This window comes from Littorina saxatilis, linkage group LG14, assembly GCF_037325665.1.
Source record: "Littorina saxatilis isolate snail1 linkage group LG14, US_GU_Lsax_2.0, whole genome shotgun sequence".
NCBI lineage: Eukaryota > Metazoa > Mollusca > Gastropoda > Littorinimorpha > Littorinidae > Littorina > Littorina saxatilis.
In genome coordinates, this window is record NC_090258.1 from 20,247,384 (window position 1) to 20,391,562 (window position 144,179).

Consider the following 144,179-nt stretch of genomic DNA (forward strand, 5'->3'; position numbering starts at 1 on the left):
TCGCTTTGCGTGTAACCTTGTCATGACGTTTTTTTGTGACAACAGTATCCGCTGGCTGGCTGTTCTATCAGGCTGCCTGGCTGGCTGTTCCTCCGTGTGAATTCCTCCCACCGCCAAATCGTTTTTGTGGTTTATTTCGCATTTAGGTCCCAGGTAACATTATGAAGTTTTAATACGATCAATCGGACCTATTATCAAGTTAGTGTATCAACTTTTGAACGAACTGCGCCCAGTAGTTTCCCAGCAATAAGCTGTTAAATCGAGACACACACACACACACACACACACACACACACACACACACACACACACACACACACACACAATTAAAGTCTGTTGAGCCCAAGTACTAGCGTACTCGGGGATTAAGGCACATTTAGCAGCGACTTCAAATCTCAGTTGGACGCTGCTCGACTGACTTCCACGTGACTTGGCGAAGATTTTGCGAAGACTTTTCTTGATCGCGCTTACTAATTGGTTGTCTCTATCTCACCAGAGATATAATAAATTAGACGCCTACTTATATCTATGCTCCAACCAAACTGCTCTTCCTGCATTGGGAGGCATTCAAGTCTTGCGAAAATCGCCGCCTCAAACAAGTTTGAGCGTTTGCGCTGTTCACATGGGCAGCGATTTTGATTAAACTGGGCGCTGACTAAAATCGCTTGAAAGTGGGGGTAAAGTTGGGAGAAAGTCTGCCATGTGAACGGCACTTAACCCCATACCACCTTCTATTCAGGGTGTGTGGGTTTTTTGTTTCTCTCTCTTTCTTATAACCCATTTGGGAATGAAGTGTAAGTTTGACTTATCTGAAAGGAGTTTTGTGCTACAGCCAGAGATCCACTCAGTCTCACAACTCATTTGGGAAATAAGTTCGGAGTGTCTTATGTTGAATCCTCCTTTGTGTTCCAGTCAGCATCTTTTCTTATAACCAACTTGGGAGCCATCTTTTGAGCTAGTGATGTCCGAACATGGTACAGGCCGGTGTGACGTTTTCATCTTTCGCCGTGTTGATATTTCGCTTCTCGGCCTCGTTGATCTAGTATAAACTCTACACTGAACAAAAAAACACCCTTCGATAGTACTGATGAGCGACCTTGTGCACCTTACATTCATGGGGCCAAATTTGTCCAACCAATTTGTTTTATTTAACTTAGAAATTTGATTCATCCTAAAATGTTTTCCTTCTTACTCAAGGGACGTAACCACTCAGTACACGTTTTCGAAGAATTCGATTCTGGGGGTGAAATCTATTAAAATTTACCACCAATTGTCTTCACATGCAAGAAACTGACATGCTTTTCGTCCAAAAATAATTTCACTTCTTAATTTTACCAGGAAACAACATTTCAGTCTTGAGTATATGTCGAGGGGGAAATATGTACACAGGCGAAAGATGAAATCGTGACACCGGGACAAAGAGGGCTGTCTGCAATAGTCCACACTTTCCTCCGAAAAGTTCGAGGGGTTTCACTGTACGTTCGTGTTCCGGTCAGAACCTTCCTTCACAAAGTTCTCATTCGGACTAATAGTTCGCACTTTATGTTCCAATTGGATTTTTGTCTATAACCCATTTTGGGACCGGCACAGTTGGCCTAGTGGTAAGGCGTCCGCCCCGTGATCGGGAGGTCGTGGGTTCGAACCCCGGCCGGGTCATACCTACGATTTTAAAATTGGCAATTTAGTGGCTGCTCCGCCTGGCGTCTGGCATTATGGGGTTAGTGCTAGGACTGATTGGTCCGGCGTCAGAATAATGTGACTGGGTGAGACGTGAAGCCTGTGCTGCGACTTCTGTCTTGCGTGTGGCGCACGTTATATGTCAAAGCAGCACCGCCCTGATATGGCCCTTCGTGGTCGGCTGGGCGTTAAGCAAACAAAAAAACCACCCCCACCCCACCCCACACACACACACACACACACACACACACACACTGTAAACAACACTCCCACCACACACACACACACACACACACACTGTAAACAACACTCCCACTACCCACACACAATGGCACACTACCGCAGAACATTAAACTAAGCTCGTTACAACGAACGTTACGCAAACGTGACATTTTCACGTTTGCGTAACTTTCGTTGTTTTTCACGTTTGCGTAACGTTCGTTGTAACGAGCTTACAGTCTACTGTGAGAGGCTTTTACACGGTGTTGTTACAATTTAGCCACACAGTCACCCGCGCACAACAGTTACCCGCTATTACCTTTCTCCCATAAAGGAACGCACTTAGCCGTGTCCACATTATTCAATACTTGTAGTCTCGGTACACAAACACCCACTTCCGCATTGAAAGCTTCAACTGAATGGTGGGAGTGTTGTTTACAGTGTGTGTGTGTGTGTGTGTGTGTGTGTGTGTGTGTGTGTGTGTGTGTGTGTGCGTGTGTTTGTGTGTGTGTGCGTGTGTGCGTGCGTGTGTTTGTGTGTGTGTGTGTGCGTGCGTGTGTGTGTGTGTGTGTGCGTGCGTGCATGCGTGCATGCGTTTGCGCACTAGCAGGAGGACATTAGCGCGTCAGTGTGTATTCTTATTACGTGTGAGAAGCAGTAAAGAAGATAAACCCATTATTTCAATCACACAATATAGTAGGTCAGCAATCAAACTGGTTTACATACTTAAGTTGTTTACATACTAAAGAGGAACTATACGTGTACTTATAAGCATAAAAGGGAGACACTGAGAGAGACAGACAGAGAGAGACACGCAAATGCAAAGAGAGACACAGACAGACAGACACACAAACAGACAGACAAGGCAGGCAGAATAACGCACAGACACATGCAAAACCACAAAACCCACCTTCAATCTCGACAGAAGCTAATGTCTTGTTCCCTCTCCTTCGATACTCCAATAAACATCCAGAATCACAACGCCACACTAAAACCCAGCCCCTACAAAACACCGCAGCCAAACATCCAGTGTCAAGGCTCACAACTTGTCACATCAACACAGTTCTTAAAATCACAAAACAAAACTCCGCGCGTTGACACACAGGAGCAGGCCAGCGCACATCAACAAACTGCTAACGAGCAAACACACTACACAAGCTTTAAAAAAAAACATTCACGGCAGAAAAAATAAGGTCATATAATTATGCACAAAACTGCGTCCCAAATTCAGCTTAAACTTCCCACATTAGATCCGGTCTAGTTCAACGAATGTGAGCCAACGAAGCGAGTGCGAGGAAAGTTCGCTGAGACTCACAGCAAAGGAAGAAGGGATTCTCGTTCATCGTCTTGACACACTGGCCGTGACGAAGGCGGTGGTCGAGAGGATGAGACACAGACTCGGAAGTAAAGATCCGGTGGGCGGTTTGTTGCACGAGAGAGAGAGGCGAAAATAATGTCAACGTGCGTATCTGTACACGGATTCCGTTGATTTAAGGGCTGAAATTGCATGGCTTTCACTAACGAAACAACTAACAAAGCTTTCGATTAAAAGGTGTAATGGACAACCAACCAACTGGTTTACTGCTTGAAAGACGAGCCAACTTCCGGCCAACTCTTTCCTGAAAGAACTAACTGTTGGCATGGATGACACTAACGAAGTAACCGAGCTCTTGACATCAAATGTAATATGGACTATAAGAAATCCAATGAACCACCGACCAACGAACAAACTAACTGGCTAACTAACTTGCAAACCAAGCTCTTCGTGTTTGAACTATACATGTACATATAACAAACCTAATAACCAAACAACTACCTGGCTAGCTAACCTCTGTATCATTCACTTGCTGGTTGAAAGAATTGAAAGTTGGCAGGGCTTTAACTAACTAACGAACTAAAAACCAAACGGACGAACTAACAAAAGAAAAGGCGGCGAAAATACAAACAAATGAATGAACTTCCACTGAATGACCCCAACCCACCCATTCAACAATTACCAACCAGTCAAACCCCCACTCATCCAGCAAACTTAATTGTAGACCTATTCTAGCCCTTCTATTGACATGCCCTCCCCCGCCCACCCCTCCCCTTCGATAGACTGATGTTTGAAAAGTACAAGTGTGTGACCGCTAAAAGGCCGACGACTGTGGTCTTCAGTTTGTCTTGTCATTCTGTACCAAGGCAAGCCAGCAAAGACGCTTTTCATGTTTAGTCTCAGACAGCCGTAACGTCAGTCTGCATCGATTGCCCCGCCACTGAATTTGAACCACGGTCGTCTGCATTAAGGGACTGGAGGATTACAGAGGCCACCTTCCCTCCCCCATCTCCCCACCCCCCACCCCCCTACTGAGACTTCAAGATTACAGAGGAATCATTCCCTTTCCCTCTCCCCCCCCTCTTTCCCCCCCCCCCCCTCCATAAAGACTTCCGGATTTAATGGGAATCATCCCCATCCCCTTCCTTCATATATATATACTAATGGTGTTTCCACCTCCACTTCAATATTTGATAAATAGAGATATATAATAATACATGGGTTCAAGAAAGCGCGGAATTTCCGGACGGTGGAGCCTGCTGGACGCGCTGTACATTCAGGGAAAACAGAAAATCAGTATTGTAACAATATTGACAGTGCATTCACACAGACACACAAACACGCACGCAAGTACGCATGTACACACACACACACACACACACACACACACACACACACACACACACACACACACTCCCCTTCTTTTCGGGCCAGCTTTTCTCCGATTTTTTTATGCCTCATAAGGAAGTTGTAATGTAAAAATAAAAATAAAAAGTGCCTCGACTTTTACGGACAAGAATTTTTGCTTTTAAATTGAGGCATCACGCAGCGTTTGAAATAAATTATATTCTTTTTTCATTTTTTTTTATTGCGTCTTTTTGCTGTACATATATGCAAAGGGCGTGAAACTATGCTGGTATCACTCAGCGAGAGAAAGGATGAAGCTACGTCTTTTATTAATGCTCCTTTTTGTCTTTTTCTGCGAAAAGCACGCAACCTTTTCAGTAAGGCCAAAAAAAAAAAAGGTCTGTTTACGGTAACATAGGCCAAAAAAATAGGGTCGGTAGGTCGGGATTTGTTTTTGTTTTTTTGTTTTTTTTACGTATTTTTAAGTTATTTTGCCAAAAAAAAACAAAGCCTCTTTTTTTTCTTTTTTTTCCCAAATGCCAAAAAAAAGTCTAGGGTCGCGCGAAAAAACTAGGGTCGGTCGGGTTACCGTAAACAGACCTATTTTTTTTTGTGGCCTAACACACTAAGAAAGACAGAGGACCACTCCGTTCTCTCATCAACGCGCCTGTCTTCCTTTTTCTGCGAAAGGCAGGCAACCTTCTTGACAGTACACAACGAAAGAAAGATCGAATGATGCTACTACTACTAGTACTACGTCCTTTAGGCCAAAAAAAAAAATAGGTCTGTTTACGGTAACCCGACCGACCCTAGTTTTTTCGCGCGACCCTAGACTTTTTTTTGGCATTTGGGAAAAAAAAAAAAAAAATCTTGGTTTTTTTGCAAAATAACGTAAAAATATGGTTTTTTTGGAAAAAAAAAAAAAAAAAAACAATCCCAACCTACCGACCCTATTTTTTGGGCCTATGTTACCGTAAACAGACCTTTTTTTTTGTGGCCTTATCATTGCGCCGTTATTTCTTTCTCTGAGATTGGCGGAAAAGCCTCGCATACTACACTGAGCACTAAAAGTTAAGGATATTTTTCAGGGCTAGGACCCAATGGCAAGGAGCAGTGTTCTGCTTCTAGACCTCTTCTGCTCAAAAACGGGTTCATTTCATTTGATCAATATTTGGGCCTGACGTCACGGGTCCTACCCTCAAAAATGACGTGTTTTTGAAGGCATGATTTACTTCGATATGCCCTTTTACTAGTTTTAGGCAAAACTCAAAAGAATCTCACTGCAATAAACAAATTTTAAAAAACTGAAAAAGGAAAAAAAAAATCACAAAAAGAAGAATATTGTTTAGTTTTAGTCATCGTTTCAACGGCTCAAAGTGAATCCAGCCGTAAAAAAAACCACGACGCCATTTTTGAAGGTAGGTGTGGTCAAAGACATATGACGTCATGCCCAAATATTCCGCAAATCTAATAAATACATTTTTAAGCGTGATCCTGATCACCAAATGTGTACCACTTCTGAAAAAGGACATAGTCGACCCGCGAAGCGTTGTCAAATTTGGTGGCACCGAATAGTCATTGTGAAATCTCTCTCTCTGTCTCTCTCTCTCTCTCTCTCTCTCTCTCTCTCTCTCTCTCTCTCTCTCTCTCTCTCTCTCTCTCTCTCTCTCTCTCTCGATTTAAGCGTGCGTAGGTTCAGGTCTGTGTGCAACTTGATCTCCTAATTTGTACCACTTCGAAGGACGGAAACAGTCGTGCGGAGCGGTGACAAATGTGGTGTCACCAAAGTCATTTTCGCAGGGACTTCCTCAAGCTCGCGGTACCGTGTGTTTCACAAACATTCCAGGAACGGGGGAGGAGGTGTCATTATCAAGGATGTGCGATGGAAAGTGGGAGGGGGGGGGGGGGGGTGGGGGGTGTTGTAACGTGAGGGCGAACGCGTAATGATTGTTAACCCCCAAGGGGTTTAGATGTCGTGTGACGTAAACTCAGTGTACCTTCGATTTTTTTTCCTCAGCGGTTTTTCCCCCCTCGTCGTGACAGAGAAATTGTACACGTGTGTGTGTGTGTGTGTGTGTGTGTGTGTGTGTGTGTGTGTGTGCGTGCGTGCGTGTGTGTGTGTGTGTGCGTGTGTGTGTGGTTAGTGTGTGTGTATGTGTGTGTGCGGTTGTGTGTGTGTATGTGTGTATGTGTGTGTGTGTATGTGTGTGTGTATGTGCGAGCGAGCGTGCGTGTGTGTGTGTGTTTCTCTCACAACCCCACACAAATAACCTACTTCTGTCATGACACAACAGCCAATAAATACACCTCACCTTGACATGCAGCTCCACCCTAATTTAGCAGGTGCAAAACAACACACACAACTATAGCATGCAAATGTATCTCTGACTCGCTCAACCCTCTTACTGGTTGACGCTAAAACTTTTTATGGGGGCGAGGACGCCCCCATTCTATACGGATAGTTTCGAGGTTGACCATGGGCAGCGCCATTTTGTTGTGAAATACGTCATCAGTTTGTGTACACAGGAAGTTGTGACATCCGTCACCCTATGGGAGGGGTGACGTCAAAATTGTTCATCTGTAGAAAGTTGTGAAATCCGTCACCCTATGGGAGGGGTGACGTCAAAATTGGTCATCACAGAGTTTGTGTAACACAGGAAGTTGTGAAATACGTCACCCTATGGGAGGGGTGACGTCAAAATTGTTCAACAAAAACATGATATGTCGCTTTGTGCAGGGTCAACTGCAACAAACTCAAACCGAGCCATTCATACCTAGCTGTATTTGAGTGACTTATATACCCGACATTTTTATTTCTTATTTTTAGCACAGGTGTAGGAAAAATCATGAACCAAAATGTTATTTATTTTCTAATTTAACATTTTTTTTACAAATATGACCATGGTCTTTTAAACATACAGTGACATTAAACATTGTTATGTTAAAAAAAAGAAAAAAGAAAAAAAGCTTTTGTGCACAAATCAGAAAATACATTGTACATTTTACCTACAGGCCAAACCGTGAGTGTCTGTGGCAAAGCCCGACCCAGGAAATTGCACTGATCTAAATTGTCAAGAACAGGCGCTTGCATTTGGATGTGTCCAATGATAGTAGGTTTGGTTGTGATCAATCAGAATAATGTAGGAATAAAAATGTATGACAGTTTAGTATGATGACATGTAATTCACATATGCTGAAATATGATATTATACATCATGTAATATTATTATGGCTGTTGCCATGACCATGAAACCCAACAAAGGTTTAATGTAATGTAATTCAAAATACCAAAACCGAGCACCTATTAATCTCGTCTTTGCGCGTGAAGATTGAGGCCGTCTGCCAGTAGCGGTTAGGTCATACAGTGGAACCCCTCTCTAGCGACCTTTAAAATGTTGACAAAAATCGGTCCTTGTGGAGGGGGGTCCTTACAGAGGGAGGGGGGCGGAGTCAGGGGGCCACAAAGAAAGTCAGATTTAAAAAAAAAAGAAAACAGAGAAGTTTGAGTTGCTGACGACCGTTCCCTCTGAAAGCAAACTGCTTCGATTTCATGTTTGTCCTTGGTGTCCACCAGTTCTGGTGCATGTACTACCCTGGCCAAGTTTCCTCTCAAGACATCAAAGAGACCGCCCCAGTATACTCTACAGCCTCTGGGCGAACCACCTCTCATAGCTAAAACTGGGTCAATGACCCCTGGGAAGAAGGTCAGTGTCTATAAAATTTTACTCCTAGGCCTGCGGCCAGGGGGGGGGGGAGTATACCGGTACCATTTGAGAATCAGACCAAATGAGAATTGAACCATTTGAGAACATCCTTTTTTTTCAATCACTACATCGAAGGCCTGCGGCCCGGGGTTCACATGGGTTGGTTTGTTTGTTTGTTTCAAACCCACACCCATATACACACATTTCCCATTTAAACCATTTGTCGGCCCCCTGTCGATATTTATCGACTAAGTTCCTTGTAATCACTATACCTTGGTTTAACAGAGAGCAGTGGTTTGGCAAGTCACCTAGTTATCGTATGGTGTCATTTTCCTGCACAGGCCTCGGGTTTGTTTGTTTGTTTGTTTGTTTGCTTAACGCCCAGCCGACCACGAAGGGCCATATCAGGGCGGTGCTGCTTTGACATATAACGTGCGCCACACACAAGACAGAAGTCGCAGCACAGGCTTCATGTCTCACCCAGTCACATTATTCTGACACCGGACCCACCAGTCCTAGCACTAACCCCATAACGCCAGACGCCAGGCGGAGCAGCCACTAGATTGCCAATATTAAATTCTTAGGTATGACCCGGCCGGGGTTCGAACCCACGACCTCCCGATCACGGGGCGGACGCCTTACCACTAGGCCAACCGGTAAACAACAACAACAACAACAACAACAACATAGAGAAACGAGAATGCAACGAGAAAAAGAGAGAGAGGAGAGACAGACAGAGAGACAGACAGACAGACAGACAGCAAGAGAGAGAGAGAGAGTGGGGATGACAATGACAATTTAGGGAGAGAGGGAAAGAGGGAGATAGAGTGATATACAGAGAGAAAGAGAGAGAGATATATACAGAGAGAGAGAGAGAGAGAGAGAGAGAGAGAGAGAGAGAGAGAGAGAGAGAGAGACGGAGAGAGAAAGAGAAAGAGAGAGAGACAGACAGAAAGAGAGAGAGATACAGAGAGAGAGAGAGAGAGAGACAGACAGACAGACAGACAGACAGACAGACAGACAACGATTCAAAACTAACCGTGTACATCGTGGGCTTTTAGTTTTAAACACTTTGCCAGTTTAAGGTAGTAATTTACATCTAACTAACGCACTAACTGACTGGCGAGCGAACCAACTATAACTAACTACTGAAATAACTAACACAAATGATAATGAGACAACTATCAAAACACACAGAAGTCAGTGATGCGTTGCCCAACATCATGATGGTGAGAGTCGAAGATTGATATTAGACTCATGTGATCAATATCCGACCTCACTGTTCCATTTTAAAGCAACATTCTTATTTCTCGGTTTCCTAAGCAGCTTTTGTGGGATTCCATTTCTAGTTGGGATAACAACAACACAAGAGGATGAAAGTCGTTTGTTCTTTCCAATGCTTGTTATATTCTCGGGTGCCGGGAGACTGGTTCCGTATAACTCTCGCTTACTCTATTACACATGTCGTATGCATTTAGGGCGCTTACTTCCCTTTGATTATCAAAGTATAGTATAACGTTTCGTAAGGCCAAAAGATTCCCGGTCTCTGGCAGGTGGAACATTGTGTGTACTTCTAAGCAGCATCTCATATCACATCGTAGCCCGACCAATGGCTAACGAGGAATAACCCAGGACCTTGGGAACTCATCAAATCGTAAGATGCAGGCAAATATTCGCGGGTCTCACTGGCATTCAAAGCAATTATTTTATGTCTGAGAGACAAGACACCAAAGTCGTCATTTTTGATTCCGTGCGTGACCTCCAACAAAACTATTTTCTGTGCAAAGCTCTCCCCCTCTCCCTCCCTCCTCCTCCTCCTTCTCCTTCTCCTTCCTCTTCCTCTTCTTCTTCTTCTTCTTCTTCTTCAGCGTTCCTAGTCTCTCTCTCTTCTGAGTCTCTCTCTCTCTCTCAATGTTCATTATTTTAACACTGACACAACGACATCTAAAGATGCACTGACATTAAAAAAAGAAAAAAGAAAATACGATCTGAGATCTGAGAATTAGAGGTGGGGTGGGGGGGGGGGGGGGGGGGGAGTGGGGCTGAAAAAAAGAAAACAAAAGAAAACAAAGAAGACGAGAAAAGTACAGGATTATTCAGCTACACTTTTGAGTACGAGTGGGAAAAAAGTGACTCAGGGGACCCAACTCCGTACACCCCACCCTAAGCAGATTTACCGCCCCTGAGAGCACGGCGGGGGCGTGACCTTTCGGAGATCAAGGGTTAAAAAGAAATAAGAATGTGTCTGTCTTAGCCGCTGACCGACGAGGAATGAGTTTTTAGGACAACTAGAAAAAATGTGTACTAGCTTTTCGGTACGAAGGACCTTGTTGGGATAAAGGAGAGGACAGGGGATGAAAGGGTGACCGGTGTAACACGACATTTTTACTCCACGAAAAATTTACTCCGGAGTAAATATTTCGTACGAAATTCTTACTCCGAGTACACTTTTCGTGCGAGAAAAGAACTCCCCAAGACACGAAAAATTTACTCCCTCCACGAAATTTTTACTCCCCATTTTTTTTACTTTCAGTAAAAATCTCGTACGCAAAATTGGGATGCGGGCGAAGGGATAATGCCAATAAGTGATCTCGCGCACACGAATGTCGCGCTACCCTGGCCCTCCTTCCACCCCTTCCACCACCAAGACTAACAGGGGACAAGGGAGTACAAATTTCGTACACCTGGCATGGGAAGTTAAATTGCTCGTGTTGGGGTGAAGTAATTTATTCGTTATTTATTCGTCAGGGGAGTAACATGTTTGTACGAAAATGTTTACTCGGAACTCACCTGTCTTGGGGAGTAATTTTCTCGTGCAATGGGGGAGTGCTTTTTTTCGTAAAGGGAGTAACTTTTTCGTACGAAATGTTTACTCCGGAGTAAAAATCTCGTGGGAGTAATTTTCTCGTGTTACACCGGGGCTGGGGCGTGGTGGAAGGGGTTTTGGAGGGTGGAGATACACAGGGAGGCAGATTACGGGTGAAAGTGAGTCTGCAAAAGGGAGAACATGAGCCAAAGAAGAGAAAGACCGAGAGTACGAATAATCTCTGTTCCTGCATCAACAACAATAACAACAACAACAAAATAGAGAAACGAGAATGCCAACGAGAAACTTGGAGAGAGAGAGAGAGAAAGAGAGAGAGAGAGAGAGAGAGACACACACACACACACACAAAGAGAGAGAGAGAGAGAGAGAGAGAGAGAGAGAGAGAGACACACACACACACACACACACAGAGAGAGAGAGAGAGAGAGAGAGAGAGAGAGAGAGAGAGAGAGAGAGAGAGAGAGAGAGAGAGAGAGAGAGAGAGAGAGAGAGAGAGAGAGATATTCAGATTCAGATTCAGATTCAAAACTTTAATACAAAGGGATAACGGTTTTAGGCAATGCCTAATCTTCCAACCTGTCCCTTTTAGACATACATGACATTATACATTACAATTATATATTTATATAACATGTATTGAACAGCCAAACGAATAACTAATTAACTAAGAATTTGTAATCAGGTTAAAACTAACAAAACACTAGTTATAATAACGTGGTTCATTGATTAATAAAATGATGATTAAGATGTTATGCAGTAACAGTTATGATTTTAAAGTGTAGGGAGAGAATTATTTTTGACAAAGATATTTTCGAAATTTTTTTTTAAAAGATGAAAGGGTTTGACATGTTTTACAGTACATTGGAAGTATATTCCACACAAGCGATCCCCAGTAGGATAAACTAGACTTATACAAATCAATGCGTGGGAGCGGTAGCGTATAATTCAAAAGCCTCGCTCTACCAGGAGGACGCTCAAACAGGTCTTGGATGTATGAAGGTGTTTCATGGTTGTACATTTTGAACATGAAAGAGAGAGAGAGAGAGAGATTCAAAACTTACTGTGTACGTCGTTGGCTTTTAAAAATCGCAGAGGTAATTAACTTCTGTTTGACCGCTATAAACGCATTAAATCTTCGACAAATACTTAAGCGTATACGTATCACACATAGGTACGCTGTCGCTGAGGTCATTTTCTTAGCCCCCCTTCGGCCTCAGAAAACGCATACACGAGGTCGTAAATTTAAATCCTACTTATATCAAAACTTACCAGCGTGAGCGTGGCATAACGTTTGATCACCTTGAAGCTACTCAAAGGAAATAAGCTTTGCCAGGCATACTAAGCTGACCAAACAGCGTGTCTAGGCTACCACTGGAAATGATAAAATGATAAAATCAATGTATTCAAACCAAAAAATGAAATGAGGAAAGGATGAAAGTCGCTTGTTCATTTCAATGCTTGTTATTCTCTCAGGTGCCAGGGGACTGGTTCCGAATAACTTTCACTCACTCCATTACACATGTCGTATGCATTTAGAGCGCTTACTTCACTTTGTTTATAAATCAGATCAATTCATTCAAGACACTGTCCCTCCCGTAAAAAAACCCAATTCTGCTACCTATGTCAGAGCAGTCCAGTCTTTTGCATAGAGTAAGACCATTCGTTCACTTAGACACATATCAAAAATCAATTTCGTCCTGACAGCCCCCTGAGCTGAGTGCTATTATACACAGTGGCATTTAAACAAAGTGATTAATACATTTATTACCGGCACGGTTGGCCTAGTGGTAAGGCGTCCGCCCCGTGATCGGGAGGTCGTGGGTTCGAACCCCGGCCGGGTCATACCTAAGACTTTAAAATTGGCAATCTAGTGGCTGCTCCGCCTGGCGTCTGGCATTATGGGGTTAGTGCTAGGACTGGTTGGTCCGGTGTCAGAATAATGTGACTGGGTGAGGCATGAAGCCTGTGCTGCGACTTCTGTCTTGTGTGTGGCGCACGTTATTATGTCAAAGCAGCACCGCCCTGATATGGCCCTTCGTGGTCGGCTGGGCGTTAAGCAAACAAACAAACAAACAAAATACATTTATTACAAATTTGTTTTTTTCGTTTTTTAAATCCCGCTTTGCACAGAGAGCAGTCATTATGTTGATTATTGGCATGTCTCCAAGTGGAGGGATGGCATTATCCCGTGTCGAAACCTTACCAGTTGTTATTGTTAGACGGTGAGCCTACTTGTTTACACGGGGAGGATTGTGCCTTCATTCTTTCTTTCTTTATTTGGTGTTTAACGTCGTTTTCAACCACGAAGGTTATATCGCGACGGGGAAAGGGGGGAAGATGGGATAGAGCCACTTGTTAATTGTTTCTTGTTCACAAAAGCACTAATCAATAATTTTCTCCAGGGGCTTGCAACGTAGTACAATATATTACCTTACTGGGAGAATGCAAGTTTCCAGTACAAAGGACTTAACATTTCTTACATACTGCTGGACTAAAATCTTTACAAAAATGGACTATATTCTATACAAGAAACACTTAACAAGGGTAAAAGGAGAAACAGAATCCGTTAGTCGCCTCTAACGACATGCTGGGGAGCATCGGGTAAATTCTTCCCCCTAACCCGCGGGGGGGGGGGGGGGGGGGGGGGGGGGGAGGGAGGGGGGATTGTGTCTTCAAAAACCCAATCAAATTCTTCACATGAAGTAGCCAGCCAGTGACAAGGATCGTGAACGTTTCCGCACAATTTTATTCCCATTTCATTTACTCTACTATTCCAATGCTGGGAAATTCGGGTCGGCTTCATCCCAGTGGAAAGCTAGCAGCAACAAGAGTCGCGCTACCCAAGTGCGCGTGCTTGTTTAGGTGTAATCAGCCACCTGCACTTATGGCAGTATGGCCGAGGTCTTTTACGTGCTACTGTGGTGACACGGGGGTGGGACACGGATACGGTCTCTGAGTCTGCACATAAAGTTGACCCATGTCCGTCACTGCCGGGATTCAGTCGAACCTGTGACCTAAGGATCACTAGTCTAATACACTACCAACTGAGCTTCTCGGCCCCCGAGTTTTAGTTGTAGTTTCTACTGGGTTGTTGTTGCTGTTGTTGTCGTTTGTTTGTTTGTTTATTTGTTGCTTAACGTCCAGCCGACTACGCAGAGCCATATCAGGACGAGGAAGGGGGGGATGAAGGGGGCCACTTGTCAAGCGATTCCTGTTTACAAATGCACTAACCCATTACTTGTGTCCCAGCAGGCTTTAGTAAAACTAAATTAATACCTACTGGAAGATTACCAGTTTCCAGTATGTTAAAATAGGCTTAACCTATCTACTGCTGGACTTACATCAGAACACTAACAGATTAAACTATACATGAATCGCGAGACAAGCGGCAAGAGAAGAGATTTTTGGAAAAAATACAGGTGAATGAGCAAGAAGGCAGAAAAAAGAAAAGAATTCATGAAGAAAAAGAGAGCATGACAGGAAAGAGGAACCAAAAATCTACCTAACAGCAAACTAGAAAGCTCCTGCGGTTCCAAAAACAGGAGGGGCCTTTAATTTCATAACCGCAGTGCCCCACTGCGGGATGTTGTTGTCGTCGTCGTTGTTGTTTTCGGTGTCCAACTTTGGGGTCTCTTTCTGAACAATCCGGTCCCCGGCCCTGTCGCTGCAACAATAGCAGTGGGAAATGGCGGGGCCCCAGTTCTCACCTGTCCATTTCCTAACGAACCCGACTCAACTGTCAGACCACTTCACAGTTCCATTCATCTGTCGCCTTCCTTCCCGTCACAGAGGGTCAGTAGGTCAATGCTCATTGTGTTTATTCACACTACTCTGCCATGCTACATTCGCCATATCGCTCCATGTCTTTGACAAGTGGTGCAAATTATGTCTTACCACTTGTAGCGTTCAGCCTCCACATCATCACAGCAAGCTAAAATGTCACAGATACAGAGAGAAACTCATGTATGAAGAAACTCTCGATGATTCCTGTGCTAACATCACTCCATACATCTGTTTTTCACCGCTACTGTTATTATTGTGCACCTCCTTCTCTCCTGCAAACACAGACAGACAGACGCGCTCGCTCGCTCGCACGCACTCACGCACGCACACACACACGCACGCACACCACACGCACGCACACGCACACAAGCAAGCACACACACACGCAAGCACACACACACACAGAAACAGACACACACACTTCACCATCATCATCAAGTACCGCCTTCCTTCCCATCACAAAGGGTCAGTGGGGCAATGCTTGATGTGTGTTCATTCAGAGTTCTCGGCAATGCTACATTCTAGTGTTGCATGTAACACACTCCACTTTGAACAGAAATAGCTCTAACGTGGCGGAGGAGTTACATGTACATGGTGACAACCATCATCATCAAGTACCGCCTTCCTTCCCATCACAAAGGGTCAGTGGGGCAATGCTTGATGTGTGTTCATTCAGAGTTCTCGGCAATGCTACATTCTAGTGTTGCATGTAACACACTCCACTTTGAACAGAAATAGCTCTAACGTGGCGGAGGAGTTACATGTACATGGTGACAATCAAGTTAAACTGGAAATGTGATATATTTGTTTCTCCGTCGGTGTTTTTTGTTCTCCGAGCGTCTTGTTCTACGTTTGCTTGAATATTCGTTATAGTTTCTTTGTAGGTTTTGTTGTCATTTTGTTGTTTTTAACCTGTGAAATAAAAAAGCAACATGATAGCCCGCTGTCTGGTGTTATAAGCATGGTGGTTGCACGATAATAGGCAACTGGTAATGTGATATTTTCTTCTCAGTGTCGTTGTTGCAAATAATGTTTGGAGACAGACATGGGTTTTTTGGTGTTGGTTGGTTGTTTTGTAGGGGGGAGGGGGGGGGGGGCGGGGGTAGCCCTTGTTCTTATTCGTGTTTACTAGCGGAATGACCAGAAAAAAACCCTGCGAAGATAAATGGAAAAGAGAAGTCCATACGTAAATAAACCCTCCAGAAGCTGTACGCCCCTTCCACCCTCCATGTCTAGTTTTGAAAACGGTTACCTGCAGTTATTACTTTACCATTACAACACACACACACACACACACACACACACACACACACACACACACACACACACACACACACACAGAATACACCGAGCCGCACACCCCATTCTTCATATACTACCTCTAATTTCAAAATGTTAAAAAGCAATCACAACTTTTTCCGCGAGCCAAAAGGAAGACATTACCGCGGTGACGTCAAAACAGGAGCGACAACTCCTCTCGGGCAAAATAACCGTTATCACGTCATCCATCAAGATGGCAGTGAAATTAGGGGGTCCTGTTTTAAAAAAAACCCAGTGGATTTAGGTTTTGGAAGAAGTCGGATGTGAGGGCTGAGAGGGAGGGAAGTTGAAGGAGGGGCTGGGGAGGGGGGGGGGGGGGGGGGGGGGGGGGTGAGTGAGTGGTGGCCAGGGGAAAAGTTCAAGGTCGACGGCGTACGAAAAGTTAACATTTCTCTTGTAAGTAAGTTTGTGCTTATTGCCACAGTCTGCGGAGATTTGTGAACAGTAACAATTATTGAGTTAGTTAACTCGTGGGTGTTTCTTTTCTGTCTTTCAAATTTTAGTATTTATTCAAAGAAAACGTTCATTGAATTGCAGTACCGTCACATATCTACACTGGTGACACGTATATACATATATTTGAATCTATTTTCAAATATATGTTTATATTAGCGGAGTTGTTGCAGTTTTGCAAAGCAAACTTAAACATGATTTAGTAGAAATTTTATGTTAGCCGTAGCGAAAAAAAACCAATGAGTGTTTGTGTTAATCATTGTACGTTATAATAATCACCAACAAACCAATACAACAAATGCCCAAACAGCAAATACAGAACAAACAAAGTTTAAGATAATCGAGCAAACAAACAGAAAATGAAAGCAGCAGTTCAGATGCATACCCTTGTTATCAAAATCGAGTCGTATCCAACTTTTTTTCCTTTTTTTTCCCCCAACAATTTTATTCAAATAATAGTATCCAACATTATAATTTACCGCTGAGGATAACACACAAACACAACAACAAAACATGAAACAAGATTATTAAGATCAATAGCTGGAGGCTGAAGCTTTGTCCAAAAATGTAACTTTTTACAAGTAAATATTCTGTTTTGTTTTGATTTCATATAAAAGTTATGTAGCTAACAGTTTCAACAGCACTTCGCTCTCAGATGTTTACACTACATAATTATATATGTACGAACAAACGTACAGAGTCCACAGTTTCTACACCAACTGGCTATCACATCATACATGTCCACCATCCTGAACTCAGGTCAAAATGAGTTCGGCTCATTCACAAAAACACAGAGTTATCTCCCATAATGGTTTTCGCGAGCACTGATCTAAATTTGAGACAAAGAAACTACAAGATCAGTGTTCGCGAGACGAAAATGATTGCAGATTGGCCGACTTCGACAGTGATCTCCATTCTTTTCTTCACAATTATGATAAATACATCGTTCTAAGGTCAAAACAAGTCGAAATTGTGGGACTGCTGCCGGAAGAAGACCGTAATAATGATATGGTTTCATCACTGTCAACTGGTTACAGAAAAAATCGTCTGCTCCAGTGAGCGGCGAAACCAAACGGTTGATTATCACGTGACACTGTTGCCATATTTAGAGTTGTTTGCACAGTAAATACAGCCGCAAAAAATAGCTCGCTTGAAACTGTCTTACATATCAATTCCTTTGTAATTTAAAAATTACAAAACACCATAAAAAATCATTATCGACGATCGTGAATCTGCTTATATCAATAATACATTACAAAAAGCTCTAAATATGTAAAAAAAAAAAATCTGTTTCCTTGCCAGACAAGGAAACTCAAGGCATCCTGTCAGGGAGAGAATGAGCCGAACTCATTTTGACCTGAGTTCAGGATGACATGTCCACCAAATACCCGTGTGACTTGGAATAATAGGCCGTGAAAGGTGAATGCTCGCCCTAATAGGCTTGAGGTTTGCTGGCCGATGTGAATGCGGTGAATGCGTGATATAGTGTGTAAAAAATTCCATCTCACAGTGACACGGCATAAATAAATCCCTGCGCCTTGAATCCGTGGTTGAGATATGTGCGCGATATAAATTGCATAAAATAAATAAAACAAGAGGCGAAGCCATCAAGGCTCACGTAAGAAATCGACAAACAGTAGCACAAACTCATTCACTCCGTCACACATACACACACACACACACACACACACACACACACACACACCCACACACACACACACACAGTAAGCATAGGTGAAACTGTGCAAGAAAGCGAGACCCTGGATCTGCCAATTAGTCTCGGCCCGCTCACAATAACAATGACCGAGACTTTCAGTAATTCCTTTGCGTGACGTCTAACCCTCTTACGTCATAATGTGACGTCTTCAAATAGTTTCTATCACACACGTCAAACACTTTTGACCGAGACGTAATCTTCTTATGCGAGCTTTATCCATAGACTCGGAAATGTTAAAGTTTCTATCACACACACACGCACGCACGCACGCACGCACAGACAGACAAAGTTTATCATCGCATAGGCTACACTTACGTGAGCCAAACATGTTTACACTACATAATTATATATGTACGAACAAACAGAAACGTACAGAGTCCATTCCTGTGGTTGACTTACCCCGTGTCCAGCAGAACAGTACAGTCCGAATCCATGTTATCCATGTTATCCATGTTCTTAGCTTTCATAAAACACTATCCACAGAATGTTGTAAAACTGCTAGGTAGATGATGTGTGGTTCCTCACTTGTAGCAAACTTCAATGACGTCACACTATGTCAGCTCGCTTTCCGCAGGGAGAACGCAACCCGACTTTCCATGAGGGAATTCACAGAGCTAGATGAAATTATCTTATCATACATAGGTCCTACCACGCCATTTCCCGACTGTTCGAAGTTTGATACAAAGATCCGTTTACGTGATTATGTTCTTGCAGGTGTTTCCTTTGAACAAACACCGGCTGTCAAACAAATCTGCTGGTTTGATTTAATACAGAACTGCTTTGGTTACATGATTCGTGCAACAAACAAATCTGTTTATCTATTTGACGTCTCTCACGCAGGTGTCTCCTTTGATGAATGTTTGCTGCCAGAAACACCTGTTGTTCTGGTAAAACTGCCTTGATCAGAATTATAATCAGTGTCACACACACTTCAGTTGACTTTTGTCGACGTTACATTGCGCAAGGCGAAATCACAACAAAGCAATATTCAGAAGAAGAACAAAAAAGACATAATATAAAGCAGATGAGAGTGTTTTATTACTTTGAATAAATCAATAAACCAATGAATAAATTAATATAATAGATAATAATAAATAAATAAATAAATAAATAAATAAATAAATAAATAAATACTAATTAAATTCAGAGGAGGAGGCTACTTCAAACTCGACTCTCCACATATCCGAATTCTCCGCTTCCATCAATGCAATGTAAACTATAGATAGACTGCATGTAGAGAGGAAAAGAAATGCAAAACTATGAGCAATACTGAGAGACAGACATAACCACACAACACAGACTTAAACAGCAAGATTAGAAGTCAAGGTTATGTTGACATCCCTATAATACAGACCCTTGGACAGTCCGATTTTTTTTATTAGCTGAGTAAGAACTCCAGAATGGCCTGAATAAGAAGGGACCAAAACGTGACACGCAGGAAGCCTTCAGACAACTCGCAAACATATAAGCCTGCAGTCTAATTTGGACACAGGCCGTATTACACTTCCTTTCGCCGATTAAACGTTTCGTCGAGGTCAAAATGATGTTCCAAGACAACATTGTAAATCACACACATCTTTGCTTCTTGAAGTTCATCGTACAAAAACACGCACTCTTGCCTCTTTGGAAGACAGTTCAGCTCTCTCCTATCAACGATTCGCATACCTAAGAAGAATGTCGAAGCCACTTTCTAAACCACCGGCCGAACACACATATCACAGTCAGGCAAATTAAGGCCGAAGGCTAACACAACTTAGTAATTTGACTCCTCCATCGACGCAATCCGTTAAAGAGGCGAAATATTTTGTGAACATCTTACATGGGTTGGAATTCCAAGCAACATCCAAGATGTGCCTCGACTTTGAACAAAATCACAAATTGCAGTGTACGTATTGTATGCCTCACTCAAAAATTACTCCCTGGTTGTCGGACAGCACGGTTATACCGGTTATGTCTGACGCACGGACAGTTCACTAAAGTTGAATGTTTGCCGGCACGTGACCGTGCAATAACTGATTTTGTCATCATTTTCACGAGTTTTCATTCACAAACACCTGGGAAATAAATCTCATGTTCCCCATGCAATAAATCGAGGCGGTGAATGGGTTTTAGCTTTCAGGTGAAACGTGGATTGTCAAAGTAAAAGCCAATCAGGCTGATTGTTTGATGTGTGGAACCATCGCGGCTTTGGATTTGTGTTTCCGAGGACAACGATTGTAAGCATTCACTCTCAAAAACCCAATCAATGTTGATAATTACCGCGGCGACTCATGGTCAATTTGCAACTTATCTCTGTAATCGCAAAATCCACAACGAAAAGTCATAAACACTTAAAAAGAAAAGAAATATGCTCAACACTTACTGAACTCACACGTATGATCGCAGCTCTGTACATTTTCAGACTGGAAGAAAAGCGTCAACAAGCCACGTTTGACGTCACATACAAGGTTGACGTGTTATTTCGAGCTACTGTGACGATGCTTTGTGGCCCGGAGTTGGATTCTAAAAATTCGTCTCCCTGTGGGTTATTGTGCATTTTGTTGCACAACCAAAATGATGACAAAAACGATGTTTGGTGGCTTGTCGTCAGACCAGCATTTTGTTGTTGGTCCTCGGGGAGCATATCGCCTTTTGTCTCATATTTATCAACCGCGGCCTTCGGCCTTGGTCAATAAAGATGAAACAAAAGACGATATGGTCCCCTTGGACCAACAAAAAAGCTGGTCTGTCAACAAGCCACCAAACATCTTGTAATATCCCACTTTTTCAAGCAAATGACACCTGTTGTTGTCGTACGTAAGCAAAATATGCGCAGTAGCAGCTACGCTAACAAGCACCTCTGGGGGAAATTGTTCCATCACCGGAACGCTCTGGAAAACTGCTCAAAGTGTAAACTCATTTCGGGTAAGCGTGCTGTTAAATTGCTTTAACATTACGAGCTTTGGAGAAAAAAAAGATTAAACAAATAAAAATGCTCTTGCAGACAGTAAAATATTCAAAACCTTTCAGCCAAAACGACAACTAAACTCCTACTTTTTTCTTTCGGCTTTCTTCATCAATGGACCACTGTAATAAATTTCAAACGTACATGCATTTGACAAGTAAAACCTTGTTGTAACCACATTCGCTAAAAGGTTCACGCACCAAACTCATAATCAGAACGCAACCCAGTTGCAATAACAGCTCATACAGACTCCCGGTAAACGTTCTAAGATTAAAACTGGACTTCAGAGTGTGAACATGTTCCAGCGTCATGGTCTAGATTTTTTTTTATTAAATAGAAAAGTAACAGCCTGCCACTTTCTTCCCATCGACAGCCTCAAACGACAAACTGATTAGTCACACTCCTTTGCAACTCGTGAGCTTGCATTTACAATTTCCAGCAAGGATCCCAAGCCGGCAGACTTTAACAACTGGTGTGATATACAGAGTAGATGACGTGTTTTCAACAACCGAAGACAGCAAATTAAAACAAATAACACTCTTTTCAGGTGGACTGTCCATACCGCAACCTTCTTGACTATTTAGTATTTTGCCTCGCTGACTTTTGACGGATTTCTCGATGAGAAAATAACTTGCTGAAAATCGGCTGAAAATCGTCGATGTGTACAGCATTTTACTTCAAGTTTAAAAACACTTTAAAATAAATAAATCGTTTATATTGTGCATACAAATACCTTTAACACAAATAATACAAAATAAACTGGAACTTATTTACACAAGCAACAAAAGAATGCAATCCGACACAGCAAGCGTGTAGCAAAGCTTGTGGCTCCACGGTTTGGAATAAACTAGCGAAGGGTCAGACAACTTTCGATTTTATTTCGGGGGCGGCACATGGTGGACTGGGTAAGGGCTGGCGTGGTGCCAGAGGAAGGTGAGGGGCTGTGGAAAGGTTGAGGAGAGAGGGAGGGGGGCTATTTTAAATGTGTGTATTGGAACGTGTATGCGCGCGCGCGTGCGTGTGTGTGTGTGTGTGTGTGCGCGCGCAAGTTCTTTTTGCATCTCTCTACACTTAGACCAAACAAAAATATATGTTGGTTTAGAGTAACGTGACCAAAAAAGATAGGGTCGGTAGGTCGGCTTGTTTTTATTAATATTGGTTTTTTTATTCAGTCGATTTTAAATGTGGTTATTTCCCTTAGTCTCGGTATGGTTCGCAAAATGGGCCATCAGTTTTTTTAGAAATGAAAAAAAAAGATTTAGGGTCGGCGAGAAAAAATAGGGTCGGTCGGGTTACCCTAAACCAACATTACCTGCTATTCAGACTTGGTCGTGTGACAGACGTTTTCTTCCGCACGAGATTACGTTGATTGTCTAACACTACATTGGGGTGTGCACGTTAAAGATCCCACGATTGACAAAAGGGTCTTTCCTGGCAAAATTGTATAGGCATAGATAAAAAAAATGTCCACTAAATACCCGTTTGACTTGGAATAAAGGCCGTGAAAGGTGAATGCTCGCCTAATAGGCGACTAAGCTTTACTGGCCAGTGTGCAGGGCCGGACTACCGGGGGGGTTATGGGGGTTGCGCAACCCCCCCCCCTAGCCTAAACATGTACCTTACTTATTTAATTTTTTTTGTATTATTGCTTATTTTATGCCGTTTCATGCAAGGAGCGACCATTTTCCTATCTCAGAATATGACCTACCCGTCAGCTTCAGGGGGCTTCGCCCCCTGACCCCCACAACGAGGGGGGTGGGGTGGGTTCTGGGGTTTCCGGACCCCCCCCCCAGCCAAAAATAAAAATATTGAATGAGGTATGCATTTCTTTATTTTACATTGAGTTTCAATTTTTGGGGTATTAATCAGTGACAAAATCTGCTGCCTGAAACTGGTAATGATCATCCTCAGAATGCACCAGATTGCACCATTTTGCATCCTTTTTTTCAAAATTTTCCGGGGGGGCATGCCCCCAGACCCCCCTAGCAAGCTAGGCGCTTCGCGCCGTCGGCTCGGCGCTTCGCGCCGTCGGCTCGGCGCTTCGCGCCGTCGGCTCGGCGCTTCGCGCCTTCACACCCATATCTTCACAATATACTTTTGAAAAAAACCAGTCATAAAATGAACTGATCCGCCCCTGCCGCCAGGGGGGACATCCCCCTGGGCCACCACTGGCAACCCCCCCCCCTCCTCTTCGCCTAGTCCGGCCCTGGTGTGAATGCGTTATATATTGTGTGTAAAAAATGTCTGTTTGTCTGTCTGTCTGTAAAAAAATTCCATTTCAAACGGCAGAAATTAATATGTAAGCGCCTAGGGCTATATCTAGATTAGGCGCATAAAAATGATCACAATAATAATAATAATAATAACGAAGCCGTCAGGCTGAGTTAGAACTATGAATGACGTCTCGGTATATGTGAATGACGTCACAGTCATCGTCACAGTCTGTATCTTTTGAAGCATCCATTCTTTATGACGTCTTTCTGTGTCTGCATCCGCGAAATGTTTGTTCTTTTCGGGGTCTTTGTCATCTATGTTCAGAACTCTGTCCTTCTAGTTTCAGACTAACAGGCCTCCTGAGCGAGCCACTTTCCAAGGGCAGCTAAATTCGCGTATGGAAACAGTACTGTCGTCTGGGATGCCGTTTTCAGTATTCTCAGCGTCGAAGAATTTGTAAAGAGAAGAAACGATAACAGCAGGAGAAATAAAAGTCGTGTGTGCATTTTGGGGCTTTTGGAGAGACGATTTCGAGTTTGAATCCGTTCTTGCACATGCTCCAAAGCCTGTAACATACAATCTTGCACACGTTTGCTTTAGTAGTGGCAAAGAAGCAAAGCGTGTGACATTTTAAGATGTTTGGTGGCTTGTTGACAGACCAGCTTTTTTGTTGGTCCAAGGGGACCATATCGTCTTTTGTTTCATCTTTATCGACCAAGGCCGAAGGCCGCGGTTGATAAATATGAGACAAAAGGCGATATGCTCCCCGAGGACCAACAACAAAATGCTGGTCTGACGACGAGCCACCAAACATCGTTTTTGTCATCATTTTGGTTGTGCAACAAAATGCACAAATCAATAACCCACAGGGAGACGAATTTTTAGAATCCAACTCCGGGCCACAAAGCATCGTCACAGTAGCTACACTTTAACATGGAACGTATGTATGTATGTATGTATGTATGTATGTATGTATGTATGTATGTATGTATGTATGTATGTATGTATGTATGTATGTATGTATGTATGTACGTAGGTATGTATGTAGGTATGTATGCATGTGTGTTGGTGTGTCGGTGTGTCAAGTGTGCAAGTAAAAAGGGTATTGTAGTTGTACATATATTACTTTAGATATTTTTTTGTTATCATGGGTTTTATAAATTTTCTTCTCTTCTTCTTTTATAATTATTAATTAATGACCTATATGTGCTGATGACCAATTTAATTTCCTTTGTTGGATCAATAAAATGTTATGAGTTATGAGTTATGAGTTAGCTCGAGATAACACGTCAACCTTGTATGTGACGTCAAACGTAGCTTGTTGACGCTTTTCTTCCAGTCTGAAAATGTACAGAGCTGCGATCATACGTGTGAGTTCAGTAAGTGTTGAGCATATTTCTTTTCTTTTTAAGTGTTTATGACTTTTCGTTGTGGATTTTGCGATTACAGAGATAAGTTGCAAATTGACCATGAGTCGCCGCGGTAATTATCAACATTGATTGGGTCTTTGAGAGTGAATGCTTACAATCGTTGTCCTCGGAAACACAAATCCAAAGCCACGATGGTTCCACACATCAAACAATCAGCCTGATTGGCTTTTACTTTGACAATCCACGTTTTACCTGAAAGTTCAAACCCATTCACCACCTCGAGTTATTGCATGGGGAACATGAGATTTATTTCCCAGGTGTTTGTGAATGAAAACTCGTGAAAATGATGACAAATATTTTTATTTGGCCTTATTTGTCTGTTTGTCTGTGTAATAATACAAAAAAAAATGTTTAATTTTTTTTTAAATGTTTAAAAAAACATGTTTAAAAAATTTCCTCGTGCCATAGTGTGCGCGTGCGAGCGTGATGTCAGGTGCGAGCATACATGCGTACGAATCTCTGTCAGCTAGTGTTCATGAACATTCATGTAGCCTTTCGCCACTACTCAGTTTTACATAAAACATAAAAAACCAAACCCCTCTCTAATATTCCCACCCCCTTGTACCGTTTAGCACAGACCTATTGTCTGATCCATTTAAATTGTAACGGCGCACAGAACGGAGCGGCACATGCCCTCAAAAAATACATAAAATGAGGTCATAAATTCGCGTCCATTCCCTGCGAAACTGTCCTGACTGAAAGGGGGCGTATGCGAGATTTACTGCTGTGTGGCAGATTACAATTCCTTGGGTTGTTGGCCTCTTGCTTTGCAGAATCGGAAGGTTCATGGGCGGGGATGTAGCTCAGTCGGTAGCGCGCTGGATTTGTATCCAGTTGGCCGCTGTCAGCGTGAGTTCGTCCCCACGTTCGGCGAGAGATTTATTTCTCACTTTGTGTGCAGACTCTCCTCGGTGTCTGAGCACCCCCCGTGTGTACACGCAAGCACAAAACCAAGTGCGCACGAAAAAGATCCTGTAATCCATGTCAGAGTTCGGTGGGTTATAGAAACACAAAAATACCCAGCATGCTTCCTCCGAAAGCGGCGTATGGCTGCCTAAATGGCGGGGTAAAAAAACGGTCATACACGTAAAATTCCACTCGTGCAAAAAACACGAGTGTACGTGGGAGTTTCAGCCCACGAACGCAGAAGAAGATGAAGAAGAAGAAGATTCATATCGACCCTGTCCGTTGCTAATTGGATACCATTTGCTAAACATGTTTAAAAATGACTATTGAGAAATGACCGGATCATTACCATCAAACGCAAAAAAAGAAAACAACACCAACAAACCACAGAAAAGTATTACTGACTAAAGCGACCGTATATTACCAACTTTTTTTCTTCTGAAATGTCAACTCCTGTGTAATATTCGCTTTAAAGTTTGACCCGTCTTTCTAGTTGTGTCACCGTTGCGAGTGTGTGTTTCACGTCAGTTTCACGAGACTGACTGGACCAACAACTTCTACTTCAATTATTCCTTTCTCCATTCATGTAACAGCAGGAAGAGCTAATCGTGTTAAACTAGTCGGCAATAACAAACAAACAAGTAAACAAACCAATCAACCAGGACACAAGAAAGAACAAGAATGACAAAAACAAAGAAAGAAAGAAGGAAGATTGATGTAGCTTTTGGATGGAACAGGGACACTTCAGGACCACCAAGATAAAGACGCATTCAAACAAAAAAACAAATACACAAAAACAAAAGCATATAGCAAATAATAATAATAATAAAAATGTTGTAATCAAGCACAAGAGATACGAGTGCACACAAGTATGTGTACGTGATGTACATTATTTCAGATCATAATCTTTAGAGCTATCCAGACAAGATCCATATGGCCACTAGTTCCCAATTCCAGTGGGGGAGCTTGTTTATTTTATCTTGTCAGCGAGCCGCGCGGTGATAAATCCCAGCCGCGTAAACATTGCAGCCAAGGCAAGAAGAAGGGGGAAACTCAGGGACTTTTTCTACATTTATGAAAGGTTGGGGGAAGCAGACGACAAAATGTACGCCATCTTGTTATTCAGTTGCCAGGTTGGAAACCTAAAAGTTTGGACTCGATTTGCTTGTTTTTTCATTATATTGATATGTACAATTATTCATATTGCAAAATATAACATACTACAATCCCTTCAAGCTAAAAATGTAGTGTAAAACTGAAGGAACTTGTACTACAGCACTACAAACACAAATTCAGTATAGTTAGAGAGTATTTTACCTGCGTTTGGATTATGATGTTGTTGTTGCAACATTTAAGTGTTCGATGTTTCTGACGGAATCATCAGCGTTTGAAAACAAAAAAGCCTCGGTTTACCAAACCTTTGAGAAAAATGGCTTAGAAAACGAGGATAGTGTATTTTTTGCAAATTTACTGAGACTATTTCTTTACGACAACGACCGGTATCGGACATCAGTATCCGTTCTGGTTGATCAGTCTCTTTCACAAAACAGTACTTGTTGAGCTCAGTAACGTGCTATCCAAAGGAATGAAACTGAGGATTTCGGCCTTACAGCCGGCTCAGTGGAACAGACCCAATTCCAAAGGAGATAGTGAAACCTGCGAAGATCACAAAGCAGTCTAAATTGCAGACCAACGTGATGCGTACAATGATTAGAAACTGTTGCTCTTTGAGGTTAAAATTAACTTCTGGAAACAACCAACCCAGTAACCCGTTTGCGTTTTGTAGGAATATTGTAGTTACGGGATTATGGAGATGTGTTTTAAAGAGGGTCTCATCGCAGGTTTCACAGTGACTTTGATCGGTATCTGATTCTGAGCTGCATGGCTTTCCACCCTCCTCAGCCAAGCTAGTGTGCATAGGCACACGCAACACACACCACTTCGTAACACACTTCGCGGCTGTATAAAAGTGCATATATTTGCCTGGAGATAATGAATTACCAAACATCACAAAAAACAAGTTTAGAAACGCTGCTAGCATGAGCAGGTTCTAGAGGGTTAACAGTTTTAAGTTCTGCAGTAGTAAGTCGCCAAACAAAGAGTTTTAAGCTGGGGGGGGGGGGGGGGGGGATGTTACACTGGTACGAAACCTGTGAGTGTATGAGTAAAGACGAGCGCACAGACAACATAATATTAATTAATTCGATTTTATTTCAATTAAAAAAAAGTCTTAAGATCAGGGGCCTGTTAGATTTTAACCCATCTTGTTTCTGCCAAGGCCAAGAAACACAGTGCGCCGACGGTCGGTGGGGGGTGGGGGCTTGCCGCTATCGGGTTGTCCAAGACGCATGCCGCGAAAAGATTCCAGGCCCCGATAAGAGTAACAGACCACTTTGTTTATAATAGTGAATTTGGCTCCTCAAGAAGAAGTTATCGCCATATGCGAATGTGTATCTCCTCAAAAATTCCGCCATGCAGGTCTAAACCTTCACTCCTAGTCCTACTTCCCTGTCCAGCTTTTCTGTGAAATCTGTTATTTGTTTGATGTTCCTTTGTTTTGTTTTTTGACTTGTTCAGTTGTTGTTTCCTTTAAACAGTATTTTATTCATAAACAGACACATGATAATATAACAAAATCATTAAGAAGGAGCACAACAAGTTTAAAACTTATGGTAAGTGCTCACATAAACATTCAGTTGTTGTTTCAGATTACTTGTTGGCAACTGACAAAACGATAGACATTGTGTCAAACATCTCACATTTCCTCAGTATACAGCAGACTGAATATATATCTGCCTCACTCAATAATACTCCAGAAACAAAAATAAAACGCCGTGAGTGGTGAATCGATTAGACAAGTCGCGTAAGGCGAAAATACAACATTTAGTCAAGCTCAGTCGAACTCACAGAATGAAACTGAACGCATTGCATTTTTTTCCGCAAGACCGTACTCGTAGCATCGTCTCAGACGTCTGTCCACCGCTCGTGGCAAAGGCAGTGAAATTAACAATCCAGAAAAGCGCGGTAGCGCTGAGAAGGATAGCACGCTTTTCTATATCTCTATTCTTTTTAACATTCTGAACGTGTTTTTAATCCAAACATATCATATCTATATGTTTTTGGAATCAGAAACGGACAAGGAATAAGATGAAATTGTTTTTAAATCGATTTCGGAAATTTAATTTTAATCATAATTTTTATATTTTTAATTTTCAGAGCTTGTTTTTAATCCGAATATAACATATTTATATGTTTTTGGAATCAGAAAATGATGAAGAATAAGATAAACGTAATGTTGGATCGTTTTATAAAAAAATAATTTTAATTACAATTTTCAGATTTTTAATGACCAAAGTCATTAATTAATTTTTAAGCCTCCAAGCTGAAATGCAATCCCAAAGTCCGGCCTTTGTCGAAGCTTGCTTGGCCAAAATTGCAATCAATTTTATTGAAAAATGAGAGTGTGACAGCTAGTGCCGCCTCAACTTTTACAAAATGCCGGATATGACGTCATCAAAGACATTTATAAAAAAAAAATGAAAAAAACTTCTGGGGATATTATACCCAGGAACTCTCATGAAAAATGTCATAAAGATCGGTCCAGTAGTTTACTCTGAATCGCTCTACACACACACACACACACACACACAGACACACACACATACACCACGACCCTCGTCTCGATTCCCCCTCTATGTTAAAACATTTAGTCAAAACTTGACTAAATGTAAAAAGAAACTCAAATGTCAGACGCCATAATTAAATTACTGCCAGCGAGTTATCGGCACGCAACCCTCGCTGTCATATTACAGGAAGTAGACAGCATCGCGACGAAAATACAGTAAAACCTCCCACTAACGACCTTAAAAATGCCCAGAAAAATCGGTCGTAAAAAGGAGGGGTCTTTATTGGGGGGGGGGGGGGGGGTAGAGAGAGGGTCGTGGTAGTGGCTTTGACTAGGCCATAAGCTTACATGCATTACTGTACCTATACTTGTCCCCAAGATATTGAGAGGGAACAAACGCAGTCCTGGTGTGGTTGGTCATTTCGTTTTGTTAATACCGTCCCAACCATGGCGATCTTAACAGAGAACGCTATGGTCCCAACCCATCTCCATATCACAGAAAAAAAAGTAATACAGACAGAGCCAAAATGTAAAGTATTCACGTGTGTATCGTACTAACCAATACCGCAGTGAACACGCAAACTGAGATATCTAGAGAAGGGGGGGGGGGGGGGGAGAGGGAGAGAGAGAGAGAGAGACTGGCAGACAGAAAGAGATAGAGAGACACCGACAGACAGACCGAGCTAGCCAGCCAGCCAGCCAGAAATAAAATTATTATATAATACAAGACTGCCTGTGGTACAACGATCAGGAAAAGACTGCTCCAGTCTACTTGACCTAATAAGCCGGCTGGTAATTAGACCTGAAGTGCATTGTGTATGCATACTCCAAGTGAAGGAAGCCTGTATTGTGTTTGTTCACAAAGCTGACCCTACACAGAGAAGATGTTCTCGCGACTGCCACCAGAAAGGCAAGTCAGTCACATTCTGATCTGATGGCTGGAACTGTCCTGTTCATTAGACTGTGAGACAGATCTCTCTTAGGGTGTTATGCAAGTTATTGTAGTGTCTGTGTGTAGGCAAGTGCGTGTATGTCTGTCTCCTTCAGTCAGTCTGTCTCTCTCTCCAGCACACACACACACACACACACACACACACACACACACACACCCACACAATCATCAGTCTTGTGATGTAGGCTACCCTATAACAAGATCCATATTACTTGTCTCAAAAGACCCAATGCACAGGTGTTGTTTTACAATTATAGAGATATAACTTCAGACTGCCTGAGCGAACAGACATAAAGATAAACAGCTACACAAGGGGGAAAAACAAGTCAATACTTGGGTCTGACGCCCACAGGAGGAAAAACTGTTTAAATTGTTCATGCATTATTGAGTGGAACATAAACTGAAGATATAATTTTACTCTTTAGCAGTACAGTCGAACCCCATTTTAAGACCTCCAAAAATCTGAGAAAAGCAGCTCTTAAACAGGAGGGGGTCTTGAACAGGAGGTAAATTTACAGACATTGTGAACAGAACAGCTGAAAAAAACAAAGGTCTTAAGACAGTGGATATCTTCAATTGGGGATGTTAAAGGGGGGGGGGGGGGGGGTCCTACTGTAACACGAACAGTATTATTAATAGGCATAGTGTACACCCATAGCAATTGTACAAATACCTGCATTATACTTATGATCTGATCAGATACACTCACAGTCATACCTTGATAAATAACAGTACTGATTGATCTCTCTCTCTCTCTCTCTCTCTCTCTCTCTCTCTCTCTCTCTCTCTCTCTCTCTCTCTCTCTCTCTCAGCTTGCTCCTGGCTTCACCTCAAGAAACTGTTGTTAGAAATGTATCCCTGTATTTGTATAAAGCCTTTAAATTAAGAGATGCTGTAACCTCTTAGTTAAATACCGTGTAATGTAAGTTTTAATCTGTAGTGTTGTGCGATTATCATGTTGCACCTTGTTTGCACCTGATGAGTTAAATTATTTGCAACGTTAACACTCCTTCATAAGGGGCGATGGCCTATTGAATAAATTATCTGCGCCTGCGTCTCTCTCTCTCTGGCACACACACACACACACACACACACACACACACACACACACAGGATGTGGCTAAGAAAAATAAGGAGATGGAAAGAGAACAAAAAAAGCATGATAACCACTTCAGCACAGAGCATAACATTGCCCTTGTGGTTAAACAAACACCTGTGTATGAAGCGCTCTTTCATATTCTAATCAACTTTGCCAACATTATTTATTAAATAAACACTCTTTAAGTGTCAAAAGAAACAGGTGGAGCCAGTAGACATGCTCACATTTGTTTTCGCTCCTCAAATGACTAGGGGAAAAATTCATGATCTTGCCACCAAATAAAAAGAACCATTTTGAACTGTAGATGCTACTGGTAGAGTAGTCATACGGTTCACCAGTAATACTAGAATACAGTTAATGCATGGTACCTTCATTTACCTTGCCCTGTTTTGATTTCTTAACCTTGATATAATGATAAATTATCAGTCTTGTGTAGCTGCATTTGTAGATTCTGTTTACATTCTCAGGGTTTCATTTACTAGTGCGCCCTGCGCCATTGGCGCATTAAATCTGAAAATGTCCCATCACAATTCCCTTCAGTGCGTCAAAGGGTGCATTAAGATTTCGTACCACTGCGCCACCAAATGTACACTTTACATCGGATTAAACACACACACACAGATAACACGATATAGCGACTTATTCTCAGATGGCACCATATTGCACCCTTTTGCATTTTTGGTCAAAACGCGTACATGCCTCTTTGGCGCTTCTTGCTTTCGACTAAAATTATGTCCCATCGGAATTTGGTTGAGTGGGTCAAATATGTCCCATTGCCTTTTTTTCCAAGGCTAAACCCTGCATTCTAGTTCAGTTTATTCTTTACAGCAGATTTTGTTATTTTGTTTTTGTTGGGTTTTGTGTGTGTACGTGTGTGTATGTGTGTTTTAGGATACTTTAAATGCTTACAAAACCGTTTAAAAAAAAAAGGGTACTATACAGTTTGTTCTTGTCCTTTCCTCTTTTCTTCAAACTGCCAACAAACTCTTTTTTTCTGACTCTCTCTCTCTTTCTTTATCAGATCGATCTGTCTCTCTCTTCTCCTTAAAGTTCTTCATCATGCATTTGTTAAAATGATTGTTACTGTTGGTTGCCTTTTGTTGTTGTTGTTTTAAGCATGCAGGTTTGAAGAAGAGACGTGACCTTACAGTTACACACACCTTCATCCTTTACAACAACAAAAACGTCAACTAAAGGTCAATCAAACAATCAATCAATCAATCTATCTCTCTCTCTCTCTCTCTCTCTCTCTCTCTCTCTCTCTCTCTCTCTCTCTGGCCACGAAGCATAATCGACGCCGCTCAGCTAAGACTTAATACTAGAATAGCTACTCGTCTCTACTGTAAAAGCCGTTGCCAGTGTCAGTAAAAGTCATGAACCCTCGAGTCAGCCTCAGAGAGTGACTACTAGTGTCACTGTCATGTCATCGTCAACAAGTGTAAACACACACTCTGTCAGGCAGAGAACAATGCACGAAACCAAGCAAACAAACTCTCAACAAAAGCCTTTAATAAATCAAATAAAATTGTACTTACAGAATCAGAATAACGGCTTCAAACGAGCGACGAACAGCAGAGCCACAAAAAGGGGGTGTTGTTTCTAAATCACCGCCTCCCTACAAAGTAGGTCAAAGCCTGACCCTGAAAACACTTCCGTGTCAACAAAGCGCCATCTACGTCAGCATTTCCGCTTTCTGTCCCAGGATTGAAAATTTGGACGATTCAGTAATTTCTGTGTAGTTTCTGGATTCATCATGTTTATCTGCTGTACTTCAGAAGTGAAGTGCAGTACAGTGAGGCTTGAATGTCATAATGATGGCGATTTTAAGTGTGGCAAAGCCGAACAAAGCGAGCTTGCTCGTCGCTAAGTACACAGACGATTTGTTTTGAAGGGCATCAAATATGATGCGATTGAGAAGATTGAAGGCAATTGCCAACACATCGGGAATACACCCGTAATACAATCGGGAATACCGATTCAGCGGTTTATCTTCCTTGTGGATTGGTAGCCGCTGGATCAGCAAGATGACGGAGTATCATGTACGACGCAGCCGTCTCTCTTCGTCTGGCAGTGATGATTTTGAGGATGAAAGTCTGGATCCACGAATTCAGGTCAAACCATTGTAACTTTTACTGTCACGAAGTGTCAGTGTAACTGTCAGAATCTACAGCTTTATGTTTGTCAGTATGTCACAATGGGCATAGTAGAGTGTGTGCATTTGATTATGCATGAATGTGGTTGCTGATCTATAGTGTGTTTCACAGTCACTGATTCAGTCACACACACACACACACTTTTAATATATATAATTACACAGACATAAACATACACATATATATCTTGCACACACATTTGTTAGTGTGTGTATTGTATACCCTGTGTGTGCATTTTGTAACAAAGTTTTAGCCTGCAAGTGTAAACCAGATCAAGATTAACTTAATTAAGTTTACTGATAATATATATATATATAGCCTATATATATATTTTAACAGACTTTCTGGATTGTTTATTCAGGTTGAGCTGGAGAAGCTCAATAAAGCATCCGAGGAAATCAACAGGCTGGAACTGGAGCTGGATGTAAGTTAGCTTTTATTCATTAATATTATTATATATATAATATATATATATATATAATGCATCATTGCAATTTGCATGCAATAAGCTTTTCAGCAGAATTTTTTTGGTCTGTTTTGACTCATTTGAGCTTGAAATTTAACATTTGTTTCTGTTTTGTCAGTTAATTGTTGCATACTTATTTGAGTTCACAAGCCAGTAGTAGTGGCAGTAGTGAGTATAATTACTCATCATTCAAGCCCAAATGTTGTGTCTATGTCATACATCGCTGGTACTGGTAGTTCTGCAAAGACTTAATTCTACTCAACATGAATATTTATGGCAGAGTTTATCTGGTCAAAGACTCAAACTCAAAGTTACTTGACTTCTGTCTGTTCAGTGCTGTTCATTGTACCCATAGCCTTGCCGGGCCGGGTAGCTCAGTTGGTAGAGCACTGGACTTGTGAGCCTAAAGTCGCAGGTTCGAACACCGGTCCGTCCCAACTTAATGTGCAGGCTCAGAGACGGTATCCATGCATGAACCATCCCAGTGTCACCACAGTGGCACGTTAAAGACCTCGGCCATACTGCCATAAGTGCAGGTGGCTGATTACACCTAAACACGCATACACCTGGGTAGCACGACTCTTGTTGCTGCTAGCTTTCCACTGGGAGGAAGGCGCGACTCAAATCTCCCAGCATTGGGATCATAGAGTAAATGAAAAGAAAATGAAAGCCTAGTTAGGCCATGAAAAGGCATGATGAGATATATATATATATATATATATATATATATTCCCTTCTCAACCCAATTTTTCTTTATCCTAACCCTGGCACTTTTTTTGAGTCACATATTTGACCCTTAATAAGTTAAATTAAAAAAAAACAAGTCGCGTAAGGCGAAAATACAACATTTAGTCAAGCTCAGTCGAACTCACAGAATGAAACTGAACGCACTGCATTTTTTCACAATGACCGAAGTCTGCCGCTTGTGCAAAACGGAGTGAAACTGACGAGCCTGTTCAGCGCTGTAGTGGTTTCGCTGTGCTGCATAGCACGCTTTTCTGCACCTCTCTTCGTTTTAACTTTCTGAGCGTGTTTTTAATCCAAACATATCATATAGATGTTTTTGGAATCAGGAACCGACAAGGAATAAGACGGAATTGTTTTCAAATCGATTTCGGAAATTTAATTTTGATCATAATTATTATATTTTTAATTTTCAGAGCTTGTTTTTAATCCAAATATAACATATTTATATGTTTTTGGAATCAGCAAATGACGAAGAATAAGATGAAATTGTTTTTGGATCGTTTAATAAAAAAATAATTTTAATTACAAGTTTCCGATTTTTAATGACCAAACTCACTCATTGGTTTTTAACTCACCAAGCTGAAATGCAATACCAAACCCCGGCCTTCGTCGAAGATTGCTTTGCCAAAATTTCAATCAATTTGATTGAAAAATGAGGGTGTGACAGTGCCGCCTCAACTTTTACAAAAAGCCGGATATGACGTCATCAAAGACATTTATCAAAAAAGGGAAAAAAACGTCCGGGGATATCATTCCCAGGAACTCTCATGTCAAATTTCATAAAGATCGGTCCCGTAGTTTGGTCTGAATTGCTCTACACACAGACACAGACACACACACACACACACACACACACACATACACCACGACCCTCGTCTCGATTCCCCCCCTCTATGTTAAAACATTTAGTCAAAACTTGACTAAATGTAAAAAAGACAAAACTCCATTTTGCAGACTTCAAAAAGAATAGTGTACTCTTCTCTGACATCGAAAGAAGACATGCAGCTCGCACAATTTTTAAGCCAATAAAATTAAAGCCATGTAACTTGGAAGATATGGACCCATTAACTGATTAACAAACAATTAAGGTTTGAGAAGCAGTTAGATTAGAACTCATCAATTAAACCACCTGGATTTTGTGTGCAGGATGCCAGAGCATCTTTCCGTCAGACCCTGTCAGAATCCACCCATAAACTGGATGTGTTGGCGAAGAAGCTTGGATCTTGCGTGGAGAAAGCCAGACCCTACTATGATGCCAGGCTCAAAGCTAAAGACGTAAGTGATGTCAAGATGATGAGGCCATACAAATTTATAAACTGTAGTGTGTTGAAGACAGAATCAGAACAGAAAAGAACAAGATTTGAATTCGCCATACATAGCATAAAAGGCATTGTTAATTGTCCTGGTATGTGTAAAGTTCTGATAATGTTCCAAAATAAAAGTGAATCCCTGAATGTTTTGTTCTGTCCATGATTTAAACTTCTTGACCTTTCTTGGGTTTTTTAAAAATCCAGGAACCAAACTTTTTTTTTTAACAGTGGGTGAGTGACTGTGTGTGCAGTTTGCTATTGTACATCGTCGTGAGCTCCGGTGAGAAGGGGCGATTAATAAGTGTTCATTATTATTATTATTATTTTTTATTTTTTTATATTTTTTTTTTATACGTTTTTAATTCTTTTTGGTAATGGTACACGACATCAACATCAGACAGCACATTTGATTATTATGATTAATTGTACTCAGGCACATCTGGAGACACAACGAGCAGCCCTTCGGTTTGAGAGAGCATGCAGCATGCACGAAGCAGCCAAAGAAATGGTGCAGCTGGCAGAACAGGGTTACATGCGGCGCGAACTACCCTCTGACCCAGCCTGGCAGGAAATGCTCAACCATGCCACCATGAAGGTTTGTGTGTACAGCGGAACCCCCCTTTTAAGACCTTCAAAAATCTGAGAAAATCAGGTCTTAAAGTTCAAGTTAAAGGCCAACAAAAAAAGTTGTATGTTTCTGGTCACCCGACCCTACCTAGTTTTTTCCCGCCGACCCTAGACTTTTTGTTATTGCATTTGTAAAAAAAAAAAAAAAAAAAAAAAAAAAACAACGTCAAAATGAAAGTAACAGACGGCAGACGACACAAGGGGGTTAACCCCGCATCCCTTTTGTCTCATTTGTTTTGTATTGTGTTGTCTTTCTCTTTGTATAGTAAGTCCAGTCTCTTTGCGTCACTGTATAGTTATTTTCTACTCTGACCAAAAAAACAAAAAAATCCCTACCTACCTACCCTATTTTTTGTAGCCATGTTACCAGAAACATACAACTTTTTTTTTTTTGCCTAAAAAGGAGGGGGTCTTAAAATGGAGGTAAATTTACAGAGGTTATGAACAGACAATCTGAAAAAGCAAGGTCTTAAAGTTGGGGGTCTTGGAAGGGGGTGTTCCTCTGTAATACCTTTTTTTTTTTTAAACTAACCAGAAAACTGTGTGCATGATTGCGATAATGACAGGCGTTCAGGTGTAATGTACTATATTTATGGACTTTTCTTATAATTGTAAATTATGCATCATGTACATGAACTATGTTTGTGAAATCACTTAACCAAAAAGCATTGTCAAGACAATTTTTCAATAAAAATGCAATCAGTGAAAATGTCACCACTTAAAGCCATATGTACTCGATGACTATACACGCTAATTGCTTTACCAACAGCTGGAGACATGCTAAATTAAGTTCCCTGCAAGATATTGTGGTCTAGGACCCCTTAAATGTTGAGATATTTGAATTTTTATTTTGATCTAGATCGTCCTATTTATAGATTTGCCAACAGAGGGAACGTTGACGCAAGGGAAATAACTCCGCGTCTTTGTTGACATCCTTACTTTTTCAGAGGCTAGAACAAGCTGTAATGCATGTATATGGTCCGCGCATGGCGACATATCGTCATTACATGGTCTTATGGTGGGTTTGACATCGATTATGGGCAAACTACACTTTGTAAACACGGGAGCGCGCACATAATGCCTTTAAAACAATATGTTTGTTTTATGACAGGTGAATGAAGCAGAAAAAGAAAGAAACGAGAGTGAAGTCGAACACCAGCGAACCATGAACAAGTTCAAGGTCGCTGAAGATCAAGTTCAAGGTCTCCAGAAAGAGCTGAAACGAGCCATCACAAAGTCAAAGTAAGTTGTCTGCTTTTTTCTTACTCTTTGCCCTCTCTTGTTCACACAGAAGAGAAAGAGCTATGTGCTCAAAAACATAGATTTGGTGTGGACTTCACGCTGAAAGGCACCGGCACGGTTGGCCTAGTGGTAAGGCGTCCGCCCCGTGATCGGGAGGTCGTGGGTTCGAACCCCGGCCGGGTCATACCTAAGACTTTAAAATTGGCAATCTAGTGGCTGCTCCGCCTGGCGTCTGGTAATATGGGGTTAGTGCTAGGACTGGTTGGTTCGGTGTCAGAATAATGTGACTGGGTGAGACATGAAGCCTGTGCTGCGACTTCTGTCTTGTGTGTGGCGCATGTTATATGTCAAAGCAGCACCGCCCTGATATGGCCCTTCGTGGTCGGCTGGGCGTTAAGCAAACAAACAAACAAACAAACAAACGCTGAAAGGCTGAGGTTTACCTGTAGCCAATGTAGGTTTGAGCGCATGGTTTATATGGTGAGCAGTATGCTTTTAGTCTGCATCCAGGCAGCTGTATCACATTTTACTTTTTATATTGTTGTCCTTGATTCTTCTTGTTTTTTGGGGTTTTTATTTTAAGGGAATTCTGTGGACTCATTTGAAATGCAGTTTGTTTCATTGTCAAAGGCTTCTTGTGAAATGGAAAGTGCTGCGAAGCGAAATCCTTGCATGCAAGTGTCATGTTTTTTGTGTCTTGAGGTATCACACTCCTGCGTGTTAGTAATATTGTAGTTATAGATTCAGGTCGGCTAGACGGCCTGTTGTTATCTCACATGACGGGCGAAGTGGCGCAGTGGTAAGACGGCGGCCTCCTAATTGGGAGGTTGTGAGTTTGAATCCCGGTCGCTGCCGCCTGGTGGGTTAAAAGTGGAGTTTTTTCTGATCTCCCAGGTCAACTTATGTGCAGACCTGCTAGTGACTTAACCCCCTTCGTGTGTACACGCAAGCACAAGACCAAGTGCGCACGGAAAAGATCCTGTAATCCATGTGAGAGTTCGGTGGGTTATAGAAACACGAAAATACCCAGCATGCCTCCCCCGAAATCGGCGTATGCTGCCTGAATGGCGGGGTAAAAACAGTCATACACGTAACAATCCGCTCGTGCTAAAAACATGAGTGAACGTGGGAGTCTAAGCCCATGAAGAAGAAGAAGGTATCACACTCCTGCATGTCAGTAATATTGTAGTTAGATTCAGGTCGGCTAGACGGCCTGTTGTTATCTCACATTTTCCTTCTAACCACTATATATAGGGACAAGTAAAACTTCATTTGCGTTTGTTTTTTTCTTACTTTCTGTTGCTAGTTTGTCCATTCGGCTGAATTTGTTACGACTTAGTTCCATTGTCGACCAGTATTGTTTGGAGATGTTGTGAGTAATGCTGTGTCTGTGACCTTTTGGTTATTTGTCCTTCACCTTGACGCTTTGCAGTCTTGACCTTCATTTGGATTCCTTTTGACCTGTAGCTACCATTCTTGACCTTTGGGCTTGTGTTTTGACTTTCCGGTGAAAGTGACCTGCATATCCTTATTCCTATTGGCTGTGTGAATGTTGACAGGGGTTTGTCAAGAACAGCGTACAGCTACACCTTCAGTTTTATTTGGAATAATTTCTTTTTTATTTTCACCCATGATCCAGGAGCTTGTTTTGTGGACTGATGTTGCCTCTGCAGAAGAGTCGATCAAGTTGTAGACCATAGAATTTGCTTGTTTTTTTCAAATATTTTATTTTGAGGATTAGGGATGTTTTTGTAGAAAGCTAGATTTGTATAAAATGATGCATATGGGCATGCGGCAGAAGCCTGCTTCTTCTTCTTTTTTTTAATTTTTATCTCTCTCCCCCTTTTTTCTCAGTATGTATGGAGATGTTGGAAATGAAATGATTTCATTTGTAGTAATACGAATGTGAAGATTATTTGCAGAACTGTTGACTTGAGGAGTTTTCTCTGTTGTAGTAATTGTGTGTGGAGAAAATGAAAATTGCAGTAGAGTTGTACTCCCTTTTGAGACCACAAAAAGAATCTGAGAAAGGGATGTCTTAAAAAGGAGGTAATCTAAAACAAAGGTAAATTTACCAAGGTTTTAAACAGAAAACCTGTGAAAGCAAATTCTTAAAGGAGGCAGTTTTAAAAGGGAAATTCCACTGTATTCCCTGTTAACTCTACTGCTCTCAATCAATCAATCAATATGAGGCTTATATCGCGCGTATTCCGTGGGTACAGTTCTAAGCGCAGGGATTTATTTTTTAATTTTTATTTTATGCAATTTATATCGCGCACATATTCAAGGCGCAGGGATTTATTTATGCCGTGTGAGATGGAATTTTTTTACACAATACATCACGCATTCACATCGGCCAGCAGATCGCAGCCATTTCGGCGCATATCCTACTTTTCACGGCCTATTATTCCAAGTCACACGGGTATTTTGGTGGACATTTTTATCTATGCCTATACAATTTTGCCAGGAAAGACCCTTTTGTCAATCGTGGGATCTTTAACGTGCACACCCCAATGTAGTGTACACGAAGGGACCTCGGTTTTTCGTCTCATCCGAAAGACTAGCACTTGAACCCACCACCTAGGTTAGGAAAGGGGGGAGAAAATTGCTAACGCCCTGACCCAGGGTCGAACTCGCTTCCGAGCGCAAGTGCGTTACCACTCGGCCACCCAGTCCAGTATTACAAAACTACCACAACTTCCTTTGTACCATTGCAAGAATTGCTAGAAACAAAAATGTAACAAGCTATGGATATCACTGCTTTCTGCTTGTGGTTAAAAGACATAATACTGTCATGTCAGTGAAGAAAAGACAACTCACTAGAGCAGTTCTCCTCACAAAATAGCAGATAGACCAAACTAATAGTGAAACTGTCACAATTTTCTGTGTACGACAAAATGAAATAACTGCACAAAGTAAATCTCAAAACCTACCACAACTTCCTTTGTACCATGGCAAGAATTGAAGAAATACAAATGTAACAAGCTATTGATATGACAGCTTTCTGCTTGTGATCACAAGACACAATTCAGTGGAACCCCCTTCCAAGACCCCCCCCCCCCCCCCCCCCCCCCCCCAATTTAAGACCTTGTTTTTTTCAGACTTCTGTTCTTAACCTCTGTAAATTGACCCCCATTTAAAGGCATATGTACGCGCCCCCGTGTTTACAAAGTGTAGTTTGCCCATAATCGATGTCAAACGCACCATAAGACCATGTAATGACGATATGTCGCCATGCGCGGACCATATACATGCATTACAGCTTGTTTTAGAGTCTCAAAAACTTTGGATGTAAACAAAGACGCGGAGTTATTTCCCTTGCGTCAACGCTACCTCTGTTGGCAAATCTATAAATAGGACGATCCAGATCAAAATGAAAATTAACATATCTCAACATTGAAGGGGTCCTAGACCACAATATTTTGCAGGGAACTTAATTTAGCATGTCTCCAGCTGTTGGTAAAGCAATTAGCGTGTATAGTCATCGAGTACATATGGCTTTAAAGACCCCCTCTGTTGGAGCCAAACTCTGGGGTCCTGCCGACGAACTGCGGACTTCCTGGCAGCCACTGGTCTGAGGATTTAGCACGGCCATCAACATCGAACATCGAACGCAGAAGAAGAAGAAGAAAGACCCCCTCCTGATTTTCTCAGATTTTGGGAGGTCTTGAAAGGGGGCTTCCACTGTACCGTCATGTCAGGGAAGAAAAGACAACTAAGCCAAACTAAGACTAAGTCTATCATTAGAGTACAATCCATAAAATGGTTTCCTACTGGCTTACTTTTATGTGGAGTGTAAGTTTTTGTTTTTATCATATTTTTTTGTCTCTGTACATTTTAGTCTAAGACTAAGAGTGAATGTTATTTTCTGACATTCATTCAGTTTTCACCACTTGTGTGTGTGTGTGTGTGTGTGTGTGCTTTTTACATTTAGTCAAGTTTTGACTAAATGTTTTAACGTAGAGGGGGGAATCGAGACGAGGGTCGTGGTGTATGTGCGTGTGTGTGTGTGTCTGTGTGTGTGTGTGTGTGTGTAGAGCGATTCAGACTAAACTACTAGACCGATCTTTATGAAATTTGACATGAGAGTTCCTGGGTATGAAATCCCCGAAGGTTTTTTTCATTTTTTTGATAAATGTCTTTGATGACGTCATATCCGGCTTTTCGTGAAAGTTGAGGCGGCACTGTCACGCCCTCATTTTTCAACCAAATTGGTTGAAAATTTGGTCGGGTAATGTTCGACGAAGCCCGGACTTCGGTATTGCATTTCAGCGTGGTGGCTTAAAAATTAATTAATGACTTTGGTCATTAAAAATCTGAAAATTGTAAAAAAAATATGTTTTTTATAAAACGATCCAAATTTACGTTTATCTTATTCTCCATCATTTGCTGATTCCAAAAACATATAAATATGTTATATTCGGATTAAAAACAAGCTCTGAAAATTAAATATATAAAAATTATGATCAAAATTAAAATTTTCAAATCAATTTAAAACCACTTTCATCTTATTCCTTGTCGGTTCCTGACTCCAAAAACATATAGATATGATTTGTTTGGATTAAAAACACGCTCAGAAAGTTAAAACGAAGAGAGGTACAGAAAAGCGTGCTATCCTTCCCAGCGCAACTACTACTCCGCTCTTCTTGTCAATTTCACTGCCTATGCCGTGAGCGGTGGACTAACGATGCTACGAGTATACGGTCTTGCTGCGCTGCATTGCGTTCAGTTTCATTCTGTGAGTTCGACAGCTACTTGACTAAATGTTGTATTTTCGCCTTACGCGACTTGTTACATTTAGTCAAGTTTTGACGTAGAGGGGGGAATCGAGACAAGGGTGTACGTGTGTGTAGAGCGATTTAGAGAAAACTACTAGACTGATCTTCATGAAATTTTGCATGGGAGTTCCTGGGTATGATATCCCGAGACTTTTTTTCATTTTTTTTGATAAATGTCTTTGATGACGTCATATCCGGCTTTTCGTGAAAGTTGAGGCGGCATTGTCACGCTCTCATTTTTAAACCAAATTGGTTGAAATTTTGGTCAAGTAGTCTTCGACGACGCCCGGACTTTGGTATTGCATTTCAGCTTGGAGGCTTACAAATTAATTAATGAGTTTGCTCATTAAACTTGTCATTAAAATCGATTTCTCGCAAACAGATTTAAAATTAAAAAATCTAAACAACGAAGTGACTGTGGTAAGATGAACAAAGGAATACTGTACTCACCAATACAAGAACGAGACAAGACGGTACGAATTTTCGCTTATGGAAGCTTCATCAGGAAAAACAAGAACACAAAAGACAACAAAAAGCAGACGCAACACGGAACGAACAAGGTTTGAAAGAAAATGGAGGGGAAACACGCAAAAAAGGGAAGGAACTCTAGGGACGGAAATGAATGAAAGGGGAGAGAAGTGGTTGGATGATGTCATGGGCACAGGCATACTAGACTAAAAGTGATACACATTCATAAAGGGGGGTGGGGGGGGGGGGGGTGGGGACAGAGAAAAAAAAAAGGGGGGGGAGGGGGGGGGGGGGGGAAACAAACGTACGCACGCACACATACACACACACAAATTTTAGATTTAAAATTGATTGCGTCGTATTCTTCATGACATTCTGAATCTAAAAATATATACATATGTCATGTTTACTCTTAAAATGTGATCACAATTAACGAAAATAGATTCATTAGTCTTACGATTAAAATGTAAGAAATCGACCCAAAAATGATTTCATCTTATTCTTTATCGTTTCCTGATTCAAAAAACATATAGATATGATAGGTTGTATTCAAAACAAGCTCAGAAAGTTAACACGAATACAGAAAAACTGCTTAGCACAATACGCTACCGCGCTATTCTGGCGTGTGCATATCACTGCGTTTTGCACGTGGGAGGTGAGCGATTTCCTTCTCGCGGGGATTGACGAAGCTGTACTGTCTTTGTGAAAAAAATACAGTGCGTTCAGTTTCATTCCGTGAGTTTTACAGCTTGACTAAATGTAGTAATTTCGCCTTACGCGACTTGTTGTTTTTACTGTTAGCTAGAGAAACAACTCAGTTCGAGTATATTTTTCAAGTTCCTTACAGTTTTGTTTGGTGCTCTGTTGCAGGCCCTACTTTGAGATGAAGGCAAAATTCAACCAAGTGATGGAGGTACTTGTAATTGTATTGTTGGTCTTTATGTTTTGTTGGAATTAATTCTCTCTTTTTCCCACCCAACCCGTTTCGTGATTTTGGTGAGTGAAGTGCTTATAGCTTGTTCTGCAAGATAAAGGTAATGAACTTTGATTATTGCTGGGGTTTTTTTTTATTGTAAAGTTGAGCTAGCAAAGTACATATGTATGTCACATTTGTGCAATTTTTTTTCATGAGGCTTTGCCATTTTGTGTTATGTTGTAGAAAACACACAGATGTAACATAACCAGTTATAGCTACCCTTTCTCAATTCAGCAGCTAAAGAATAACAGCAGAATGGAACTTCAGCAGCTAAAGAACAGCGCCGGAATGGAACTTTAAAGGAGAAAATAGGTTCATACATTTTCTACTTATTTCCAATTATGTTAACGTTAGTCTTCACACACAAAAATAGAAAAAAAAGTTTCATCTGTTAATGTGCTCCATTTCAAGAACACAAACACAAAGTTATCGTGCTGAAAGAAGACGAAAATAGATAAGGAAGTTACATCTGTTATAATTGTTCTCCATTTCAGGAACACAAACACAAAGTGAGCGTGCTGGAAGAAGACGAAAATAGATAAGGAAGTTACATCTGTTATAATTGTTCTCCATTTCAGGAACACAAACACAAAGTGAGCGTGCTGGAAGAAGACGAAAATAGATAAGGAAGTTACATCTGCTAATGTTCTCCATTTCAGGAACACAAACACAAAGTGAGCGTGCTGGAAGAAGACGAAAATAGATAAGGAAGTTACATCTGCTAATGTTCTCCATTTCAGGAACACAAACACAAAGTGAGCGTGCTGGAAGAAGACGAAAATAGATAAGGAAGTTACATCTGCTAATGTTCTCCATTTCAGGAACACAAACACAAAGTGAGCGTGCTGGAAGAAGACGAAAATAGATAAGGAAGTTACATCTGCTAATGTTCTCCATTTCAGGAACACAAACACAAAGTGAGCGTGCTGGAAGAAGACGAAAATAGATAAGGAAGTTACATCTGTTATAATTGTTCTCCATTTCAGGAACACAAACACAAAGTGAGCGTGCTGGAAGAAGACGAAAATAGATAAGGAAGTTACATCTGTTATAATTGTTCTCCATTTCAGGAACACAAACACAAAGTGAGCGTGCTGGAAGAAGACGAAAATAGATAAGGAAGTTACATCTGTTATAATTGTTCTCCATTTCAGGAACACAAACACAAAGTGAGCGTGCTGGAAGAAGACGAAAATAGATAAGGAAGTTACATCTGTTATAATTGTTCTCCATTTCAGGAACACAAACACAAAGTGAGCGTGCTGGAAGAAGACGAAAATAGATAAGGAAGTTACATCTGTTATAATTGTTCTCCATTTCAGGAACACAAACACAAAGTGAGCGTGCTGGAAGAAGACGAAAATAGATAAGGAAGTTACATCTGTTATAAATGTTCTCCATTTCAGGAACACAAACACAAAGTGAGCGTGCTGGAAGAAGACGAAAATAGATAAGGAAGTTACATCTGTTATAATTGTTCTCCATTTCAGGAACACAAACACAAAGTGAGCGTGCTGGAAGAAGACGAAAATAGATAAGGAAGTTACATCTGTTATAAATGTTCTCCATTTCAGGAACACAAACACAAAGTGAGCGTGCTGGAAGAAGACGAAAATAGATAAGGAAGTTACATCTGTTATAATTGTTCTCCATTTCAGGAACACAAACACAAAGTGAGCGTGCTGGAAGAAGACGAAAATAGATAAGGAAGTTACATCTGTTATAATTGTTCTCCATTTCAGGAACACAAACACAAAGTGAGCGTGCTGGAAGAAGACGAAAATAGATAAGGAAGTTACATCTGTTATAATTGTTCTCCATTTCAGGAACACAAACACAAAGTGAGCGTGCTGGAAGAAGACGAAAATAGATAAGGAAGTTACATCTGTTATAATTGTTCTCCATTTCAGGAACACAAACACAAAGTGAGCGTGCTGGAAGAAGACGAAAACAGAAAAGGAAGTTACATCTGTTATAATTGTTCTCCATTTCAGGAACACAAACACAAAGTGAGCGTGCTGGAAGAAGACGAAAACAGAAAAGGAAGTTACATCTGCTAATGTTCTCCATTTCAGGAACACAAACACAAAGTGAGCGTGCTGGAAGAAGACGAAAACAGAAAAGGAAGTTACATCTGCTAATGTTCTCCATTTCAGGAACACAAACACAAAGTGAGCGTGCTGGAAGAAGACGAAAATAGATAAGGAAGTTACATCTGTTATAATTGTTCTCCATTTCAGGAACACAAACACAAAGTGAGCGTGCTGGAAGAAGACGAAAATAGATAAGGAAGTTACATCTGTTATAATTGTTCTCCATTTCAGGAACACAAACACAAAGTGAGCGTGCTGGAAGAAGACGAAAATAGATAAGGAAGTTACATCTGTTATAATTGTTCTCCATTTCAGGAACACAAACACAAAGTGAGCGTGCTGGAAGAAGACGAAAATAGATAAGGAAGTTACATCTGTTATAATTGTTCTCCATTTCAGGAACACAAACACAAAGTGAGCGTGCTGGAAGAAGACGAAAATAGAAAAGGAAGTTACATCTGTTAATGTTCTCCATTTCAGGAACACAAACACAAAGTGAGCGTGCTGGAAGAAGACGAAAATAGATAAGGAAGTTACATCTGCTAATGTTCTCCATTTCAGGAACACAAACACAAAGTGAGCGTGCTGGAAGAAGACGAAAATAGATAAGGAAGTTACATCTGCTAATGTTCTCCATTTCAGGAACACAAACACAAAGTGAGCGTGCTGGAAGAAGACGAAAATAGATAAGGAAGTTACATCTGCTAATGTTCTCCATTTCAGGAACACAAACACAAAGTGAGCGTGCTGGAAGAAGACGAAAATAGATAAGGAAGTTACATCTGCTAATGTTCTCCATTTCAGGAACACAAACACAAAGTGAGCGTGCTGGAAGAAGACGAAAATAGATAAGGAAGTTACATCTGCTAATGTTCTCCATTTCAGGAACACAAACACAAAGTGAGCGTGCTGGAAGAAGACGAAAATAGATAAGGAAGTTACATCTGCTAATGTTCTCCATTTCAGGAACACAAACACAAAGTGAGCGTGCTGGAAGAAGACGAAAATAGATAAGGAAGTTACATCTGCTAATGTTCTCCATTTCAGGAACACAAACACAAAGTGAGCGTGCTGGAAGAAGACGAAAATAGATAAGGAAGTTACATCTGTTATAATTGTTCTCCATTTCAGGAACACAAACACAAAGTGAGCGTGCTGGAAGAAGACGAAAATAGATAAGGAAGTTACATCTGTTATAATTGTTCTCCATTTCAGGAACACAAACACAAAGTGAGCGTGCTGGAAGAAGACGAAAATAGATAAGGAAGTTACATCTGTTATAATTGTTCTCCATTTCAGGAACACAAACACAAAGTGAGCGTGCTGAAAGAAGACGAAAATAGATAAGGAAGTTACATCTGTTATAATTGTTCTCCATTTCAGGAACACAAACACAAAGTGAGCGTGCTGGAAGAAGACGAAAATAGATAAGGAAGTTACATCTGTTATAATTGTTCTCCATTTCAGGAACACAAACACAAAGTGAGCGTGCTGAAAGAAGACGAAAATAGATAAGGAAGTTACATCTGTTATAATTGTTCTCCATTTCAGGAACACAAACACAAAGTGAGCGTGCTGGAAGAAGACGAAAATAGATAAGGAAGTTACATCTGCTAATGTTCTCCATTTCAGGAACACAAACACAAAGTGAGCGTGCTGGAAGAAGACGAAAATAGAAAAGGAAGTTACATCTGCTAATGTTCTCCATTTCAGGAACACAAACACAAAGTGAGCGTGCTGGAAGAAGACGAAAATAGATAAGGAAGTTACATCTGTTATAATTGTTCTCCATTTCAGGAACACAAACACAAAGTGAGCGTGCTGGAAGAAGACGAAAATAGATAAGGAAGTTACATCTGTTATAATTGTTCTCCATTTCAGGAACACAAACACAAAGTGAGCGTGCTGGAAGAAGACGAAAATAGATAAGGAAGTTACATCTGTTATAATTGTTCTCCATTTCAGGAACACAAACACAAAGTGAGCGTGCTGGAAGAAGACGAAAATAGATAAGGAAGTTACATCTGTTATAATTGTTCTCCATTTCAGGAACACAAACACAAAGTGAGCGTGCTGGAAGAAGACGAAAATAGATAAGGAAGTTACATCTGTTATAATTGTTCTCCATTTCAGGAACACAAACACAAAGTGAGCGTGCTGGAAGAAGACGAAAATAGATAAGGAAGTTACATCTGTTATAATTGTTCTCCATTTCAGGAACACAAACACAAAGTGAGCGTGCTGGAAGAAGACGAAAATAGATAAGGAAGTTACATCTGTTATAATTGTTCTCCATTTCAGGAACACAAACACAAAGTGAGCGTGCTGGAAGAAGACGAAAATAGATAAGGAAGTTACATCTGTTATAATTGTTCTCCATTTCAGGAACACAAACACAAAGTGAGCGTGCTGGAAGAAGACGAAAATAGATAAGGAAGTTACATCTGTTATAATTGTTCTCCATTTCAGGAACACAAACACAAAGTGAGCGTGCTGGAAGAAGACGAAAATAGATAAGGAAGTTACATCTGTTATAATTGTTCTCCATTTCAGGAACACAAACACAAAGTGAGCGTGCTGGAAGAAGACGAAAATAGATAAGGAAGTTACATCTGTTATAATTGTTCTCCATTTCAGGAACACAAACACAAAGTGAGCGTGCTGGAAGAAGACGAAAATAGATAAGGAAGTTACATCTGTTATAATTGTTCTCCATTTCAGGAACACAAACACAAAGTGAGCGTGCTGGAAGAAGACGAAAATAGATAAGGAAGTTACATCTGTTATAATTGTTCTCCATTTCAGGAACACAAACACAAAGTGAGCGTGCTGGAAGAAGACGAAAATAGATAAGGAAGTTACATCTGTTATAATTGTTCTCCATTTCAGGAACACAAACACAAAGTGAGCGTGCTGGAAGAAGACGAAAATAGATAAGGAAGTTACATCTGTTATAATTGTTCTCCATTTCAGGAACACAAACACAAAGTGAGCGTGCTGGAAGAAGACGAAAATAGATAAGGAAGTTACATCTGTTATAATTGTTCTCCATTTCAGGAACACAAACACAAAGTGAGCGTGCTGGAAGAAGACGAAAATAGATAAGGAAGTTACATCTGTTATAATTGTTCTCCATTTCAGGAACACAAACACAAAGTGAGCGTGCTGGAAGAAGATGTGAGCTCCACCAAGTCTCTCTACTCTTCCGCCCTCCGTAGTCTGGAGGCCATTAGCGACGAAATACATCGCCAGCGCTTTGAAAGACGCCAGCAGCAGCAGTTGGGAGTGCGCGGGGCTGGAGTAGGAGCTGAGTGCCCCCTTCCCCCGCCTGCTTGGGAGAAAGGTCTGTCCAAAGACGGCAAACACAGGAGTATGGACCCCCTAGGAGTTGTGAAAATAGCAGCGCTGGATAGTTCTGGTTCACAGCGGAGAAGTCGAAATTTGAGCGGAGAAAGCTTCCATGAAAAGGACTTGGTGGAAGAGGAGAGTCGGAGAGCTGCTTCCACATCTCCGGCTGTTTCTAGTCAAGACATTGCTGTCGGAGAGAAAGAGGAGGTGAGGGAGAAGGACAGTGAGACTGTGACTCCAAGTGAAGAGCAGAGTAGTGAAGACAGAGAGGCTGTTGCCAGTGCCAGTGGGAAAGACGCTAACGTTAACAGGCGTCTCTCTGCTACTACACCAGAGGGGAAACCTGTCATCATGATTCCTGGTGACCCTCTGGGCGTTCTTCCACCCACGTACACAAGAGCTTCACGCACCTCACCCTCCTCCAACTCCATCTCCCACCCCGCTTTCTCCGGCGGCAGTCCGGCTCGCTCCGCAAGCCAAAAATCTGGTGTTACACATCCTTACGTCTCTCAAGCAGGCACTAGTCATTTAAAAATGCCTGCTGGCTCACGATCGAAATCGGCCAGTAACCCACCTGAAGCGTTTCTTCCCGAGTCTGTAGTGTACTCGAACCCTGAAGAAGCTCGCAGACAGAGTTATCGCCAGGCTGTAGACGCTTCACAGAAAGATGCTGAAGACTTTGAGCTTCCTGAAAACCTGGATGCCCCAGAACTAGATGAAGTGTACATGAGTTTGCCGCGGGGAGAAATGAAGAGCCGTGAAGTGAAAGACGCTGTGGACCTATCGCGGCAAAGATCTCACTCCAACCCACCGGACCTCAAGACTCGCTCTCCCCCTCATGCTATCCCTGGAAGAATGCCCGCTCCAGTCTCTGAGGTTCTCGCTGACGGTCGTAAACACGGGAGTGCCCCTGAGAAATCGGCCTACCCTTCATTCTCAGATAACGAGTCGCATGAGGGAAGCCCCGGAAGCAGTTCCCCCTCTTCTGCACGTCGCACAAACAAGCTGCAGGGGTTGATTCTGAGGATCGACCCCACTATGGATCCATTGCGGAACTTTGAACCCGGAGCGAGAAACCAGGCAGGTCAGAGCTCTACCTCCAAAACCGGGCCGTCTCATCCTGCAAACTCTGCAAGTACCTCAGACCCTGATGCAAACGCAGAAAGGGAGCCTTTAACCCCTACTCCCACCCCAACTCCCACCCCCTGTTCAACAAACCAGCCCTTCTTTAAATCCAAGGCTGAGATTATTTTGGAGTCCAAGCCAGAGTATGTACCTACCAAATCCATCATCAGATCCGCTTCCATGGTGTCAGCTACAGGATCCGAGCGCTCCGAGACAGAGTTCTCTGAGATCGAGTCAGTCTCTGCCACACAGTCTCCGACGAAGCCACGTTCGCGGCTGCTGCTGGTCCCGTCAAGCGCCGACAGCATCGAGGACAGTTCCGACACTGAATCCCTGGCCAGTACCGGCCCGATGCTGGACGATGACCAGGTGGAGTTTCTCACCATGGATTTCAGCGACGTCAACCTGGACAGGGATATCGGCTACAGCTCTACAACGCTTCCGCCGAACCTGAAACGAAACACCTGGAGTCGCATGAGTCTGCCTCCAAGGCTGACGTACCTGGACGGGTTCTTGAATCGTGCCAAACGCTTGTCTGGAGAGTTCGACCCTCAGGGGCCTGACTTTGTTGAGAGCCCTTCCGAAGAGGGCTACGAACACCGCTTTCATTCACACTCACAGAGTTTCGAGGGGGTAGAAGAAGGCGAGGTTGTTGATGGAGACAATATTGAGGTCGCTCAGGACGCAGGGGAAGTTTCTAAATGCCAGGAAACACAGGAGGGAGATACTGCCAGTGAAGCCAAAGCAGAAACGGTTTCTGTTCGTTTATAATTTATTCTGGTTCGACCAAAGAAGTGTAAAAGCCTGGTGGACCCAGACCTCATTTCCTGTAGTAAACAAGTCTTCTGACTTTGTTGGTGTTTTTATATTACAGAGGGTTTTAATTTTATTTCAAGACAATAGTATTGTGAGTGTGACGTGGCCAAGTTTTGTTAAAGCCATATGTACTCGATGACTATACACGCTAATTGCTTTACCAACAGCTGGAGACAGACTAAATCAAGTTCCCTGCAAAATATTGTGGTCTAGGACCCCTTAAATGTTGAGATATTTGAATTTTCATTTTGATCTGGATCGTCCTATTTATAGATTTGGCAACACATGTAACGTTGATGCAAGGGAGAGAACACCGCGGCTTTGTTGACATCCTCACTTTTTCAGAGGCTAGAACAAGCTGTAATGCATGTATTATGGTCCGCGCATGGTGACGTATCGTCATTATATGGTCTTATGGTGCGTTTGACATCGATTGTGGGCAAACTACACTTTGTAAACACGGGAGTGCGTTAGTATGCCTTTAAGATTTACACCTCAGGGTGGTGTCAGAAAGAATAGCAGTTTAGCACTGTAAAGTTGTTGGTTTTGTTTGTGATCTACATCACAGAATACAGTAGACTAGCATGTCAATTTGGCCATATGTGTTAGAAGTTGATGTGTTAGAGCATCAAAGATGAACGAGCACTATAATCAGATATTTTTAACTTCAAATCTTTTTATACTGTTTTCTTGACAAAGTGGCATTGCTGTTCGAATTCATGTCGGTCTATTGTTTGGATTTTGTGTCTTGAATCTGCTTTAGCTGTTCAACTCATCTGTCAGTGCTACTCTTAAACATTAAAGTTTCAGTCCTGGTGTAAGCAACCATGTGCCCCATCACAGTTCATTCCGGATTGGCATGCAATAAGGCCCATATTTTAAAAATGTTTAATTTTTTATTGAACTTTACTTTTTTTTAACACAGACACATGTGGCTTTTTATGCAAGGTGTGTCTCCTGGATGTTGAAGACGAGTAACTTTCGTAGAAAAGTCTGCAAAATCGAGTTTTGTCATTATTTTTTTTTTTTTAAGGGCGAGTAAAAGTTCCAGGGTCGGGAGAAAAAAATTAAGGTCGGCTGGGAAATCAGAAACATAGATTTTTCTTCTTGGCCTAACATTACAAGAACCCTTCAACTTGGACGCATACCAAAAGTCTACGGTCTGGCTGCTTTTTATGCAGAGTGGGGACTTAATTGTTTTATGAATCCATTTTGAAAGTGACGCCCGTGCCAGTCTATGAAATGAATTCAACAAACACATTTTATTTGAACTCTGCACATGGAGCAGCCCGGCTGTTGATTTTGACTTGCGGCCAAGTGGAAGGATGCTCTTCTCACATGTGTGTAAAAAGCCTTGATCAAATCGTGGTGGTGCACATGATCGTTTAGAAAAAGACTGTACTTTTTTAAGCATGGTCTCACTATTTCTACCTGATTACAGGTAGGTTATGATGACTCTCTGTTTGACTAGGTTGCAGCTGTAAAATAAACTGCCCACCTATTTCTCTGAGTTTGATCTTCTGCACAACTTGTGCAAGTTTTGTTTGTTTTACCTGTTTTGTGACCTAACATTGGACAAGAGTTTCCTTGCTCTATTTCATCACTGCATATCGTAACTGTATGTTAGCACCTTTGATTTATGCCAGTATATTTGAGCCGTGTTTCAAGGCTTTCTTCGCCTTTGTTACTGTTAGTATATATATATACATGGGTGGGACTGACAAATGTCATGAATCCTGAAGAATTTTAATGGGGGGTCTGGGGGACCCAAGACGCTGAAGGATTTGTATAATTAACAACCAAACAAACGTCACCACAGACATTACGAATCCGGATTTCCGGAATATACCGAAAGATTCCCACCTATGTATATATATGCACTACTCAGTCATGGGAACTCTCAAACAATAGGTAATTTTCAGAGGTTGCACAGTCAGACTTTAGATCAGACCTGGGAACCCTTGATTTGCACTCACGGTATTCTCAAACAAACTTGGTGTATTTTCCAAAAAAAGGAGCATACTCCACAGAGCATTTCAACATCCATGAATTACAAACATGCGACGGACACAACCATTAATTAAGTTTACCAATACACTGAAAATACATGCTTTTTCAATGTTTACTGACAAAAACTTTAAACATGTGTCAAAATACTATATCGGCTTCGGGATGCGCTTGCTTAGAAAAGTAGTCTAGGAATTTTTCTCGTCATATTTTTTTCCACTGACCGTACTGATTGTATTCTCAAAAATAAAGCGTACAAAATTTGGCAAAATCATTATTTTTCCCAGGTCTGTTAGCTGATCAGAAAAGCTCGTCTTAAAATTCAATGCCATGTTTTGACTGCCGTTTATTACTCACCCATGTTTTCAGCGGCAGGTCAACCAATTGAACTCAGTTTACTGAACACAGTCTGATAAAGAGGTTTCAAACTTGCAACTTTTGCAGCAAAATTGCTTTGAGTGTTTTTACTAGAAAGTGCAGAAATTTTTTTTTCGCATCTATGTAGTTCATTTTCAGATGTTTTTAACTTCCATTGTTCCCATACTAAAATTATTGCTTGAATGGGCAGTCAGCTGCAGTTGAAAATGAGCATGTCTTCAGACTCATTACTCTGATGAGATCATCATCCTTCTTACATTGAGAAGAGATTTCACTTTTGACAGCTGTTGAGGAAATAAAATTGTCCCAAATGCAGCTTGCAGAAAATCTTAAATCACATTGGTGTTGTTGATCACAGAACATGAATGTCTCACAGAACTTTGAAAGGGAAATAGCTGTTTGATCTTGGTGCCCTCTCAAAAGAATCCTAGTGTCGAGCTAGATATTCTTCAAAAAAGGGGAGCAGACCTGCCAGCCCTTGTGAAACATCAAGTGTACCAATTTAAATTTTGGGGGAATTTTCAGCGTAGCAAATTGCGTTTTAGTGTAGCATTGTCTAAAATGTATTCGCAGATCCACATTTCTGCTGTTTTTTTGTGCCAGAACATATACATTCTTAAAAAGTTTATTTTTTTATAAAAGAAACATAATGGCCACTAGAGAGTGTCTGCTGCAGTGCCATTTTACAATAAATGGACAATGGGTTATGACACAAATTCTGACCGCTACATGGGGTGAGAATCAGAAATGAGTACCAGGACTCGCAAGAAAGAGCAATTTTAACTGTTGCAATTTGTTTGTGATTATTTGTTTGAGCGTAGCAATTCTTAGCTTGGCGTAACAGCATAGCAATTTGTCTTAAAGCGTAGCAGTTGGCAGCTCTGGGAGAGGGATGTGTAGCCCTGCAGGGTCGTGGGAATCATATGAGAGGTAATATTTTTGGGTGTCGTATCTAGTGTCCCTGCTTTGACAGGATTGGGAATCTTCTTCTTCTTCTTCTGCGTTCGTGGGCTGAAACTCCCACGTGCACTCGTGGTTTGCACGAGTGGAATTTTACGTGTATGACCGTTTTTACCCCGCCATTTAGGCAGCCATATGCCGCTTTTGGAGGAAGCATGCTGGGTATTTTCGTGTTTCTATAACCCACCGAACTCTGACATGGATTACAGGATCTTTTTCGTGCGCACTTGGTCTTGTATGTACACACGGGGGTGTTTGGACACCGAGGAGAGTCTGCACACAAAGTTGACTCTGAGAAATAAATCTCTCGCCGAACGTGGGGACGAACTCACGCTGACAGCGGTCAACTGGATACAAATCCAGCGCGCTACCGACTGAGCTACATCCCCGTCCCTATGGATTGGGAATTGTTAAATCAAGAAAAATAATAATTAAAAAAATATTGACATAAAGAATGTGGGGATCCTGCTTGTAAAAAGCAAGGGTTAATCTATCCAAGGGTACTCTGTGGGAAATCTTTTTGTACATGTATCTTATTCAATTCTAAACATACTGTACTTTTCATTGATAACAAGGGGTCGTCTTGGTTTGAGGGATATCCATTGGTTGACGAAAATAAGACTCATTTTACACAGCAATGTTGCTAGAATGCATACTGCGCCCGACAAATGCAGTATTTATGCAAGATTTTGGAGCGGCCGCTCCCCTTGATAACTATCCATAAGGCCAACAACAAAAAATAGTCTGTTTACGGTATCCCGACCGACCCAATTTTTTCGCGCGACCCTAGACTTTTTTTTGGCATTTGGAAAAGAAAGAAAAAAAGACAGAAAAAAAAAGTCTGTTTTTTGGCAAAATAACTTAAAAATATGGTTTTGGGCGGGGGGGGGGGGGATTCCCGACCTACCGACCCTATTTTTTTTTGGCCTATGTTACCGTAAACAGACTTTTTTTTGTGTGCCTAACATAGCATGCTTTATAACCTGAACATTTGAGTGGAAATGGTCAGTATTGTATTCCTTATCTTTAAACCAGGCACATGAGATATGTCAAAGCGGCAAAGAAAAGCAGGGTATTTTTGAAAAGACGTATCATTATGGTGTCTTAAAGTTGAAACACCTCTTGCATTTTTGCTTTTAGAAGTTCTCTCAAACAGTACTTGACATTTCCTTGCATTTAGATTGAAATTTCTCAGTCCAGTGATCTGCGAAAAGTGTTTGTTTTTTTTTGGTCTGAAATTTCCCACCTTTGGTGAAAGATCAAGTATTTTTTATGCAACTTTCTTTTTTTTGTTGCAAAAAGTGTTTTGTTTTCTTTCTTTTAACCATGTTCTGAATGCATAATGGTGTTGCTGATAAGATTGGTTTAAGACAAAAACTGAAAGTATGTTGTGTGCAGTAAACAAGTTTTGTGTGTTGTACTCGTGCACATAATGTTACTGTGTACGTGTGGGTGTGTGTTTATATTTATGGTGCGTGCGTGTGCTTGTTATCATGTGTGCATAAAGTTACATAAAGAACTATAAAAGGTGGTTCTAGTCAGATTTAGCGGTAACTGTACATTTGGTAAATAGTGTATTTGTATATTTTCTGTCACACAAAAGATACTGTATGTAACCATTGTTTGAATTCACCCCTTGTAAGCACCGAGGGCCAGTTGATCTTTTCTGACAGTATTTGCCGCTTTACAAAGAGGTTTGAAGCCTCTCACAGATTTGGTGTAGAAGTGCTATGCAAATAAAAGACAGAATATTAATTGTAAAACAAAAGAACTCTGAAAACACTTGCATAAAGTTGAAATGCTCTAAGGAGAAAGCAAGGAGGAATGAAATTCATGAATCAAGATAAAATTCAACTGCACAGACCAGCAATCACACTTGCATTCAAACCTTTTTTTCACACATTCAAATTCATGTTTAAAAATAAAAACAACTTTGAGGGTGTAAATTTTTTTTCTCACACATATATACTCAATTCTGCAATAATGAGTAACTGTAGATTTTGTTTATGATTTAATCAGTGCAATGTTTCTTCTCCATCGTAGTGGCTCTGGACTCCATGGGCAGTTTTTCAAAGTTGAACTGTATAGTGAAGACTATTATTTTGCTATTAACTGTACAGGCTTGAAACAGATAACATGAATTTGTCCTTTCTTTTATTTTTCTAATTGCTCATAGAAAGAAGCATGCCAACATTTGTCACAATTATTGTTTGATCCAAGTTGGATTGGCCTTTATCTTTATTGACAGTTTCTCTGTTCGATTAGTATTATGATTATGAAGACATAAGATCTAATCGGAATCGAAAACAAGAAAAAGTTGTTAATTCCGACATGTATGAAATTGATCTGAGAAGAGCAATAGATTTAATTTTTAATTCTTTTAACATTTTACTTAATGTTCTAGAAATAACCGTTTCCTTGATTTCCTTGATTCACAGGCGAATAGTTGAGATCTGATCTGGTTTTCTCCTATCTCTTTTTTATTAACCTACATAGTTATGGTTTACATCATGTTGGATGTTGTGAAGAAAAACTTGTTTGATTTTATGATTTAGAACAGTTGATTGTAGCATCTACTGAGACTGTTGCATTTTATTTGGAAAATAAATTTTATTTCCATTTGTTATTTATGACTTTTATGAAAGTGTTTGTAAGAAGTGCAGTAAAATCAGAATGTACATGCATTGTTTGTGACTTTATCCTTTTTAACATCAGTGTGTGTGTGTGTGTGTGTGTGTGTGTGTGTGTGTGTGTGTTCAAGAGAGAAAGGTTAACACAAACAAGCTGTCCGATTTGAAAAATAATTTAATGTTAAATTTCAACAAGTGACAGTGGCATTAGCTCTGTGCATAGACCAAATAGCCTGGACCGCCAACTCGTCACGTGACCCTTCGAGGTTACGACTCTCGACTTTCAGGGGCGCGTCGCGTCCGGTTTGAAAGGCCAGCGATTCGAAGACAGTGAAAAGAAAGCACGCTCCAGTTATTTGTGACAATGGGAGGTGACAATGAACTGGATTTTCCAAAACTCCAAACTAAACTTAACAAAACCCATCGAAAAACATGTTCCATATGCACTTTTGCTGAGTTTATTCTAGCATTTTCAGAACTTACCTCGGCAACTTCGTCCATGTTTACAATCGACACCGGATATCACGTCCCCCCGATTTCTGAAAGGCCATGTAAGCGTAGGTTCCTAAATGCGAGAGGCTGCTACCTTGTAATAGAGAGAAAGAGCGGAGAGAGAGCTAGTTGGCGGTCCAGGATAAATGGTCTATGCTCTGTGGTACAGTGGAAACCCCCCTACTAGGGCTAGGAGCTTTGCGCCGTCGACTCTGCTATTACTTAAAAATGTTCAGCCTTTTTTACTTTTTTACTTTGTTCAATTCCCATGCCTGGCATGCAGGAAAAGCATGGATGCTCACATAAAATAACATTAGGGCTGAAATTCTCCTTAAGCTTACACTACAAAGCAGTCATATTGCAGACTTTCAGAACGCTAGTAACATTTGGTTTAAGAAGTGGGTACATGTACACAAATCTCATACAGTTTACTGAAACTCATTTAACATCGCTGGTGCCTTCAGTTCACAGGAAAGACTCCTGCCTGGAAATAACAAAATCCGGTCCTGTATGGCGCCAAAATATCAGAAACGCTCAGAAAACATCACTTATCTAATATTTAGTCAGCAACACAAATTTACCCATAGATAGCCGAGATGCACATGAAAAATCTCTGAAAAACAAAGGGGCGACTAATTAAGCGATCTAAATGCATACAACATTTGCAACAAGACTAAGTGAGAGTTATGGGGAAACAATCTCCTAACACCTGAAAGCATAACATGCATTGAAATGAACAAACGACTTTCAGCCTTAATTTTAAACAAGTTTTGGACAAACATACTGCTCTGCTTTGCAACATCCACAAAGCAAGGTAAAAGGTAAAGCTGATTCAAACATTTGGAAAATAAACTGTGACAGCATTCAAGAAAACCGGGCATAAGCCACACTACACACTTTTGTGTAACACCCTAAAAATACAGTGGAACCCCCATTTTAAGCCGCCACCCCCCCCCCCCCCCCCCCCTTTTCCAAGACCTGTTTTCTCAGATTGTCTGTTCATAACCTCTGTAAATTTCCCCCCATCTTAAGACTCCCTCCTTGTTAAGACCTGATATTCTCAGAGATATGGAGGTCTTAAAATGGGGGTCCCACTTTAGCAGGCAGGTGAAAATTTACTCATTTGTAAATTATGTATTTTGAAACAAATTCAAACAAGAAGAGCAAACGCTCGATCGAGTCACTTTCGCAGTTCTGAATATTATACTGTTCAAAAAAAGAAACGCATAGCTTGTAATATTTGGTTAATTTAGTTATATGGCTACAAGGATATCCACCAAACTGCAGAAAATGTTTATCTGGTCGTCGACCTTTCGTCCATTGCCACAAGTGAGCTCTGCACGTGACGCATGCGTTATCAGTGGCTACAATGTCAAAATTGCTCATTTGGCATGACCACTCGTCATGCTTCAGTGTAATCTCGTGAAACTCGGGGAATATTGAGCTCTCACCATGTCTTCCAAAACCCATAAAAGCGGATTGTTCGCCACAAAGAAATCAGATGACAATTCAGCGACGAAAGATGGCCCGATTGAGCAGAGAAGACCGCCAAATTGCATTGGGTCGTTTACAAGCAGGCCAAAGTCAAAGTGCAATCGCCAGGCACTTCCACGTGTCCCAGAGCACCATCAGTAGACTGTGGGTCAGGTTTCAAGCCACTGGCTCCGTTGCTGACTTGCCACGAGCGGGAAGACCAAGGGCGACAACTGCTGCTCACGACCGCTTCATACGGCTCCGCCACCTCCGGAATCGTTTCCTGTCGGCCTCATCTTCTGTCCAGGCTCTCCCCGGGCCACACCGATTATCGGACCAGACCGTGCGGAACCGCCTGCATGAAGCTGGTTTGAGAGCTCGCAGACCTCACAGAGGAGCTGTCCTCACCCGCCGCCATCGCCAGAACCGAGTGCAGTGGGGCAACCAGCACCTTCGCTGGACCGTCCGGAATCACTGAAGACACGTGTGGTTCAGCGACGAGTCCTACTTCCTGCTCCAGCGACATGATGGTCGGAGGAGGGTCTACCGGAGAGTAAACGAACGTTACGCGCCCAACTGTGTAGATGAGGCACCCGTTCATGGTGGTGGAGGCGTCATGGTGTGGGGGGCGATCAATACCGCTGGAAGGAGCACCCTGGTGCACGTCCAAGGGCGCATAACTGCCCAGCGATACGTGGAGGAAATTCTGCGCCCACACGCCCTTCCTCTTCTGGCTGACCAGGATGCCATATTCCAGCAGGACAACGCTCGCCCGCACACAGCACGACTCACCACCCAGTTCCTCACCGACCACCATGTCCAGGTGCTTCCCTGGCCATCCATGTCGCCAGACATGAACCCGATAGAACACCTCTGGGATGAATTGGACAGACGTGTGCGCAGGCGAGAAGAAGCGCCGGCAAATCACCGCGATCTATTGCAGGCACTTCAGGAGGAGTGGGACACCATCCCACAGCAAGATATCCGGCATCTGATCCAGTCCATGCCCAGAAGGTGCCGGGCAGTTGTTGCTGCTCAAGGCAGTCACACCCCCTACTGACTTGACAGCCTCGGCACCCAATCGTATTGATTGACTGATTGATTTGAAGATGCAAATGAACTGTGTGTGCATTCAACTGTGTCCATACCAAATTTCAAACAAATAATCTAAATATTGGATTTTCTGTTAATTTTTTCGACAAATAAAACAAATTTGGCAAGTAGCAACTATGCGTTTCTTTTTTTGAACAGTATATATGAGGCATCAGATGGACAGGAAGAAATTGCTATTCACAACACAATACAGATGTAAATAATTTGATGTAAAGAATAATCCTATAAAGTTTGAATCAAATCCGATGAATAGTTTCAGAGATATGATATTTCAATTTTTTTCCTTCAAGACATACCTGTGACCTTGAAAAAGGTCAAAGGTCACCAAAGCAGACGTCAAAGTGTAGAGGTCACTGGGAGTCACGTTCACATAAAATTTGAGCCCGGTCACTTTTATAGTTTCCGAGAAAAGCCCAACGTTAAGTTGTGTGTTGCCGAACAGAAAAGGCTAGTTATCTCCCTTGTTTTTCTGATAACGTTCGTAAAAGGCTACAGATGTAAATACTTTGATGTAAAGAATAATCCTACAAAGTTTCAATCACATCCGATGAACTTTGTCAAAGATATAAAATGTCTAATTTTTCCTTTGACGCTGACCTGTGACCTTGAAAAAGGTCAAAGGTCAACGAAACCATCGTTAAAGTGTAGAGGTCATTGGAGGTCACGACTAAACAAAATATGAGCCGGATCGCTTTGATAGTTTCCGAGAAAAGTCCAACGTTAAGGTGGTGTCTACGGACGGCCGGACGGACGGCCGGCCGGCCGGACGGACAGACTAACACTGACCGATTACATAGAGTCACTTTTTCTCAAGTGACTCAAAAAACATGGTTTTCTGTGTGTTAGTCACAAATGTCCTTCTCCAGCCTACAGTACAGTTACTTTTTCTTTTTCTTTCCTTTCTGTGGCTGTGCGTACTTTGCCCTCAAGTTTGCAAAGAAGCTGTCGTCCCGAGCGGCACGCGACTTGTTCCTCTTCTGTATGAGGGCGGTGAGCGAGGCATCTGTGTCATCCAACTTCAGTCTCTTCGCTTCTTCCGACGCCTCTTCTGCCTCTGCTGCTGCCTGAAAAAAGCCAAAAGACCAGCGATTACAGAAAAGCACAAAACTAAAAAAAGAAATAACTGAACATCCAAAACTTCTAGCAATTTTCAAAAACTCAATAAAGTCAGGACTAAAGTAGAGAAATACAAAAACATTTCATGTATGAAAGGTCCAATGCTGAAGGTTTTCACAAAAAAGAAAAACTGCAGCTATCGCGCAGTGTTCCAGTGTTCACTAACATTCACTGTCTGATTTGTTTTAATGGTAAAGTTCAAACGGATCCACAGCTGTGTTCAGCCTTCCAGTATTGCTGCAAGATTTGTAACTATAACCAGACGAGGGAAGACTTAATCTTTCAGCGAAACACTCACTCAAGAAACTGTCACCTTCTTGCTGAAACACTCCATTTTCCATCAAAGCTGGGAAATCCGGGTCGCTTACTCCCAGTGGAAAGCTAGCAGCAACAAGAGTGGCGCTACCCAGGTGTGTGTGTGTTTAGGTGTAATCAGCCACCTGCACTTATGGCAGAATGACCCAGGTCTTTTACGTGCCATTGTGGTGAAACAGGGGTGGGACATGGATACCATATGAGTCTTCACATAAAGTTGACACCTGTGTCCGTCCCTGCCGGGATTCCAACCTGTGACCTTAGAATCACAAGTCCAGTGCTCTACCAACTGAGCTACCCGGCCCCCAAGCCTGAATCAAAATCACGATGGTCACCATTACCTGAGGCCCCTTCCATATTCTTTCCGTCACTCTGATCCCCCATCTCAACGAAAGGTGTCTTTTAAAATTAAAATTAAAACAGAAACTCAAGACTGTTGGTCAAAATGTGATGACTCATGCACATTCTTCTGCACTGTGTATACAGTACAGTAGAACCCCCTGCTAGAGAGCCGAGCCCCCCCCCCCATTTTTATAACCTCTGTAAAGTTACCTGCATTTTAAGACTTTTCTTAATCTTAAACTTAACAGATTGACAAAGCCATAAGGGCTGGAGCTACACATACTACCCACCCTTCTTTGCCGGGCACTTTTTTTCTTCTTGGACTCCTTAGTGAAGGCTTTGAATTCTGGGAGCTCCTTGTCCTTGGTGAGGTCTTGCAGGATCTGTGTGAAGCGTTCCTCATCTTCCGGCGTGGAGCAGAGTACACTGTCCATAATAATGTCCATGTCGCCTTCCGCATCTATGTACGCTGTTTTCAAATCTGCCAGCTCATCTGCAGAACCTGCAGGAAAGTTGGTGATAAAAAATTACTTTCCCTTACTTCATGTCTGCATGATACCGAAAGTCACCTACATATATATTTAGACTTCCTAGCTTAAATTTAAGACCAACACACACACCACCCCTTTCATAAAGTTTTAGAAGTTGGAATAGCAGTAGCACTTACAAATATTTTGTTAATAATGCTACATCTTTTCTTCCCAATTGCTTTTATCTTAACTTAAATACATAGCACCCATGCACATCCCATGTCTCATTGACCAGCACTAAATCCCAACTCATCCCAGCGATTACATGCTTCTTGTTTTTAAGACTTTTATTCCATGTAGATAATTCTGAGAACATGCAAAAAGAACAAGTCTCCCACTCCCACAAAAAGGAAACTTGCCTTTGTACTTTTTCTCAAACTCTTCAATATCCTTGACAGTGACCTTGGGAAAGAGAAGACGCCAATATTCACACCAGTCCTTATCCTGGTCCAGGACATCATCGTCTTCGCCAAAGTCACCTGCAAACAACACTGAATATGAATGATAAACAAAACTATCAATTTTAAGAGACAGAGAGACTTGTGCAGTATTGGCGACAGGCATTAACCGGTATTTTACCGGTTGAAACGAGAAAATACCAGACCAAAATTGGCTACCGGTATGACCAACCGGTTGATTTTTAGAACTACTGTTTTTTTTTCCGCTCGCAAAAAAAACCAAAAGACAGTACTCTGAGTTGGACTCCAATGACCAGCCTACCGTATTTTGCATCATAAAAGTTTGCGTACCGGTTTGAAAAAATATATACGTTTGCAGCTCTGAATGCATGCATGCATATATGTGTGTGATGGTCAATTTGTTCATGGCTGGGGGTATGCAGTGCCTTGGCTGGTTGATGACTGTGCTAAAGACATTGCACTCCTATTTATTTCATGAGTGCATTATATTAAATTAAATGTATGGAAGATACTGTTTGAAAATCTGTTCAAGAACAAAAACTTGTATTAGACAAAAACACAACACCTGTTTCATCATAGACTGCCCGCTTCTCCTTGTCAGACAGGATGGTGTAGATTTTTCCCAGTGTCTGGAACTTCTTAGTGGCCACCTCTTTTTCCTCTGGACCGACTCTATCTGGGTGTACTGTTAGCGACCGCTTGTGGTAGCCTTTCTTTACTAAAAAAAATATACATCATTTTCTTAGATTTTCCCTTCAAAATGTCTGTAAGTTTAAACTTTATGTTAGGGTTATACTATAGGTAGCTTAAACACACACACACATGCACACACACACACACGCTGACACACACACACCTCAGACAAAACAATCAAGTAAACAAACATGTCAGATTGTCACACCTTTGGTTAAAGACTGAGAGCTATCTGTTATATAAATTTATTTGGAATAAGTGGTTATAAGTACATATTTATTATATCAAACATAATATAAACATTCCCAAAATTGGCATTGTTATTTCTACTGAAAAGTCTGAATAGGCAATATCACAGGTGAATGATGAAACAAGTTCCTAGCTATTAATATTCCTTCATTGACTCTGTCGACACCCGTTCCTAACATTTTGCTTACCCCTTCCCTTTATGTAATAAACCGGCCATAGGGTGGCGTTGATATTACATAGGATATATATATATATATATATATTTTCTCGCCATTTTCGTCCAGCAAAATCAATGGCAAATTAATTATTTACGCTTAAGTTTGGAGCTTAATCCGTCAATTAATTTGACGATAAATATTCTGTGGGTAAAGGGACTTGTATCAAAAAGAAGTCAATATATAAGGCCAAAAAAAAATAATTGTCTGTTTAGGGTAACATGACCAAAAAAAGTAGGGTCGGTAGGTAGGTATTTTTTTGTTTTTTTTGTTTTTTTTGTTTTTGTTTTGTAAATGCTATGTTGGCTGAACATTCACTTCTTATATTTGATGAATACATGTTTCAAAACTAACGTATAAATAAAACAGAGAGAAAGGGAGAGAAAGAAACGCCAAATGTCTTTTTTTAGCATTTTTACCTCTTTTTTTTCTTCTTTTTTTTTGAAAATCAAAAAAAAGTTTTTGGGTCGGCGCCAAATCGATAGGGTCGGTCGGGTTACCCTAAACAGACAATTTTTTTTTTTTGGCCTAAAGTAACTGGATTATTTGTGAGCTATGAATTTACCACACTAAAGTTCAACATTAGGGTCTACCAATTATGCTAAAGTTTGAAGCTCAATCCGCCAATTAATTTCACGACAAATGTTCTTTGGCTTGCTTACATGGACTTGTATCAAAAATAAGTAAAGAATGTCACTGGATTCTGAGGAATGAATTTAGGCCGCTGCTAACGGCACGATATCGTTTGGCTAGCAAATATGCTAGCGGCACGATATCGTTTGGTTAGGCTGCTAACGGCACGATATCGTTTGGCTTGGTCTTCAACAAGCAAATATGCTAGCGGCACGATATCGTTTCGCTTGGTCTTCAACCAGCAAATATGCTAACGACACGAAAAAACTTGGCTTTAGGAAGGCTAAAGTTTTAACAAAACTGAATGATGAGACTGAATAAGCTTGAACTTGTATCCTACGATCGATAACCAGGCAAGAGTGTAGTGTACGTCATACATCCTCAGCGGTCACGTCACTTTAGTAACAATATGGCGTCATGTATGACGTACTTCACATGGTGTCTTGGTGAATCCCGCGATATGTGTATGATAACATTATTATTATTATTATTTTTATTTTAAAACGGGCGTAACTCGCTTCAAAATTGACCAAAATTGATGCTGTTTTTTTGCTTTTGGCGTTTTGAACTGGCGTGTATGTGATGTCTGGCAGAATCGCGTCACAGCTTCATATAAATCACAATAGGAATCGAAATGCTGGCCAACATGCAAACACCGATCATTCTCCGCCATGATGGACAGCAAAACGCGGAAAGAAGAGGAGTCACGTGACAACGGTAGAAAAACAAAGGCTGCTTGGATCGGAACATTTTTCTCATAAACCGGAAGTGACGGGAAAAAATGCTCAACTCAACAACAACAACAACAAAATGCCTGAAAAACAAGAAAGGATCGTTTCGTTAGCATCTGGACCACGAATTTGCTTCACATCCAATATCGTTTCCCTAGCATCCAAGCTCTCACAGTTGCTTCGCATACGATATCGTTTCGCTAGTATCTAAGCCCTCGAATTTGCTTTATATCCGATATCGTACCGTTAGCCACTCCGATGAATTTAACACGCTAAAGTTCAAGATTACCGCATAATTAATTAATTTGGTTGTTCAATCGACGAAAATGCACCGAAAATGGCGTACGTTGTCAACCATGGGACATCATTTACACGAAAGAGTTGTCTCCCTTGTTCGTTCATACGGATAATTCCTTCTTTGACCCATGTAAACGAAATGCATTCGTACAGTTCATCGGAGTTCATTCCGTAACTTCAAAAGGATCTAAAACGACTTGTTATGATTACAACAGCAGGTTCTACAAATTTGGAGACTTAAATGCCTCTGAATTCTGAGCTATGAATTTAACACGCTAAAGTTCGGGAAGAAGAAGTTCAAGATCAAAACGGCTTGCTCGAGATGGGCGCGCTTTCTGCGGATCGTCATATGGTTCTGCGCCATCTTAAGATCGCGCTGAGTACCTTCTTGTGGCGTTGCTTCCCTTCGCACACCAATCACTTCGTACAAGTCAGTTGTGTCGAAGAGTTCTTGACATGCTTCCAAAAGCGCTGGACGCTTTTCTTTCTTGCTTTTCGACTTTTTCGGCATTTTGATTAGCGACGAAAGCTGCTTCCCAGACGACTTGAAACTTTCCGCGAAATGACAGACTAACGCTGTTTTCATACAAATAAGAGTCTCTCAAGGGAGCTCATTCCCAACGAATCACCGTGTGCAAATGTTTATTTACAAACAACGAGATGAGTGCGCAGAGAAAGTAAAACATGGCCTTTTCTACGTCTGACGTGTCACGCACTATAGCGGCTCAGTTTGGAGGTTGCCAAGAATTCCATGGAAGCGACGACACGAGACTGCATACTGCTGCATACTACGGAGACACAGAAACGCTGAGAGAACTTCTGAAGCAGATGACATCAGGGGAGGCTATCAATCGACGCAATCATTTGGGTTGCACACCACTGAGGCTTGCGGCGACAGGTGTTGAAGATATTTTTATTTTGAAAAACAAACGTAACCTGTGGACATTTTAATACATTCACGAAACAGTTTAATTGATTTTATTATTTAAAATGCAATACGTACATTTCCCGCAGCCATACAATTCACGAAATCAATTAGCGATCAGACAATTAATCTGTCAGTGAGTTGATAAACTGATGGCTGTGGCTGGAGATCCGGTGTCACGAACTGAAAACTCTGCTAAACAATCCCTCTCAATGCGGTCAATGATGTGGCTCAGAGGACTTAAAAAATGCGACCCTTTGACCGAACGAACCATGGGTTAGGGTTAGGGTTAGGTTGTTCACGACCTGATTAATCTCCCCATGTTAGCGCATGCGCATTGACCGCATTGAGAGGGATTGTTCAACAGAGTTACGGAGCCCCCACGCTCGGAGTGATTTTTAAAAAAATAAAAAATAAAAAGCGCAACGGAAGGGCTCGAACCCACGACCTCGCAAACTCTAGAACAGTTCACTACCAACTGAGCTAAGGTCGGATACCTGCCATGACAGGGAAAATCTATTTTGTGAGATACTGATGACTGCCAGTTCTCGAGCCTGGGGGCCGTAACTGACTCGCCGATTAATTCCCGAGCCACTCCGTAAACTAATTAGTGAAAAGATAATGGCACAACCAAAGTACAGGGCAGGATATCTACAGTGATGACGTGAGGTCCTTTTGACGAGAGGACACATTATGTTGTTCCTTTGTCATTATCTAGACTAAACTCAATTTATCTTTTAAAATCTTAAATTGGGTTGGTTTGGGGAGATATTTTAAAGATACTTCACTGGTCACAAGGGTGTCCTTCCATAGCAGGTACCACTGTAACATGCTTTTGTCCATATATATATGATTCATCCATTCATGCATGCATGGGCACAAAAATGCACGAACATAATCTTTGTTTTCCTATGTTCTTTGTCTCTGGCAGGTGGACATACAGAGAGCGCCTTGGTGCTGTTAGACCATGGTGCCAGCATTGAGGTACCTGATGTGAAAGGTCAGACACCACTTCATGTTGCGGTCAAAAACCTCCACTTCCGCTGCGCAGAGATTTTACTGGAAAGGGGAGCCGACCCTAACGGAGATGCTAACAATCGCTCCACTCCACTTGCTCTGGCTGCCATGCAGGGTAGTTTGCATTTGGTTCAGGTAAGTGTGTCTGTGTGGGTTGTGATACAGTGGTACCTGCAATGAAAGGACACCCTTGCAGTGATGTACATTTTAGTCGGTCTCCGGTCTCTGACCGATCCAATTTCCCCAGGACCTATAGCTTTAACCCCAGCAGGACACAGGTCCGATTAACCTACAGAAGAAGTGGTCAAGGGTCCGATCGTTTTTGACAATGACGCGGACATGCGGACTGTTCAATTTTCAAGAGGAAAGCTTGTTTCGGTTATGCCAAGCGAAAGTAAACACTGCGTGAGGAAAGCTTGTTTCGGTTTTGCCAAGCGAAAGTATGCACTGCGTGTGACCAGTTTGTTGAGTGAACGAGGCACCATATGGGATCTGATTCTTTGAATTGAATTTATCCTCAAGTTGGATCAAGAAGAAAAAAAGAAAACCGAACCCATATGGTGCCCCGAGTGCATTCATTGGCTCAGCAATAAATCGTTTAAACCAATGGGAACCACCCGTGCATGTTCGCACATGTGCAAGGCATTACTTTTCGTCATAATATCCGGAAAAACCGTTGTGCGTTCGAACGAAAATAAAATCGAAAGAGAAACGACATGGGTCCGAAAAAAAAGCTCAAAGCAGATAAAACAATCAGCAGACATTGATGTCCATGCTGCGTTTGCCAGCCACTGTGGCTTCAGCTGAATCAACAACAACGTCAACCGAGAACGAACTCGTCGAAGTGGAGAGTGATGGTGAAAGTGCAACTGCAAGTAAGTCGACGAGCACGAGAGAGACAACCCAAGTCAAAGAGTTGAAAGACAAGAAATCACGTTCCTTCTCTGAGGAATGGAAAAAGGTATATCCTTGGCTGACTTGGTGTGTACGGCTCGAAGAAACCAATTGTGTGTCAAAACCCAGGACATGATCCTGAAAGCAAAACTTGAGGGACCCGCAGAACGGTCAGATGCCTACCTGAAAAACATTGTCGACAGATGGGCAGTGATAAAAAACCGACAACTGTTCAAATAACTTTGAAATGTGATTCAATCCTTTGAGTATCTAGTCATGACAGTCGCGGAAGGTGGACGAATTTAAACTGAAAATTCTTTTTAAATGCGGTTTTACGAGTCGTGTTTGTGTCCTATTGAAATTGCAATCTCAGGACACTGTGTCCTATTGATTTTCAGTCTTCAGGACATTTGTCCTAAAGGCTGCTAGAAAAATGTACATCACTGCCCTTGAGACCTGAGCCAAAACTGTCCCTAGATTGTGGGTGTTCTTTCCTGATATATTTCGGTAAAGACAACAGGCAAAGGGACAGAATTATATGTCCTTTCTCTGCAGATGTCCTGTCATTGCAGCAGCCGCATATTACAGGTACCACTGTAAATGAAAATAGGCAATGGGCATGATTTGCAGGTTTTCCTGAATTTCTAAAGCCTCATATTAATTAGTCGAAGTCGACTTTGCAAAGTCTACTTCACAAAGCTCGTTGCAGATAGCTTTGACACTGAATTTTATGTTAGAAGACATTGAGACATCGCGCACTTTACTTTGGGCTCATTTTAGGAGGCTCAGTCTTCAAAAATTAAGGGTGTGGAATTTTCAGTTTCTGACTTTTTGCTATTATTCTCCAGCTACTGCTCAAGTTCAGAGCGGAGATCGTGATACAGAGGAAAGGCAGCACAGGACTCGGTTTCACCATTGACCCCCTCAAACTTGCAACGGCCTACCAGCACTACGACTGTCTCAAACTTCTCCTTTCTTCCGGCGGTAAACCCGTCAACACCTCATCCTTCACTGGAGTTTCTTCCCCTTATCATATTCAGCGATGTGGCTCAGAGTTTGCTGAACTGCTCTACGAGTTTGGGATAAGTCCTTGGGTGAAGGACAGCAGAGAACGGTATCCATGGGACACTGAGCCACGAGGTGTTACAAGAGAGTCTGAAAATTCCGGTGGTTTGGTAGAGTTCTTCAGAAAAATACGAGGTATGTACTACGTGTATAATGTTGAGTGAAAACATTCATCCATAGCTTTTTCTTTTATTTATTTTGTCTTTTTTCTGTTTTTGTGTTTCTTTCTTTGTTCTGTCTTTTTTCCCCCTTACTTTCTTTCTTCCTTTCTTAAGTTTGCTTACCTGTCTAAAAGGGTCACCCAAGTGACCGACCAAAAGTAGTCACTGTAGACATTTTTGTGTGAGGAAAAGGTGAATTATATAGAAAAACGACTTGTCAGGGATCGTTTTGGGAGGTCGCTGTGGGCAGGTGGTCGCTGTGGGCAGGTGGTCGCTGTGGGCAGGTGGTCGCTGTGGGCAGGTGGTCGCTGTGGGCAGGTGGTCGCTGTGGGCAGGTGGTCGCCAGGGCTGGTTGGACTGTAGTGTTCATCTATCTATAACTATATACGGCTTGTGTGTGTCCGTGTGTCAGTTCGCGATGCACGGCCAAAGTTCTCGATGGATCTGCTTCAAATTTGGTGGGCATATTCAGGTACACCCCGGACACAATCCGGTCCATGAAAATTTTGAACACGTGCTCCAAACGCGCAGCGCTGAACCGATTTTGGTTTTTATGGTTTTTCTGTACATCCATTCCCAGTAACTCTTCCTTATCTTCTCCAGTGTTTTGCGCGTTTATCTCCCTTCCTTCGTTCCCGGCATAAGGTATTCGGCTCTACTTCTTCCCGGCAAAGCCGGGTACCCTGCGAAGCGGGTATTCATCTAGTTTGTTATATAGCACCTGGTTCATAGACCGAAAATTAATGCTCAGATAATATATTTGGTTTGTTCATTTGTTTACCTTTTCTTTTGTCACAGTCACAATGTTTACTGTATAGCTATGTTTAAGCCAAAATTGTAAAACAAAGTTATTGATTGTTTGTTGTTACTGACACTGTAGCTTTCTCTTGAGCTGCTTTCTTACTTGTTTTTCTTTCTGTTTCAGATGAACCTCGGTCGCTGAAGTCCTGGTGTCGTTTGTCTGTATGGAGGCGAATATCATCAGAGAAAAAGTGTGCTTCTTCCTTGGAGTGTCTTCCTGGTGTCCCTGCAAGTTTAATCCAGTACCTGACTTTTGAGAGACTGTAAATTTATTGGTAAATGTGTTTGGTTTGACTTTGAGTTCCTGACTTCTGCAGTGAAAATGAGTTCTTCTGTGAGTGAAAACACTAGCTGTGTAACAATTGTTAATGTTGTTTCTGAAGCATCATTTGCAAGATCCATGTTGGAAGCAAGTAGCATTGATTGGAAGTACAGTGGAGCCCCCCTTTTAAGACTCCCTCCCTTTTCAGACCTTTTTTTCAGATTTTCTGTTCATATTCATAACTTCTGTCAATTTACCTCCATTTTAAGACTCCCTCATTTTAAAGACCTGATTTTCTCAGATTGTTGGAGGTCGTTAAAAGAGAGTTCCACTGTATAACTACTACGTTTATTGGAATCGCGTTTATTGGAATCGCATTACACTTCTTGACACAAGAGCGGTTACGCAGGGATGATGTTGCTAGGATTTGATTTCTTTGGGAAATCAAAAGTTTCTGCAGTTTGGGAAAGTTTTCATTTTCATTCAGTCTTTGGAGTACCCTATATAGCTTTTGGGAATAAGTTCAGAAATTCTGCAGAAATTGTTGGCAAGTTTTCAGCGATTTTATATAAGAGTTGGCGTTTTTGACATCCCAGGAGAGTAATCAATGGTAAGAGCGAAAGGCAATATGTGTACTGCTGAGGCATTCCTGTGCATTTATGTGACTTTCTCCCCTGGCCAGAAGAAAACTTGGCATTACGGTATCCTCTTCACATTACAAATTTCCACCACGACGTTGATTTCTGATATCCTAGCTTCCTTTCCCCACATTTGTGAATTTGTTTTGTGTTCTTTATGTAAACTCACAGTAAAGACCACCATACTGCGTGTAGTGCAATATTAGCATAGTACAATACAGTGCAATATATTTACATGTATAAGTACATTTATTGTTTTGGATAAAAACACATTATTTAAAGTTGGAACAGAAACAATGAATAAATATGTCTTTATCTTACAAGATACAAGATACAAGATACAAGATATTTATTCACCAATTTTGCAAAAGGATTTCATCTTGGCACGGCACGGTAAAAATAAAATAAAAACCAACCAGACACATATGCAGACACACATCACCATGCATGCATACATACGTACATTACACTGTCATGCACACACGGACACAACTCACACACACACACACACACACACACACACACACACACAATTATTTACATACTCACACATAACCAGCCACATATCTACATCACAAATTCACATCGTCGCCTTGTAAAGGTAAAAACCATATCAGTTTAAAAGGGGTGCCAGTAATATCAATACAACATTAGTGAATACTAGAACAATACCTAAAATTTATAATCCATTTAAAAGTAAGTAGTACACGTGATTATTATCATTTAGTCAGATCATCACATAAAATTATATAATCATAATCTAGCCAGTTAGACAGTTTAAAACAACAGTATTAACAGACTATCACAGATCTACTCAAGCACCTGAACCTAGAGTCGCATTGCACAAAACTACTACCATCACAGAACTACCTCACTTTAGTGTGTGTGTGTGTGTGTGTGTGTGTGTGTGTGTGTGTGTGTGTGTGTGTGTGTGTGTGTGTGTGTGTGTGTGTGTGTGTGTGTAAAATCATCTAATACTTTAAAACACTTACAATGAGGTAAACCTAGTGAACACATAATTATAAGGTAACAGACACAAGAGGTAAACTGGTAGAAAATTTAGAAAGTTTTCAAAGTAAATACCAATCCAGTGGTTTAGATGCTTATTAGCTTGTTGTTTTTGTTGAAGGAATATATCGAAAGTGCTCCTTAGCAAACCAAAATTGGCAGCATGCAGCACCTGACTTCTCCGACAGAGAAGAATTATAAGTTAATTATCTATGACGGATTATGACAAATTAAATTCCCTCTTACAGCAGCAAATAAAACTTCTGTACAATTACTTGTTTATTATGCAGCATTTTTGTTTTTCCTACAGCAGCAGAATTCCATTTTCAGTTTTTCAGAATAATATTGACAAACATACACTGTGGTTAAAAGAGACTGGTTTAATCAGGGCTGCAAAACTACAGACAAATGCTGCTGAAAAAAGAAGCTGGATTAATCAGTGCTGAAAACACAATCAGAACTTTTTTTTTCTGTTGTATAATTGCTGGCTTTACCAGCTTCTGCAGCCATAGGGGCAACATTATTATTGAGGGTTGTACTACAGCCACTCAATAGTATGTCATGAAAAAAAAAACCGAGGAAAAAAATTTAGGTCCTACCGAGATTTGAACTCGGATCGCTGGATTCAGAGTCCAAAGTGCTAACCATTACACCATAGAACCGTTCCTGTCGGCATAGTGAAAATTAGTGTTTATATAAAAACACGCTAAAATAAACACGCCTGTGAAGTTGAAACTAATTGTAAGTCAGTCTGTAGATTTTCACCGCTGCTCGTACCCTATAATTAATTTCTTTTCATCAAAATGTAATTTCAATCGGGCACATTTTTGTTCTTTAATTTAGTGAAAGTCAACTTTCCTTCCTTCATCGATAAAGAGTGAGAATTCCCGCCATTGAAATCGCAAGTAGACCGAAACAAGGGTACTGCGAAACAGTGATGCAGAAGGAACGGAAAAAGAGCGTGTCTGTCACATTCGTGAACGATGAAGATGTCGTGCAGCACATTTTGCACATTGAAGACAAGAAGTCGGGTATGTAATCTTTTAATGAACAACATGGCAAGCAGATGCTTTGAAAACAGTTGCAGATAGCGAACGATACATGTAAGACACGTAAAACAGTATGATGTTTTCATTTGTCCTTAGGCCAACAAAAACAAAAAAAAATAGGTGTGGTTACGGTAACATAGCCCCAAAAAATAGGGTAGGAAGGTAGGCAATCACTTTTTTTTCTAATGTGTACAAATTAAACCTACTTGACAGGGAAATAAGTGTGCGACTCGGGCGCTTTCGCTTTCATTGCGTTTTCTGCACTCGATTACTTGTTGTTTTGGGTATTTTTTGGACAAATGTAATAAAAAGTTACAGGGTCGGCCCCAAAAAATAGGGTAGGTCGGGTTACCGTAACCACACCTATTTTTTTTTTAGGCCTTAGGCACACAAAAAAAAAAAATAGTCTGTTTACGGTATCCCGACCGACCCTATTTTTTCGCGCGACCCTAGGCTTTTTTTTTGGCATTGGGGGAAAAGAAAAAAAAAGGGGTTTTTTGGCAAAATAACTTAAGAATATGGTATTTTGGAGGAAAAAAACAAACCCGACCTACAGACCCTATTTAATTGTGTTTACTTGTACCTACTTGTACTTGTGCGACGATTTAGGTTAAAAACCTGTACGCCGATCCACAAAAGTAAGCTGCATACGCGGGGGGGCTAGTAGCAGCTTGGTGTGTAGACACTTGATGTGTCTTTCCAGTGGCTGTCCAGTCGTGCTTTAAAGCAGTTAACGCTATCAGCTGTCACAACATTGTCGGGCAGGGTGTTCCAGTCTAAGACAACTCTGTCTGCAAAGAAGGCACTCCTTACTTTCGACTTGGCAAAGTTTTTAAACAGTTTAAGACTGTTACCTCTCAGTGGGTGGGGGTTTGTGTAGATTGGGTTTCTGGGTAATGTATATACCTTTGAGGTATTTAAAAGTGTCAATCATATCACCCCTGCGCCGACAATGCTGGAGACAAGGAATTCCCAGGATCCTAAGCCTTTCAGAGTATGACAGTTCCTTCAGACTTCCAATCATCCTTGTTGCCTTTCTCTGGACATTCTCTAGGTCTTTGCAGAGCCCTTTAGCCTGTGGGTTCCAGACTGAGTGACCATATTCTAGAATGGGCCTGACCAAGCTTTTGTACAACTGTACGAAGGTTTCCTTGTCCAAGTTCTGAAAGGTCCTTCTAATTACTCCAAGTACTCTGCTTTTGATACTGATGTTGTAATGTGTTCCTTGAAAGACAGTTTGTCGTCATCGTTTGCCTATGTTACCGTAAAAAGACTTCTTTTTTTTTTGGCCTTAGAAGTATTGTTATTAATGTTATTCTAATCTATGTCAAAGCCCAGTCAGATCTGTTGCAGTAAAGTTGATTGTAATCGCGGGAAGGACAATATGTCTTCAATGTTAAATTTGTATGACTGAGACTGAGACAGACTACTGCGTCACCCTTCACACACACACTCACAGCAGCTAGACTCTGCAGAGTTGTCTGCTAGTCGGCTGTCTCCTTGTATGCTGTTGAGAACCTTTGCGAACCCATAGCAGCTTTTGTAGGACTGATCGGATAAACAAAGGGTAGTCAGGGATGTTGCTACAAATTCATACCCATAGGACAAATGTCCTGAGTTCTTCAGCATCAATAGGACATTTGACCGCTTTCAGAAAGTGTAATAGGACATTATGAATTTGCGCCAAACAGCTTATAACACATTCCATGGAATTGTTCCAAAGTCATGCGCCCACACACACACGCACACACACCCACGCGCGCGCGCTGTAGAACACACACATAATATTACAGTAAATACATCAACACAGTGTGCGTATAAAAAAACTATAATGTTGTATTTGTTTAGTTTCAAAGAAACCACAAAAAAGAAACCAACATGAACAACTTCAGAGCTCGTACTTTGATTAAATACTGCATGATTTGGATAAAATTTGACAAACAAAATGATCGGTTTGATCTAATGCTGATCTTTTGCAGGCTTTAGGTTTTTTTTCAGCGGCATAATTCAGTGCTTCGTCTCGTATTGAAAACAAAAGCAGACTGCAAATTTAGTCAGTTGGAGTTCTCTCCCGTACTCCTGTAGCTGGCACTGATCTAAAAAGAATCCACTATTTTTAGATCAGTGCGCTGCACCGAGACGGTTATACCCAAACGGCGCATACCGCAAACGGTTCGGGAATTCCCGACAAAAGAAAAGATCCGCACGCGGCACTGACAACTTCAGTGTCAGCTGAACACGAGAGCGTTCGGTCTTTTAGAAGATTTGTATCTTGAAATGAAAATTAACGAATACTGCGCTGTCCGAAGGAATGGAGTACATATCGGACAATGACCACGCTCAGGCTAAAACGATAGGACATCTGACCGACATGCGGCAATGTGAATCGGACATTTGGGGATTTTCATCGTTATATGTCCGATGTCCGACGCCTAACGACATCCCTGGGTAGTAATCACTCTAAATGCATACGACATATGTAATATAGTAAGTGAGAGTTATTCGGAACCTTTCTTCTAGCACCTGAGAGAATAATTAACAAGCATTGAAATGAAGAAGCGACTTTCATCCTCATTCATTCATTTATGGTCAGTTTGTGTGTGTGTGTGTAGGGCTGAGAAATTAGCTCTAAAATCTCAAACCTGCTTGACTGGCTTTACCTTCAAAGGTAATTGCTGAGCTTCGGGCACTCGCTTACATTTGGAGCTAACGAGGAGGAATAGAACTTGACATGATAATGATATGATCAGGAATGGCGTCATGGCCACTGGTTCATTTTCGTGCTGTGCCCATCCCACAAACCCGAGAGTGATTTAAAAATCATTGAACGGGTCCGTGGTTCGGAACTCTGCAGACAAAATTCATTCAAATGCATTTGTTTCCAGGAAGAGGACGTAAAGCATCAAAACGCAGTCTGAGTTATTCGACTGGCGTGGACTCCAGTGGCAGGAAAAAGAAGCTAACAGACTGTGATGCGGTGGAGGGCAGCAGTGATGAAGAGGATGATAACCCCTCACATCTTTCAGGTTAGTCATTCATTGATTCAAGCTTTGTGTAAATGGTCATTAGTTGGGTGCACACAACTGATAGCATTCTTAATCTTAGTGTATTAACACTTCATGTCCCAAATAGTCTCTTGCACTGGGGACGATAAAGCAAATGAGCATAGAGCACAAATGATACAAGATTATTCATGTGTACAAGTTCAGCCTCTAGAAAAGTATGACGATGAAGAATGGGGACACTGACCCTGGTTCCACTTTTATTAAATAATATATTTATTTTGTTAGCAGAGACTGAGAGAACCTTTGAGTAAATTGTTTAGGTGCGTCTCAATTCTTGTGCTGCAAATGTTTCTTAGATTTCATATTAATCTCACACATTTTTTCCAGAAAGCACGTACACATTTACCTAAATCGTTTTCCTGTGTTTTGGGCTATCCGTTACTGTTATTCTGTATGAATTTCTCTCTGGGTCTCACGGACAGTGAGACATATCGTGACAGTCACACACTCCAATCAATGCAATGACAATGTGTGCACAGTGGGTTTATTCAGTGTATCATTTATTTTGAAGCTTTGACACTGCAAGATGGAGGCATTGGAGGGAAGGAGGTGTTCTCCTTCCGCACACCCAAGGGTTTATTCAGTGTATCATTTATTTTGAAGCTTTGACACTGCAAGATGAAGGCATTGGAGGGAAGGAGGTGTTCTCCTTCCGCACACCCAAGAAATCTGGTCAGATGGCTTTGAAAGGTCAGTTGGGTTTTTTTTGTTTTGGGGGGGGGGGGGGGGGGGGTCTCCTCTTTCTCAGTGATATGTATACACTGATAGTTCATGCTTGTATCTCGTCTTTCAATCGTCATCTTTGCCCTCTTGCATATTTGGAAAATAGCATGCCTGGGGTTGTTAACTGATTTGGAGATTTGCAGTTCAGCACATTGTTAGGAATGTAGAATGTTGAATTTGGTATCATGATGAAATCAATAGCTGGGCTAACAGACCTGTCAACCCCTTCCAAGGCCAACCTGTACTAATATGATTAAAAACTGTAATCAGGGCAACAATCCCTTACACACTCCCAAAATATGAACACACGCAAACCTGAGTTCACACGCAAGACTCGCAATTCACTCGCACGACATAAAAAAGAAGAAAGACCAGCTGGTAAATACTCAACATTTATTTTGTATTCATAAAACATATCTGATTTAGCATTAATAAATACATACAACTACTGTAAAACACACCCACACAACTACTACTGTCCACTGACCAGGAAAAATCACAGTCCAGTCTCACCTGATCACTTTAAGCTTAAATTTATAACACAGTCACACCCACACAACTACTACTGTCCACCAGGAAAAATCACAGTCCAGTCTCACCAGATCACTTTAAGCTTAAATGTAAAACACAGTCACAACCACACAACTACTTTGTACTACTGTTCACCAGGAAAAATCACAGTCCAGTCTCACTAGATCACTTCAAGCATGACACTTGTAGGTAGCAGTAGCTGACTTTGCCGTGGCAAGCAGATTGACTGTGGTAATGGTTTCATGGCATTGGCTTGCGTCACATGTTCTTTCGTTGGAAGGCGGCTGTCTCGTTTCTGGAAATGTTGGTTCACAGGCTTAAACTGTTTCGAACGAATCAATGATTGTTTGTGTACCGCCGTTTCAAAATGCTGCTTCAAGTCGTAGTGACCAGAAGCAGAAACTTTCACACGACACCAAAGTACGTTTTCTCCCACTCCGACATGTGCTGACCATGTCCGGCTTTCTTTCTTTTCTTCGCCCAGGCCTCTCCATCTTCAGTTGTAGCACGAAAAGTGACGCGAATCGTTGTCTGTCGCTGAAGTAAGTTGTGAAAACAAAGACCAAATCTCGCGACACGGAAGTAGCGGATTGGGCCACAGCGCCCTCTATGATACCTTCTGCGCATGCGCACAAGCTCAGTTACAGTCTTTTTCTGTTAGTTGTTGTCGTCTGCTAAACAGAAACAAATCTGATGATCGGTTTTGAATCTTTGTTCGGGTTTTGAATTTTCCCGTACAATTCCCGTACAATTTGGTTTACCCGTACAGCTAGGCGTTGTACGCCGTACACACCAAAATTTGAGTAAATCCCGTACAAAATACGGGAAAACCGTACAGGTTGACAGGTCTGGGCTAAGCAGTACCTGCTGTCCAATATGTCCATATAGCAGTGGTACAGAACTGATTGAGCAAAGATTGTTAATGCTATCTCTCCTTTTTAATTCAAATCTTGTATGCATAACAACTGGCCCTATTCATTCTATGTTTTGCATCGGCTCGTTTTAAGTGAGTTGTCTTTATAATTCATACATGTACTTCTGTTTTACAGCTTCAGAGAGCATGGGCTGCCTGAGTCCAAAGACACCACAAAGCAGCAAGGGACAAAAGAAAGGAAAGGGACAGTCTGGTGAGACACCTCATGTTCTTTTTTTCTTTTTTTTTATTCTCTTTTTGTACATTTTTTTTTTTACATGTATATGCTGTACATTACAGGACATCACCTAACCGAAAGGACAGAATCATATAACAGAAAAGCACACTTGGACAATTACAACATACATGGGGTGGGAGGATGGAATGGGGAGGGGGGGATGTTCAGTGGTTTGGTGGTCGCATTATCAAAAGGTTTTAAGAACGAAAAAACCTAAGGGTTACATCAAAACGTGCATATACAGGCGCCAATCCTTGTAGAATTTATCTACTGTATTATTCACAACTGCGTTATACTTTTCACAAATAAATCTTTGCTTAAAGTTTCTACTAAATGTCTGAAAATGAGGGGTCTTTTTGTTCATTTTGGAAATATATACATGGTGTTTGGCACAGATTAATAACACATCAAAAGCTTTATCGGTGACTACATTGTTCGCCACTCCAAGAAGAACCAGTTCTTTAGACAGTTTTAAATTGTTGCAATGTTCTTAGGCTCAACAAAACTATGTAGGGTGACAGTAACCCGACTGACCCTATTTTTTTCTGACGACCTTAACACTTGTTTCACTACGGTGGAACCTCCCTTTTGAGACCCCCCAATTTAAGACTTCCCCATTTAAAGGCCTTGCTTTTTTCCGATTTTCTTTTAACTTCAGTAAATTTACCTCCATTTTAAGACTCACTCCTTTTTTAGACCTGATTTTATCAGATTTGTGTTGGTCTTAAAAAGGTGGATTCCACTGTACTTTAAAAACAAGTCGCGTAAGGCGAAAATACAATATTTAGTCAAGTAGCTGTCGAACTCACAGAATGAAACTGAACGCAATGCCATTTTTCAGCAAGACCGTATACTCGTAGCATCGTCAGTCCAGCGCTCATGCAAAGGCAGTGAAATTGACAAGAAGAGCGGGGTAGTAGTTGCGCTAAGAAGGATAGCACGCTTTTCTGTACCTCTCTTTGTTTTAACTTTCTGAGCGTGTTTTTAATCCAAACATATCATATCTATATGTTTTTGGAATCAGGAACCGACAAGGAATAAGATGAAAGTGGTTTTAAATTGATTTGGACAATTTAATTTTGATAATAATTTTTATATATTTAATTTTCAGAGCTTGTTTTTAATCCGAATATAACATATTTATATGTTTTTGGAATCAGCAAATGATGGAGAATAAGATAAACATAAATTTGGATCGTTTTATAAATTTTTATTTTTTTTTTACAATTTTCAGATTTTTAATGACCAAAGTCATTAATTAATTTTTAAGCCACCAAGCTGAAATGCAATACCGAAGTCCGGGCTTCGTCGAAGATTACTTGACCAAAATTTGAACCAATTTGGTTGAAAAATGAGGGCGTGACAGTGCCGCCTCAACTTTCACGAAAAGCCGGATATGACGTCATCAAAGACATTTATCAAAAAAATGAAAAAAACGTTCGGGGATTTCATACCCAGGAACTCTCATGTCAAATTTCATAAAGATCGGTCCAGTAGTTTAGTCTGAATCGCTCTACACACACACACAGACACACGCACATACACCACGACCCTCGTTTCGATTCCCCCTCGATGTTAAAATATTTAGTCAAAACTTGACTAAATATAAAAAATGTAACAGTAAGGTTCACTGACAATGGGACATTTGTCACTCGTAAAGCATGCTCCGTCTCCTTTAGTTGAGAAGTACATGTACTGATACCCCCCCGCGGGTTAGGGGGAGTCCCATATTGGTTGGGACGAGAAAGAATTTACCCGATGCTACCCAGCATGTCGTAAGAGGCGACTAACGGTTCTGTTTCTCCTTTTACCCTTGTTAAGTGTTTCTTGTATAGAATATAGTCAATGTTTGTTAAGATTTTAGTCAAGCAGTATGTAGGAGGTGTTGGGTCCTTTGTGCTGGAAGCTTGCATTCTCCCAGTGGGGTCATATATTGTACAACGTTGCAAGCCCCTGGAGCAATTTTTTGATTGGTGCTTTTGTGAACAAGAAACAATTAACAAGTGGCTCTATCCCATCTCCCCCCTTTCCCCTATCCCATCTCCCCCCTTTCCCCATCGCGATATAACCTTGAATGGTTGAAAACGACGTTAAACACCAAATAAAGAAAGAAAGAACATGTACTGATGTGGAGCTCCACTGCTGGATTTTGAATTGGACAGGTTTATTTGCAAGAAGAAATGGTTATCTTTGTTCTTTTTCAGTATTTCTGTCCTGCATCTTTAGCAAAATGATCCTTTATGTTTCTTATCTTCTTCAGTTTTTGGCTCACGTAAGTGTAGCCTATGCGATGCTAACTTTTGTCTGTCTGTGCGTGCGTGCGTATGTATGTGTGTATGTCTGTGGTAGAAACTTTAACATTTGAAGACGTCATATTACATTGACGTCACATTATGACGTACGAGGGTTAGACGTCACGCAATGGAATTACTGAAAGTCTTGGTGATTGTTATTTTGAGCGGGCCGAGACTATTTGGCAGTCGTGTCCATGTAAGTAGGCTACATGCAGACACACAGATCTAGATCTAGTGTCTCGCTTTCTTGCACAGTTTCACCTATGCTCTTTCTGTGTGTGTGTGTGTGTACTGTGTGTGTGTATGTGTGACGGAGTGATTGAGTTTGTGTTACTGTTTGTCGATTTCTTACGTGAGCCTTGAAGGCTTCGCCTCTTGTTATTGTTTTGTTTTGCGCTTGTTTATTATTTATTTCATTCATTTTTTTGCATACCTGTTTCTTGATTTTTAAAAAAAAAAAAAAATGTGTATTTGCCTGTTTGGTTTGGTTTGGTTGGTTTGCAGACAGGTTGCCAACAACCCCGCAGTGCAGAAATAAAAGGGCTTCAGACCAACACAAAGTTCCACAGACCACAACACCATACAGACTCAGGAAACGTAATGCTGCAGGTTGGTGTTTTCATCTTTCCTGATCTCAAGTATGCGCGTCTATGCGTCCTACATGCTCTAGAAGCCAAAAACATGTACTAGAAATTTATGAAGGGGGTCCCAAGACACACTTAATTTTCATTATCGTGCATACCTAATAGGTACTGTTTTCACACTGTAGTCTAGTGCAAGCACAAATGCCATTTTCAGGCGGGAACAACATTGGAAAGAAGACTGGAGCCGATGCAAATGTTGCTGCGCCCGGCAAAAGTTTTGATTTAAAAACCACTGTTTGCTAGCTCAAAAGCCTGGAGGGCAACTTTAGTGGTGAGCGAACACAGTGACCATTAGATCCATCCAGTTAAGCAATGCAGCCTTGAAAGTTCAACAAATGGTGTACTCGCCTTTGGCTAGTGATTCGGAAAGTTTACTAGCCAGGGAGCAAACTTTACTAGCCAAACCAACAATTTGTTTCAGCAACTTTACTCGCATTTGGCGAGAAGATGAACATTTCTACTCGCCAGTTACATGGTTCAGACATGGGATTCTTCCGTAAATTTACGGAATTCCGTAAATTTTCAGGCTCCAGGGATCATTCTTGAGATTCGTGCAAATCCGTTGAGAAAATTTTGGGGTATATGTAGGTATAGACCCAAGTTTTTCGGCCGGTCCGCTGATCGCGACTCTCCATTCCATACTATTCTTGAACGGTTGGTTCCTAAAACGGTCAGACTGTTGCTGGTCGATCCATATGGGAACGCGCTCTTTGTCTCCTACCAGTCACCGTTTCAACGTAGCTATCGGGGATTCAGTATAAGCATACCGTATGAGAATGATTCGGCGCCATTTTTATATCGCTTCGAGCCACCTGCCAAAATGATGAGGAAGCTAAAGCGAGACGAAACCGTTCTAGCCCGGGAAATTGACCAGCAGAAGTACAAGAAAAATCTCTGGAGATTCGACTGGCTCGATGAAGTTGTATCATTGAGCTGGAAAGACGAGAAAGGCAAGACGTGAAAGTTGGCGATGCTTTTGCTAAAATCAACTTGCCGGAAAAAGCTCAGTGCACTTTGTGCAACGATGTTGTCAACTACGGCTCCAATGGAAAGACTGCCCTCAAAAGCCACTTGAAAAGCAACAAGCACCTGACTATCCTGAAAACCCAGTCGGGTAATCAGTCACTGGGGTCGTTTGGCACCGACAAAGTAAGAACATTGAAACCGCACCGTCACACGCCACCACCCCCCCCCCCCCCCCCCCGCCTCTCTCTCTCTCTCTCTCTCTCTCTCTCTCTCTCTCTCTCTCTCTCTCTCTCTCTCTCTCTCTCTCTCTCTCTCTCTCTCTCTCTCTCTCTCTCTCCCTCTCTCTTTCTCCTCCTTATTTTGAGTCTTAGCGTAAAATTAATTTGAGAAACATGAGGGGGGGGGGGGGGGGGGGGTGGGTTGGGTTGGGGGTTAAGTTAAATTCACTTGAATTAATTTTTTCTTGCAAGTAAAAATGTAGGCCTATGCAGTGGACTCTGACAAACTATTTTCTACTCTGCTTTAATTCAAGGTGAGGTAAAAAAAAAAAAAAAAAATCAATTTTCTTTCATATGTTTCCCTGCTGTTTAAATTGTTGTTATTGCCATTGATATAGAAGCTCTATGATTAAGCTGAAATATGCATTTCAGGGCCATTTTTGTGTGTCTAAAACACTAAAAACCTTCAGCCATGGCGAGTAAAATACTCGCCACTTTGAGGCCTGCAATGGAGAGAAAAATCGCACCGCTGGCAATCAAAAGAGTTAGATGTTTTGAGACAAAATGGAAGAGGACTTACATATTCATTGGCTTCCATAATTTGAAACTTCGAGGTGATGATTGTGGATTGACGAACGTATTGAAGCCAGATGTAGGTGTGTGTGTGTTTGTTCCAGTCATCAAGGTATTGTTGGCATTTCCTCCTGGAATATTACGACGAAAAAAAAATGGCCCATGTCACACTATGCGTGATCACAGTGTGTTCTAAGTACACAGGGACTTTGGGCCCCAGGGCCAAGGTGCACACTATGCGTGATCACAGTGTGTTCTAAGTACACAGGGACTTTGGGCCCCAGGGCCAAGGTGCACACTATGCGTGATCACAGTGTGTTCTAAGTACACAGGGACTTTGGGCCCCAGGGCCAAGGTGCACACTATGCGTGATCACAGTGTGTTCTAAGTACACAGGGACTTTGGGCCCCAGGGCCAAGGTGCACACTATGCGTGATCACAGTGTGTTCTAAGTACACAGGGACTTTGGGCCCCAGGGCCAAGGTGCACACTATGCGTGATCACAGTGTGTTCTAAGTACACAGGGACTTTGGGCCCCAGGGCCAAGGTGCACACTATGCGTGATCACAGTGTGTTCTAAGTACACAGGGACTTTGGGCCCCAGGGCCAAGGTGCACACTATGCGTGATCACAGTGTGTTCTAAGTACACAGGGACTTTGGGCCCCAGGGCCAAGGTGCACACTATGCGTGATCACAGTGTGTTCTAAGTACACAGGGACTTTGGGCCCCAGGGCCAAGGTGCACACTATGCGTGATCACAGTGTGTTCTAAGTACACAGGGACTTTGGGCCCCAGGGCCAAGGTGCACACTATGCGTGATCACAGTGTGTTCTAAGTACACAGGGACTTTGGGCCCCAGGGCCAAGGTGCACGAGAAAGTTACCAACCAGGTGGGAGCCTTCCGTGGTTTTGGATTGGTTGAAATTGAGATTTGTTGTGATTTTAACGAATCTGACCCCGTAGTTTGTTCTTACCCGGTTGGGTGTCGCCCACATGCTCCTCAGCTCTGGACTCGGGGGACCCTCTACAAAATTCCGACTTTGTGTCCCGGGACCCTTTTGTGGGCCGTCCATTGCCCGGGCACTCGCCTTTAATAATGATAATAATAATAACGGGTATTTATATAGCGCCTTATCCGAAGTTCAAAGCGCGTATGCCGTGTGAGATGGGATTTTTTACACAATATATCACGCATTCACATCGGCCAGTAGATCAACAGCCTATAGGCGCTGCATCCACCTTTCACGGCCTATTATTCCAAGTCACACGGGTATTTTGGTGGACATTTTTATCTACGCCTATACAATTTTGCCAGGAAAGACCCTTTTGTCAATCATGGGATCTTTAACGTGCATACCCCAATGTAGTGTACACGAAGGGACCTTGGTTTATCGTCTCATCCGAAAGACTAGCACTTGAACCCACCACCTAGGTTAGGAAAGGGGGGAGAAAATTGCTAACGCCCTGACCCAGGGTCGAACTCGCAACCTCTCGCTTCCGAGCGCAAGTGCGTTACCACTTGGCCACCCAGACCATAGCACTTTGGCTAGTACTTCTCATAATTTACTAGCCAGAGGTCAAATTTTACTTGCCAAAACAACCATTTGTTACAGCAACTTTACTTGCATTTGGCGAGTAGATTAACATTTCTACTTGCCATTTACATGTTTCTACTCGCCACGGTGAGTAAAATACTCGCCACTTTCAGGCCTGGTCGTGCCTGCCTGTATGTGTCAAGTAGAAATGTTTGGCATTTAACTTAATGTTCTTTCCTTATTTTCTAACAGATGACTCGTCAGATGAAGACAGTGTTGGTGATGACAGCAGTGATGAGGAAAGTGATAATGAGGCAGAGGACATGGAGGTTGATCAGGGTAATCGAAAAGGAAAAACAGCAGCGCCCATGGAACTGGTTTGTTGATTAATAATAATGTTGCTTGTTATTTTTGCATTGACTTGCCATCAAGCCATTCATGTGATAAAGAAATTCTCTGGGATTTGTTTTTGTTGTTGGGCGGAAGGCAGCGTTCTATTAACCACCATGTACCACCCAACCCAGCCTGAGTCATGTTCACTTAGTTGATAGTTTATTTAGTACTTGTATTATTTCATCAGTTATAACTAACTTTGGCTGATAAATTTACTTTAATGAGCATACAAGTTCCCACTAAGAACAGCAAACAAAGCTTATACTTTATGAATTTACCGGACTTAGATTAAGTGTGAATTTGTTCTTCTTACTGCCCGTTATGCTGGTTGGCATTTGTTCTTCCATTAATTAAAATCATAAAAGATTAAGTGTAACTCCCGTGCACTAGTAGCTTTAAAGTCTGTTTCTGCTTGTTCCATCAGACGTCAAACGCGGAGCTCCCTTGCATTACAGTGGAACCCCCCTTTTAAGACTTCCTCCCTTTTAAGACATTACTTTTTCAGATTCGCTGTTCATAGCCTCTGTAAATTAAGCTCCATTTTAAGACTCCCTCCTTTTTAAGACCTGATTTTTTTCAGATTTTTGAAGGTCTTAAAAGGGGGTTCCATTGTAGTAGCTTTAAAGTGTGTTTCTGCTTGTTCTATCAGACGTCAAACGCCGAGCAATACTTTGACCTCCATGCAGCAGGGGTGGTAACGTCCGACCGAACCCTGTCACGCCTAGACCTGCCTCAGATGGACATTCAGGTGCTGCGTGAGACACTAGAGAAGTCTGGAAACAACCATGATCGTCAGTGCAAGACCTTGTGCACTAAACACCACCAGCTTTTTAAGCAGTGGATGTTGAAGATGTGGTAAGTTTGTTTGTGCAGCAGTGCACAGTTGATTTTTATTATCAGTACTTTTCATGTATGTCTTTGTATATTTGCTAATTGATGTATATTTTTTCCATTAGTTTAATGCGACATTTACTGCAAAGTGTACTGATTTGTGTATATCCCCCTCCCCCTCCCCGAGACACTGTAAAGCGCTTCGAACTGTGGAGAAGCACTATATAAATGTTCTATTATTATACCGTGAAAAGTAGGATATGCGCCGAGATGGCTGCGATCTGCTGGCCGATGTGAATGCGTGACGTATTGTGTAAAAAAAAAATTCCATCTCACACGGCATAAATAAATCCCTGCGCCTTGAATATGTGCGCAATATAAATTGCATAAAATAAAAATTGGAAAAAAAATCCCTGCGCTTAGAACTGTACCCACGGAATACGCGCGATATAAGCCTCATATTGATTGATTGATTATTATTTGAACTGTTTATATTCTAGCACTGGCAGTCCTCAAAGCCTTTTCCTTCTTTGCACATTATGTACATGTCTTATAGCAGTCCTAAAGTTGGTGCATTCTTCTTTTCGTTGTATTTGTTTGATGATAAATTATAGATCAGACCATTCCTTGTTCAGATGAAGTCATATTTGAGGGAACAATCTGCCAGAATGAATAATGAACCATTTTTCTGAAGGATAACCTCTTTTTTTTTTTCTAAATCTGTGTACGTATGTGCAGTTGTATTGTTTTAAGAACCCCTTATTTTCAATTTTTGATAAAGAATCTGGCAGTTTATTTCTACAAAATGTATGGTGAAACTTACAGGCTGAATCTGAGAACTTCTTTACTCAACATGGCATCTCAAGCTTATTCTTGGAGGCTGTTGTATACATTTATCAATTTCTTTGTTTCTGTGCAGCAACGGTTTCAACATTCTGCTGTATGGTCTGGGATCTAAGCGAGACTTGCTGGAACAGTTCCGGAAGCAGCACCTCTCACACTTTTCTCACCTGGTTGTCAATGGTTATTTTCCTAGTCTCACCATTAAACAGGTAAATCCGTTAGAAATAACTGATAGGAAATGCACTGTTTATTGTGTTTTATCAAATAGACAGGGATGGCCAAATCTCAAAATTTAAACTCGCCAAACGGGCGAGTAACTTCAAGAAAGTCACCAGCCCGCCAGAAATTTCGCTGACCCGGTACATACCACAGTTGCTGCCTCTGCGTTGTTTATAACGCTTTGATATGAGTTATTTCTAATATGCTGACTGTTAGCAAATGATAACAGACATGTCGAGAAAATGGATTATCAGCGATGAGCCGGAGGCGAATGCTGATATCATCTATATATATATATACGACTTGTGTCTGTGTGTGTGTGTGTGTGTGTGTGTTCGCGATGCACGGCCAAAGTTCTCGATGGATCTGCTTCAAATTTGGTGGGCATATTCAGGTAGACCCCGGACACAACCTGGTCGATGAGAATTTTCAACACGTGCTCTCAGCGCGCAGCGCTGAACCGATTTTGGTTTTTCTGTCCATCTTCCCAGATCCATTCCCAGTAACTTTTCCTTATCTTCTCCAGTGTTTTGCGTTTATCTCCCTTCCTTCGTGTGGCGTCAATCCATATTCCCGTTACTATTTTTAGAACACAACACTCAATCCATATTCCCGTTACTATTTTTAGAAAGTCATTGTCCCGGCGAAGCCGGGTATTACTCTTCCTTATCTTCTCCAGTGTTTTGCGCGTTTACCTCCCTTCCTTCGTACGGTGCGCCGGCAAAGCCGGCGTACACCCGGTAAAGCCGGGTCCGTGGCAAAGCCGGGTATTCGATTCTACTTCTTCCCGGCGAAGCCGTACCCGGCGAAGCGGGTATTCATCTAGTTTGTGATATGTTGACTATGTTGTAAGGACTGTTTGCTTTCAATGCACTTTGCAGATTCTTACAAGCATCACAGAGGACATCGTGGGACACCAAGGCAGCTTCCGATCTCCTCTGGACCAGGTGGAGTTTATTAAGCAGCATTTTGAAAATCAAGGTGAGGACGATAAAGGCTCTGTTAGTATTATAGACCTGTGTACCGGTAGGAGTTCCCATATCAACTGTATTTAGCAGGCATGGGAATTGTCCGCGAAATCGCAGATTTCCGCGAAAAGGAAATACATTTCAGCGAAAATAAAAAATTGTCCGCTGCAAAAAAAAGGTAAATTAAATTATATGTAAACTATTGTCTCTCTATCCATTATTTGCTTACACAAGAACTATCAAAATATTGGTCTAAAATGCCCGCCGGAGCCCATGCAGCCACTGGACCTTGGCCTATTTTCAGATTTTTTTCAATTTCAGAATTCCCATACCTGATTTAGATTTTCTTGTGTCGTACCGGTATTTTGTACCAGTATACACAAATGTTAGTACAGTGGAACCTCTCTTTTAAGGCCCACCATTTTAAGACCTGATTTTCTTAGGTCTAAAAGTTTAGGTTCCACTGTATGAGAGTCTGTCTAGGTAGTCATCAATGCATTGAAGCTGTACATAGCACCGGGGTGTTTACTTCAGGCTTTTCTTCAGATCAATGAGGCGGTTTACATGTTCTGCTTTTAGCGGTGCTCTCATATCTGTCAAAATATCCCCAGCTGTTTGAACCGGTACGGTGAACACTAACCGGTATTTTGTGTTTTTTCGCCTTTCGGTATTCCGTTGCAGCTCTGTTATGCTGGCTGACCTTGCTATGATTCATTCATTGTGCAGATACACCTGAGTATGCATTGAACTGCTTGTTATTTTCATGCATCTTCATTACACCCCCGGTATAGGGGTGAATAGAATAGAATAGAATAGAATAATGTTTATTGTCATGAACCAGTAAAGTTATTGACACAACAAACAACAAATAATAATAATAATGCATTATACAATCCTAAAACAATCCGTAACAAATTTGCCAAGACGAACTTGAACTTCGTCTTCTAAAAATAAGTTACTTGGATTTTTGTTAGCATATTTCATATCGATATGTGAAGCATCTTCTTTAAATTCATCCCTTAATTTAACATATTTATTGCATTTATCTAGAAAATGTATTTCATCTTCTATGACATTGCATTCAATACAAAGACGATTTTCTTTAGGGATATTCTGATGTCTTCCACTTTCAATTTTTAGACAATGTGTGCTAGTCCTTAATCTGCTTAACATCTTTCTGTGTTTATTATTCTTAATTTGTATTAAGTATGACTGCATTCAATCACATATTCTTACCTCAACTCACATAAATGGCATTAACTTCAGTTCATTGCTAAGATATTGAAGTAGTACTCGACCCTGGTAAGGGGGGAAGTAACTCCCTAAGAAAAACAATCCGTAGTCAAGGACGGGAGTCACCTCCCCTACCGGTAACCCGCACATGCGCGGTCCTGCTACCGGCCTTCATTCCACCCACTTCAACACTACTGCACAGACGTGTTGTTGTACTCCGGCATATTTTTTGCCTTGGCCTTCGTGGAAGGCCATTTGACCCTGGTTTTTGCGTTGCTATCTTTAGGTAAGATCGTTTCAATCTCTTCGCTGCTTTCGTTCGAGTATTTTCGTTCGTTTGAGTATTTTCGCTGTTGTAATTTCATCTCCACGTGCGCGTGTTCGATTTTGCAAATGGCGGACAAAAACTCAAAAAGCAAGGGCAAACTTGTTTCCCTTCTCTCTTCTCCGGGAAAAGAGAAGGATAAAGACAAGCCCAAGTCTAAATCAAAGGCGCGTGCCTCTGTCTCTTCTTCACAGCCTACTTCTTTAATTCTGGTCACTGACCCGGCGACTAAGAAGACAGAACGGGTGTCGCTCGACTCTACGTCACCGTCACCGGTTTTCCCTACGCGGGAACGTTCTACTTCTCCTCTCTCGCGCTCGCAGACGCCACGGTCTAGCGAGTCCGTGTCGCGGGAAGAAATTCTGGCTATGTTTGCAACTCTGAAACATGACCTAGTTGCCTTGCATTCGGCAGAAAGGCCTGTCGCTCCCCTCCCGCCTGGCGTGGGGGGGGTGGCTTCTCTTTCTCGGCTGCGGCCGTCCGCGACGATCACGTCGGCTGATCTCGGGCCGGATTTTTCTGGTTCGGTCGCGGATTCCCCTGCCTTTTCAGGGGGGTTCGCGTCCTTAGCGCCGCCCGGTTCCAGCGCTTCGGCGTTGGGCGGCGTTTGTGGGAGTCCCCATCTTTTTGGGGGCTCACACTTGCCTGCGGGCCCGGGTTACGCTCTGGCGTCGCCGGGTTCGCAGACGGCTCCTCCCCGGCAGTACACCGTCCATCACGTGGCGGGTGCGCTAGGGAGCGGCGTAGCGCGCCAGCCTGCCCCCCTGGGATCAGTTTCGGCTGTCCCGGCCTCTGGGGGGCAGGCAGCAGCGTCTTGTTTGCCCAGCTCTGGCCTACAAGATTCTGTCGGCGGTCATCGACCTGTAGCTCTTGGTTCGGCTGCCGCCGTTCCTGGTTTGAGTTCGCAGGGGGTAGGCTCCTCTGGTTGCCCCTCGGGGCTTCCGGTCGGGCCTGCCCGCGGATTGTCGTCCTCGACTTCCGGTTGCGCTGTGGCAGGCACTTCCGGTGGAGGACAGCGGGCTAGTGGTTCCGGTGGCAGTGTCCCTGCTATCCCGTCCCTGGTTACGCATCGACTTCCGGCCCCGACTTCCGGTTCCGCCGCGGCGGTTCCGGTTGTCGGCGGTGCTGTTGGTGGACAGTTTGCGGCGCTTCCGTCTATTGTTCAACCGACTCTAGCCACTTCCGCTTCCGTGGACGGGTGGGTTTCCGGTTTGCCGGACCCTCCTTCTGATGGAGATCAGGAAGGTTTTGGAGAGGAACAGGAAGGGGATGAGGATTGCTCTGAATCTGCTACCCCCTTACGGATTCCCAATAAACTGGGCCCTACTCTGGAGTTGGCTGCGGAGATAACCTCACGGTATTTCCCTGAGGGTGTCTCCGCCGATTCTACTGTGGTCGCACCCCCTCCTTCTGCTTTGGCAGATTTTGCGGGCGCGGGGGACGCGAAGGTGAAGTTCCGGTTCTTGGAATCTCCTTCCGTCCCTTTTGTGATGGCTCAGGTGTTGGCGGACGCTAACACACCCTACCCTCTCCTGGCTGCTCATGGAGAAGCCCCCCCGTCTGCTCAGCCTTGGTTAGCCTCGGCTCAGGCAGGCGGCGGCCTCCCAGCTAATTCAAGAAGATCGCGGCTGCCTGGCAGGCCACATTCTCTTCTCTCCTCGTTTTCACTGCCCACAGCTCCACTTCCGGTGACTCCGGAACTGGCTCGCTTACGGCAGGACGGTTATAGCCGAGATAGGACTGCCGTGTGCACGGAACAGAGTCTACTCGGGCTGGAGGAGAGCGGGCGTTCTTCCCTCGAACTGACCTCTTTAGCGGAAACGCTCATCCGGTCTCTCACGAGAGCCATCGCTTCGTCCATCGAACCTTTTAGGTTCCGTGACGATGCCATTGAGGCTGATGCTGCCATGCTCTTGGCGGCCCTCGCGAAGGTCACTGACAGTCAGATGACTCTTGCTGCTCGGCTCTACTCTCAGGTCGTGTTTTGGAGGCGCGAGGCTTTTCTTAACGGCTCACGCCTGACGGATAAGGCCACCATAGACTCTTTGAGAGTCTCTCCCTTCTCAGAGGGTGCGTTGCTGGGATCACGCTCTTTGGATGCCCTCCGGCAGCAAACGGAGGAGGCTCGTGACCATCATGTGGTGCAACTGACGGAACTCGCTCTTAAGCAGCACGGTAACAAACCACGGAGTTCTGCACCAGCTGCAGGCAAGTCCTCGGGGCAGAAGTCGTCTCAGGCAGGTAGGGGTGGTTCACGTTCCCGCCCTTACCAGCGCAAACCTTCCTTTGGGAAGCGGGGGTCTGGGCGCAAGCCCAACCCCCAATGAGACCCCCCCGATCCAGTCACCCCCCCAGCCTCTACCCTTTTGGTAGCAGGCGGCCTCTCCCGGGCCCTTCCAGCTTGGCTGTCTCGGACAAGCAGCCTATGGATCATGGGGGTGATTCGATCGGGGTTCCGCCTTCCTTGGCAGGAAGGCAAGGCCCCTTTGTCCAGAGCGCCGGCCAACTTCCGGTTTCCGGCCAGCCCCGACGCTCGGGAGGCAATTCAGGCAGAAATCCTTCTCTTGCTGCAGAAGCAGGCTATAGAGGAGGTTCTCGACCACTCCTCCTTGGGTTTTTACGGAAGAATCTTCGTTGTCCCCAAGGCTTCCGGGGGGTGGCGGCCAGTCTTGGACCTCTCTCCACTGAACCGCTTTTTGCGCAAAATTCGGTTCACCATGGAAACGCCGGCGACCGTCAGGGAGGCGCTTCGCCCGGGCGACTGGGTAACGTCCGTCGACCTGACGGACGCCTACTTCCACATCCTCATGCACGAGGCGGACCGGAAGTGGTTGCGTTTTCTGTGGGGGGACCGAATCTTCCAGTTTCGGGCCCTACCCTTCGGGCTGTCACTTGCTCCCTGGGCGTTCACCATGGTGGTGCGCCAGCTTTGTGCTCTTGTTCGGCAGCACGGGGTTCGGCTCAGGGCATACTTGGACGACTGGCTGATCCTTCATCAGCAGGAAGCGCTTTGCCTTCAGCATACCCAGTTTGTCCTTGCCCAGGCTCAGGATCTCGGCTTCCAAGTCAACCACACCAAGTCCGAGTTGACTCCGTCGCAGACCTTTACTTACCTCGGCATGGTTTTCGATTCACGGGAGTGGACAGTTCGTCCCACTCAACGCCGGGTGGACAAACTGCAGGCTCTCCTGTCTTCCCTTTTAGGGCTTCAGTCAGCTCCAGCCCGGACGCTTGCGTCTGTACAGGGCCAGATGGAGTCCATGTCGTCCCTTATTCCGCTAGGCAGATCCCACAAGCGCCCGTTTCAGGCGGCTCTCAGTTCAGTCTGGAATCCGACTTCACAAGGCTGGGACGTTTTGGTTCCTCTCGGGGTCTGGTTTCAGCAGACCACGCTTCAGTGGATGAACACCCCTTGGCTTCTGCAGGGAGTGCCCATAGCGCTTCCTCCTCCCTCCACGCATCTCTTTTCGGACGCGTCTCAGAAGGGCTGGGGGGCTCATGTAGACACACACACGACGTCCGGTCGGTGGTCACAAGAGCAGCGGCTTTGGCACATCAATCGCCTCGAGCTCGAGGCGGTCTTTCTGGGGCTTCAGCACTTTCTCTCCGCCCTCCAGGGCACCCATGTGTTGATTCATACCGACAACACGACAGTCGCTGCCTACCTCAACAAACAGGGCGGTTCCCGATCTCAACTGTTGTCCAGCCGAGCATGCGAGATCCTTTCTTGGTGCGCTCGCCATCAGATTCTGGTCTCGGCTCGCTACCTGCCCGGCTGCCTGAACGTCCTGGCCGACGCCCTCAGCCGGTCCTCTCAGATCCTCCACACAGAGTGGACCATCACGCATCAGGCGCTCCTCCGCCTTTGGGCGCAGGTAGAGCGACCGATGGTCGACCTCTTCGCCACGAGGTTTTCGCGTCGCCTTCCGATCTTTGTTTCCCCGTTTCCGGACCCGGAAGCGTGGAAGATCGACGCGATGACGATAAGCTGGACAGGGCTAGTGGCTTACGCCTTCCCTCCCACTCCACTCATCGGAAGGGTCCTGCGAAAAGCCGACTTAGAGCGGCCTCGTCTTCTTCTCGTGGCACCGCGCTGGCCCAGTCAGCATTGGTTCCCGGACCTCCTGCGGCTCGCCAGCGGCCCGCCGATTCCGCTCAGCCTTCGGCGAGGGGAGCTTCTACAGCCCAGGACGGGCATTCTTCACGATCGCCCCGAGTTCCTGGATCTTCACGCCTGGCGACTGTTCGGCGATCACTGAAGCGCTCAGGCGCCTCAGATCTTACTCTGGACTTAGTCCAGAAGGCTCACAGGCGTTCCACCTCCTCCGTTTATTCGTCGCACTGGCTGGCTTGGACTCGATGGTGTGCGGCCAACAATGTTGTCCCGGTTGCCCCGCGATCAATGCAGGTCGCAAACCACTTGGCATGGCTCTCCGCTCAGGGACGCGCCGCGTCCACTTTGCGCGTTCGCCGTTCAGCCATCTCAGTTACCCTTAAGCAACTTGGTCGCTCCATCTCCCTCGGGGGAGTCATCGCGAGTGTGCTAAAGGGCGCGGCCCTCAGTTCTGCAACGGAGAGAACTTCTGTCCCGGCTTGGGACGTTCTGCTAGTACTCGAATTTCTCCGTTCTAGTGCTTTCGAACCTTTACAAGACGCTAGTCTTTCTGACCTTACGCGCAAAACTCTCATGCTCATACTGCTCGCTTCCGCGCGAAGGGGCAGCGAGATCCACGGCCTCTCAGGTTTAGACCGTGATATCACTTTTGAAAGAGACGGCTCGGTTTCACTGCGTTTCCGTCCCGATTTTCTCGCCAAAAATCAAAAACCGGACCAACTTTCACCGATCATTTCCATTCGGCCTCTTCGGGACATTTTAGCCCCCGGCGATCCTGATCTTTCTAACTGTCCGGTACGTGCGCTTAAGGCTTACTTGTTGCGTACCGCTCCGATTCGAGCATCAGCTCAGAAGTTGTTGTTTATTTCGATTAATACAGCCCGAAATAAAGACATTGCAAAACCCACGCTTACCAGATGGTCTTCCACACTTATAAGGCATGCCTATCAGTGGTGGCAGACACAAGGGGGGGGGCAGTCAGTCCTTCCTCTTCGATCACCTCGGACTCACGAGGCTCGAGCGTGGGCAACTTCCTTAGCTGTCCTCAAGTCTGGTAGGATGTCAGACGTCCTCAAAGCTGCATACTGGACGTCTCAAGATGTCTTCCTCAGCTACTACCTCCGGGACATTGCCAGCACTCACCCGGACGGTACCAACTGCCTCCCAGCCATGGTTGCCGCAGGCCAGATACTTCCAAGAGTTTAATGTGAGTATCCCACCGCCTTTATGTGCAATCTGCCATTTATGTGAGTTGAGGTAAGAATATGTGATTGAATCGAAAATTTCAAAACTAAATTTTCATTTAATTAATATACTTACTCAACTCACATCGTTTATACCCTCCCATCCATCCCCGCTAACATTATATGTGTTACAGGTGTGTGTTTCCGTGGGGGAATGAAGGCCGGTAGCAGGACCGCGCATGTGCGGGTTACCGGTAGGGGAGGTGACTCCCGTCCTTGACTACGGATTGTTTTTCTTAGGGAGTTACTTCCCCCCTTACCAGGGTCGAGTACTACTTCAATATCTTAGCAATGAACTGAAGTTAATGCCATTTATGTGAGTTGAGTAAGTATATTAATTAAATGAAAATTTAGTTTTGAAATTTTCGATTTCGTAAGATTTACTGATCATAGAATAAAACTTAAGTCTGGAATATGTATCTGATTTTTCTTTTGTCCAGTATCTTATATATTCCTCTTGTTGTTTTTTGTCAATGGCAAACTTTAATTTGTGTACATTTAATGTAGATTGGTTATGCCAAACGTGACTAAAACCTAAGTTACAAAGAGATTGTCTAACAAATTGTAGCCATGGCGTTTCTGTCGGATGGAGCAACATTGAGTCATATAATTGATGTATATACGAATCTTGTTTGGAGTCTAGAATATGCGCCCAGAATGCTATTGTTTGTGATAACATTTTTAATCCTAAAGGGAACCTTCCTAATTCCCCCAGTACAGGTATCCACATAGCTTTTCTATGAACTCCAAGAAGGAATCGACAAAATTTGATATGAACAAATTCATGAGGAGTTTTGCTAGATAAACATGATCCAAAGAAATGATCAGTATTTGTTTGTTTTATTTTATTATTAAACGTAAACGGATACCAGATTTCAGCGCCATATGTTAATATCGGATTTACAAGTGAATCAAATAAATGTATCATTGTGTCTATTTGCACGTTTTGATTGCTGAAAATTCTGCGGAGGGAATGTGCTGCTTTATTACCTTGTTTACTTAAATGATCTTGAGCTGTATCAAAATTTCCATTCTTGTTGAATATGACCCCTAAATATTTATATTGATCTGTTACTTTGATTACATCAGTTCCACATTTAAATATTGTGTGCATTTTTGGATTTATATGACAAAATACTATAATTTTTGTTTTTTCTATGTTAATTTTCAAACCCCACTGTAGGCAATAGTTATTTAGATAATCTAACTTATTTTGTAATCCTATTTTTGATTTTGAAAGAAGTACTAGATCATCTGCATACAGTAGACACGATATTTTTGTATTCTGGTTAATGTATGGCGAATCAACGTCAGGCATTCCATCTGTTATATCATTAATGAAAATATTAAAAAGAGTTGGGCTTAATGTATTTCCTTGATGTACTCCTTTTTTAACCAATACATCTGGTGAATATCCACCTTGCATTTGTGTGCATATCTTTGTATTAATATACATGTTTTTGATTATATTGTAGCATTTACCTCTTATGCCAGTTTTGTATATCTTAAGTAAAAGTGCATCATGCCAAACGTTATCAAAAGCTTTTTGAAAATCTACGAAACATCCATATAATCTACCATTTTTAGTATTGATAATATCGTCTACAATTTTCTTCAGAATGAATATTTGATCCATCGTTCGGTATCCTTTTCGAAACCCAGCTTGTTCTTTTATCAAAAAATTCTTTTTTTCTAAAAAGTTGTTGATTCTTGAATTTATGATTTTACAAAACAATTTTCCCAAATTACTACTAAGAGTGATTCCTCTATAGTTACTCGGATTCATTGGATCTCCTTTTTTATGCAATGGTACACTTATTCCAGTCTTCCATTCTGTAGGATAGTTACCACTTGTAAGAATAATGTTGAATAGATTAACTAATATTTTAGTCATATGATCTAAACTTGCTTTTATAATTTCATTGGTTATTCTATCTTTTCCGGATGACTTCTTATTTTTCAACGTTTTACATTCTTTTTTTAATTCTTTCTCTGTTATGGGGTCATCTAAAATAGGTGTATAACAATGTGTATGCATCTTCTTTAATTCCTCATTTACTATGTATTTTCTTTCATCAGAAACTTTAGTTTCTGTTCCTATCAATTTCTCTAAATGATCAATCCATTTCATTGGATTGATTGCACATTTTTTAGTTGTATTGACTTCACCCATCGTCTTTAAATCTTTTAGAGTTTTCCACATAGCACTTGGATCGTTATTAAATTCGTCATTCAATTTCTTTACTAAATTATCTTTAAAAATCCTTTTCTTTTTCTTTAATATTGCTTTGTATTTTTTTCTTTTTGAGTAGTATTTCTGACATAAATTTACATCATAAGGGTATCTATTTAGAGCATTTAATAATGATTTTAATTCTCTCCTTTGTAAAAAACAGTCACTATCGAACCATTTTTTATGTTTTCTATTCTTTTTCGTAAAATTGCGGTTCTTGATTTTCTTGTTCAAGCATTTTTTTGCAGCCGTGTTTAGCATTGCTGTTATTTTGTCTGTTAAATTGTTAACACACTCGTCTGAGTAATATTATATATAAAGTAATATAGGGGTGTGTATAGGTTTCGCTCGATGTGTTTGTTTGTTTGTTTGTGTTCGCATATAGATCTCAAGAATGAACGGACCGATCGTCACCAAACTTGGTGAACAGGTTCTATACACTCCTGAGGCGGTCCTTACAAAAATTGGGACCAGTCAAACACACGGTTAGGGAGTTATTGGTGGATTAAGATTCTACAAGGACTTATAGAGGGACATCTTCATGGTCAAAGGGAAATGACCATTCTCACTCAGTCACTGCCACCAACTGAGAAGGTTATTTCCCTTTGACGGGGGTGTTTTTCCTACCTCGGAGGAATTTCTTGTTATTTCTAGTACTGTATGGCAGCTCGCTTTCCCCCAGTGAAAAAGCAGCCTGAATTTCCATGAGAAAAAACCCTCAAAGGACTATATGAAATCTTCTCCTTATCCTTTATTCTTTTGCTGAAACTCAATGTTAGCATGTATGCCTTATTGTACAGCAGGGGGCAAAAGAAACGCAACTCATTCACGCCCACTGTTGCAAGTACAATTTGAAAATGACAAAAAAATCACTTGCAACAGTGGACGCGAATGAGTTGCGTTTCTTTTGCCCCCTACTGTACAGCACAGACACCTTTTGCTTGAAGTGGGTGAAAGGCGACATTGTAGATTTCTGTGTGAGTGCAGCTTGTCCAGACACAGCTGTTCATGAGCAGCTGTATTAACATATCACCGGGCAAGAGGAAAAAGACCCTGTGCTTCCGTTTGTGGAGTAGCAGACATGGCTTCATCTTCAAATGTTTCTTCAGCATAAATGCTGATGTGACCTTTTTAATGAGGAAAATAAGGAAAGGAAACTGGCCCGAATAGTTTGGGGGATCAACAAATACTTACAGTGAAACCTCCCGTTTAAGGGGTTACTTGTGTGTTCAAATCGCTCGTCAGAAACATTACACATTTTGTGCACAGGTTCATCTAAGCAATATGGACACATCTGTGCAAAGAAAAAAGGGGGTCGACGTATTAACTTTTTTTTTAGAATTTTTTTACTGGGGGTTGTCAAGTACGATTTTGCGAAAAACACTGCGATTTTTAACATGATCCCAACTGACATATTTAGCTCTACAAATAATAAATGAAACATTAGTTTGTGTATATAAATGAATGGAGAGTATAACTTTATCATAAAACGGTACTTATCAACGTGCATTTTCAGAAAATGATCGAGGTTTATCGAGGGCGTACACATAAAATTATCACTCCTTTAGTAGTAAAAACGTATTTAAAAAAAATTCGCGTGTGAGAAACATTACACATTTTGTGCACAGGTTCCTCTAAGCAATATGGACACATCTGTGCAAAGAAAAAAGGGGGTCGACGTATTAATTTTTTTTTTAGAATTTTTTTACCGGGGGTTGTCAAGTACGATTTTGCGAAAAACACTGCGATTCTCAAGGGGTTACTTGTGTGTTCAAATCGCGTGAAAGAAACATTACAGATTTTGTGCACAGGTTCCTCTAAGCAATATGGACACATCTGTGCAAAGAAAAAAAGAGGTTGACGTATTAACTTTTTTTTAGAATTTTTTTACTGGGGGTTGTCAAGTACGATTTTGCGAAAAACACTGCGATTCTTAACATGATCCCAACTGACATATGTAGCTCTACAAATAATAAATGAAACATTAGTTTGTGTATATAAATGAATGGAGAGTATAACTTTATCATAAAACGGTACTTATCAACGTGCATTTTCAGAAAATAATCGAGGTTTCTCGAGGGCGTACACATAAAATTATCACTCCTTTAGTAGTAAAAACGTATTTAAAAAAATTCGCTCGTCAGAAACATTACACATTTTGTGCACAGGTTCCTCTAAGTAATATGGACACATCTGTGCAAAGAAAAAAGGTGGTCGACGTATTAATTTTTTTTTTAGAATTTTTTTACCGGGGGTTGTCAAGTACGATTTTGCGAAAAACACTGCGATTCTTAACATGATCCCAACTGACATATTTAGCTCTACAAATAATAAATGAAACATTAGTTTGTGTATATAAATGAATGGAGAGTATAACTTTATCATAAAACGGTACTTATCAACGTGCATTTTCAGAAAATGATAGAGGTTTCTCGAGCGCGTACACATAAAATTATCACTCCTTTAGTAGTAAAAACTTATTTAAAAAAAATGAAGATCTGTTCAGTAAATTTCTATGAATCGCACACCACACACACCCCACCCCCTCTCCTCAACCCAAGAAAAAAAATCGCACGTGAAATCCATTACACATTTTGAGCACATGTTTCTCTAAGCTATATGTCCACAACTGCAGACAGACAAAAAACTTTGTTTTCTTATTCATTTTTTTTTATAAGAGTTTTGTCAGTTTTGGGGGGTACCGGGTGGACACATATGACCTTACAGAAAACACTGTAATTCGTAACGTCATCGTAACTGACATTTTTATCTTTAGAAAAGATCAATAAAACATTACTTTGTGTAGTTAAAAGAATGGAGAGTATTACTTTATTATAATACGGTAATTATCAATGTGCATGCCGAAAATTATCCAGGATTGGCGAGAGCGTACACAACAATTATCACTCAAAAACGCTGTAACACAAAATTGGCTCCACAGATCATAAACAAATTTGAACACAGCTAACTTCACTATATACCGTTGCAATACCTAAGAAAACCATAACGTGTTTCCTTATTGCTTACTCCACAATTATCCCCGCACCACCCCCATCCCCATATCTTGACTGACAAAAATTGATGAAAACATTCATTTGGGAGCCCAGTAGGTCAGGTGGTAGGGAGAAGTGTGCAGCGTTTCATAAAAATCTGTATAGTAGTTTTCTCTGAATCGCAATACAAACACAAACACCCAAACACTTGGTGCCTTTAGTGCACCGATACCCCCTGCCAACCCCTGCCCACCCCCCCACCCCCCCCCCCCCCGATCCAATTTCAATGAAGATTTTTCCTTCTAACAAGACAATGTGTGATTTGGCACATTTTGCCTCAGTCTTTATCAAGAGCATGTCTAACCCACTTTGAAGCTGTTTGAGACTGCAGTAGTGTTCCTTACATCAAGGCGAGTGCACAATGGTGCATTTCTACACCCCCCCCCCCCCCCCCCCCCCGTAATGTTCACTTTAATATCAATCAATCAATAGATATTCAGTCACAGTTTAACTAACTCATTCACCCTCATCACTCACTCATCCAACACTGTTTGATGCACAAACTGCCTGCCTTCCGCACTGGGAAGCCGCTTCGCTTCGCAACAACAACAACAACAACACTGAAAACTCGCCGGGAAATACCCCCACCACACGTGTGCTTGTTTCTTCCGACTAATAAGTAATATCAATTTTTGGAAAAAAGGACAAAACTGGATGAAACATTCTACGGCCCCAGCAATCTCATTACTCTGAAATGGGAACCCGAAGTGGCTGGTCCTCAGGTTTCGAAGTTGACCGATATTCCCGCTAAAGTGACCAAGATCCAAAGCCAGCCATCCATTAGAATGTAGGTCCGTGATTTATCTGTCACTATTTCTCAAAACTTCGCTTTCTCGCACTCAAGACGACATGCACAGACACAAAGACACACGGGCACACACACGCCCGCCTGCACGCACTCACACAACAAACAACACACACACACACACACACACACACACACACACACATGAGGAAGGGATAATCACACATAGTGCGCCAGTGAGGTTAGAATGGTGAGGTGGGGTCTGAGGCTGGTAAGGGATTTGGGGGTAGGACCGACGAGAGGGCACGGATTCGGCGGTTCGCCGTGTCGAGTCAACTTCATATAGATCTGTGTAGGCGATCAACAGCCCCAGCCGATCTGGATCTGTTCATGTCAAAAGTAAAGTCAAGGATACGAAGAAGTTTACCGAAAAACATCGATCCCAAGGACTCATGTTATAACTTTTCAAAGCAGTTACATTCAATCAAAGCTCCATCCACATTAAACCGAACGGGAATCGTCGAAGATCCACGCAACTTCACTGCAATGTCGAAAACGAACTCATAATGTCACCGCAGATCTATAGTTGGTTTTGGTTTTGTGTCGCAGCAAAGAAACGAAGCAAATCTCCGGCTTTTATTTCACACCAAAAAACTTTCATTTAGCGGGTTATTAAAATATATTTCTTTGAGGTTGCAAGGCAATGGCATCGCTGAGATGTACTCCTTCACACACGAAACAGGTTAGAAATTTACTGCATTTGGGCGCTTTTTACGGCCAAAACAGAGTGAGCTTTTTGACGGGTTTATGGAAAAATCACTTCGGGGGCAGGTCTAAAATCCCGTGTACAGTGCCAAATCATATGATACATCATTCAAAAGAGCAAAGTATGTTCTTTCTTCTAACATATGGGCTAAGGTAAGTCATAGATATAAATAGACAGTATCTGTCTATTATATCTGTAGGCAAGTGTATTCCATTCCTTCGATAGTCTCGTCATCTACACTTGCGTGAAAAATGCAATTTTGAGTCTGTTTTGCATAAAAGACCTGCGAGATGTGCAGAAGTCAAAACAACAACTTACAGTCCAGCCTCTCAACTTTCGTTCCATGCAATTTGTTTGTCTGTACGTATAGACTGAGGGGTGCCCCGAAATGATTTGTAATCACAACATTCACAGACTTCAAATACGCCATTGAAAAACTCGTCCACGTGCGTTGTAGATATATTTACTTGGGTGACTAAAACTGTCGTACCTACCAAAGGCCGCTTCGCGTAACAAAATGACTACCAGAGTCGCAAGGCTCGGGATATTTTTTACAAGAAAGATATATTTCGTTGTTCCGGTCCGAATGAATATGAAGATATGGCGAGTTGAAAACGCCGATTCTTTCGCCAGAAACACGTCTGCTTCCATACCGGAAAGAAGGGAATGGACTGAGAGCTACTAGAAGCACGGCGCCGTGCGTACAATCGACCGAATGATGTTATTCACACAATACCATTTGGCGATCTCTAAAAAATCATTTAAAAACAAACTAGTTGACATGTAATGAAACTATTTACTGAAATCAAGAAGTATCTTAGTTCTAGCCGTGCATATTGGGCACCCCCTGTCGAATGCACACTAGACCGTGCGTATACGCCCTCTCAATCAAGGCAAGTAACTCAGTGAGTGAAAACATTAGGAAGAACCGCAACTTGAACACACTCGTAACACCACCAACCCAGGCGGGTTATCCAGATCCAGATCCAGATCCAAGGGAAGTAACTCAGTGAGTATAAACATAAGCAAGAACCGCAACCCGAACACACTCGTAACACCTTAAGACATCCAAAAATCTGAAAAAATCATTTCTTTAAATGGGGGTAAATTTACAGAGGTTAGGCCCCCCCCAAAAATAGGTCTGTTTACGGTAACATATGCCAAAAAAATAGGGTCGGTAGGTCGGGATTTTTTTTTTTTTTTTTTTCCAAAAAAACATTTTTACGTTATTTTGCAAAAAAACTAAAGATTTTTTTTTTTTTCTCCCCCAAATGCCAAAAAAAAAGTCTAGGGTCGCGCGAAAAAAATAGGGTCGGTCGGGTTACCGTAAACAGACTTTTTTGGTTTTTTTTTGGCCTTATGAACAGAAAGTCTGAGAAAACAAGGTCTTGAAATAGAGGAAGTCTTTAAATTGGGGGGTCTGAAGATGGGGGTTCCACTGTATTAGTTGTTTGACTTCAACTTTGTTATCCAAGGTCGTGTCATTTTGAGGACAATGCTGGGTAATATAGGTGATTTACAATCAGTTGCTATGTTGGTTGATATTGTGTTATGTCTGTTACGCAGAGTATGAAGATTTCTACCTTGTGGTGCACAATATTGATGGAGCCATGCTGCGAGGAGAGAAGACTCAGAACGTGCTGAGTATGCTGAGTCAGATACAGGGATTTCACATCATGGCTTCCGTGGATCACATTAATGCTCCACTCAGTAAGTTAGGCTGCTAGGCTTGATCTTTCTCTTTTTTACATTTAGTCAAGTTTTGACTAAATGTTTTAACATAGAGGGGGAATCGAGACGAGGGTCGTGGTGTATGTGTGTGTGTGTGTCTGTCTGTCTGTCTGTCTGTGCGTGTGTGTGTGTGTGTAGAGCGATTCAGACCAAACTACTGGACCGATCTTTATGAAATTTGACATGAGAGTTCCTGGGAATGATATCCCCGGACGTTTTTTTCTTTTTTTCGATAAATACTTTTGATGACGTCATATCCGGCTTTTTGTAAAAGTTGAGGCGGCATTGTCACACTCTCATTTTTCAATTAAATTGATTGAAATTTTTGTAAAGCAATCTTCGACAAAGGCCGGACTTCGGTATTGCATTTCAGCTTGATGGCTTAAAAATTAATTAATGACTTTGGTCATTAAAAATCTGAAAATTGTAATAATTTTTTTTTTATATAAAACGATCCAAATTTACGTTCATCTTATTCTACATCATTTCCTGATTCCAAAAACATATAAATATGTTATATTTGGATTAAAAACAAGCTCTAAAAATTAAAAATATAAAAATTATGATCAAAATTAAATTTCCGAAATCGATTTAAAAACAATGTTATCTTATTCCTTGTTGGTTCCTGATTCCAAAAACATATAGATATATGTTTGGATTAAAAACACGCTCAGAAAGTTAAAACGAAGAGAGGTACAGAAAAGCGTGCTATGCAGCACAGCAAAACCCCTACCGCGCTAAACAGGCTCGTCAGTTTCACTCCGTTATGCACAAGCGGCAGACTACGGTCCGTGTGAAAAAATGCAGTGCGTTCAGTTTCATTCTGTGAGTTCCACAGCTTGACTAAATGTATTAATTTCGCCTTACGCGACTTGTTGTTCATGTACTTTTGATTTTGTTTTACCCCCAATCATTTGGGCTTGGAGAGGATAAAACGAAGAAAACAGAATTCAACCGTTACTTGTGAATGCATTTCCAGAATGTAGTATTCCTATTTCGGACTGTTACATTTGATTACATGAAATTGACCCGGTTGTGTTCACAACGGTAATTTGTAGAAGAGGGCAAAATGGAGGAAAGGAAATCAATCCCCTGTGTGTATGTGACAGTGTGCTCTAGAAAGTAGAAATCATGTTTTTTGTCTGTGTTTAACTTTCAGTTTGGGATGAAATCATGTTAATTTTCTGTGTTTTACATGCAGTTTGGGATGAAATCATGTTAATTTTCTGTGTTTTACGTGCAGTTTGAAATGAAACCATGTTTTTGTCTGTGTTTAACTTGCAGCTTGGGATGAAATCATGTTTTTGTCTGTGTTTAACTTGCAGCTTGGGATGAAATCATGTTTTTGTCTGTGTTTAACTTGCAGCTTGGGATGAAATCAGGTTTTTGTCTGTGTTTTACGTGCAGTTTGGGATCAGGCCAAGTGCAGCCGATTTCGCTGGGTGTGGCAAGATGTGACCACCTACACACAGTACCTGGCCGAGACGTCGTACGAAAACTCCCTTCTGGTTCAGCAATCCGGGGGACTGGCACTGCGATCACTGGCCCACGTCATGCGCAGTCTCACGCCCAACGCTCGCAAAATCTTCGAGCTGCTCGCCCAGTACCAGCTCGACAACGCTGACAACTCATCTTTCGTTGGTGAGTTTGATTGCTTGGTGTGATGCCCGGTGAATCAAATAAAATAAAATTGAAGTGAACTGTTTGCTTTGAGACAAGGAGAGACAGCTGTGTGTGTGTGTGTGTGTGTGTGTGTGTGTGTGTGTGTGTGTGTGTGTGTGTGTGTGTGTGTGTGTGTGTGTGTGTGTATGTGTGTATGTGTGAGCGCGTGTGTGCGTGTGTGCGTGTGTGTGTGTGTGTGTGCGTGCGTGCGTGCGTGCGTGCATGTACACTTGCATGCATAGGGATGTGTGCAAATATGATTTGTGATGAAGGGAATTTCATGATTAAAATTTGATTCAGCCGACAATTCTTTCTTCCTTGGAAAGTTGGTGAGAATGTTAACCACTTCTATAACAAAGTGGAACAGACTTATGCAAGATTAAAATGTTTACAGTCATTGAATCAAAGCCCTAGGTGGCCCCTCAAACACACACATACACACAATTATGGTCTTTCACACTCTGTGTATGTTCATGGTTTTTTGTCTGTGAGCTGCATACAGTGTGTTTGGGCTGTATACACGTGTGTGTGATACTTCAGCATTTTTGTTCTTCTTCTTCGTTCGTGGGCTGAAACTCCCACGTACTCGTGTTTTTTGCACGAGTGGAATTTTACATGTATGACCGTTTTTTACCCCGCCATTTAGGCAGCCATACGCCGCTTTCGGAGGAAGCATGCTGGGTATTTTCGTGTTTCTATAACCCACCGAACTCTGACATGGATTACAGGATCTTTTTCGTGCGCACTTGGTCTTTTGCTTGCATGTACACACGGGGGTGTTCGGACACCGAGGAGAGTCTGCACACAAAGTTGACTCTGAGAAATAAATCTCTCGCCGAACGTGGGGACGAACTCACGCCGACAGTGGCCAACTGGATACAAATCCAGCGCGCTACCGACTGAGCTACATCCCCGCCCCTAGCATTTTTGTTCAAATGTACTCATCTGCAATGGGATTTGAAGACTAGTTGATTGTTGGTTTGTGCAGGCATGTCGTTCCAGGATCTGTATGTGAAATGTCGGGAGAGCTTCCTTGTTAACAGTGACCAGACTCTTAGAGCTCAGCTGGTGGAGTTCATGGATCACAAGCTGATTCGTGCCAAGAAGGTACACTTTTAACAACTCTTGTTTTTGCGCCAGATTGTGGAGGGGGGTGTGTCTCTCTCTCTCTCAAACACACACACACACAAACTGATGTACACATTCACACACACGCGGACATGGGGGGGGGGGGGGGTGCAGAGCAGAAGCACTGCTTTATGACCATCAGCTGCATGGGTAGATCTCTTAGGTAGAGTTGGTTATCAGTACAAGTGTTTGTGAACTGAATTTGTTTTCTGGGCATGCTCTGTTCAATCTGTTACTGCTGGGCATGCTCTGTTCAATCTGTTACTGCTGGGCATGCTCTGTTCAATCTGTTACTGCTGGGCATGCTCTGTTCAATTTGTTACTGCTGGGCATGCTCTGTTCAATCTGTTACTGCTGGGCATGCTCTGTTCAATCTGTTACTGCTGGGCATGCTCTGTTCAATCTGTTACTGCTGGGCATGCTCTGTTCAATCTGTTACTGCTGGGCATGCTCTGTTCAATCTGTTACTGCTGGGCATGCTCTGTTCAATCTGTTACTGCTGGGCATGCTCTGTTCAATCTGTTACTGCTGGGCATGCTCTGTTCAATCTGTTACTGCTGGGCATGCTCTGTTCAATCTGTTACTGCTGGGCATGCTCTGTTCAATCTGTTACTGCAACCAGGCGCCAGAAAAAGGGTTGAAGAAGACATGGAGACCTACGGAACTTCTGATAAAAGACAATGGGATTTTAGTCCATGTTGTCTTTGCTTTCGACTACAACTTCAGTCTGTAAATTGGCTTTCATTGTTGAACTTGCTCTCTTTTTTTAAATCCTAATCCGTTCATATTTTGGCAGAATTTGAAACACTCTTTCTAATTGATGTCTTTCTATGTCCCCAGAATTATGACGGAGTGGAACATCTGATGATACCCATCGAATCGCCAGCCCTGAAAGAGTTCCTGGAGCAAGGAGAGAAATGATTGCAGTCTTTCTGTTTGACCTTTGACTGAATAGACAATTTTTGGAAATAACTGTCAAGATTTGCAAGCATTGTGGAAGAGTTGCGCCCCTTACCTCGTTAAAACAGGAAACGCATGGTCGACCTGTTAAGACCACAATCGCAGAGAATAACTGACGACGATGTGTATATTATGCAGTGTCAAATCGATGTGATGCCCTTTTCGTTCAAAAACCTGCACATCAGAGCCATGATTCATTTGATGGCCTGCAGCGATCACTAAGCATACCTGTCAGTTTCCCACACTACCGTGACTTTTACCTCAAGTGAAACTCGTGTGACATCAGGCAAAACATGTTGCCGGCTATCACTCGGAGCAAGCGATCTGGCATCGCCGGGACAAATCGTAAACTCCAATGTGTATATTTTCAAAAGAAATGGGGTCATATCGAGCGGATACTACATAAAATACATATCTGACTTGGTTATTCGCTGCGATTATTGTTTTAACTGGTCGACCTCGTGTTTCCTGTTTATGCAGGGTGAGGGGCGCAACTCATCCATATCAAATTTAAATCCCTGAGTAATCTCCGCAAAAAATGCCTGATTGTGCGCTAGTATTTTTGGCTGTGTGGTAGTTTGAAAGAGCAGCTGTAGTAGTCTTATCTCGATTGCAGGAAAATGTTTTATGTGTATAGAAGTGTTTTTCTTCTAAAAAAAAACAAGTACAATTTTGCTGAGTACTTTTGGTGTTTCCCGCAGTGGGGCACTGCGGTTATGAAATTAAAGGCCCCTCCTGTTTTTGGAACCGCAGGAGCTTTCTAGTTTGCTGTTAGGTAGATTTTTGGTTCCTCTTTCCTGTCATGCTCTCTTTTTCTTCATGAATTCTTTTCTTTTTTCTGCCTTCTTGCTCATTCACCTGTATTTTTTCCAAAAATCTCTTCTCTTGCCGCTTGTCTCGCGATTCATGTATAGTTTAATCTGTTAGTGTTCTGATGTAAGTCCAGCAGTAGATAGGTTAAGCCTATTTTAACATACTGGAAACTGGTAATCTTCCAGTAGGTATTAATTTAGTTTTACTAAAGCCTGCTGGGACACAAGTAATGGGTTAGTGCATTTGTAAACAGGAATCGCTTGACAAGTGGCCCCCTTCATCCCCCCCTTCCTCGTCCTGATATGGCTCTGCGTAGTCGGCTGGACGTTAAGCAACAAATAAACAAACAAACAAACTTTTGGTGTTTGGTAAAGTACAGAAGCAGACCAGCTTTGATTTAGGGCAGATTTTTCTCGAGATTTAAATAATTTACAAAGAGTATTGTGTACCAGGTTGGACCAATTTGAATGACAGTGTTCTAGCAGTAAGAATTGATTGTGTGTTGCGAGTCTCAAAGCATAAATTTATCGCCTCAGGAATGAAGACTTTTAACTAAAGATCAGCGTGTGTGTGCGTTTGTTTTTGTGTGTCTGTGTTTGTGTGTGTGTGTGTATGTTTTTTTGTTTTTTTTTGTTTTTTGCTGGTGCAACAATTCTACATTATTACAATAATGAGCATACTACATATCTGGTGTGAAAACTTGCTAGTTGATCTTTACTTGTGCTAAATATCCTGCCTCTATTTGATAGTGATGGTGTGACACTGAAAAGTGGATCTTGACTTCTGCGAATATCCTGTATTTGATGGTGATGGCATGCAGATGCCAAATAAATTACCGCAATAAAGTTGATGTCTTCGACTTGTGTGTGTGTGTGTGTGTGTGTTGTTATTTTACCTGACCTCATGTGTCATACATCATACATGTATTTTATTGGCTACCCCATTTTTTAGACTTCAATTTATTTCATTACACTGGGCGTAGTCCCTACTTTCTTCAAAAGAAGAACGATTTACTGGTTAGGTGCTGCACAAGTATTTGGTAAAAGCAAACGAAGTACAGATTTTTAAAGAATAGTGGAATAATATTTTGCACTGGTACCCTCATGCCGAGCCAATACGGGACATTAAATTCGGCGCAAACCCAGGTTCTGCATAAGTAAACTACAGAAGGATTTTTCATACAGAAGAATGTTAAACAACTTAAAGTAAATAGAACAATGAACAGCAAAGAGGGCTAAAAATTGCAATGAACAAGTACAGCATGCAGTCCCTGCAATGTACGGCCCCCGGCGTGAGCGGACACCTGACATGTACGGACACATTTGCTCGGCAGGGAGTGTTTTCCTTCTATATTTGCGCATTGCCCCCCCCCCCCCCCCCCTTAAACGGACACCTGCAAAACGTGGACGCGGACATTCATTTTCGGTCCCAACAGCAGGTCATACCTCCAATGTACGGACAGACCATCGTCAAATTTTCACCACAACAAAATCAATAACAGAGCAGTCCGGCTCTTGGTACAAAGATCACAGCCGCAATGGCGTGATGACAGTCACTGATAACTTGAGTGCACGTGTACCCATCAGGAGGGGGGGGGGGGGGGGGGGGGTAGTTTTGGTCAGGAGTGGAGTACATGCGAAGATGCCAACATGAAACTGCACTGTGCTCTTTAATCTTGTCTGTTGGACGTAAACAACAGAAACCACAGTCGACGAAGGTCCAGAGCGAAAGAGTGAAAAACCGGCCACAGTTCTCAGCATCGTGTGTCTGTGTGTAACCTCTTTCACTGACAAGATACTCTTGTTTCCCCTCAGCCTTGACCAGTGAGTCGGTTGCCTAATCTGTGAACCCTTCAGTTGTCTTGCTTTGTCAAAAGTTACGACACAGTCAACTCAACTGGTTTTGCTCTGAGTTAACAAGTGCAGCTGGCCTCTCTGGCCACAGCCCCAAACAGTACATGGCTGGAGAGGGGGAGAGGGTGGGTGGGTGGAGGGGTAGCTGGCTAAACTCTGTGGGGTGTCCGGTGTCACTGCATGTCAGCAGGAAGAGCATTGGAGAGAAATAGAGAGGTGTACTCTGTTACGACTCAACTCTAAAGATGTCATTACTTGTTTAGCCGAAACTAAAACAATTGTGTTACGTCAAGAGTCTACTTCTTCTTCTTCTGCGTTCGTGGGCTGAAACTCCCACGTACACTCGTGGGTTTTAGGGGCGGATCAGTTGCTTTGTAAGGGGGGGGGGGGGGGGCACTTTGAATCGAAAGAGAATGTGATGGGCGCGAAGCGCCCGAATTTGCTAGGGGGGTCCGGGGGCATGCCCCCCCGGAAAAAAATTTTGCCCAAAGAAGCAAAATGGTGCCATCTGGTGCCATTTTAACTTAGAAATGGTCATAGAATCAGCATAGAAAAAAAAAATTTTTTCGGGGGGGGGGGGGGGCACGTGCCCCCTGTGCCCCCCCCCCCCCCCTCGTCCGCCCCTGGGTTTTTTGCACGAGTGGAATTTTACGTGTATGACCGTTTTTTACCCCGCCATTTAGGCAGCCATACGCCGTTTTCGGAGGAAGCATGCTGGGTATTTTCGTGTTTCTATAACCCACCGAACTCTGACATGGATTACAGGATCTTTTTCGTGCGCACTTGGTCTTGTGCTTGCGTGTACACACGGGGGTGTTCGGACACCGAGGAGAGTCTGCACACAAAGTTGACTCTGAGAAATAAATCTCTCGCCGAACGTGGGGACGAACTCACGCTGACAGCGGCCAACTGGATACAAATCCAGCGCGCTACCGACTGAGCTACATCCCCGCCCCAAGAGTCTACGAAATCTGCACCTTGGAGACGTGTTGAAACGACGTCATTACTTGCGTCATTAGTATGAGAACCTACGTAACCATCTTGAACACGCGGCCAGTACAACGTCGCTTCGCTCCGTCGGGCTTCAATTAGCTTTTGTCGGGCGTCAATCCTCGATGAAGACCTCGAAGTTTCAAATGGAAGCATGTTAATGTGTAATTATACACACACATCTATATCACATATATTTTGTTTTAGAATGGTTAATGAAGTTAATCATAAATGTACATGCTGCAAGTTAGTTCGGCATATAGTATTTTATTTAGTAACCATGCTTGGTTTGTCTGCGAGCCGCACGACATGAAGAAGAAGCGAGAAGTCAGAAGTAGCCTAACCTTGATCATAGGATAGGCTACGTTGTTAACAACAAGTATTACTTTGATCCAGGGGTTCGAGCGTCTAGGATCTACTGGACTAAGGGTAAGCTGTTAAGCTACGCCACCAGTGTGTTCTACCCAGCGAGGAGCAAGAGGAGCTCATCTACTTCCTGTCATCATCACCAAGTGACATCTTCACCAAGTTCGTCACTGCCGCCGTCATCGTGTGAATCAAGTCTTCCATCAGGACATTCAGACTTTGTGACTAACCTGCTTATTCAAGATAAGTTCAGCTCGATATAAAGCCAGACTCTCAATGCAAGAATAATTAATTATGAACTCGAGTTCGTTAGATATTAAATAGAAATGGTTTGTTAAAGAATCCGGGAATATTACCTGACAAATAAAGTATTCATCAATCTAAATCGTCAGTGTTTACGAAGTGATTTGAAGCATGACTATTATGGAGTGTTGAATAGAATTTTTGGTGTGTTTCTAGATATTGTAATATCTAAAACACAGGGTTAAAAAGGGGAACTGCAACATACTCTTCCACACAATTTCCAAGCATCAGTTGTCACGGCTTGGGGTAGGCATTAGTGAGGGAGAGTGGGAGCTGTGTTATGTACAGTGTATTTCCGACTGAAGAGTGAAAAGTCACTGCCATGCCACATGATCGGCATGCAGTCAATAAAGCCAGACAAGAAGAAAATAAATTACATGATTATGACATGCAGCTCTATCTGCTGCTATTTATTCAAACTGGTTTTCAAGCTTATTCTTGCAAAGCATCTGCACATGCTCCTCTGTGCTGTGTTTGTGTGGCTGCTTTCGTATATATATGTCAGTGCATGGTGAGTGTGTTCACTGCCTTGAGGATTTATTTTATCTCTTCTTTTCAACACTTTTCATACAAATCATTTTTACAGAACGTTTAAAGAAGTATTAGGAGTTTATTGTTATTGTTTAGTTGCCACAAGAAGTGATTAGCATAGACTCAATCCCGGTGTTTGTGTGTCTCTGTGTGAGTGTATGGGGGAGGGGGTGGTGTCGAGTGGTCACCCCTCCCGTGACCGGACACCTGCAATGTACGGACAGTTTTGCTATGGCCCAAGGGTGTCCGTTCATGAGAGGGACTGCTGTACAATGAACGAAAAATTGAAATGTGCACATACCGTAACAACTACTCGATCCGATTTTCTCAGACTTTTAAGATATCTTATTGAGATAGAAATTAATTTAATGTGCACATGTGTGTACAGAATGAACAGGCATGGGAATTGTCCGGCGAATGGCGCATTTCCGCCGAATTTTTTTTTTGTTCCGCCGAAAAAGCAAAAGTGTCCGCCGAAAAAATAAAGGGGGAGGCACACAAAAAAAGCACCGGTTACTTTTGCCTTTGCGCAAAAGCCCGCGAAAACTTTCCGTACTTTGTTCACGCACTGCTACCGCCCGCCTCAGTTACTTGAACTTTTATGTTTGAAAGTAAACCAGATTGCACAGATTGTGTTACAAGTTACATTTTCCTGTTTGTCTCAACAGATCAATTTTTTAACAAATTTAAACCATATAATACATGTATATATATTTTTTTTTCAAAAAAGCAAAAATTGGTACTAAAAACTCTGATTCTAAAAACAGAATTTAATGGCAAACTTGGAGCTCAGATGACACCAGATTGCACCATATGGGTTCTTTGGAGAACATTTTTTTCCGGGGGAGCATGCCCCCGGACCCCCCTAGTAAAGCTAGGCGCTTTGCGCCGTCGACTTGACGCTTCGCGTCTTCTGTTATAAATTTTCAGCCTTTTTTTTACAATTTTCAATTCCCATGCCTGATGAAGCATTTCACATCCTGGGGAGGAAACTAAATACACAGAAAGATTTATATTTCCGAAGAGCTGAGTAAGAGTCCCAAATGGTAGGAAAACAGGCCCAGTGTCTTCCACTATTTACATAAATAGTCTGGCCGGGGGGCTAACGGAGAACGTTTTTAATCATAAAAGAAATCAAAGCCACTTTTCTTCATTGTGCTTGAAGAAGAAACGTTGTTCAAGACGATTAATTTTGTACTATCTTCTGGTAAAAGGGTTGAGTGCTATCCCTACTCGTGTTCGTTCTACCACCATCAACGTTTGAGTGATACGACCAAAAATGGGTAAGTTTCAACTCCGAACGAGCCTCAGTAATGCACCCCACTGACCTCTCTACTGTGATGATAATTGTGTTTTAACGTTTAACCGTTAGGGGCATGTTCACGGGTGTCTACTGTGCCTGTGTGACGATGACATCTTTCCCCGTGGTCATATTTAGATTCTCAGCCTCGTTGATCTTGTATAAACTCCACACTGAACAAAAAAACACCCTTCGATAGTACTGATGAGCGACCTTGGGTACCTTACATTCATGGGGCCAAATTTGTCCAACCAATTTTTTGTATTTAACTTAGAAATTTGATTCATCCTAAAATGTTTCCCTAGCTTCTTATTCAAGGGACGTAACCACTCGGTACACGTTTTCGAAGAAATCGAATTTTGGGGTGAAATCTATTAAATTTCACCACTAATTTTCTTCACATGCAAAAAACTGACATGCTTTTCGTCCTTAAATAATGTCACTTCTTAATTTCACCAGGAAGCAACGTGTCAGTCTTGAGTATTGGCCTATATCGAGGGGGAAATATGACCACGGGGGAAATATGTCATCGTTACACCGGGTGCACATTTTTTTCCACATCTGTCAAATAAAAAAATAAAATAAAAAATAAAAATAAAAAAAATCCCTGCGCTGAGAACTGTACCCACGGAATACGCGCGATATACGCCTCATATTGATTGATTGATTGAAGGTCCGTTTCATTGCATTCCTCGGCCAGGCTCTGTCCTATGGTCGTGACAGTTTTTAAAAAGCACGAGAGTTCAAACGAATATATAAATGTGACACTGAGCGTGGGGACTGATCAGTCTTTTCGGGTATAAAGGTGAGGGGTTTTCCTTTTGATTTGCGAAAGTGTACGTGTACGTTAACAGAAGGTGGTACTAAACGTTCAAAACAACTTTATAAAAGTTGGCTAGATTTGTGTTAGATAATTAAAATTATCCTCCACCTGCCCCTCGGCCGAACTATACAGTGCGGCTTCTGTAATCTGTCACGTCAGCCCCCGCATATCTTTGCAGCCGACTAGTTTTGCAAAAGAGCATCCTTCAACCTGAGCACATGACAAAAATGAGTAGCCTGGTTGCTTCCTGTGCAGAGTTTTAAAAAAAAAAAAATTTAAAATATTTTTTTTGTGCTGAATCAGAATGTCAAGGATTGATATGGATGTCGGTTTTGAAATAGTTTCAGGTAAAACAAAATCCGACTCTGCACACAGAAACAGCCAGGCTGTTGGTATTTGGTATGTGTCCAAGGGGAAAGATGCTCTTAATACCTGGACCGGCATGATGGCCTAGTGGTAAGGCGTCCGCCCCGTGATCGGGAGGTCGTGGGTTCGAACCCCGGCCGGGTCATACCTAAGACTTTAAAATTGGCAATCTAGTGGCTGCTCCGCCTGGCGTCTGGCATTATGGGGTTAGTGCTAGGACTGGTTGGTCCGGTGTCAGAATAATGTGACTGTGTGAGACATGAAGCCTGTGCTGCGACGTCTGTCTTGTGTGTGGCGCACGTTAAATGTCAAAGCAGCACCGCCCTGAAATGGCCCTTCGTGGTCGGCTGGGCGTTAAGCAAACAAACAAACAAAAATCTTAATACCTGGACAGATCTTTGGTGGTGTACATGATCAATTACGCAATTTGATTCTCCTTTCCGTCTGTTTTGCTCGTCAACATTCTTCAACAACTTTTTCAGTCTCTAGAGGAAGAGAAGGCACACACTTTAAAGTTTACAAAAATAATGTTTTGCATTGTAGTCCAGGAATTACGGTAATGAAAATGTTTTAGGAAGATGGACTTTAGACCAACGGATGTGTTACGGGTCTGCATTTCTTTATAACATCAGCTGGCATCTTGTACTGAAATCCTAAAATGGCTGCAACGGACATGTCTGTACTTTGATAGAGGCTACCGTTTCGGTTCAAGAAGATGTTGCGTTGTTTATTTTATCATGTGGTTATACTCTGGGTATGATTACACACACACACACACACACACACACACACACACACACACACACACTTATACAGAACTTCAAACAACAGAAAACTTGGTATCCATGCAATGCCTTTAATTATGAACTTTCCTCTCCGTTCTTCTAATGAGAGCAAATTTTTCCACTCATAACATCACACAGATGTGTATTTCCGTTAGTGTTATTAGCAAGGTAGTTGGATGTCCAAGGAAATCCCATGTAGAGGCTTGAAGAAGTCAAGTCTACTTCTTTGGGACGTCACATTTGCACTTAGTTGGGCTCTCAAACTGCAAAAAAACACAACCAGATGTAGGCACATATATCATTACAAACTGCATGGTATCTTTTGAGATCTGTAGTACAATTAACTCCATTTTTTTAGACCTCCCAAAATCTGAGATAATCGGGTCCTAAAACGGAGCGAGTCTCAAAATGGAGGTAAATGTACAGAGGTTCTCAACAGAAAATCTGAAAAGGCAATGTCTTGGAGGAAGTCTGAAACTGGGTGGTCTTGAAAAGGGGGGTTCCACTGTTGAGATGACATTCTGTCACATCCAAAGTTGGATTTTCACAGATACAGTGGAACTACCCTTTCTCAGACTTCACGTTTTCAGACCATCACCCCCCCCCCCCCCCCCCCCCTTTTAAAGATGCCAGTTTTCGACATTTTTTATTAATAACGTAATATGAAAATTGACCTCCGTTTTAAAACCTGATTTTCTGATATTTTTGGAAGTCTTCCAGGCTGAATCCTGCATTTAAATACCCCACCGTCTTTTTCTCAGAGACTGAAGCCTGCAAATGCCTCGTTGTCCTTTTCTCACAGACTGAAACATGCGAATGCCCCGCGGTCTTTTTCTCCCAGGCCGAAACCTGCGAATGCCCCACATACGTTTTTTTTTTCCTCAGGCTGAAACCTGCGAATACCTCATAGCCTTTCCCCTCTCAGTCCGAACCCTGCAAATGCCCCACGGTCTTTCCCCCTCAGGCTGAAACCTGCAAATGCCCCATAGCCTTTCCCCTCTCAGGCCGAACCCTGCAAATGCCCTTCGGTCTTTCCCTCTTAGGCTAAAACCTGCAAATGCCCCACGGTCTTTCCCTCTCAGGCTGAAACCTGCAAATGCCCCACGGTCTTTCCCTCTCAGGCTGAAACCTGCAAATGCCCTACGGTCTTTCCCTCTCAGGCTGAAACCTGCAAATGCCCCACGGTCTTTCCCTCTCAGGCCGAACCCTGCAAATGCCCCACGGTCTTTCCCTCTCAGGCTGAAACCTGCAAATGCCCCACGGTCTTTCCCTCTCAGGCCGAACCCTGCAAATGCCCCACGTTCTTTCCCTCTCAGGCTGAAACCTGCAAATGCCCCACGGTCTTTCCCCCTCAGGCCGAACCCTGCAAATGCCCTTCGGTCTTTCCCTCTCAGGCTGAAACCTGCAAATGCCCCACGGTCTTTCCCTCTCAGGCTGAAACCTGCATATGCCCCACGGTCTTTCCCTCTCAGGCTGAAACCTGCAAATGCCCCACGGTCTTTCCCTCTCAGGCTGAAACCTGCATATGCCCCACGGTCTTTCCCTCTCAAGCTAAAACCTGCATATGCCCCACGGTCTTTCCCTCTCAGGCCGAACCCTGCAAATGCCCCACGGTCTTTCCCTCTCAGGCTAAAACCTGCAAATGCCCTACGGTCTTTCCCTCTCAGGCTGAACCCTGCAAATGCCCTTCGGTCTTTCCCTCTTAGGCTAAAACCTGCAAATGCCCCACGGTCTTTCCCTCTCAGGCTGAACCCTGCAAATGCCCCACGGTCTTTCCCTATCAGGCCGATCCCTGCAAATGCCCCTGTAGTCTTTTTAGTCCCCGTAGTTCCCTGAAACCCCGAGGAGTTGCTCACCTTGACAGGGGAGACGGTACCATCGGGACAGGTGAAGTTGTCGATGATTTCCTCCATACTGTCGGGGTCGGGCAAGCAGCAAGCGTCCTTGTTGTTGGACTCGCGGCACAGACGGTCCGAGCAGTCGCCCATCACCACCTCGGTTTTGCACTCAGGTTTGCCAGGCTGGGTTCGGGTCACCCTCTTCTTGATCAGAGCGTCTTCACAGAAGCGCCTTGGAGCCGTGTCTGCACAAACATCCCGTGACCATTGATTTCAACACAGTTTTATGCAAAATACATGACATGAAACATTTGACAAAAATGGAGCTAGGACACGAACTCAAGCAAATGCTTATTTGACGTGACCATAACAATACTAAGTTAAACACATTTTCATGATGGTGGACAACACGATTATTAACCAGAAGAACAATTTTAGGAGTGGGGGATGGGGAACTAAATCCAAACGGAGGGATCTACAGAGAGGAAAAACAAAGAGGGGGAAACCACAAGGTACTAGGAAGAAAGCGCGTGATTCCGTGGCCATTATCATTTGTAGTTGCTTTCAGGCAATGGTATTAGCATTCCTCCTGACAGAAGGATATGTACAAAGGCTGAGTGTTGATCATCCCTCGTTATGAACACTTATCTGGCAGTTTGCGCGCATGTACCCATGTAACATTGCTTTGTCCATTAGATAACGAAGTTTCAAAGCTCATGCTTGAAAAACGTTTTTTAAAAAAACCTGATAATTTTTCATTTATTACCCAAACGCGACACTGCGGTGACCTTGGAATTTGACAAGGGTCAACCAGATATTGGACATGTGAGTAGGTCATCAAACCCAAGAAGTGTGTACACTTTCAAAGCTCTAATTTAAAAAAAACGTTTAGGTAATTGAAAATGTTCCGTATTTTTAACCGAACTTGACCCTGTTGTGACCCTGAAATGTCGCGAGGGTCAACCAGACTTGGGTTATGTCGGGAGGCCATCAACCCCTAGAAGTGTAATAAGTTGTAAAGCTCTAGCTTTAAAATCATCTGAAAAATACCTCAATGTTAATTGTTTTTTTGTTCACAGACAGACCAACACTGCTAAGTACTATGACTCACTACATTGGGTGTGCACGTTAAAGATCCCACGATTGACAAAAGGGTCTTTCCTGGCAAAATTGCTTAGGCACAGTTAATAATTGTCTACCTATACCCGTGTGACTTGGAATAATAGGCCGTGAAAGGTAAATATGCGCCGAAATGGCTGCAATCTACTGGCCGTATAAAATTTCATCTCACACGGCATCACTGCAGAGCGCCTAGAACTGTACCCACGGAATATGCGCGATATAAGACTCATTGATTGATTGATTGATTATTCAGGTGAGCCAAACACCTACTGCCGGTTGCTTGGCCCTCTACTAGGTTCAGAATGTTCTGCTTGTGGGAATGTTTCTGGGACGGACTGTGATTGTGGGCTAAGCATTCCAGACTATTGGAAAGTCTAGTGGGTGAGGGATAACTATGATATGATATATGCTTTATCTGTGATTCCGATGAGATGTGATATACTTTGGTGGTTACTTCGCTGGTTTTTCAGTGTTGTCAGGATTCGATCCCAATTCTTATTGTGGTAATATCTAGATTTTATTTGGAGTTTTATGTTTCTTTGCCAACAGTGGTGCACACGTATGCAGTTCACCTACTGAACAGAGTACTTCATGTGAAGTGGACACGATGTGAACGCGGTACAATGTAGAGAGAGTGTGTGTGTGTGTGTGTGTGTGTGTGTGTGTGTGTGTGTGTGTGTGTGTGTGTGTGTGTGTGTGTGTGTGTGCGTGCATGCGTGTGGGTGGGTGGGTGGGTGCATGCATCAGTGCGTGCGTGTGGGTGCGTGTGAGTGAGTGTGCGCAGTTCGGTGAGCACTCTGTTTGGTTGTTGTGTTGGAATGTATTATGCATTGAATGTATACTCAAGCCAAGCAAAATTCCTGCGAAGTGCACGTGGTTATAATAAAATCGTATGCCTTATCAAAGAAATACAGTGGGTAGGCCCCAGCAGCGTGTACTCACCACCAGGTTTGCATTCTCCGTTGTAGAGCTTCTTCGGGGGCTGGGCGCTGTTGCAGGCGAAGACATCGAGAGCGCACTCGCTGTCGTAGGTGCGTGGATCCTCCTCTCCGATCTGACCGCAGATCTTGCTCACCTGCGTGCAGTCCTCGATGTCTGGACAGCCAGGCTTGGTGGGGATGGGTGTTGTGTTCTCGCCAGCTGCACACACAGGCAGAAAGAGTTCATTCCATGTTTTCTGGTTCATTCCATGTTTTCTGGTTTGTGTGTGTGTGTGTGGTGTTTTAGGTCGTTGTGTTCTCGCCAGCTGCACACACAGGCAGAAAGAGTTCATTCCATGTTTTCTGGTTCATTCCATGTTTTCTGGTTTGTGTGTGTGTGTGTGGTGTTTTAGGTCGTTGTGTTCTCGCCAGCTGCACACACAGGCAGAAAGAGTTCATTCCATGTTTTCTGGTTTGTGTGTGTTGTAATGATATATAGTGTTTGGTGTTTGTGTTCGGAGGCTATAACATAGGGTCACACTCTCAACCACATCAGTAGAACATCAGACGAATATGTATTCTATAGCTGTATTCATTAGAGCATTAGATGTTAGCAGCATACCTTAACAGAGCTAGGTACAGAGTGGCTGATTAACATAAGGATGCAGCTTGGCGGGAAAGTCTAGAGTACATCATGTACTCTTATTTTAATGATGGTCCCAGACCGTGAGAAAAGGCCTGAGAGATTTTGTTTGTTTTGTTTGTTTGCTTAAACGCCCAGGCGACCACAAAGGGCCATATCAGGGCGGTGCTGCTTTGACACTATAACGTGCGCCACACACAAGACAGAAGTCGCAGCACAGGCTTCATGTCTCACCCAGTCACATTATTCTGACACCGGACCAACCAGTCCTAGCACTAACCCCACAATGCCAGACGCCAGGCGGAGCAGCCACTAGATTGCCAATTTTAAAGTCTTAGGTCCATTAGGTCAAACCCACGACCTCCCGATCACGGGGCGGACGCGGCCTGAGAGATATCGGTTAGGATCGAGAGGCTGGGTGGCACAGTTGATAGTAAGTACTACAAGTGTGTGTGGTGGTTTATTTTACTCTTTAAAAAATTTTCTTCCACATGATGATAGTTAACAGTGTTTGAAGTCAGGAAAATCTGCCTGGCAGAAAGAGTTACTTCCGTGTTTTCTTGATTGTAATTTTTGTTTGTTTTTTGTTTTTTTGTTTGTATAAACATGGGGATGGAGTTTGACATTAAATCAGGAGAAAAATTCTGCCTTGCAGAAAGCGATATTTCCGTGTTCTCACAGGGATGAAAGTTGACAAATTTTGACATCAGAAAAATCTGCATGAAGACTATTTGGTAGTTTGATTTAAAGGAAGGATGGTGGAAGGCAGTGTGTGACTCATTGTCATGTCCCATCATTGTCAGAGACAGCAAGAGACAGGGAGAAGAATGAAGGATGGTGCGAGGCAGTGTGTGACTCATTGTCATGTCTCACCATTGTGGAGAGACAGCAAGAGACAGGGAGAAGAATGAAGGATGGTGCGATGCAGTGTGTGACTCATTGTCATGTCTCATCATTGTCAGAGACAGCAAGAGACTGGGAGAAGAATGAAGGATGGTGCGATGCAGTGTGTGACTCATTGTCATGTCTCATCATTGTCAGAGACAGCAAGAGACTGGGAGAAGAATGAAGGATGGTGCGAGGCAGTGTGTGACTCATTGTCATGTCTCACCATTGTCAGAGACAGCAAGAGACAGGGAGAAGAATGAAGGATGGTGCGAGGCAGTGTGTGACTCATTGTCATGTCTCACCATTGTCAGAGACAGCAAGAGACTGGGAGAAGAATGAAGGATGGTGCGAGGCAGTGTGTGACTCATTGTCATGTCTCATCATTGTCAGAGACAGCAAGAGACAGGGAGAAGAATGAAGGATGGTGCGAGGCAGTGTGTGACTCATTGTCATGTCTCATCATTGTCAGAGACAGCAAGAGACTGGGAGAAGAATGAAGGATGGTGCGAGGCAGTGTGTGACTCATTGTCATGTCTCATCATTGTGGAGAGACAGCAAGAGACAGGGAGAAGAATGAAGGATGGTGCGAGGCAGTGTGTGACTCATTGTCATGTCTCACCATTGTCAGAGACAGCAAGAGACTGGGAGAAGAATGAAGGATGGTGCGAGGCAGTGTGTGACTCATTGTCATGTCTCACCATTGTCAGAGACAGCAAGAGACTGGGAGAAGAATGAAGGATGGTGCGAGGCAGTGTGTGACTCATTGTCATGTCTCATCATTGTCAGAGACAGCAAGAGACAGGGAGAAGAATGAAGGATGGTGCGATGCAGTGTGTGACTCATTGTCATGTCTCACCATTGTCAGAGACAGCAAGAGACTGGGAGAAGAATGAAGGATGGTGCGAGGCAGTGTGTGACTCATTGTCATGTCTCATCATTGTCAGAGACAGCAAGAGACAGGGAGAAGAATGAAGGATGGTGCGAGGCAGTGTGTGACTCATTGTCATGTCTCATCATTGTCAGAGACAGCAAGAGACAGGGAGAAGAATGAAGGATGGTGCGAGGCAGTGTGTGACTCATTGTCATGTCTCACCATTGTCAGAGACAGCAAGAGACAGGGAGAAGAATGAAGGATGGTGCGAGGCAGTGTGTGACTCATTGTCATGTCTCACCATTGTCAGAGACAGCAAGAGACTGGGAGAAGAATGAAGGATGGTGCGAGGCAGTGTGTGACTCATTGTCATGTCTCATCATTGTCAGAGACAGCAAGAGACAGGGAGAAGAATGAAGGATGGTGCGAGGCAGTGTGTGACTCATTGTCATGTCTCACCATTGTCAGAGACAGGGAGAAGAATGAAGGATGGTGCGAGGCAGTGTGTGACTCATTGTCATGTCTCACCATTGTAAGAGACTGGGAGAAGAATGAAGGATGGTGCGAGGCAGTGTGTGACTCATTGTCATGTCTCATCATTGTCAGAGACAGCAAGAGACAGGGAGAAGAATGAAGGGTGGTGCGATGCAGTGTGTGACTCATTGTCATGTCTCACCATTGTGGAGAGACAGCAAGAGACAGGGAGAAGAATGAAGGATGGTGCGATGCAGTGTGTGACTCATTGTCATGTCTCATCATTGTCAGAGACAGCAAGAGACAGGGAGAAGAATGAAGGATGGTGCGAGGCAGTGTGTGACTCATTGTCATGTCTCACCATTGTGGAGAGACAGCAAGAGACAGGGAGAAGAATGAAGGATGGTGCGAGGCAGTGTGTGACTCATTGTCATGTCTCATCATTGTCAGAGACAGCAAGAGACTGGGAGAAGAATGAAGGATGGTGCGAGGCAGTGTGTGACTCATTGTCATGTCTCACCATTGTCAGAGACAGCAAGAGACAGGGAGAAGAATGAAGGGTGGTGCGAGGCAGTGTGTGACTCATTGTCATGTCTCACCATTGTGGAGAGACAGCAAGAGACAGGGAGAAGAATGAAGGATGGTGCGAGGCAGTGTGTGACTCATTGTCATGTCTCACCATTGTCAGAGACAGCAAGAGACTGGGAGAAGAATGAAGGATGGTGCGATGCAGTGTGTGACTCATTGTCATGTCTCACCATTGTCAGAGACAGCAAGAGACTGGGAGAAGAATGAAGGATGGTGCGAGGCAGTGTGTGACTCATTGTCATGTCTCATCATTGTCAGAGACAGCAAGAGACAGGGAGAAGAATGAAGGATGGTGCGAGGCAGTGAGTGACTCATTGTCATGTCTCACCATTGTCAGAGACAGCAAGAGACAGGGAGAAGAATGAAGGATGGTGCGAGGCAGTGTGTGACTCATTGTCATGTCTCACCATTGTAAGAGACTGGGAGAAGAATGAAGGATGGTGCGAGGCAGTGTGTGACTCATTGTCATGTCTCACCATTGTAAGAGACAGGGAGAAGAATGAAGGATGGTGCTAGGCAGTGTGTGACTCATTGTCATGTCTCACCATTGTCAGAGACAACAAGAGACAGGGAGAAGAATGAAGGATGGTGCGAGGCAGTGTGTGACTCATTGTCATGTCTCATCATTGTCAGAGACAGCAAGAGACAGTGAGAAGAATGAAGGATGGTGCGAGGCAGTGTGTGACTCATTGTCATGTCTCATCATTGTCAGAGACAGCAAGAGACAGTGAGAAGAATGAAGGATGGTGCGAGGCAGTGTGTGACTCATTGTCATGTCTCATCATTGTCAGAGACAGCAAGAGACAGGGAGAAGAATGAAGGATGGTGCGAGGCAGTGTGTGACTCATTGTCATGTCTCATCATTGTCAGAGACAGCAAGAGACAGGGAGAAGAATGAAGGATGGTGCGAGGCAGTGTGTGACTCATTGTCATGTCTCACCATTGTCAGAGACAGCAAGAGACAGGGAGAAGAATGAAGGATGGTGCGAGGCAGTGTGTGACTCATTGTCATGTCTCACCATTGTAAGAGACAGGGAGAAGAATGAAGGATGGTGCTAGGCAGTGTGTGACTCATTGTCATGTCTCACCATTGTAAGAGACTGGGAGAAGAATGAAGGATGGTGCGAGGCAGTGTGTGACTCATTGTCATGTCTCACCATTGTCAGAGACAGCAAGAGACAGGGAGAAGAATGAAGGATGGTGCGAGGCAGTGTGTGACTCATTGTCATGTCTCACCATTGTCAGAGACAGCAAGAGACTGGGAGAAGAATGAAGGATGGTGCGAGGCAGTGTGTGACTCATTGTCATGTCTCACCATTGTCAGAGACAGCAAGAGACAGGGAGAAGAATGAAGGATGGTGCTAGGCAGTGTGTGACTCATTGTCATGTCTCATCATTGTCAGAGACAGCAAGAGACTGGGAGAAGAATGGAAGACGGTGCGAGGCATTAATGAGCGCTTCAGGGGTGAAAACGCGAGACAACTCCTGTGATCTTGCCGCGAGGTGGCGCCAGTTACCAGCCGAAAGAAAGAAGGGGCATAACCTCACCAGAACCGACAATTGTCTGTTTACCGTATAAAATGCACGACTTACACACGAACTGTTACCAATCCGATATGCTATTCGGGACCAATGCAAGGCTTTTTTTCCTTGCTCGTGTGATCTTGCCGCGAGGTGGCGCCAGTTACCAGGAGAAAGAAAGAGGGGGCATAACCTCACCAGGACCGCCCATTGCATTGTACTCACGTGGGGTTGGCTCAGTAGGGCAGTACACGTAGCAGGGAACCTCTTCCGCCAGTTCGCTGGGCAGGGCCTGTCGTGGCGGGTTGGCGTCCAGCAGTTCACGAGTCCTGTATCTCTTACCACGTCCACATCCCTTGGCGATGTCGCGTTCGTCTTCCAGTGTGCAGGGGCTCAACGGGGTCCAGTCGGAGAAGTTGAGTGGTTCTGATCAACACCAGGCAAAAAGCAGCGTTCAGGGATGAGATCATACAAGTTCCCCAAACAAATTATATATATTTGTTTTAAAAGTCAAAAAAGCCTTACAGGATACTACTACCAACTTTAAACCAGTCTCTTCCCCCGAAATCGGCGTACGGCTGCCAGAATGGCGGGGTCAAAACGGTCATACACGTAAAACTCCACTCGTGTAAAAACATGAGTCAACGTGGGAGTTCCAGCCCATGAAAGAAGATGAAGAACAAGAACAAGAACAAGAACAAGAAATCAGTCTCTCATATTATATGTGGGGGTAAAAAAAATGTCATGTTTTGTGTATGTTTAAAATTAAATTGCACACACTGAGGCAGTAGCCTTCAATGTCTCGGTTGTTCAAGAGAACGTGTGGCATTTTTTAATTAGAAAAAAAGACAAAGAAGCTTAAAGGCTGCCATACTTGTAGCGTTCATTAATTAATTCATATTGTTTACATGTGCCAATAATGTTATAAAACTGTGCCTTAGGGGATATAATAACGATTGGCTGTATAGCTTTCGAACACAGAAACAAATATTTCAGTATTGCAAAGTGGTGTTGATAGTGTCGAATGTAAACAGAACAGTCTCAAACGCCATCTTTGGTTTACGAAACGACACGAAGTGACGTAAACGGTCTAAAAATAGCCCAAGTCCTGGAGAACTGTTGCTAAACAATGCAATAAAAAAAGTAATTATTTCTCGTAATTGGTAAGAACTTCAAACCTAAAACTTTGCAGGAAGCTTAATTTATACATCCCCACAACGATGGGAAAAGCCCTGAAAGTAATAAAACTAATTAAATAGGACTATGTCAGCCTTTAACGCTTTGACAATGTGAAGCAATAGCCAGCCTTGATGGACGGTAGCATACAAGCTCACACTTAGGGTACCACTCCCCCCCCCCCCCCCCCCGGAGATGTGTAGGCATATGTGAGACAGTCGTGTAAAGGTTTTGACTGTTTGTATCGTAATCTGCGACAAAAAGACAAATCATTGCTTCAGCAACGCTGTGACTCATGCACTGCCCCTTAAAGACGACAATAAATGTTCCGAAAACTAAAGGGAAGTAAGCGCTCTAGAGTAAGTGAGAGTTATGCGGAACCAATCTCCTGGCACCTGAGAGAATAGCGGGCATGGACATGAACGAGCGACTTTCACTTTTCATTCAAATACATATCCACACTTATCCAACACTTTAATATAACAATATCGTTCAAACCACACGTGTGTATATCATGTAAATGAGGTCGTGTCAAACTAGTCTGGCAGGAACCTGCTTTTCCGCTGCTTATGATGCCCAGGTCACCGGGACAAACATCATTATGGAAACATTTTTGCCCCTGCTGTTTCCACTGGAAGAATATTTGGAACTTACACGTCATGCTACACAGATCGAGGTTCCAAAAGAAGTTTCTTCAATTTGGACGCCTTGACTGCGGGACGTTTAAGTAAAATACAGATAAGTTCAATATTTAGAAAAGCAACCTCGTGTAAATCTGGTACGACACAGCAAGCCATGAAGTATTCTCTATATAGCTTGCTGCGTGGTCTGGACCGAGCATTTCTAGTTCGCATAACATGCCATCCCGTTTAAATGAACCTACCCAGAGTGGTTGGAGGTTCGGGTGTGGTTGGCGGTGGGGTTGTTGGACATGCACCGGGCTTTGCGCTGGGCGCAGAAGGAGGGTTGAAGCTGTCGGGGCCGCCTGCCTGGTTGCACAGAGCGATCAACATGTTGCAGTAAGACTCGTACGTCTTCTCGTTGGGTCCACTCGGGCCGCACACCTCGGCTGAAATAGTGACAAAAATATAGGTCTAGTCCGACCGGGAACCCCAGTTTTGCACTTGGAGTATTCTCAAACAAACTTGGTGTATTTAAATTTTTTGTTAGCGTACTCCACACAGCATTTGAACATCCATTTATCAAACATGCTTCATACGCGTCCGTCGCATCGTTACTTAAGTTTCCCAAAACATTTAAAACAAATGCTTCTTTCAATGATTATACTAACATTAAACTGTGTTCATTAAGCCCTGTCAGCAACCTCTGCTGTAGCCCAATATCACGCACAGGCGCTTTCTATCATAATCGACCAAGAACAGGCACTCCACTGAGTGACACTTTCTTGGTCTCTGTCACCCGATCGTGACACACCTCCCCTCTTCAAGACGAAACCTCGGTTTCGCTCACAGTCATGTTCTCCTCTCCAGCCCGAGAGAGAAAGTCAGCTCCAACATTGTTGGCGCCCGGAATGACGCGTACCGTGAATTGGTACGGTTGGAGAATCAACGCCCAGCGCATAAGTCTGGCGTTTGCCAACCTTGCAACCTGAAGATATTGCAGAGGTTGATGGTCTGTTTCCAGACAGAAAGGTCGTCCTCAAGAACGAGCAACCCCTCGTTTCACCCCTGATGACTGCAACCTTCTCTGTCTTCTTGTCTTTGTTCTTCTCCCCGTAGGCAGTCCTCTCTATGTAGGCGCGCAGCAGGTTGGCGTGGTACAGGCGTGCTTTCCCGTTCATGACGATCCTGTAGTCGTTCTGGCCCACTTTCGCTGTCACCTCAAAAGGTCCTTGCCACTGCAGTTGTAGCTTGTTGTGTTTGACAGGTAGAAGTAGCAACACCCGTTCTCCAATCTTGAAGCTGCGCGGCCGTGCCTTGCGGTCGAATCCTCGCGCGTAACGCTGTGCTGCTCTTCCCAGGTTCTCTTGAGCCAGTTTGCAGGTCTCTTCAATCCTGTTCCTAAGTTCTACGATGTAGGTCGCTGTCGTCTGCACCTCCTCGTCAGCTTCTTCGTCTGTCCAAGCCTGACGCAGGATAGCCATGGGACCGCGTACCTGTCTGCCGTACAACAGCTCGAATGGGGAAAAGCCCAAGCTCTCCTGAGGAACCTCGCGGTATGCAAAAAGCAATGCTGGGATGTACCTGTCCCACGTGCGTGGTTTCTCCTGAGCTAGTTTCCTCAGCATGGTCTTCAAGGTGCCATTGAACCTTTCCACCAGTCCGTTGCACTGAGCATGGTAAGGAGTGGTGAAGTGCTGCTCCAGTGATAGCAGTCGTGCTGCCTCCGCCATCACTCCTCCCGTGAACTGCGTGCCTCTGTCGGTGAGTACCTCTGATGGAATTCCCAGCCGGGACCACATAGTAACCAGAGCCTCAGCTACTCGCGTGGCTTCAATCGATTTCAGAGGGATCGCCTCTGGGTATCGAGTAGCGTAGTCCACCATGGTCAAAATGTATCTGTTTCCGTCCTCAGACGCAGGCAAGATGGGCCCGATGATGTCCACTGCCACCCGACGAAAGGGTTCGTCGATGAGCGGCATCTTCTCTAAGGGGACCTTCCTCACCCTTCCTTTGGCAACCACCTTCTGGCACTTATCGCAGGACGCACAGAAACGTCGGACATCCGTGCAGATGCCTGGCCAGTAAAAGTGGCGCCAGACACGATCCGTGGTCTTCTTGGTGCCAAGATGACCTCCCAGAATCGAGTCGTGTGCCGTTGCCATGACACCCTCGCGAAACTCGCGAGGCACGACAACCTGTTTGAATGTACCTTCTTGGTTGCTGAACTCCCGGTAGAGCAACCTCTTGTCCCTGAGGAACTTTGACCTCCCATGCTTCCCGCTCAGCTTCACCTTCCCCGACTTCGCGTGCTCCCGAGGAGTAGCTAAGGTCGGGTCAGAATCCTGAGCCTTCGCGAGAAGCGCGGGGGTCACGTTCCCCAGGGCAGCTCGTGCAGCAGGTAGGGGTTTGAGAGGTTTGTCCTCTCGCTCCGCCTGTGCCCGCGTGAGCACTGAAATGACGTCGGGAGACCGATAAACGGGAACCTCCCTGGTGACGCCGTCCACAAACTGAACCCGGTTTCCAATGAGCAGGTCGCATGGAGGATCGTCCATGACGACGGCCACAATGGTCCCCGTAAACAACGGTGTTACGACCTTGATCACTGCCGTGTTCAAGTCGTAAGCGTGAGATGCCTCGGCCATTCTCACCCTGATGCTGTCTCCTGTGTAGGCCATAGCTGGAACTAGACTCGCCCGAACCACTATCATGTCTGCCCCTGTGTCCCGCAGACCTTCGCCCTTCACTCCGTTAACGTAGACGTTGCAGTGGGGCTGGAAATGTTTCCTGGAGCACGGAACGCAGAGTTGTGGAATGGTGCATGAGCTCGTGACGTCCCTTAACTCCTCACTGCCAACAAAGTGTACGCCCTTCTGGTAAGCCTGTCTCTTGTGGCAGTCTTTCTTCACGTGGCCCCGCTTGTTACAGTAGTAACACTGGATGTCAGTTCTGGAACTTGATCCCTTGTGTCCCTGATCGTCCTTCCCGTCCTTGGGTCCTGAAGAACCCGAATTTCCCGATTTTCCCGGCCGTGAGCCTGAAGATTTGCCGGAGATCGCCTGGGCGTCCTCGTGTACTCTGATCCAGTCGGCTGCCTCCTGAGTAGTCTTTGGCTGGTGCTCCTGCACGAAGGTCACCACCTCAGGTCGCAGGCTGGACATCAGTTGTTCCATGACAATGAGGTCGGCAAGGTCGTTGACGGTCCAGTCCTTTTCGGCCATCTCCACCCAGCGCCGCAGGTAGAGATTAAGGCGTGCCACAAACTGATGACTCAGCTCGCCGCTCAGCCTCTTGCTGTTACGCAGACGTCGTCTGTAGGCTTCCGCAGTCAGGTTGAAGCGCTGGAGTAACGCCTTCTTTAGTGCCTGATAGTCTCTCGCCTCGTCGTCCTCCAAAGCGTTGTAGAGCTGCAATGCGCGTCCTTTCAAGCAGGTGCTAAGGCGGCTAGCCCACGTGGCCTCTTCCCACTTCTGGTCAGATGCAATGCGCTCAAACCGGCGTAAAAAATCGTCGAGCTCGTCCTTGTCATCGTCGAACGTCGGCAGTCTCGTACGGTCGGCAACAAATGTCGGCGCGCTAGCCTGAGTAAGCGTACCCTTCTCTGCCTGTAGCCTAGCTAGTTCTAGCTGGTGATCGCGATCCGCCTGTTTGTCCTGTCTGTCACGTTCGGCCTGTCGTTCCTGTCTCTCAAGTTCAGCCTGTTCTTTCTCTTTCCGTTCTTGTCTGTCACGTTCATCTTTCTCTTTCTTTTCTTGTCTGTCTCGTTCATCTTTCTCTTTCTTTTCTTGTCTGTCTCGTTCGGCCTGTCGTTCTTGTCTGTCAAGCTCGTCTTTCTTATCCTGTCGGTCACGTTCGTCTTGTCGTTCCTGTCTCTCACGTTCGGCCTGTCGTTCTTGTCTGTCAAGCTCTTCTTTCCTCGTCTGTCGCTCTATGTCATCCTTACGTTCTAACTCCTTGCGCTTAAGCAAACTACGCGCTCTAACGCGTGCGTCTCGCTCTGTCTGTTCCTCACTGCCAGGAGTCTCGAAAGTTATTCTCCTCGTAGGAGATCCCCCTGTAGCCATGGTTAGTTTAGCAAAGCTTTATCACAAAAGTAAGTCTAACGCAGCTATAGCTAGAACACGCGGTGATGAAAGCGGTGGAGGGCATATCCAGCGTCACGGACGAGGCATTCGGACGAACATAAAGGCACGTGGAAATCAACAAAACAACTATATTAAGTTGAAAATGATCGAGGATTATGCAACTTGTGACTGTTGTTCTCTGTGAAGTATGAAATAGAGAAATATTTAATTTGTGGGCGAGTTCTTCGATGTTTGATGTGCGTCACGGACGAGGCCAAAATTCTGTCCTATTTTTCAATCACAAAGAAGTAAGTTGATATTTCTGCGAATTGTGTTCGCTGTTTTCGTTCATAGCGATGAAACATTAATGGCAAGCATTGCTCTTTCGGTAAAGATAATTAAAAAAGTTAAAAAATAAATCACATTTCGGAGAAACGCTTGAACATTTGTCACGGACGAGGCCAGTACGCGTCACGGACGAGGCACGTACGAAATGCACTATAGTAGTGACGTCTTCAGGAGATCAACACATTTTATTATAGCAACATATCGTTTTCAGTAGTCACCCACAATGTGAGACTATCATTAATTTGGGTCAGTGTTTACATTCGCTCGTTCGTCCGCCCGGGTTACGTCTGTCCGTTAGCTTTAGTAAGCATAAAGAAGGATCCTCAAGAGCCCATGAATATTTGAAAACAAAACTTGGTGGATAGGTACATATGGGTAATATAATCTGTCGTGCAAAGTTTCAAGGTTGTAAATGAAAGGTCAAGGTCAGATCTATGTTCGAACCTTGATTTTTTTTCAGATTTGTGTTGGAGAGTTATCCATCCAAAGTTTTAATCCAATCAAGTTGAAAATTGGTATTGTGACAGAGTGTATATTAAGAAATGCATCAAAATTATGAGCTCGAATGAAATATGTTTTGATTGCATGCGTTTGAGCATGTGTCTGTTTGTCTAAATATGGACAATACTTACTGCACCAACGGGTTTTTTCTCTCATATAAATAAAACAAAACACTTGTCAAAGGTTAAAAGACAAACGATGCTGTTTATTTAACAGAATTTCGGCAAGTTGCTTTTATTTAACTTCAAGATTGTTAATTTCCCTCCAACATGAGATAACAACTGAGCATGCAGCTTCCACAGTAAATGGTTAAAATGCCAAATAAAAGTCAGTTTCTGAAAAGGCAAAGTAAAGATTGTTTCCAATTACAATGTAAAGTCAAACTAACTTGTCTTTTCCACCGTTGCCGAATCTGTTACAAATCAGCGACAGGGCGACAGCGTAGCTAACTTCGTCACCCCCCTCTCCCCCCTCCAAAACAGCACATTCATTGGCATGTCAAAATATTGACACTGAGGGACAGAGAAAGCGGCAACAAAGTCATAATAACATGAGGTAACAAATGAGCACGAAGCTTAGACGGAACACACTAAATGCCCAATAAATAAGCCAGTTTCCATTAAGATTGCTTCCAATTATTGACTAGTGTCAGACTTGTCTTTACCACCTTTACCGAATCGGTAACCAATCAGCGACACGGCTCACTTCTTCCCCCTCCCCCCTAAAAACAGCGTAATTGGCACTGCCACTGTGAGCGACAGCTATACACTGTAGTCGGTAGATGCGTCAAGTAATCGCAGGTGAGTATTGTTTTGCAGGCTTCAATGGTACTCGGTTCGAGGGCTTTCAACGGCAACGACTGTTTCGGCGTCTTGCAGGTTGAATGGACACATAATGTTTTAGCTGGTGAATGTACCCGACGTACATCATTGGTTTGGTTGCTTTCCCGAATGTTACAGTTTTACCTGTCGCCTGGACCACCGTTATTGGCTGCCCCGAAAGCATTTTACTTGTGTATTTCACTGCAACATGACATGTCTCAGTCTAAGAATAGGTCTAAATTAATCAGCTGACTGATTTCTGATGAAGCACGCGCAAAGACAGGGAGACAAAAGGAAGGCAAATACCGCTATAACACATCAAAAAGTGCCTCGTCCGTGACACAATTAAGTCAGCAACTGTATGTCTGGCAAATTAAATAAAAGCGACAAATAGTGCCTTTCGAAAAGCTTGAAGATAATCTCAAGTAAAATTTCTGTATAAAACGAAATGCAATCAGTACATGAATTTTTGTATCCAAAATGTCACGGACGAGGCCATTTAGGGGGGTGAGTTGCATTCTTTAATATTTTGGCTACAAAGAGTTTCAACAACTGCCGACTTATATCACAGTATACATCAATGTCAGTCTCATGTGATATGATGATTACTGAAATTACAAAAAAATTTGGATTGTACTGAACCCGAATATAAAAAAGTGGCCAAAAACGTCACTTCATGCACAGTGAAATCCTCTTAAACAATATGACTGCTAAACAAGGGACATAACTCAGTGAGGAAAATAAAATATTGATTATGAACATATGAACATTCTACAACAAAGCCAGCGTACCGAAATAAAGAAATTTGTGTTTTAATTTCAAGCGTTGAGAGAGCTAATTTTTTGGACATGCCCTGGATCAGAGTATGGTGTGCAGTGTGATGGTGTTTGCATCAGTGTGTTGGGGAGGGAATGCCACTGCAAGGGACACTGGCAGGCTGAACAGGCTGATAAAGAAAGCAAGTTCTACTGTAGGCCAGAGCCTTGACACCCTTGAAGTCCTTGTCGAAAGAAGGCTTGCCAGTAAGTCCAGAGCTATTCTGTTCGACCCAGGGCATCCCCTCCACGACGCACTGATGGATCTCCGCATCACACGGAACGCTCGGTTTCTCATGCCTAGGTGTCGAACGGAGCGTTTTCGGCGTTCTTTTCTTCCTGCAGCTGTGAGATATTTTAACAGCAACCGAGCCATCGTCCTGGCCACAGACTATCAGTGATGCCTTTTAAATGTACCTCTTAGTGATAGATTTAATATGATTTGATGACTGTTGACCTTTGATCATAACTAGTGCTGTGAAAATGAGCTCTAGCTTTGTTGTGATGGTGTTGACACTATATTTTGCCCAATTGAGTCTAACTACCTGATGGCTAATCTACTGTGATACCTGTGATAACTGATGATGATTACTGTTATTGGTTTTTATGTGTTTGGTTGGTCTCTTCCTTGGTAGTGCAATAGCATTAATTATGGATTGTTGTTATTATCATTTACATAAAAACTTATCTGTTAATCCAAACAATGATATAATTACTGTGATGTTCTTAACTACACTTTAACATGGAATGTATGTATGTATGTATGTATGTATGTAGGTATGTATGTAGGTATGTATGTAGGTATGTATGTAGGTATGTATGTAGGCATGTATGCATGTGTATTGGTGTGTCGGTGTGTCAGGTGTGCAAGAAAAAGGGTATTTTTATATCATGGGTTTTATGAATGTTCTTCTTTTATTCTCTTATACAGTTATAGTTATTAATTAATGACCTATATGTGCTGATGACTAAATTAATTTCCTTTGTTGGATCAATAAAATGTTATGAGTTATGAGTATGAGTTATGAGTTATGATATAAAAATCCAGCAACCGGAAAATGCAGAAGAAAAATCCAAACGGTGTAGAACAAAACGCGTAGCCTACTTTATGGCTGCTTTTTGCGGTGAAACAAAGTGTTTCCCACAGCCGTGGCCTACTTTATCGGCTGCTTTTTGCGGTGAAACAGAGTGTCTCCCACAGCCTTGGTTAGGACAGAAGTCCTCGGACCCTTCCCCCCCAAAATTCCAACAAAGTCAAAATATGGAGAAAAATCCAAGTATCATGTGTCAAAATGATAGATCGGCTTCGGGATGCGCTTGTGAAGAAAGGTAGTCTAGGAATTTGTTTCATTGTATTTGTTTTTCTCCACTGACCGTACTGATTGTATTCTATAGACCATCGTGCGTACACAATACGGCGGAATCGTATGGGTTCCCAGGTCTGTCTTGTGTATTGAAACATGACAATGAATGACTGATGTAGACATATGACAGGGACTGTTATTCTAGATCTGTGCACAGCGGAAGTATTTGACTTTATTGCTGGCGGTAGTGCACACGAGACTCACAGTTGGATAGGCTGGGTGGCGTGGGGATCTTGTCACAGGTGTTGCCCTTGGTGCACTCCCTGCGGGGTGGCTGCGTCTCAACCGGTGGGGGTCCAGCAGGTGAAGTGCTTGGGGAGCCTGCAACAATAACGTCAACAGCCCTGTCACAACAGTTTCAGGCTGAATACCCTTTCCTGCACTTTAAGGACAGGCTTAACTGGGCGAAGTCTACTGCGCGAAGTATGCTTTGCGAAGCTTGTCGCTCGGAGCTCTATCGCTGAGTTTTTGGTTAAAAGACTTCGCGAAGTCGACTGCGGTCTCAATTAAAGACGGGCTTTTAGGTCTTGTGAAGTTCTCCACCCAACACTATCCTGCAACAAAGGCTTCAAAAAGATGACAAATCTTTCCTGCGCGTTCGGGCTTGTAACTATACCTTACAGTTTCCCGTCATAAAGGCTTCAAAAGGATGACAAATCTTTCCTGCGCGTTCGGGCTTGTAACTATACCTTACAGTTTCCCGTCATAAAGGCTTCAAAAGGATGACAAATCTTTCCTGCGCGTTCGGGCTTGTAACTATACCTTACAGTTTCCCGTCATAAAGGCTTCAAAAGCAGAAACAAAACAAAAAACACCACCACAAACTTTCGTGCACATTAGGACTTATAAATACACCAAACACTATCCTGTCAAAAAGGCTCCAAAAGGCTGAACAAACTTTCCTGAACATAAGGGCTTGTAAATCTACCTTACACCTACTGACACACATACACTCACACACACACACAAACACCCCCTCCACACACACAAACAGCCCCTCCACACACACACAAACACACACAAACAGCCCCCCCCCCACACACACACAAACAGCCCCTCCACACACACAAACACACACAAACAGCCCCCCCACACACACACACAAACACATCTCTTTCTCTGGTCTCGTCTTTTTCTCACACTCCTTCACCTCCCCTCCACATTTCCCTCTTTCTCCGAGCAAACACTTACTTCCTGGGGGTGGTTCAGTGGGGAGGAAACTCGGACATTTGCCGTACTTCCATCTGGAGGGATTAACCGTCTTCCCTGCGAGACAGTACTCCTCGTACAGGTATCTGAACTGCTCGTAGTTCTTGGCGAAGCCTCGACTGCTCACGTAGCAGCCGTTAGCGGGTCCGTTCTGTGGGAGAATACACTCGACCAAGCTGCCAGGGCAAGGGCAGCATGGTGGGTTGCTTGGCATCACAGGCACACCTGCAATGGACAAGGTCACCTTGGTTGGTTTAAACAGGCTGACATTCTTTGTCCACATCGATGTCATTGACAATCATCGGGATTGAAACAACAACGAAGGTCACCTTGGTTGCTTTCATCGTTCCTTTTCCACATTCATGACATTGACAATCATCAGCATGAAACCAACAACAAACAAGGTCACCTTGGTTGCTTTCATCGTTCCTTTTCCACATTCATGACATTGACAATCATCGGCATTGAAATAACAACAAACAAGGTCACCTTGGTTGCTTTCATCATTCTTTTTCCACATTGATGACATTGACAATCATCGGCATGGAAACAACAACAAACAATGTCACCTTGGTTGCTTTCATCGTTCCTTTTCCACATTCATGACATTGACAATCATCGGCATTGAAATAACAACAAACAAGGTCACCTTGGTTGCTTTCATCATTCTTTTTTCACATTGATGACATTGACATATCATCGGCATGGAAACAGCAACAAACAATGTCACCTTGGTTGCTTTCATCGTTCCTTTTCCAAATTCACGACATTGAAAATCATCGACAAGGAAACAAACAAACAAACACCTGTTTCTTTTTTAAACTGGCCGATATTCTTTTCACACGTTAATAACATTGACAATAATCGGCAAGGAAACGACAAGGCTACAGCTTATAATAGTGTCTGAATCACAACCAGAGAGAACTACGCAGCTGGTTGTGGCGTCTAAAAACTCTGCGTGAACTTCATACAGATTCTTGTGCAAATGTCTATCTTCTTCCGGCACACGCACAGTGACTGCCGGAACACACAGCACAAAGCCGGTGCAGAAATATGCACCCATTGGCTTACACACACATTGGGTGGCCGAGTGGTAACGCACTTGCGCTCGGCAGCGAGAGGTTGTGAGTTCGACCCTGGGTCAGGGCGTTAGCAATTTTCTCCCCCCTTTCCTAACCTAGGTGGTGGGTTCAAGTGCTAGTCTTTCGGATGAGACGAAAAACAGAGGTCCCTTCGAGTACACTACATTGGGGTGTGCACGTTAAAGATCCCACGATTGACAAAAGGGTCTTTCCTGGCAAAATTGTATAGGCATAGATAAAAATGTCCACCAAAATACCCGTGTGACTTGGAATAATAGGCCGTGAAAAGTAGGATATGCGCCGAAATGGCTGCGATCTGCTGGCCGATGTGAATGCGTGATATATTGTGTAAAAAAATTCCATCTCACACGGCATAAATAAATCCCTGCGCCTTGAATATGTGCGCAATATAAATTGCATAAAAAAAAATTAAAAAAATAAAAAAATCCCTGCGCTTAGAACTGTACCCACGGAATACGCGCGATATAAGCCTCATATTGATTGATTGATTGATTGATTGATTGATTGATTGATTACAACTTTTGTTCCTGGGCTACATCTCCTACATCACACTTTTTACGATTAGTCCTTCTCGTGAAAGGACGTTTTCTTCCCGTCACGTAAAGGCAGTCACGCTCCGTTTTCAGGGTAGTCAATGTTACCTATGTGGCAGCTCCCAACAGATTGCTCGCCTAAGAATGTTTTAACTTTTGCCACACTTTTCATCCCCGATAAGACTTACAAATGACTAAAGTACTTTTCCTGTAACACCAACTTTGCATGTGGTTCGCGCGAGCTTTGAAATATGAAAACTTGTAAATAAAAAGGAAACACACCAGTAACCAGGTTAGGTACGTTTATATCTATAATCAATATTTCGGCACGAAACTTTTGTCAGTAATGGACATTTCTCTTGCTTCTTAAGCAGCTTGATTAGCTGCTGAGTTGCCTCGAATTCCCACATGGGAGGGTACCCACGCAGGCACTATCTTTTGGCCTTGTTCAAACAAAGATGGTGCTAGCTGGTAGGAAAGACTCACGTGCTGTGTTCCTCTGGCATTTTCCACCGGCAACCAGGTCGTATCCAGCGCAGCACTGGCAGGAGTACTTGCCGATGAAGTTGACACATCTAGCACCTGCTCCGGCTTTTCCGCAAGGGTTGTCCAATTCCATGCACTCGTTGATGTCTGCAACAGAGAGGGGATAGCCATACACACACACACACACACACACACACACACACATACCACAGGAACGGCATGGCAACGTTGGCAGACATACACGTGGAGCACGGGGACCAAGCCTCCTGAATCTTACTTTACTTTACTTTACTTTAATTAACATTCTTGTCTCATCGCTGGGAAATTTGGTTCACGGGAATGGGACATGGATACCGTCCCTGAGTCTGCAAATAAAGTTGACCTGTACTGTGTTTGTCCCGGCCCGGATTCGAATCCCTGACCCACGAATCACAAGCCCCGTGCTCTACTGACTGAGCTACCCCCACCCCCAAACTTGAACCGTCAATGTGGATTTTAGTTTGTAGATGAACCAGGCATAGTGAGGACAGTGTCAACTTTCAGAGACTATAACAATATTGACCTTACTTCTGTATCTTGGACACACACACTAAGCAAGCAACCTATAAAGCAAACACTCGACCAAATGTTAACAAGTGCACAAAACACTCGACCAAATGTTAACAAGTGCACAAAACACTCGACCAAATGTTAACAAGTGCACAAAACACTCGACCAAATGTTAACAAGTGCACAAAACACTCGACCAAATGTTAACAAGTGCACAAAACACTCGACCAAATGTTAACAAGTGCACAAAACACTCGACCAAATGTTAACAAGTGCACAAAACACTTGACCAAATGTTAACAAGTGCACAAAACACTCGACCAAATGTTAACAAGTGCACAAAACACTCGACCAAATGTTAACAAGTGCACAAAACACTCGACCAAATGTTAACAAGTGCACAAAACACTCGAATCACCTCTGGAGGCAAACCCAGTCAAACGGGAGTGAGCTGGGGATACATTCATAGCCCTATACAAAATCTGCTGTTGCTGAACCCCAACGTATCATATAACCCAAGTCATGTCCAAACAAGAAATTCCTCCGAGGTAGGAAAAACACCCCCGTTGGTCAAAGGGAAATAACCATTCTCACTGCACCCATTCTCACTGCCACCAACTGAGAAGGTTATTTCCCTTTGACCATTAATATGTTTCTCTGTAAGTCCTTGTAGAATCTTAATCCACCAATAACTCCCTAACCGTGTGTTTGACTGGTCCCAAGTTTTGTAAGGACCGTCTCAGGAATGTATAGAACCTGTTCACCAAGTTTGGTGACGATCGGTCCGTTCATTCTTGAGATCTATATGCGAACACAAACACACAAACAAACAAACAAACACATCGACCGAAACCTATACACACCCCTATACCGGGGGTGTAAATAGGCACTTGTCCTGAGGGACATTAACCCCCCCCCCCCCCAATTTTCATTCATTCACTCCAACGTTTGCCAGATCATACCAAGAGACTCTGTCACAAACACTTCTCCACGCCGGACAGGTGTGAGCCGCTGTCCACTGACGCACACGAAATGTAGAGCTATACTATAAATAGCTAACATAGAGCTACTATAAATAGCTCATACTCAAGACTGGGAGATAACTCTACCAGAGTAGAAAAGCTGCTGTGGAAGGGGGACTACTGCGTCACCCCATCAGACAAACACAGTGAAAGTTGTAGCAGATACTGACCGACGCATTTTCCCCGAGCGTTGCGCTTGAAGCCGTCCTGGCACGCACATCGGTAGCTGCCTGCAGTGTTCTCACAGCGTTCACGTCGTCCGTTGCACAGGCCCTCTTGTAGGGCGCACTCGTTGATGTCTGTAAACAGGTACAAGGAACCATCAGGCGAGTCGTTACACACAGTGGACTCCCCCCACCCCCCACCCCTCCTTCCCGATAAGACCTTGATTTATCTCCTTTCCTTCGTGCGCCGGCTAAGCCGGCGTACACATATACTAGATGATTACCCGCTTCGCCGGGTACCGGCTTCGCCCGGAAGAAGTAGAGCCGAATACCAGGCTGCGCCTGGGACCACGCCGGCTTCGCCGGCGCACGAAGGAAAGGAGATAAACGCGCAAAACACTGGAGGCCTTCTAAAAATAGTAACGTGCAACCCCCCGCGGGTTAGGGGGAGTCCCATATTGGTTGGGACTAGAAAGAATTTACCCGATGCTGCCCAGCATGTCGTAAGAGGCGACTCTTCTTCTTCTTCTTCTTCGTTCGTGGGCTGAAACTCCCACGTACACTCGTGTTTTTTGCACGAGTGGAATTTTACGTGTATGAGAAGAGGTGACTAACGGTTCTGTTTCTTCTCTTCTTTTGTCTTATTTCTGCCTTACCAGTCCTTTCACCTATATTTCCTTCCAAGAAAACTCTCCCTACTATTCCCTACAGTTTTCCAATTCTATTCTTGTTGTCTTATTTCTACCTGACTGGATCCATCACCTTTATTTCACTTACCAAAAGTCTTCTTTTCCACATCGTTATTTCTCTGCACCCCGCATGTCGTATGAGGCGACTAACGGATTCTGTTTCTCCTTTAACCCTTGTTAAGTGGTTCTTGTATAGAATATAGTCAATGTTTGTAAAGATTTTAGTCAAGCAGTATGTAAGAAATGTTTGGTCCTTTGTACTGGAAACTTGCATTCTCCCAGTAAGGTCATATATTGTACTACGTTGCAAGCCCCTGGAGCAATGTTTTGATTAGTGCTTTTGTGAACAAGAAACACTTAACAAGTGGCTCTATCCCATCTCCCCCTTTTCCCCCATCCCATCTCCCCCCTTTCCCTCGTCGCGATATAACCTTCGTGGTTGAAAACGACGTTAAACACCAAATAAATAAAGAAAGAATGACCTTCTAAAAATAGTAACGTAGTAACGGGAATATGGATTGACGCCACACGGAGGAAGGAAGATAATCGCGGCTGAAAACACTGGAGAAGATAAGGAAGAGTTACTGGTAGTAGATCCCGACAAAAAAAAAAAAAAAAAAAAAAAATCGGTTCAGCGCGCAAAGCGCTGCGCGCTGAGAGCACGTGTTGAAATATATCGTCGATGAGGTTGTGTCCGGGGTGTAGTTGAATACGGTGTCCAAATTTGAAAAAGATCCACCGAGAACTTTGGCCGTGCATCGCGAACAGACAGACAGACAGACACTAGTCGTATATATATATATATGTGACCCTCCACCACGAAATGAGTCGCATGTTACCTCGCGCGGTTCTGCGCTAGGCATGATATAAGTCCGGTGGGTGTCTAGTAACAGTGTGAGGGTCACCTTAGTCACAGGCTTATAACTCAAACAGTTTTCGCTCTTTTCTAAAACGGTTTTCACCACTGGATAGAGCATAAAAAACTCTTTAGAAAAATGTAAAAATAGGAAAATCATGCAAAGGTGACATGCGACTCATTTCGTGGTGGAGGGTCACATATTTGATGTTTATAAATAGTATGGTTTTATTCAAAGTTAATATGTAAAGCGCGTAGAGCATAGCTTAATGTGGTTCGCGCTGTATAAGCTCTGTATATTAGTGTTATTATTATCTCTGACCCACCTTGGCAACCGTCACAGGTAGGCGCGAATCCCTTGTTACAGTAGCATTTCTCGTCTTCAGAGCCCATCAGGTAGCAGGTCTCGTTGCCACGTGGTGTCGCTGTCAATCACGAACAACAGTGTCAGGATTACCATCATTCCAAAGGCAGAGAGACGAGAGAGAGAGAGAGAGAGAGAGAGAGAGAGAGAGAGAGAGGTGGGGAGAGTGAGAGAGAGAGAGGTGGGGAGAGTGAGAGAGAGAGAGAGATGGGGAGAGTGAGAGAAATAAAGGAGAGTGAGAGAGAGAAAAAGAGAGGAAGGAAGAGAGAGAGAGAGTGTGTGTTTGTGTGTGTGTATGCAAGAGAGAGAGATAGAGAGAGAGAGATTGAGAGAGAGAGAGTACCCGTGTGTGGATTTGGGTGTAAGAGAGAGGGAGTGGGGGGGGGGGGGGGGTGTGGGGAGACACACAGACACACAGACAGCGGAGAGAGAGGCAGAGACTAAAACAAAGAGAAAGTTCAAACCCCGCCCATAGACTGTCAACACAAGCCAAACCAGGGAAGAAAACCAGGACACATAATTATCACAACTGTATCATCAACTAAAAACATGGATATATAACAGCTTAATTCCACGTTGTCATGCAACTCACGTGGTTTCCCTTTTCTTTTTCTTTCTCCCTGTAGATCCCTCTGTTTTGATTTAGTTCCCCATCCCCCACTCCTAGATTTTGTTCTTCTGGTTAATAAGTGTGTTGTCCACCATCATGAAAATGTGTGTAACTTAGTATTCTAAATCTAAACAACGAAGTGACTGTGGTAAGATGAACAAAGTTAAAAAACAAAGGAATACTGTACTCACCAATACAAGAACGGGACAAGACGGTACGAATTTTCGCTTATGGAAGCTTCATCAGGAAAAACAAGAACACAAAAGACAACAAAAAGCAGACGCAACACGGAACGAACAAGGTTTGAAACCGTGTTGCGTCTGCTTTTTGTTGTCTTTTGTGTTCTTGTTTTTCCTGATGAAGCTTCCATAAGCGAAAATTCGTACCGTCTTGTCCCGTTCTTGTATTGGTGAGTACAGTATTCCTTTGTTTTTTAACTTTTTTTAACTTAGTATTGTTATGGTCACGGAAAATAGGCATTTGCTTGAGTTCGTGTCCTAGCTGCATTTTTGACAACTGTTTCAGGTCATGTATTTTTGAATAAAATTGTGTTCAAACCAACTCACGTGTACATCCGTTGGGCATGGTGGGAACACCTCGATCTTTGTCGTCATCCTTGCACTGGCACTCGGGCTTTTCTCCGTCTTTCACGCACACAGAGTTTTTGTCACACGTGCGTTCCTTGGTCACGATCTCTCCTGCTTTGCAAGCATAGTCCTTGGAGCAATCATCCTCGCTCCATGTGTCTCCCAGCTGCAAAGGAAAGGGAAAGGGAGAATGCTTTATGTCCTACAGGCTAAATATTTCGCCTCTTAAGGACAAGATATGGGTTATATGATTCGAGTTTTACGCCCTCACGGCTTTTGACGAGATCCACAAGTGAATGCGTGTTTAGGTGGTTTCAGCCATCTGCACTTATGGCAGCATGACCAAGATCTTGTATGTGCCATTGTGGTGACACGGGGATGGGACATGGCTTCTGTCTCTGGATCTGCACATAAAGTTGACCCGTGTTCGTCCCGGCCCGAATTCGAACCTGCGACCTTCCGATCACAAGTCCAGTGCTCTACCAACTGAGCTACCCGGCCCCCGCCCACCTGGAAAATGAGGATTCAATTTAAATAACCAAAAGGGAAGTAAGTTGTGTCAAACAGGCCTTTTTTGCAACCAAGGGCAATAACTGCTCGTCTGGTAGAGCCAAAGACAGATAATTCACAAATCAAATGCATACGGAATGTGTAATAGAGTAAGCGAGAGTTATACAGAAGCAATCTCCCGGCTCCTGAGAGAATAACAAGCATTGAAATGAACAAGGGACTCTCATCCTAGAAATTATTTAAAAAAAATTGATGATTCAATTTGCTTTACCTTAAAAACACCAACTGTTCAAAGATAACGAATAAATAAAAACACTAATGGTAACTGAGGTTCAGGTTCGTTTGAATTTTTAACGTTTTCATCATTCTTCGTCCATCTTGAACCCAACAACTATTCCAAGATACAGAATTTAAAAAACCCACGAATGGTAAGGTTCTGGCACGTTTTAATTTGTAATAAAACAAGAAAGTCACCAGAACATTGAGCCATTGGTCTTTATAGTGGACACGCCGAAAATCAAGCAAGAGATGGCTCTGATCTTCTTGACAC

The 144,179-nt window shown here is 42.9% G+C and overlaps 5 protein-coding genes and 1 non-coding gene across 8 annotated transcripts in view; 3 read left to right on the forward strand and 3 right to left on the reverse strand.

Annotated features, from left to right (window-relative positions):
• Positions 1–33,222: 33,222 nt before the first annotated feature.
• Positions 33,223–53,184, forward strand: LOC138947323 (nucleolar protein dao-5-like). Its single transcript, XM_070318769.1, has 7 exons — positions 33,223–33,643; positions 34,047–34,109; positions 36,045–36,173; positions 36,642–36,803; positions 37,947–38,077; positions 44,194–44,236; positions 49,534–53,184. Exons 1-7 carry the CDS (start codon positions 33,557–33,559, stop codon positions 51,634–51,636), a joined length of 2,718 nt encoding a protein of 905 aa, XP_070174870.1. The 5' UTR covers positions 33,223–33,556; the 3' UTR covers positions 51,637–53,184.
• Positions 53,185–60,672: 7,488 nt separating this feature from the next.
• Positions 60,673–66,866, reverse strand: LOC138947325 (dnaJ homolog subfamily C member 9-like). Its single transcript, XM_070318771.1, has 5 exons — positions 66,659–66,866; positions 64,022–64,174; positions 63,397–63,516; positions 62,798–63,009; positions 60,673–61,798 (listed from the first exon to the last, which is right to left on the reverse strand). Exons 1-5 carry the CDS (start codon positions 66,858–66,860, stop codon positions 61,613–61,615), a joined length of 873 nt encoding a protein of 290 aa, XP_070174872.1. The 5' UTR covers positions 66,861–66,866; the 3' UTR covers positions 60,673–61,612.
• A 32-nt stretch (positions 66,867–66,898) lies between these two features.
• LOC138947324 (ankyrin repeat and SOCS box protein 1-like) lies at positions 66,899–72,360 on the forward strand. The gene is made up of 4 exons (XM_070318770.1): positions 66,899–67,172; positions 68,131–68,351; positions 69,959–70,310; positions 71,262–72,360. Exons 1-4 carry the CDS (start codon positions 66,959–66,961, stop codon positions 71,402–71,404), a joined length of 930 nt encoding a protein of 309 aa, XP_070174871.1. The 5' UTR covers positions 66,899–66,958; the 3' UTR covers positions 71,405–72,360.
• A 1,275-nt stretch (positions 72,361–73,635) lies between these two features.
• Positions 73,636–73,707, reverse strand: Trnaq-cug (transfer RNA glutamine (anticodon CUG)). The gene has a single exon. It is a non-coding gene; the product is annotated as a tRNA-Gln (tRNA).
• Positions 73,708–73,930: 223 nt separating this feature from the next.
• On the forward strand, positions 73,931–109,906 carry LOC138947327 (origin recognition complex subunit 2-like). 2 transcript variants are annotated; one of them, XM_070318773.1, is made up of 14 exons: positions 73,931–74,076; positions 76,980–77,120; positions 77,671–77,708; positions 77,801–77,849; positions 79,463–79,540; positions 82,363–82,467; positions 86,048–86,172; positions 86,838–87,043; positions 87,939–88,071; positions 88,963–89,062; positions 104,329–104,472; positions 105,901–106,134; positions 107,144–107,262; positions 108,124–109,906. In XM_070318773.1, the coding sequence occupies exons 1-14, from the start codon at positions 73,983–73,985 to the stop codon at positions 108,202–108,204; spliced, it is 1,647 nt and encodes a 548-aa protein (XP_070174874.1). In that variant the 5' UTR covers positions 73,931–73,982; the 3' UTR covers positions 108,205–109,906. The 2 variants fall into 2 exon arrangements, with proteins under 2 accessions (XP_070174874.1, XP_070174873.1); XM_070318772.1 differs by lacking the exon at positions 77,671–77,708 and having other exon boundaries at positions 77,763–77,849.
• A 6,522-nt stretch (positions 109,907–116,428) lies between these two features.
• LOC138947328 (mucin-5B-like) overlaps positions 116,429–144,179 on the reverse strand; it is a 224,037-nt gene continuing 196,286 nt past the window's right edge. Inside the window, exons 60-70 of one of the 2 annotated variants that reach the window (XM_070318774.1) lie at positions 143,099–143,285; positions 141,885–141,983; positions 140,020–140,148; positions 138,279–138,425; positions 136,139–136,381; positions 135,152–135,268; positions 127,298–127,483; positions 125,464–125,664; positions 120,276–120,473; positions 118,230–118,456; positions 116,429–116,636 (exon numbers count right to left, since the gene is read on the reverse strand). In XM_070318774.1, the coding sequence (XP_070174875.1) occupies positions 116,592–116,636; positions 118,230–118,456; positions 120,276–120,473; positions 125,464–125,664; positions 127,298–127,483; positions 135,152–135,268; positions 136,139–136,381; positions 138,279–138,425; positions 140,020–140,148; positions 141,885–141,983; positions 143,099–143,285 (1,779 nt within the window). In that variant the 3' untranslated portion in view covers positions 116,429–116,591. Of the gene's footprint in view, positions 116,637–118,229; positions 118,457–120,275; positions 120,474–120,626; positions 120,686–125,463; positions 125,665–127,297; positions 127,484–135,151; positions 135,269–136,138; positions 136,382–138,278; positions 138,426–140,019; positions 140,149–141,884; positions 141,984–143,098; positions 143,286–144,179 lie in introns of those variants that run through there. The other variant, XM_070318775.1, reaches the window with a different exon arrangement.

Bases quoted from the DNA above. Each gene is read 5' to 3' on its own strand.
- LOC138947323 (XM_070318769.1), top strand. From the start codon at position 33,557: ATGACGGAGTATCATGTACGACGCAGCCGTCTCTCTTCGTCTGGCAGT. The intron at 38,078-44,193 runs GTAAGTTGTCTG...GCTCTGTTGCAG, and splicing joins CGAGCCATCACAAAGTCAAA to GCCCTACTTTGAGATGAAGG. The intron at 44,237-49,533 runs GTACTTGTAATT...TCTCCATTTCAG, and splicing joins AATTCAACCAAGTGATGGAG to GAACACAAACACAAAGTGAG.
- LOC138947325 (XM_070318771.1), bottom strand. From the start codon at position 66,860: ATGAAAACAGCGTTAGTCTGTCATTTCGCGGAAAGTTTCAAGTCGTCT. The intron at 64,175-66,658 runs GTACTCAGCGCG...TATTTTTTTTAG, and splicing joins GGAAGCAACGCCACAAGAAG to TAAAGAAAGGCTACCACAAG. The intron at 63,517-64,021 runs GTGTTGTGTTTT...TGTTGTTTGCAG, and splicing joins GGCAGTCTATGATGAAACAG to GTGACTTTGGCGAAGACGAT.
- LOC138947324 (XM_070318770.1), top strand. From the start codon at position 66,959: ATGGCCTTTTCTACGTCTGACGTGTCACGCACTATAGCGGCTCAGTTT. The intron at 68,352-69,958 runs GTAAGTGTGTCT...ATTATTCTCCAG, and splicing joins GTAGTTTGCATTTGGTTCAG to CTACTGCTCAAGTTCAGAGC. The intron at 70,311-71,261 runs GTATGTACTACG...TTTCTGTTTCAG, and splicing joins GTTCTTCAGAAAAATACGAG to ATGAACCTCGGTCGCTGAAG.
- LOC138947327 (XM_070318773.1), top strand. From the start codon at position 73,983: ATGCAGAAGGAACGGAAAAAGAGCGTGTCTGTCACATTCGTGAACGAT. The intron at 89,063-104,328 runs GTGAGGACGATA...TCTGTTACGCAG, and splicing joins GCAGCATTTTGAAAATCAAG to AGTATGAAGATTTCTACCTT. The intron at 104,473-105,900 runs GTAAGTTAGGCT...TTTTACGTGCAG, and splicing joins TCACATTAATGCTCCACTCA to TTTGGGATCAGGCCAAGTGC.